Source organism: Podarcis gaigeae (assembly GCF_964106915.1).
Source record: "Podarcis gaigeae genome assembly, chromosome: 4".
NCBI lineage: Eukaryota > Metazoa > Chordata > Lepidosauria > Squamata > Lacertidae > Podarcis > Podarcis gaigeae.
In genome coordinates, this window is record NC_139677.1 from 69495477 (window position 1) to 69596416 (window position 100940).

General features: G+C 41.4%; 4 protein-coding genes across 18 annotated transcripts; 2 read left to right on the forward strand and 2 right to left on the reverse strand.

Annotated features, from left to right (window-relative positions):
- Positions 1-36637: 36637 nt before the first annotated feature.
- On the reverse strand, positions 36638-43372 carry LOC310843528 (uncharacterized protein C3orf38 homolog). The gene is made up of 3 exons (XM_083737048.1): positions 43021-43372; positions 38423-38643; positions 36638-37308 (listed from the first exon to the last, which is right to left on the reverse strand). Exons 1-3 carry the CDS (start codon positions 43157-43159, stop codon positions 36715-36717), a joined length of 954 nt encoding a protein of 317 aa, XP_083593174.1. The 5' UTR covers positions 43160-43372; the 3' UTR covers positions 36638-36714.
- A 1207-nt stretch (positions 43373-44579) lies between these two features.
- On the reverse strand, positions 44580-67953 carry ZNF654 (zinc finger protein 654). 5 transcript variants are annotated; one of them, XM_083736204.1, is made up of 9 exons: positions 67563-67953; positions 60113-60258; positions 57835-57916; positions 56832-56967; positions 55606-55808; positions 53877-54016; positions 53389-53530; positions 50022-52299; positions 44580-49692 (listed from the first exon to the last, which is right to left on the reverse strand). In XM_083736204.1, exons 1-9 carry the CDS (start codon positions 67692-67694, stop codon positions 49685-49687), a joined length of 3267 nt encoding a protein of 1088 aa, XP_083592330.1. In that variant the 5' UTR covers positions 67695-67953; the 3' UTR covers positions 44580-49684. The 5 variants fall into 5 exon arrangements, with proteins under 5 accessions (XP_083592330.1, XP_083592329.1, XP_083592333.1 ...); XM_083736203.1 differs by having other exon boundaries at positions 44580-49670; positions 50003-52299; XM_083736207.1 differs by having other exon boundaries at positions 67826-67907.
- A 323-nt stretch (positions 67954-68276) lies between these two features.
- On the forward strand, positions 68277-80526 carry CGGBP1 (CGG triplet repeat binding protein 1). 9 transcript variants are annotated; one of them, XM_083737515.1, is made up of 4 exons: positions 68277-68429; positions 73532-73591; positions 74605-74745; positions 75524-80526. In XM_083737515.1, the coding sequence occupies exons 3-4, from the start codon at positions 74740-74742 to the stop codon at positions 76040-76042; spliced, it is 525 nt and encodes a 174-aa protein (XP_083593641.1). In that variant the 5' UTR covers positions 68277-68429; positions 73532-73591; positions 74605-74739; the 3' UTR covers positions 76043-80526. The 9 variants fall into 9 exon arrangements, with proteins under 9 accessions (XP_083593641.1, XP_083593640.1, XP_083593647.1 ...); XM_083737514.1 differs by having other exon boundaries at positions 68279-68502; XM_083737516.1 differs by lacking the exon at positions 68277-68429 and adding an exon at positions 68745-72422 and having other exon boundaries at positions 72765-73591.
- Positions 80527-82852: 2326 nt separating this feature from the next.
- Positions 82853-95519, forward strand: LOC310842850 (uncharacterized protein). 3 transcript variants are annotated; one of them, XM_083735020.1, is made up of 5 exons: positions 82853-83149; positions 86995-87288; positions 91552-91713; positions 92321-92367; positions 93870-95519. In XM_083735020.1, the coding sequence occupies exons 1-5, from the start codon at positions 83080-83082 to the stop codon at positions 94185-94187; spliced, it is 891 nt and encodes a 296-aa protein (XP_083591146.1). In that variant the 5' UTR covers positions 82853-83079; the 3' UTR covers positions 94188-95519. The 3 variants fall into 3 exon arrangements, with proteins under 3 accessions (XP_083591146.1, XP_083591147.1, XP_083591148.1); XM_083735021.1 differs by having other exon boundaries at positions 91570-91713; XM_083735022.1 differs by having other exon boundaries at positions 91591-91713.
- Positions 95520-100940: the final 5421 nt, after the last annotated feature.

Below are 100940 nucleotides of genomic sequence, written 5' to 3' on the forward strand. Positions count from 1 at the left end.
CTTCCAGATATTGGTGACTACTACTCCCATCATCCCTGACCATGCTGGCTGGGGCTGATGGGATGCTGAGTCCAACAATATTTTGAGGGGACATATTGGTTACCTCTGATCTATTCCAAGGAACAGGAGCTTCCCCTTATCTCAGTTGATAATCCCGGAAAAACCAGTAGGAAAGGAAGTGGTCCAGGTCACGATAGTTACCTTTTCTCTCGGTGCTCAGCCTGGGGAAGTCACCATATAAATTCTACTGTACAGTAGAAAAGAAGAACGCAGCAAAGCAGAAGGCTCTGAAACATCTCATGACCCTGGAAATGAGGGCTGAAATCCACCATAGCAAACATGTAGACTTTTGTAGAAGGTACCAAGGACTGAATAATAGAATTGTAGAATTGGAAGGGACTCTGAGGGCCGTAAGTGGAACAGACTCCCTTAGAAGGTGGTGGACTCTCCTTCCTTGGAAATTTTTAAGCAGATGTTGGATGGCCTTCTGCCACTGATGCTTTAGTTGAGATTCTTTCATTGCAGGGGGTTGGACTAGATGGGCCTCAGGGTCCTTTCCAACTCTACAATTCTACGATTCTATGAACTCTGATTATGCTACTTGCTCACCTGGATGGAGGATAGAGAGGAGGGTGTGAGAGAATGTGTATAGAAAGTAGTCTACTGTGCAAAGCTACAATTCACATTTGTTGCTTTTCTCACTTTTGCCTCTGGTCCTGCCCAGCAATGGTCCATGGGCCCTGGAGGGTCTCAGCAAAGAGAATGGGCTAAAAAAGGATTCCCTGCCTAACTCTAAAAGTTCCAGTTTTGCTTTCAGAATGAACAGATAGAAGCAATTAGTTGAGGTTTACCTTCCAACACAATTTTACTGACCACAATAAAGTAGATTTAGTACCTGCCTCCAAGCCCACAGTCATTAGTCACAAATGTGTATGCATTAAAGGCCCCGTCTACATTGCGGACTTTACCTGCCAGTCCTGGGGGAGCTGAAATATATTGCGTCTCTCAGGGAGCTCGTAAAGAAAATATTTATTAAAGGTGCAACCAAGCCCCTTAATATTTTAAATATTAATAATCATTTTGAATGGGTGCATGTAGCTGGTGCAGAGCCAACAAACAAATTGCAAACCATTTGTTAAAACCGAACCGCCATTCATTTTCGCTGGAGCATTCAACAGTGTGAGAGGAAAAGAGCTCAGTTAGAGTGCTCACCATTACTGTTAAGCTTAGATTTATTCTTCTGTTTACAGCACTCTAATCTCATGCTATGAAATGCTAATTAGTTTTCTAACATTAAAAGATAGCAAGGGTAACATTAATTTAAAAACTTTTATGAACCATTTCCTTATGCTCCATCTAAATAACACGTAAGCGGATCTCGCCAATATTTCCTGCAGTTTTTTTCTTGAAAATCCCCTCTGTCTAAAGCTCTCCGATTGAGCAAGGCCTACCCTCGCAAGGATGTGTGAACAATATCTAGGGAACTGACCTGTCTCCCCAGTGGAATTGCCAGTCTCTTTGCTTTGATGGGCAGAGGATGAGCAATTTCAAGCCAAGCTTTCTCAAACAAAAAAGGGATGGTCAGCATGAGAACATCCAGATCAACCACATTACTTTAGAAACATGCATACGAGCTGGCTGGCATGTAATAATCATGGAACACATGGTTATTCATATGTTCCTTTTTACCAGCTGGGATTGGAACCAGGGCCGTCTTACCCATAGGCGCTAGGGGTGCAGGGCACCCAGGCGCCGGGCTCTCAGGGGCACCAGGCCCAAGAGTTGAGTCCGGAGAAGAGCCCACCTGTTGGTCAGAGCACCGCGACGGGCTCTTCTGCTGCGGGCCGCTCTGCGCCGTGAGTTCAGGAGTGAACGAGCCAGTGAGACGCTGAGGCGGCTGACCGGCTCCACCCTCCTGCGCGCCTGGGACTGGGCAACCGGGGGGGGGGGGCGCCAGACAGATCTTTGCACATATGCTTAAGACAGCCCTGATTGGAACAAATCTGCAGTGTTTGAATGCCTTCCCTTTAAAAAATGGTGCAGGTAACAGGATAATACAAGTGTTAATCTTGCTGTCTTGTGTACCTGTGTGTGTGTGTGTGTGTGCGCGCGCGCGCGTGCACACGAGAGAGAGAGAGAGAGAGAGAGAGAGAGAGAGAGAGAGACTGACTTTCAGACATTCTATTGACTGCTGTATTGTATTCACTAAAGCAGATGTTTGTGTTTTGCAAAATACACTAAGAGGTCTAATCTCGGATCTTGCAAGTCCCATATAGTTTGGCAGTATACGATAGATCTTTCAGAAATTCATATAATGGAAATATGCTTTGCTAATTTAATAAAAAAATGCCTTCTTCAGGTAAGAAAGCTCTTACCACTTTAAATGCAAACATGCATTTGGGGACTCATTTCTTGGGTGGTAATAATAATAATAATAATAATAATAATAATAATAATAATAATAAGGCTGCAACCCACTGGGTACCAACCCACCAGTTGAAGACCAGAGCTCTAGGTCACAGGAACAATTAACAAGTTTCTAGTGCACATGGATACAGAATCACACCTTTTTGAAAAAATCAGAAGTGTTCCTTAAAATATTTAAAAACTAAGGCTGAAACAATAACCAGTTTCCAGAACGATAATTTTTTGGCTGTCAATCTCCTCAGTACCCCTCCTTTTCTGGAAAAAAAATCATAAGCATATTACAATGCATTACAATACATTAAACACAGTGGTACCTTGGTTTAAGAACAGCCCTGTTTACGAACAATTCGGTTTACGAACTCTGCAAAACCGGAAGAAGTGTCTTGGTTTGTGAACTTTACCTCGGTTTAAGATCAGAAGCCGAACGGTGGAAGGACACCAGCGGCAGGAGGCCTCATTAGGGAAAGTGCACCTTGGTTTAAGAACGGTTTTGGTTTAAGAACGGACTTCCGGAACAAATTAAGTTTGTAAACTGAGGTACCACTGTAATTGAATATTAGATTTAACATACACTGGATATTAAGAAATTTAGGATGGATTACATAAATATATAACAAAGGAGATAAGGCTGTTAGCTGTCATTTTTCATTTAAGCTCCCCTTGATGTATGATTGCCTAAAATACAGTCAATTTATAGATACATACATTTTCTATACCTTTCTCTGAGATTCCTAGTTCATCTCTCTTTACTTATCTCCTCTTTCTGTGATTTAATCCCAGGCTAGTTATAGTTGAAACAGACATGTTGAAATGTTCCTAAATGACTTTGGGTGGATGTTGTGGTCCATTCATTTGGGCTTTTTAGTGCGCAGCAAAGAGATTATTTTTCTACATTAAAGTGTTAGGAGGTTGTACGCGTGTTAATGAAAAACATTATCTTACCAAAGAGGGCTTAGTATCCTCATTTCCATTTATATAGAAGATTGATTAATACTTAGCTAATTGGCACATGCAAATAGGGATTAAATGAATTTGCTTTTTCTTCACAACTCAACAAGTATAATTTAGATCCTTACTGAGATTTAAGTCTTATTATTTTTGAAGGTAATCGTCTTCCTGTCGTTAGAAGTAAAATATCAAAGTATCACGCTAATTGTATCTTATTTATTTCTGACAAATTAACTAATTAACAGGACCATAAAGAAAATGGACCACAAGTGCATCTTAAATCTCGGAGGTCATGTTTCTACTTTTGGGAGTCCAATGTGGTCAAATGCAATTAGGAATGTGCAAGCATGACCCTGCAACAAAATGTTGCAGATAGGAGAGCTTCTGTTCAGGGTCCCTGCTTCATTTCATTCCCTTTTCCTCCTCTCTCTCTCTCTCTCTCTCTCTCTCTCTCTCTCTCTCCCCACCCCCCGCCACCCCCAGTCAATAACCACTGAGCATGCTCAGTTCCCACTGGGCTGTCCCCCCCCCCCATTTGGTGTTTTCAATCCATTTTAAGTTTTAGTATGACTTTGTTTTATGCTCTGTATGTTTTATTTTTATCTACACCATAAATGCTAGTGATCAAACTGTAAATAAATGTACATAGGCTAGATATAGATACACACACAGTATATAAATAAAAATAAATAAACACTCAGGTTTGGACACGAGTGAGGTACACAGAGAATCATAGAACTGTAGAGTTGGAAGTGACCCCAAGGATCATCTAGTCCAGGCATAGGCAAACTTGGCCCTCCAGATGTTTTGGAACTACAACTCCCATCATCATCCCTGACCACTGGTCCTGTTTGCTAAGGATGATGGGAGTTGTAGTTCCAAAATCTGGAGGGCCGAGTTTGCCTATGCCTGATCTAGTCATCATCAATAGGAGTATAGCATCTAGATCAAGGGAAGTAATAGTGCCACTGTATTCTGCTCTGGTCAGACCTCACCTGGAGTACTGTGTCCAGTTCTGGGCACCACAGTTCAAGAAGGACACTGACAAACTGGAACGTGTCCAGAGGAGGGCAACCAAAATGGTCAAAGGCCTGGAAACGATGCCTTATGAGGAACGGCTAAGGGAGCTGGGCATGTTTAGCCTGGAGAAGAGGAGGTTAAGGGGTGATATGATAGCCATGTTCAAATATATAAAAGGATGTCACATAGAGGAGGGAGAAAGGTTGTTTTCTGCTGCTCCAGAGAAGCAGACATGGAGCAATGGATCCAAACTACAAGAAAGAAGATTCCACCTAAACATTAGGAAGAACTTCCTGACAGTAAGAGCTGTTTGACAGTGGAATTTGCTGCCAAGGAGTGTGGTGGAGTCTCCTTCTTTGGAGGTCTTTAAGCAGAGGCTTGACAACCATATGTCAGGAGTGCTCTGATGGTGTTTCCTGCTTGGCAGGGGGTTGGACTCGATGGCCCTTGTGGTCTCTTCCAACTCTATGATTCTATGATTCTAGTCCAACCCCATGTAATGCAGGAATGTCAACTAAAGCACATACTTTTGCCCAGTTCCAGGTACATTGGAATCTCAGGTGTCTCCTTTGATGGCTGCAGGCAGGAAATTTTTGGAAGACTGTGTGAACTAGGAAATGATCTATTCAAGCAATGAAATGTCTTGGTCTAAGTATTTGTATCTATGTCTGTGTTTCTCCCTTCTCCCTTTCAGTCCACTAAATTTCATTCCTCCTCATTTTATTCCAGAATCAATTGTTTCTCTTCATAGTCTGCACACAATCTAGATGCATTTCACATCCCCATCCCCACCCCCGGACAGCGCTTCTTGAGAAACTAATTCCATTCTAAAATAAATGCTCATTGATTGATTCTACATTGCTCCACAGTGTATCCAGTTGAAACAGATGAAAACGGAAGCAGACAATCCTGGCAACGGGGTATATCCACATCTGCGCAACCATGTTCTGAATGGGTATCTATCAAGATTGCAATCACTACTTCCTTCTTTCCGGGGCATAAGAAGGGAGGAAAAGGCATGGAAAGCCTACTCAAACATAGGGCTTCCAAATGCATTTTGCTGCACACCACCCCAATCTCAGCAATGTGAGATTCCAGGGGTTCCAGGAGATTACCCAGGGATCATGTTTCCTTTCGGATGAGGTACAGAGGAGACTGTGGTGTCTTTAGGATATATGGTTTATTTACACACATATCCAATCTGATCCTACAATGGAGGGGTGCACAACATTAACATGCCAAGAGGGTCTTGCTTCTCCCTTTGCCATAGCCTTGGATTCCGACAGAAATCAGGCATAGCCCGACTATTCCAGGAATTGACAACCTTGTTGTTGTTGTTTAGTCATTTAGTCGTGTCCGACTCTTCGTGACCCATGGACCAGAGCACGCCAAGCACTCCTGTCTTCCACTGCCTCCCACAGTTTGATCAGACTCATGCTGGTAGCTTCAAGAACACTGTCCAACCATCTTGTCCTCTGTCGTTCCCTTCTCCTTGTACCCTCCATCTTTCCCAACATCAGGGTCTTTCCCAGGGAGTCTTCTCTTCTCATGAGGTGGCCAAAGTATTGGAGCCTCAGCTTCACAATCTGTCCTTCCAGTGAGCTGATTTCCTTCAGAATGGATAGGTTTGATCTTCTTGCAAGGTTCCCAAAAAACTCATAACACTATCAAGTAACCACACCCAACCTTGTGGAAGGCAGGATCTAGAATCTTCACTGAAAAGAGCATGTTGAGGATGAGTATGAAGGATTCCTGATTTAGAATAACTGTGTTACAAACAGGACCGTGTGTAGGCAGCCTCAAATCAGTATTATGTTTCCCTTAGAATCTGGCTGGTTTCTGTAGTTTGATTCAGCAAGGATCTCCATATGTTCTTAAAAGATTTTCATGATTGTCCTGACAAGATTCAGGAGCTCCAGTTTGGTAAGTGTTTAGCTGCTACTGAGCGGTGCCACAAGATAGTCTTCCTTGCTGCAAGCCTTCAGAGCTGGAAAGCGAGGAGCTTTTGAACTAGCCTCTAACCAGGGACAAGTGGCAGAATGCTGTGTCACAAGCACCATTCATAAATGTGTGGGCAGACACCAATTCCCCAGAGAGAACTGAGAAGATTGTCCGATAAGTCATGCCCCTTTAAACCTGCCCACAATTTATGTCTATTTTTTCTAGGACTGTGAATCCCATGGCTGTGTTTTAGCTCTCATTAATTGCACAATAAATTAGAATGAATAAATGGTTAGTTAAATAACTTGCTAGGAACCATTGAGGTCATTAACCAGATGGCAAGGTTCATAACCTTTTCCCCCTGCCACCGAGATCACATTAAATATAATATTTTTATTATCTTGCGCTAAGGAGATGTTTAAAACCTGAAGATTCTGACAAGCAAGCTAAAGGGTGGACATTTTACACATTTCCATGCAAGCATGCTATTATAACCAGCCTTGATTTAAATATATCATAAATTCAATTGACTTTTCCATTTTAAGCTTCCAAGGTCTACCTTCTAATGAGCAATTTAATGCTTATTTATTAACAGAAAATGTGGTACAAATGAGCCTACTGTCAAGGGAAAGACGTTGCCCATTTTGTTTTCCTGCTATAAAGCAAAGACAATAAAAGTTGACATTTTATATCCAGTTCAAGAAAAGACATTACCTTTAGCACATATGCCCTGTGCACATGATTCAACTGAAGTCACATTCAATGAGCTCCTTTTACTTCCGTGGAAGAGAGTTAAGCAGAAAGATTGTCCTTTGCACTCCAGATGGAGAAAATTAAAAAGAACAGCACATTTAAAATCAGGGAATAAACCCATCCCTGAACCAGACTCTATTTATTTATTTTCAAATGTTGTAACCCGTCCTTCATCATTGTGAGTGCAAGGAAGAAAAATCATTCTGGGGGTTCAGTATGGTGGCTGCAACCAGATTCCCAATTAGTCAGACTTTCATTTAGTAATGCATTGCAGGTCCAAAGAGTCTACGAGAGCCTTCCTTTGTGATACATGCTTTATAGGAAAAGATGCTTCATCTGGGCTGTTTCGCCTTCTCTCCAACCAACTTCTGCCCCTGATTGCCCCACCATCTCTCATCCAACCACAGTCCTTCACACAGTCACCCAGCTCAAATTTTTCTCCATACTTGCAGAGCATCTTTTCTCGAGCTGTTTTTCACTCTAGCAGTCTGCTAGGCTCCTCCACAACAGGTTCCTCCTAGTTTTGTGGCCAGGCTGTCCCCTTGTGTACATAAAGTTGGCCTTAGCGATAATGGATTTCTACCTCAAGCAATACAAGGGTGGGCTACATTAATGTAAATTAACTGCTGTCCTTGCTCGCCAACCTGGCCTACAGGTAGCAATCTTGGCTAAAAGGACTTGCCATGTCCATGATACGAAATATTCACAATGACGGCACAAAGGAGGTCAGCAGGGCCTCATAAACTTGCCACATGTCTTGAAGATATGCCCATGGCTTTCCACCATGGATTTGGACATTTGTCTATGAATGGAACCGCTTCCCTGTGCGTGGTCATAAACCACAGGGTTGGATACATGTCTGTAAGCTTACTTGATTCTGAATAAATGGAGGGGAAATCAGTTTTTAATTTTTAATTTATCAATTCAAGAAAGTATATGTTGTTAAAGCACATTCCCTACATTTTGAAGGCACGGCAGCAGCATGAGGCCAGCTTAACTTCTTGTTCCATCTGGTTAGTAGATGGAACATGCACTTTATCTCGACATTTTTGTCTGATTAAAGTCTCAAACTTTTTTTGGATAATAAGGATTTATTCTTTCACACTTCAATCGCCTGTGAAAGAGGTAGCCTGAAGCTAAGAGAGTTGTCATCGCACAGAAGAGCAAATGATCCAGAACCGTCTTAGACAAACATCTTGTTAATATTAATGGTGAACAAAAAATGTTTTCGTTGAGCTCTTTTCTTGTTAAAACTGTCCACCACTTTTTTTTTCAAAAAAAAGCTGTTCGCAACTGTTGAGCATTGTCTTTTTAAATCTTGAAAAATTGTTTGAGAAGTACATCAGTTGGTGGAGCATTTGCCATTGCATCTCCAGATAGGGCAGAAAAAGACTTTTGTCTAAAACCCTGGAAAACCATTGATTTCAATGGGTCTACCCTAAGCCAGGTTCCGGTCCAGTGTGTGAGTAATGTCATATCTAGTTTGGCCCTTTTTGCTAGAGCTTTGAGTGGCAAATATGGATCTAGACACTGCCTCACCGACAAAAAGAGAACCAGGGTATTGGCTTTTTAATAAGGAATAAGCACATTTATGTACATATGGATTTTTCCCCCTTTTGTGTGCTCTAGAATATGAATTGGCTTGCACAAGTCTAGCAATTCTTTGTTTTTAAATTAATGTGCTATTCCTATCTAGCATCCTTTTTGCTTACCCATGAAATGAATTATATATGCTTATATATTCATGTTTAATAAATCAACGTCAGCTTAAAATATACTGCACGAAACATCTACTTAAAATAAATAATCTGCATTCAAATTTATTTAAACTTGTCTTCTTAACTGCTCTTTTCCTTCCCCATATTCTAGGCTAAGCATCCCCCACCCTTTGGCTAATGCTTTTAGCATATTTTACATAAGCACAGTGGAGATCATGTAAAATATATGGAAGATAAACTGTGGTCACAACTTCCTGCCACTGAAATCTACTAAACTGTGAATTAGTCTCTCAAGGGAAGCAGCACTCCTTCCTCTGAGGCAGTTCCTAAAACATGCAGAAACACAGAAGTATCAGTGTGGTCAATTCCTTGAAACTTCTGTTTTCCTTATAGTTACTCCAAAAGTAAGGATAACTTAACAAAAACCAGTCAAAGTAAACCACAAAAAGCACATGAGTTTATTTTCATGGTTTCCATGGTCCTTAATGGGTTTTTGTAACCCATGAAACAGATGTCCTTGTTTTCTGGAACGGTGGTTTTCAACATTGTTGGTGAGGGAAGGCGCATTGGTGCTGCTTGGAGCCCAAATCTGTGCTTAGCTGTGTAGATTTTCTGGACTTTGTGGACCAGAGAGCTCTCTTGCTTTCGCTCTCACTCTGCGTGTGGCATGGTGGCAGATCTTCCAATGCAAAGATGGAGGGACACCTTGGGAAGTATCTGTGTCTGTCTGTGCTGCTGCCCCCATCCTGATCTTTGTGGTTGGAAGCATGCTTGGTATGGATGTGCTGAGAAGTTTATTGCTTGGTTGCTGATCCCTTGGCATGGCCATGGATCATGTGGGCTACAAATGCCTGAAGGGATTGCCCACTCTCTGGAAAAGTGGTTTTTCATAGAATCATAGAATTGTAGAGTTGGAAGGGACCCCAAGGATCATCTAGTCCAACCTCCTGCAGTGCAGGAATATGCAGCTGTCCCATACGGTGATCAAACTTGCAACTTTGGTGTTATCAGGACCACACTCTAACCAACTGAGCTATCCAAGCCGATAATTAAAACTCATTATATTATTTATTTATTTATTTATTTATTTATTTATTTATTTATTTATACATACCCCAGCCAGTCTGGGCGGCTTCCAACAAAATATTGAAAATACAATAAAACATCAGTCATTAAAAACTTCCCTAAACAGGGCTGCCTTCAGATGTCTTCTAAAAGTCAGATAGTTGTTTATTTCCTTGACACCTGATGGGAGGGCATTCCACAGGGCAGGCGCCACTACCGAGAAGGCCCTCTTCGCTGCGTCATTGTACTTGTGTAATGGGAGGCAGTTAGGCCTTGCACACACACATGCAAACACACAAGAAGATGCTGTTCGCAAACCTGGGGGAGGGGGGTCAGGTGACCTTCCCATGCTTTAAGAGCACATAAAGGCCAGTCACCACAGCTGTAATTGCCTACCAATGCATTAGTCCCTTCCAACTGGACAATTCTATGACTGAAACATTGAGAAGGCTTCTTACATGTCTACCAATGTACATGTGTAGATGCAAAGGGGTGGGTTTATTCTGTTTTAGTTTGTTCCACAATGCTTCACCAGTGTTAACCGAGGGACTATAATACAGCAAAAGCTGGACAATATGAAACCAGAATGTTTGTGGTATAAAGAGTTGCCAGATTTCCACAGAAAGTTATGAGATATGCACTGATTGGAAAGGAAGCAGTGTGGCCACCCCAAAAACCTCCGTGTGTTCAAACAGTATTGAAAGTGAGATCATATTTGACTGCTCCGATAGCATCATGAGCACAAATTGTCATGAATGTGCAATGAAAAGCATGTCTGGAGGGGCAACTTGGACTAGGACCTGGGAGAACAGATTTCAAATCCTCACTCATCCATGATGCTCATAGGGTGATCTTGGGACAGTCACTGTCTCTCAGGCTAACCTACCACGTGGGGATGTTGTGGGGATAAAATGGAGAGGAGAGCCATGCAAAAATGGAACATGAATGTGAATAAATACCCCTTCAAGCAGGACCATCTTCAGCTCTGAGGGGACCCCTCAGCCTATGACCTTCTAGAGGCAACCTCCAACAGGAAGCTCCAGTGAGCCTCTGGGACCAGCGGAACCTGACATTGTAGGAAGTTAAAATGTTGGCCAGCTGAAAGAAGATGATGATGAAGAAGAGGAGGGGGAGTTTGGATTTGATATCCTGCTTTATCACTACCCGAAGGAGTCTCAAAGCGGCTAACATTCTCCTTTCCCTTCCTCCCCCACAACAAACGCTCTGTGAGGTGAGTGAGGCTGAGAGACTTCAGAGAAGTGTGACTAGCCCAAGGTCACCCAGCAGCTGCATGAGGAGGAGCGGGGAAGCGAACCCAGTTCACCAGATTACGAGTCCACCGTTCTTAACCATTGCACCAAATTTAAATGGAGGCCAAGGGAGAGCATCTGCAGTGGACCCTGCTTGGGGTATTTGATCCCCAGCAGCTGGCTGCGGAAACTGCCTGGTAGTACTGGGCCTGCTGCCCAGCAGCAGACATTTCAGAAGAAGGTCCACATAGAAGGAAATCTTGTTGGGCCAGGCTGCTTGTTGACGAAGAAGAAAAAACTGACCATGGAACCAAGCTAGGAACCGCTGATGTAGGGCACAATTTACTTCCCATTAATCAGATCAAATGCATCAATATTGACTTAGGTTTGCTACTTTTATTACTCTAAAATGCCCTGGAGGCGAAAGGTATTGCATGAGTATAACCCGCTGGTCTTCCAATATCCATCCACGTATTAAAGAGCACAATAAACTCAAACAAAAGCCTGATTCCTCGTCACCATTCCAAATCAATTCTATGTAAAGCCAATAAACCTTATCAAGAAAAGCTAATCATTAAATACTTTATAGGGGCTTTCCAGCTAGCTCCCATAGATCATAAAATACTGGAAGCTTTTAATCCAAGTGCTTCATTATCATATTACCATGTATCACTTTTTTTCCTCGAGAATGACATTTATATAGCTGTAACCTTAAACTTTTCAGTCACATATCTTACAGTGTTAAAATAATATTACAGCAACAGATATTGCAGGGGGGTAAGTTAGCCTTTCAGGAAAGGTACCTAAGCATTTTAAATCATAATAATGGCTGGCAGGGGGACTTTACTTGGGTACTCCCAGAGATTTTGAGCAGGGTTACTTATTTTAACCTTCCCTTTCCCTTTCTTTTTGTCATATTACTTGAGTAACTCAGTTGCTCCCTCAGTAAAACCACATGCTGCTGTCATTTAGAGGCTTTCTATGGCATGTTTACAATATCATATTCTTTTATTACATACTGAAAATTTTGGGATTTTATGGATGCATATATTTATTTATTACATTTATACCTCACCTTTCCTCCAGGAAGCTCAAAGTGGCATACATGGTTCTCCCCTTCCTAATTTTATCCTCACAACAATCCTGTGAGGTCAGTCAGGTGGAGACACCTAGTGACCTTCATGGCTACATGAGGATGTAAAAAGGTAAAGGATCCCTGGACAGTTAAGTCCAGTCAAAGGTGACTATGGGATTCAAACCGCCGACCTTCTGATCTGCAAGCCCAAGAGGCTCAGTGGTTTAGACCACAGCACCACCCGCATCCTGCTGCCCTGTCCCAGCCTCCCTGCCTGCTGTCTTCCTTACCTACATTTCTAACACCCAAAGAAGACTTGTGTATAGGTATCAAATGTGGATATAATTTCATTTAAAATTCAAATATAAAAATGCAAAAAAGTGAGTAGAATTGCTAGTAGCATGTCATATTGCTCAATCAAGGACACATGTAGATGTAGATGTAGATGTAGATGTAGATGATGTAGATGTAGATGTAGATGATGTAGATGTATGTGGCTGCTATCTGCCCGTTGAGCAGTAGCTAAATAGTTAACAGGCAATAATTTCTTCCCGATAGCCTTAATCAGCCCATTTATTGTAAGAGCTTCTTAATATTGTGCTGCCAAAATGGATCTCTGGAAACCTCCCTGAATTCAGAAGACATTTATTAACAGATTTGGATTATTTGGAGCTGTAATTATCTGAATATTGTACTGTACTCAAATTCATCACCAGAAGAGTTAGCACCACAGACCTGAAATATTAGATGAAAGGTCAGCTTGCCAATTACACCGTGCCGTTATTTTGCATTTAACGTTGTTTTATATTTCCATTATTCATATCTGCTCAGGCTTCTTTCTCCCTTTCTCATTGGCAAGCATGTAACTATTAATAGCTCCACACAGGATACTCCCAATTATCAAATCACTGAAAGGTTTGATTGCGGAATGCAGGTCAGCAGACATTTCACTAAAAATGCATTTATCCTATTTAGCTAGCTAATTGAAGCATCTTCCTTTCTGCTGTGTTCTCTCCTGGCAATTACAGATTAAGGGCTCAATTTAGGTGGAGGATGAGGAAACGTCATACATTTAAGTTCATCCCAGAGCTTTCGCACCCTTTCCCAACCATTTTGAACAGCAGGCCTCCATACACCATACTTCCAGACACTCCGTTTCAGTAGGAGTTTGTAATCTGGTGGGGTTAAGACACATAAACTCAAGGTTTCCTTTGCTGCATAGAAATAGCTCAGTTGACAGAACATGAGACTCTTAATCTCACAATCAGGTTCCAGCCCCACGTTGGGCAAAAGAGTCCTACATTGCAGGGGGCTGGACTAGATGACCCTCATGGTTCCTCCCAACTCTACCATTCTACGATTCTGTGTGTCTTAAAATTACCTCTACTCTGCTTTGGATCTCAGTCTTTCTTTCTACCCAGACTGTTGCAGTTAACATTTTTGACCCAAAATCCCTAGACCTACAATGGCAGCATTTCAAAGACTGCTGTGAATTACTTGAATATTTTCAGCTTACCTGCGTATTATTACATCCCTGTGTGTCTTCCAGATGCAGTTCCTATAGTGTTTATGCTCTGGTTTCCTGACTTAGTCATTCTCGGGATTCATCACTCCATCACTATGGTGCAAAACGTTTCCATACTGCTTAGTTTTGACTGCATCAGGCTTTTGCAGGGAAGCTGAAGACTCTGCTCCCCAGCAATCCTGGTGTTCAAAAGATTGCAATCCCCATGTGGATATTAGCAGCACCAGGAGGGCTCTCTCGATTTCATCAGGTTCATTAGCAAGTAGAGGTTCTAATCTGACTCCTCTCAGCAATCTTGATGCAGTCCAAATCACTGTTCCTGTACTGGGGATTGTGTTTCGGGGGGAAGAGGCAGTAGTGAGTGTGTGTGCATGTGTGTGTGTGTGTGTGTTCACTTTGTGCATTCACAGCTTTACACAGCACAAGCTGCTGGCATGCAACCCCAGGGCACCCATGCACCACTATCTATGACCCCCCAATGACAAAATAGGTTGCTTAACACAGAATTGGAGTGCTGGAAGGGACTCCAAGGGCCATCTAGCCCTACCTGCTGCAATACATCAATCCTGCTCACAGACATCCCTGCATGGGCTCGAACCACCAACCTTCTGGTTAACAGCCAGATGCACTGACCCATTGTGCCATCTGAGACCAGCTTGCTATTTACGGATCAACAACTGAAATTGAAAGAAGTTCTGCAAAACTCTTGGACGTGCAAAAGCCAGCCTTCTTCACATCGCCTCATAGCTCAGTGGTAGAGCACATGCTCTGATTGCAGAAAGCTTCAACCCCTGGCATTCAATCCTCGTGTCTCCACCAAAGACTGACTGAAAGGCTGGGAAACCGCTGCCAATCACTGTAGCCAATGCAGAGCTAGAAAGGCAAGCAGCTTCCTAAGCTCCTATGATATTTACAGCGTTTCCAGGCTCCCCATCTCAAAAAAGCTTCTCAAGGAATCAGGCCAGTGGCTCATCCAATCCACCATTCTCTTTTCTCTGTAGCTAACCAGTTGCCTATGGAAAGCCCACAAGCAGGATCTGAGTGCAACAACACGCTCCTTTCCTGTAGTTTCCCGCAACTGTTATTCAATAAAGATTCCACCAAAGGGAACAACAAAGCAATCAAGTCATTGATACATCTTCCCTATGAAGAAACACTCAAGTAGCCAACATCCTATGCCCTTTTAAAATGTGTTATTTGGGGGGGGGGGCTATTGCATTCTTGTTTTCATTTTTATTATGTATTTTGTGGTTTTAAATCTTGATTTTATTCTAGGAACTGCCCCAAGTTATAGGGTGTTAAGGTAACTCAGATTAAGAACTTAATTCGTTCTGGAGGTCTGTTCTTAACCTGAAACTGTTCTTAACCTGAAGCACCACTTTAGCTAATGGGGCCTCCCACTGCCGCCGCATTGCCGGAGCACAATTTCTGTTCTCATCCTGAAGCAAAGTTCTTAACCTGAGGTACTATTTCTGGGTTAGCGGAGTATGTAACCTGAAGCGTCTGTAACCCGAGATACCACTGTATATAAATTCAACAAACAAGGACAACAATAACAACAACAACAATATGGTGACTCCCAGAGAGTTTGGTCTCCAATTCCTCACAGCATAATGGGATAATGGGAGTTTCCTTGGGTTGAAACATTTGGGACTTTTGATTTGCTTTAAAGCACAGACGATTGGGGAAGCATCATGGGAGTTAGCAAAAGTTATGAATGTCATGGAGACAATAGTCGGGGACAGCAGTTAACACTCCTCCCTACAATACTAGCCTTCATGGTCACTCAGTGAAACTGACAGTAAAAGTAGAGGTCACAGGGCGTCATACAGCTCAGAATTAACTTGTAAAAATTGCTGCCAGAGGATAATACGATGGCCTTTTAGATGGCTTTAAAGAAGGTTTGCAAATGGATGGATGATGGATTCATCAACAGCTATTAGACATTAGAGGTTACTAGAACCTCCATGAATAAGGATAGTGTATCTCTGACTGCCATATGCAGAAGGAACAGAAGGAATGTTGTTTCCATGCCGTTGTGAGCATCCATAGGCATCTGACTGGTGCTCACTGCTTTGAAACAGTGGCCTTAGCCTGGTCCAGCAAGGCAGATACACTTTTCAATAAAATAAGCTTGAAGTTTATTATTTTTTCAGTTTCCCCCATGATCACAGAACCACTTTGTAGCAGTAGTGGGTGGATTTTCAACACACGATGCCAATGAAAAAGCAGCACACCATTCTGCAATAAACTGTTGTTGCTTTAGATGGCTATTTAATACGGAAGCCATAAACTAAGCTGCACAAGGGGAAAATGACCCTCTTTGTTAAAGTGATATATTTTTCAAGCACATTGGCTTTCTTTTGAAGGAAGAAAACTGCATTGGAGACCAAAAGGCTGTCTATTGTTATTTTTAAAGTGATGTGAAATGTGACATGCTTTACAATCAGAAGAAATGAGTGCAAACTTCCCTCGTTCACTGATGCTGCTCCCCAGGAAGGTTAATATAGTTATACCAAGCCCATTACTTTTGAGGATAGTAATGGGAAATGTCCTATTTAATAAAGTGGGCATCAACAACCTGAAGAGGTTCCACAGCTATCTGTCTTCTATCTTTAATTTTAATTAACAAAACAAATGGACAGTAAACTCAAAGCAAAGAATCAACATTAATCTCTAAATCAAAAGGATTTACATTGAGATTACAATTAATCACATGCATGAAATATCTTATTTAATAGGGTGATGCCCTCGGTTACTTTGTTTAATCACTAAAACAATTCAATTTCCAAAATTAGAATTTGGATCCTTTCCAAACATATCCCATTAAGATGATCAATTCAGCAAGAACAGTGACAGAAACCCTTTGAAAAGAAAACTGCAAAACTTTTTTCTCCTCCGCTGGTGGCATTCATGGAAGTATCCGCAGCCACTCACCACGGTTTTTCACGTGAACTGAAGGTGGGTCTCAGAGGTTACATGCTAGCTACATACAAAGGTTTGTGGGTTTTTTTAAGCTACTGAAGAAAATAATCTTGCTACTTAAATCAGGGATGGCAATCTGGACTCCAACTCCCATAATCCCTAACCATTGGCAATGCTAGCTGTAGCTGATGGAGTCCAAAAGCATCTGAAACGCCATAGGTTCCTCACCCCTGACTTAAATCTCTTTTTTCTAATGCACTTTCCATCTATAGACAATGTACACACAACATTTTATTCCAGTATTGATGGAGACTGTGTCCTTCTCCACCCCACCCCCTACAAAATCCACCCACAATCCATATTAGAAGATATGGATTATCTGAATCCATTACAGTCTCTTTTTGGCACAGAACCTGCCTTGTACACCCTAACGAATGCTCTATGCTAGGAGGAAACCCTGTTGATTGACCATAGTATCCTAAAATGATAGGCTATCAATATCATTTTTACACTGGTCTGTAAAAAGCATTCAGAAATGTATTATACTGATGAAAATTGTTTGCAAAAATGTGTGTTATAGGCAAATTGCATACAAAAACGTGTGTCTCAGGATACACTTATATTAAAATGCAAACCAATATTCATGAGTACTTTTTCCCTTCTTCACAAAACCAATTGCAAACTAAAAAAAAATGTGGACAAGTGAACTTAAGACTGGGGAAGGGGAGAGAAACAGAGAGAAGCCATTATTGACAGATTTATCCAGCTCTACTCAAAACACAGGCAGGAGCAGGGAAGTTTTACAAAATGTGAAATTAAAGTTGTCATGTTTAAATTGTTGTGCGATGCAAGATATGCATGCTATATTAGCTAAAACATACACTTAACACTTCTGTGCATTATTATTATTATTACTATTATTATTATTTACATTAACTAAATTACACAATATGGCACAAATAGAGACTCAAATGTACTATTTGGTGGTGCCATGTGGAAGAAGAGCCTCAGAGCAGAGGAAGCTTGTGGGTTAATTTTTTGAGGCCTCAAACGGCCTCAGCAATTGTCTTTCTCTTTTAATGGCCGCCTACCCAATTCAGCAGTCAGCAGCGGTTGCAACCTGCCATGGCGCCCTCGGAGCCTAGCCCTGTTTTTGTGGCCGTGGCCACTCCTCTCCAGCTGCCAAAGAGCATTGTGCGCACTGCCAGGCCCTCAGTTCAAATTCAGCCAATCCGCGGCTGCCTGGGAGTGGTGCTTGGGGAGCGAATCTGGTGTTGCAGTCTTCACTCAGGTCTGCTCTCCAGGCATGAACAGTAGACTGGCACCATCTGCATAAACCTGTGTTTTGCAATGGTCTCTTCTTCCCCAGTTAGACCCTCTCATGCCGGGGACTGAGAGGGATACATGCCCAATGCCCAATGACTATGCCAAAGTTTACCTACACCTGAAATCAGTAAAGCTGTGGCCTTTTAAATCCCAGCCACTTGCCGTGTCCATTCATCTCTCCAGTTAGCCAGACTCCCTGGGGGCGGGGACTCTGCGGCTAGGCATGCAATTCCTTTTCACCTGGCTAGCTAAGGAAAACAATCCAGTAACTTAGAAGGGACAGTTCATCTCTTTCCCACAGCAACATCCTGGTGCTGAAAGATAGTTGAAAAATATACCAAGTCTGGGTGCTAAAATTCAAGCACTTCCTCAGCAAACCAAGCAAGGGGGATGATCTGCCCCTCACAAAGGCCTGACACATGGTGCTGATAGCTCACTGATTCTGTCAACGTTTATTAGTTAAAGTTAAAAATCACAACTCTTCTTTAAAGATAGGGGGACCCCAGGTGCTTGCAATTAATATTTCTCTTCCCCACTAGAGATATGTAACTTAATTCCTAATATCTTTACATTAAAGACTTCTTTAAAAATTAAAATAAATAAATCACAAATTGTGCCATTAGAAACAGCACTGCTAAGGAGAGGCTCAGGATAATGTATTTTTGTTAGCTGAGGCTAATTGGAGCCAAATGAGTAAAAACAATGCAGCGAGGGCAAACAGGAAAATCCCAGGCCTTTAAGGAACTGAAATAAATTAGGCCAATCAGTGGTGTATGGAGAATACAGTGCATTCAATTAATATAAATAGGATAGCAGTCAACGGCAAAACTCCACTGAGGCACAGATGAGAACTTCGGGGGGTGGCTGGTGGCAGATGTCTTTTTGAGTTACATAAACGCAAACAGCCTGGTAGAGTAAACCAGGTCAACTAAGAAAGGGCAGAGGGTGACAGAATTTAGCAGTCCAAGCCATGATGTATCATGGGAAGAAGACCAGTCACTCTCGTGGTGGGATATGGGACACTTCAGAAATTAGGAGCCATCCACACTTTCATTTGGCCTGCCACTTTCCCCCAAACAACAATTGAGTTTTCCAGGGAAAATAGACAAAACAATTGAGTTTTCCAAGGCAAAACCACTTGAACAAGTGGAAGTGAAGGTGAGCCCTCACCTACCTGTGTTCACATGCTTCATCTGGAAAGACTCTGGCGGATGATATTTGTCAACTGCATTTTGCAGCAGCTTACAGAAGTTCTTTATGTTGCCATTCTGCACGTCTTTCAGCATTTGGCATTGTTCACTTCTCCTGAACACCAATTTCTGAATAACTTAACCAGCAGCATGCAGAATTCAGCATGCAGAATTTCTGGACCCCACAAGGCCTGAACTGCCCTGGACATTCAGCAGCGGCTGGTGAGCTGGGGGTTGTGAGGATGATTTTCCTCAAATCCATCTGTAGGAGTGTCCTCTGATCAGACACAAACTGCACTAGATACATGGAGCACAACTTGTCAGTAGGAGAACCATAACTGCACATAGAGAAACCCAGGTTCAATCCTGGCATCTCCAAGTAGGGCTGAGGGAGACTCGGATCTGAAATTCTGAAGAGTCTCTGTGTCATGAACTGGCAGGACAGCTGGGAAGAGGAAGGGGATCCTGGCGAGGGGTGTAGCCAGGACTGGGGCAAGCTGGGGATGGGGAAGGAGAGGCTGGTATGGGAAGTACTCTCAGGGTGACAAAGAGTAGCAGTCAGTGCACAGGAACCAGAGCAGCAGGGGCCCCTGTTTCCATGAACACAGCAGGCTTTGAGGCGTAGGGAGCAGTGGGAGTGGTGCTCCAGGACTCTGAGGCAGACAAGGGCCCATAGCCCAGCTCCCTAGCTGGCCAGGTGGGGCTTGCTAGCTCTGGGAGGAGGTGTGTGATTCTTCAGCTGGAGCAGGTGAAGGTCACATGCCTCTACAGGCCCAGATGCAAGCCAATCACCATGCAACATATAAAATGGCAACAGAGCTGAGGGGCTGTCTCTGCTCAACTTCCCACTGCCCAAACCATGGCTTGGATGTTCCAGGGAGCTCTTTGGGTCTGAGCTTGTGCTGGACTGACCTCTAGGTGCCCTGACCATTGGATTGGCTGCAGAGGCTTTGGTCCACTGCACTTTGGAGCTGTGAGTCTGCCAGACTTTGTGCTAGCACAGGCAGCCCCAACCTTCGGCCCTCCAGATGTTTTGGACTACAATTCTCATCATCCCTGACCACTGGTCCTGTTAGCTAGGGATCATGGGAGTTGTAGGCCATGGGCCGCAGGTTGGGGATGCCTGTGCTAGCATCTGCAGTGGAATCGTATACACCAGTGGGACTTGCCGCCAGGTACCCTCTCTGCTAGTCACTGTAAACTATACTGAGCCCCATGGTCCAATGGTCTTAGTAAGTATAAGGCAGCTATGAATGTAGGACTGTACCAGCTACATGTTCTCCATCACTGCTTCCACCACCTATCATGGCTTTAGCTTCCACGATCCATTGTCTCCCATTTCCTATTTGAGCTGGTATAGTCAGCTAATCTGTTTGTGTTTCCTTAACTTTAGAAAAAGACATCTGCCTCCCCACCCAAACTCCTCTGTGTCTCACTGGAGCTTTGTAGCTGAGCTCCATTATCTTCTGCTGGCAGGAGGCATGGCTCAAAACTGCCACCTGCCCATGCAGGCATTCTGTGGGGGTGGATGATCTGTCCCACCCTCTCTGCTCCCTCTTTTCATCATGTCAGCTTAATTGTTACAGTAACTGCTGCACTCAGTTGATTCCCCCATTTAAGCTTTCATGCCTTTTCTAAAGTATGCAGAAACAACCTTGTCTCTCCACTTCAATCCTTCCCTCATTATATGATCAAGGCTGCTATGATGAGCCTGTCCCACAAGCCCTGCCTCCCCTTTGCAAAAGGTACACATGGGGAGGAATGCCTCGTCCATCCATCTGATAAAGAGCATCACTTCCGTATTTCTCCAAAGCAAAATCATACATAGTGTTAGATGCTGGGAAGCATAAACTGAGGAAATTTTTGGTTGCATTGCTTTGCGCAAGAATACACATTTTAGGGTGTCTGCAGACCAACTATTTTGTGGAAGGGATTCAAGCACATAGTTGAAATTAACGTTTGTGCAGTTTAGTGAATTAAAGAACCCTGTTGCCATAGTGCAACAAATCCACGTTTAAAACACACACACACACACACACACACACACAGACACACACAAATGTTTGCAATCGGGAAATTGATAGAGATATGAAAAGTGTGGGGTGAATGATTAATGAGAAGACATGTTGACACCCCACAGAGCAAACAGGATGAATGCTCATTGTCATATAACCACCCCATAAACAAATCAAAACAAATACTTAATAAAGACATTAGATAGTCTATCTACAGAAGAAGCTTTTTGCAAGCAAATCAAGATGAATGCTGATAAACAGAACATTGAAGCTCAAGGAATCCTTACTTTCCTTTTCCATGATTAAGGCCTTGGGTGGACAATTTAAAATAGTTTTTCAGCAAGAATTTGGACATACTTACATTTTTCTCTGACTGGTACCTCTAGAATTCTGCAGTAAAAAGATCTGAGCTTCCTTTTACAGTCATCTGACCTGTGCAGTTTACAGTTTCAGACATCTGTGAATCCGTGTATGTGTCTGGCAGCGTGATGCTATGACATTTGCAATTAGGAGATTTTCACAAACACCTTTTAATCTGAAATGGATCAGTTGTGAATATGTTTGATGTAGAACAGAAAATGGCAGCAAACCCATTTTAAGCCAAATATACATTCTAGAAGTATAACCGAATGCTGGGAAATACAAAACAAACCCAAGTTATTTATCCTGCACTCCTGGCACATTTACTTGGAAATAAGCCATTTGAACTCACTAGAACTTACTTCTGTGTAAAGAGGCTTTATATTAACCATCATTTGAGAAAATGGCTGCCAAATGTGCTGTGCCCCAGTGGGATGGAAGGCTTGAAAATGTGAGACACTGTGTTGTGTGCCACATTGGCTCTCAACTATCCAAGCTGACATATTAAAATGCATGTGAATGATGCTGTGTTACCTATAAATTGTCTCCTAACCCAATTAGTGGTCTGTTTCTTTTTTTGTTTTGTTTTGTTTTTTTTTAGTGGTCTGTTTCTTGTACAATTGTGGTGGTGGCCCCAGAGCATTTGGGAGGGCTCCCTGAGCCTTCAAGAAGGCTTTATGGTGGGGCACAGGTGATTGTCCCCGTAAACAAGTGAAAGAAAAACACACATTAAAAGCAGAAGTAGGGAAGAATCAGGTAACATGAGGTAAAACCTTGACACAAACCTGTGAATTAAAACTGCACAGAAAAGAATCAGAATGCCTTGTGCTATAGACACGGCCAAAATCTATATATGGCTCTCTGAAATGGAAATTAAGAATTCCATTTCCTGCTCATTTTCTTTTGAGTGCAAAGCTGAAAAATCTACCTGCCCATTTTTTGTCCCTGCTCATCTTCCCTTCCCACTAGATAGAGAAGGAAAGAGTGGAATTTAGTCAGTGGTGCAATAGATATCCCTGCTGTTAAGGCCTTTAAGCAGATGCTAGACAAAATCTATTAACTGTTTAACAATCCCCATATTGCATCTGCTCTGTTTCTGTGGTGCATAATTTCTACTATCTTTCAATCATAATCCAACGATCTACTTCTGTTTTTAAATGGCCTCATAGCTACGCATTGTACTAATAAATAAAATTATTCAACTATCCGGGGCTTCATTGGCACCACTAAGAAAATTCAGAGGGGCAGCAATATTAGTCTGTTACAGCAACAACAAGGAGCCTTGTAGCTCCTTAAAGACAAATACATTTGTTATGGCCTAAGTTTATATGGGACTACAGTCCACTTCATCAGCTGCATGAAGCTTTATGATGAATTGCAGTCATATACACATGGTGGTATATGTGTGCATTTGCAAACTGTGAGGCCAGAGGGAAATACTGTGTGATATTGCATCTGACCTCATTTTATTACAATTCTGCTTCCCCTTAAACCTCTACCTGTAGGCTGAGTGAGGTGGCCACCTCAGACAAGCAGATAAACAGGAGGACTGGAGAAGTGGTTGGACAACAGTTATGTTCCCCCCATGGCTTGTTATACATTCCCTAAGCTAGTTTGATGCTCCCAAATGTGGTGGAGCATACTGTCTCATCTCCCATGTTGAAGTAAGATTCAACTACCTGTCCAGTCAGCTTCTGGGCATGGGATGGGGCACCATCTTGTCCTTTGCCACAGGCATCACATTGTTTAGGGCCTGCTGTGATGTGTGTAAAGGTAAAGGTGATGTGTGTATGTTGTTGTTTAGTCACGTCCAACTCTTCGTGACCCCATGGACCAGAGCACGCCAGACACTCCTGTCTTCCATTGCCTCCCGCAGTTTGGTCAAACTCATGCTGGTAGCTTCGAGAACACTATCCAACCATCTCGTCCTCTGTCGTCCCCTTCTCCTTGTGCCCTCCATCTTTCCCAACATCAGGGTCTTTTCCAGGGAGTCTTCTCTTCTCATGAGGTGGCCAAAGTATTGGAGCCTCAGCTTCAGCATCTGACCTTCCAGTGAGCACTCAGGGCTGATTGCCTTAAGAATGGATACATTTGATCTTCTTGCAGTCCATGGGACTCTCAAGAGTCTCCTCCAGCACCATAATTCAAAAGCATCAATTCTTCGGTGATCAGCCTTCTTTATGGTCCAGCTCTCACTTCCATACATCACTACTGGGAAAACCATAGCTTTAACTATACGGACCTTTGTCTGCAAGGTGATGTCTCTGCTTTTATACCTGTAACTCAGAATAACACTTCATGCAACTGATGAGGCAGACTTTTAGTTCACAGAAGCTTATGCCATGATATATGTGTCCTTGAGGTGCCACAAGACTCCATATTGTTTTTCCTAAAAATAGTGCTATCCCTTTTTTGAGCCAATACAATGCCCATCTCTGCCACTGGGGTTACTCCCCAATGCTAGACACAAAGACTCATATGCCACCCCTCACAAGAGCCACGGGGCAAAGTGGGTTGAGGGATTCCTCCCCAACTGTATGACTTTTCCAGCTACGAGAGGGACTTTCCCCATATAGGAGCCCCATCTGGCCCTCCTCCGTTGTTTTGAAACTGGACAGACATAATGGCAATGCGGACCTACATTTTGGGGGCCCTAAAGCTTGAACTGTTAAGGGGGGGCCTTCAGAACCAGCAAAGAGGTCTGGGTAGCTACTGTTACATTCTTCAGTGGAGTTGTTCCACAACAGACCAGCACACCTTTACAACATCTGTGCGACTGACTCTCAAAACCTTGTGATTGTTGAACTATATACAACCAAAAATTAATCAATCTGAATTGTGTGGCTCCATTTGGATCTACCAGACCCCCCAAATTTTAAACAACGTGGACTAAAGTCTTTTCTGGGACCCCTCTGGGATTAGGGGCCCTGAAGCTTAAACTTCATTAGTTTCATAGTATATTTGCCCCTGTGTGATGGGCCTGGTAGCCTGTGGTGAGTGTATCAAGTAGCCAGGCTCAAAGTTTGTGGTGGCAATCCTATGCACTTTGCCAGTGATTAGGCCCGTGTGCTGCTCTGGTTCGCCAGAAGCGGCTTAGTCATGCTGGCCACATGACCCAGAAGCTGTACACCAGCTCCCTCGGCCAATAAAGCAAGGTGAGCGCTGCAACCCCAGAGTTGGTCACGACTGGTCCTAATGGTCAGGGGTCCCTTTACCTTTAGGCCCCACTGAACTCAGCGGGGTTTGTTTCTGAGGGCATATGCATAGGTTTATACTGTGACACAGTCACTGCAGCCTTAAGTAATCTTAGATGACTTGAGAGGATCTAATGAATCAAAAGCATGGCCATTTCATTTTTATTTATAGAAAAATGCAGCCTGTCCCTTTTAGATTAAATATATTGGTGTGTGAACTCATTTTATTTATGCTAAGTGGTAGCTTGGCATAGCTGTCTCCTTAAAAAAAGAAACCATCATGGACGCATTGACTGCCCAGGCCATTTTAGATAGGTATCCAACCTTCCCGTTTCTGGGAAGTCAATGGAATGCTTGCTAGCAGAGCAATTTAAACCACTTGCGGATGGGACATCTTTCTTGTGATGCTTTTAAGTTCAGCTCAGTTATTAGACGGAGGCGGTGTTAAATAATCGACAACTGAAAGTTGAGAAGGGGAAACACCTTGCTGCTGGTTCTATTAGAGCAATATGACACGGTCCAGATGTTGTGGTCAAAAACTCCCCAAATCCCTGAACATTGGCCATGTTGGCTGTGGCTGATGGGAGTTGTAGTCCGATAACATCTGGAGGGTGTCATGTAGGCTTCTCCTGTATTAGAGTTCTTCGTTACTTTTTGGTGCTGGTACTTTTTAGCCTGGCTTGGAAATCCAGGTGGTTTAACTGCAATTGCTACTTTCTAATCTTTCCAGCATCACTCTTACTGCTAACAGCACATGAGCAATTAAAGCTTTAAATCTCATGCTGCAAGACATCTTTATTTGGGGTTCCTTTTGGAGACAAAAGTGACGTGGATGGCACTGTGGGTTAAACCACAGAGCCTAGGACTTGCCAATCAGAAGGTCGGCAGTTCAAATCCCCGCAATGGGGTGAGCTCCCGTTGTTCAGTCCCAGCTCCTGCCCACCTAGCAGTTCGAAAGCACGTCAAAGTGCAAGTAGATAAATAGGTACCGCTCCAGCGGGAAGGTAAATGGCGTTTCCGTGCGCTGCTCTGGTTTGCCAGAAGCGGCTTAGTAATGCTGGCCACATGACCCGGAAGCTGTACGCCGGCTCCCTCGGCCAATAAAGCGAGATGAGCGCCGCAACCCCACCCAGAGTCGATCATGACTGGACCTAATGGTCAGGGGTCCCTTTACCTTTTTTGGAGACAAAGGAGGGTGGTGGTGGTGTTCTTGCACTCTTCTTTTTCGGCTTCTGAAATTTGTGTTTTCTTGCATTTTAATTACAGCAATTGCCACAAAAAATTGATTTCAGCAAAGATTCTTGTGACATCTTGAAAGATGAGCCAATCTTTTACTGTGTATCCTTTCGTGGACTACAGTCCACTTCAGAGAGTACAAGAAAAGGCTGCCCTTTATCTGTTGAGTGGCCCCTAGTAATGACGGAGGAAATGCAATTATAATTAGAATAGTAACAATATTTTAAATTAACCTCTATATAGCGTCATTGCTAATTTTATGACCATCTAACAAGATCAAGAAATGGTGTTGTTTTTAATCGTTTTAGAAAGCATTTGGTGGGATTTCAGCAGGATACATAATTAATTACAAGAAATCAGGATGGCTTGTCCGAACTTGAATATACAAGAGAACAATAAACTAACAGAAATAATGAGAAACCTACAGGTTGTAATGGGGTGGGGGTTTTGCAGGAGGAAAAGGGGGGGAAGTGCTGTTGCATAAGCAGAAGTCCACTCGCACAACCTCAGATGCCACCCTGTATATACAGGAAAAGGTTTGTTTAGATAGATGTGTGTATGTAAATTGGAAGGCTATAATCATCTTTGGTTTCAGTGCTATCAGATACAACACAATACTAATATTGCCATTAATATTAGCCAGGTGCTTTCACTGTATTGTTTGTGGCTCCTAAGAACTTTTGTGCAGACAAATCTCCCCAGACATGGAATTTTATGTTATGTGTGTGTGTTTGCTTGCCAAAGTCCAGGAAAACTACTGAGTGGAACTGGCAGCAGTGGCAAGGAAACAATATAGTCATATCTTGGTAGTCAAAAGCCTTAGTTGTCAAACTAATTGGCTCGCAAACATTGCAAACTCGGAAGTGAGTGTTCTGGTTTGTGAACATTTTTTGGAAGCCGAACATCCTATGCAGCTTCCAATCGGCTGCAGGAAGCTCCTACAGCCAATTGAAAGCCACACCTTGGTTTTCAAACTGTTTCGGGAGTCAAATGGACTCCCAGAACGGATTAAATTCAAGAACCAAGGTACGACTGTAATTATTATTATTATTAATAATAATGTCTTTATGCAGACCAGGACTCATGGCAACTTACACAAATTAAAAAACACACAGCTAAAATACAGAATATGTTTCATAAAAACCTATGAAAGATAACAGTTAAGAAGTAATAAAACTATAATAGAATGAACACAATATAAAAAAATCTGTTAATATACAGCTAGGAAAAATAGCACATAATTCAAACGCCTTTTCCTAAAAAACAACAACAGCCAGTCCGTAAAATCCTGTCAGAATAAAACTATCTTCAGCTGGTGGAAGAACAGCCAGGAGGAAACCAGTCTAGCTTTTCTAGGGAGGGATTTCCAAAGAGCTGGCTGAGGAAGAGGAGAGGAAAGCAGAGGGTTTACCTCTGCTCTTTGTCACCCTCTGTATATCAGTATCCCAATAATATTTGTGAAGGGTCTGCTTGTTCTCACCTTTGTTACATTTTGTTTTATTTGTTGTTGAGTCATGACTGTAATGCTGCTTTCTTCCTGGATAGATAGTAAGATCTATCACTTGAACCGCTGCTCTGGATTCTGAATGCAACCTCCACTTACTGTGCCAGGGAAAAAGCAAAGCAAATAACACTTTGCCTTGATTATAATCAAGAAGGCAAATCCACAACTGATACAGATATCTGAGTGTCCACTTGATAGAAAAGCAGAGTTGAAATGCATATACGGTAATACTTGCAATCTACCATCACACTTTTTAAAAATAAAAATAAAAATGAACAATTCTTCGAGGAGTGTGTGAAAAATATGACACCCCATTTACAAATGTGATAAATACAGACAGCATCCCAACTTGCAAATTGCTATAAATGTAATCCTATGCATGTTTACATGGAGGCAAGTTCCCCTGGGTTCAGTGCTTACTCCCAGGTAAATACACCTAACATTGCAGGCCACATGCTGTTTGTAAGAAATTCTGTATCACCTGATATATTGGTTCAATAGGAAGATGCAGGCAGAGCTTTTCAGAATATGATACGATGGAATTGGCAAGAAAAGCACTTTGGACAATGACAATTCAACTGAGCCTTGAGCCGTCTGCAATATTCACAGTCTGGATGGGATTATGACACAACATCTCCACACAGTGGCAACTGTGGGAATACCATGAAATTCTCCAGGACCAGGAAATGTTTCTGTCTCAAGGAAGAGGCAAAGATTTTGTATTTATGTGCACAGGAGTGGCTGGTCAGAAAAGGTTCTGAATGTAACAGGGTAGACAGACAAATAATATGACCACCGGGCATTAGGCAGTTTCTACATTTGCAATGTAGTTTCATTTTTTACACTTTCACATGAACCATTCATATATACTTGTGGATAATCAAGTGTGTGTGTGTAAGGGGCTGACCTGTTTGTATGCTTTTAATAAAGGTCTGATATACAGAAATCAGCAAGTGACTCTTTTCATGACAGAAATAAACATTTATCACCTCCAAACTGCTGATTTAACAGCTAGAAATGGACCATAAGGTTCCCAGGTGGTCTTCCATCCAGGCAGCTTAAAGGACCATATCTGCTTAGCTTTAGCTATAGGACTACCTCATCAAGTGCCCACAGCCCATTCACTCAATAGGTAGCCAAAGGTGCTTTTAGCTCAGAACTGAAGCCGATGCTAATATCAGAGATGCAATTTAATATCCGCTAACCTAGCCAAGTCACTAACAAGCAATCTAATGTACTGAAATGCAGTGGGCAAGTCTCCCACCTTGGTGGTGGGAAAACGGTAACCATTTTTGAGCATGTGACATAGAACTATGATTGCATATCTATCAGCTTCTGTATTGACCGTCCACACATCAGATATAAGTCTCAAGGCTGGGGAAAATCCCAGTAGCTGCAGAACTCTCTTCTCCTTCACTCTCCAGTCCTGCAGCTCCTCCTGCCTCCGACTCTTGTCTTTCAGCTGTTGCAGGGTCCCCCAGTTCACTGGTCCCTTATTCCAATTCAGTCTCCAACCCCACCTTCTCCCAGTGCCCCCTCCTCAGTATCCAGCCAGTCCCTGTCAATAGACAATACTGGCTAGAGGGACCACTGATCTCAGTGCAAGACAATTTCTTACGCATGTGAAGCCTGCACACTACCCCACTTTGCAGTTTTCAGTCCCATGGATAGGGAAGCATGTTCTTTCTCTCAGTGGTGTCAATGGAATTTCAACATGATTAGCTTTAATTGGTTTGTGTACTTGACGTTCACCTGAATTAATTTGCTATCTCCCTGTGTAGCATTTCCTTCTTTCCTACCCTGTGGTTGCTCCCCTTCTTTCCCTAGCTCCTATTGATTCTCTGGCATCAACGACTGCTAAGATGCAATGAGCAACTGGGTGCTCTGCTGCCCTGTCTCTCTTTTGCCCTCTGCTTTAGAGAATGCCTTCCTTCATCTTCATTTTCACCCGCGATGGTAAGGCTGCAGAGGAAACGTTACTAGGACAGCTAGCATTCATTTAAATAAATACATTTAAAATTATTACTGCATAAAAACCGATAAGATACAGAGCCATTGTTTGTATACATAGTGCATATTGATGGTTGCATTTGTTTTCCCTTAATGCAAATCACTTTTTACACTGTTTTAATTAGCTTTAAATGGAAATCCACCAATGTGATCTAATTGTTTTATTGCTATTGAACTGTTTAATTGCCAGACTGCATTGAGTGTGTGGTTAACCTAGGGTGGTTGTTGTTGTTTTTCTTCACCAGCTATAAACAAATAGTGCATTCAGCTGAAATAATTGCCCTCTCATTAGCAGCTTTCCTGTATCTTCCCTTGAAAGAGTGGGAACAAACAGATCATCGGGTGATTATATTTGGAGTTTTAGATGACAGCGACCAACCTATTTGCATACATCTAAATGGATTCACTATCCTGAACTCAGGGTGAGGGTACATGCCTTCAGCCCTTGCCAACCTGGTGCCCTTCAACTATTTTGGACGACAAGTATCAGCCCCAGTCAGCATGGCCATATTGTCTACACCAGTGTAGCTGTGCTTGCTGGGATTAATGGGAGCTGTAGTCAAAGCAGCCAGAGAGCACCAGGTTACATTAACTGAAAGCATGGATGCTTAAGCAGGCTGAGGATTGTGTTATAATCAATAGCACACATTACCCCACCATGTGGGAATCCCTTGCAGAGACAATCAGGCCATGTATCCACAGCAGCAACTAGAGGAGAAATGACTGCTAAGAGGAGCGCAGAGAGAAATGCCATGGTGCAGCCACATCAGAACAACTGCACTCCTTCACCTGCCTAGCTGCAACAAAACACAGACTCATAGAATTGTAGAGTTGGAAGGGACCTCAAGGCTCATCTAGTCCGACCCCCTGAAATGCAGGAATCTCAACTAAAGCATCCATGACAGGTGGCCATCCATCCTCTGCTTAAAACTTCCAAGAAAGGAGAGTCCACAACCTCCCGAGGGAGACCGTTCCACTATCAAGCAGCAATTACTGTCAGAAAGTTCTTCCTGGTGTTTTGCCAGAATTTGCTTTCTTGTAACTTGAATCGTGTCTCTCCCATATCGACACTCACGGCCTAAGTAGGTGCTGTAACTCTCCAATAGTTTGACTTCAGCCCTGAAGGTGCACCCTTCCATGGTCTCCCGAGACAAACAGATGCAAACAACACACTGCCTGACGCAAACTATTCCCTAGCTCAATCCCCAGCACACTACAGTAGTACCTCGGGTTAAGAACTTAATTCGTTCTGGAGGTCCATTCTTAACCTGAAACTGTTCTTAACCTGAAACACCACTTTAGCTAATGGGGCCTCCTGCTGCCGCTGCAAGGTACTATTTCTGGGTTAACCCGAGGTGCTATTTCTGGGTATGCAGAGTCTGTAACCTGAAGCGTCTATAACTGAAGCATCTATAACCTGAAGCGTCTGTAACCTGAGGTACCACTGTACTAGATTTGGAAAAGGCCTTTTATTTGAATATTTTTTATTAAGTTTTCAGTTTAAACTGTAAACTGAAACTGGAAAAGGCCTTGTCCCCTAGAGGCCACTGGGTAAATCACTCAGCGGGTCCGCTGAGTTCAGACTCCCCCTAACATTTCCCCAAATATACAGCTGTCACCACCTCCTGAGCTAGAGAAAGGAGTAAGATTCTCCTCTTACTGTCACTTACAAAAAGGAGGGGGGGGGCAAATTGCATCTACCAGCACACACCACTATTCACAGGAGTTTCACACTGTCAAAATTTGGGCTGGTATACCAGCATACGGTTTCTTCCCAATATTTAAAATTTAGCATGGCATGCCAGTATATTGACTAAAAAGCCACAGTTCCTAAGGCAACAAGCTTCTTCAGTGTAAAAGAATGATGGAAATCAGGACAGAAGCACTAGCACTGTAAGCAGCAAACACACACAATAAACCCTACATCTGAATGCAGCCTTGCTCAACTAACTCTCCTGCTCAGCTGGCTCTCTCCACATGTCTCTCATTCTGCCTGCCATTCCATCTTCCTCTCCTGCTGTCACTCATGTTCACTAATATGTGCATTATGATGCACATCTTATCTCAGTATATGCATTTTTGGACACAATACTTGGCTAGAGAACTACACTGAAAGATTTGGAGGAATCTGAATGTTGAAGGATGGCTGTGTTTCAGTTTTCTTATTGTTTGGACAGTGTGATTTTAGGCAGCTTCTCCTTTCAATGTGAACTGAATCGAATTTCATCCCCACCTCTATTCAGGAACCCCTATCCAGGGGATCTCAGTTCAGTGATCAGAATCGCATATCAATGATGGCAGAACAGTGAATGCTGCTCACAAGATCAGACTTAAAAGAGGCAGAATGGTTCTACTCATATCAGCTACAGACTCGTTATTGTTCTCTATATTTTAATTTAGTAACTATTGGAGAAACTTGATAGCAATTCACCTTTGGAATTACAGGACTACAGAGACACATGTCAGATAAGTGCCAGACATTATGCTATGACTTGAATATGACCTAAGCCCCAAAGTTGCTTTCTGTGCTGAAGCATTATGAAAACATGAGGAAAAATCAAATGTATTAGAGATCTTAAAGTTCACGGCAATGCATCAATGTTAACCACCGGGACAGGATTTTGTCATCATTCATTTCCATGCAACATCTGAGGCATCACGTAGCTATTATGCCAAACCCCATAATTGCTACAAATGATGTCACATAGGAGCAAGCCATTTCAATAAATAATGCAAATTGCTAAAAGAATGCTCTACTAGAAATCTGGACAAGTCATAAATAATGTTGATGAACTACAAGGAGAGAACTTAAAGAAGAAAGTGACACGTATGTTTCACCGTTGTGGTTGACAAGTATGTTGCTTAAAATGATATTCTTGAGAAACACCATGGGGAAATGAAAACAAAGGGCTCTGGTCTTTCCAGGAGCCACTTTCTAGCTATTGGCCTTCACACTACCAGGCAGGTGAGGCAGAGGGCTCAACCATTTGCCCTCTGGCACAAAGCTTCTTTCTTTCTTACACTATTTAGGGACCATTATGGGCCTTGCCTGGTTAATTCAACAGTGGGATTCTCCATTAGATGTTAGCCCTTGCTGGATCCAGGAATTAGGAGCTCAGGCATCATGCAGCCTAAACCCTCACCAAACTTGCAATAACCCCTTTGTTCATGGCTCTGGTGCCATCTACCACAAGCATGTGACCCCTCAACAGAAAAAAAGATTGCCCCTAAAGTATCAGGTATTGAGGGGCTCATTGATCTTTGCTATAACTTGAAGCCAAACTGACATCTATGGCACACAGTACTTTTTAATCAGTTAAGGCGAGTGTCTCAAGTTACAATGTTTAGAATAATGATTCAGAGAAGACTTTTCAGTACAGCAGCCCCAAGTCTGTGAAACACTGCTCCTGTTAAGATACTACAGGTGCTCACAATCTACTTTCTGGGGGGGGGGGGGACTAAGACATTTTTGGATGTAGCCATCCCAACCAATTATCCCTGCTGCACTTTCTACAGCGGAGACACATACAAAGAAATGTATGCTGCTTCTGTGCAACCCACCTTTAGAAGTTCTGTCACTCCTTTGGTAGCAACTGACATTCCAGCCATCTTCCCGTTGGGTTCACTGCTTCTGATGTACTTAATGAGCAATCACTTATTAACAGGGTGGTGATGGATAAACACTTTTTCAGCAGAGGTAATTCACACATTTGGCCAAGTGTCAAGTAATCTGATGATCAAGGGATGTATGTGTATGTGTGAACCTGTTCCAAGTCTGGCGGTAGACTAAATTGAATTATTCTTCAGGAAATATTTCCTGCTACCTTAATGAAATTGATTTGTTACGATTATTGCATCATTCTTTAAGCAGCAGAATAAATAACTTACTTGGAGATGATGTAAAGGTTGAGAGACAGGTGCTGAAAGCAAGCAATTCCTCTTTCAATCTCACTCTCAACATGATTGTTAAGATTTGCAGTCAGGTGAAGAGAGAGCTATTCTTTTGCCAGAACAGTGTTCTATATTCCTTCCTGAGCTCCTAAGCCTACAGGGATCCTGACTCTCAGAAATGTGTTTGTTAACAAGTCAGTTGAAATTCTGTTGCCAGCCAGGCAACTCTCTCTCTCTTTTCCTGACAGCTGTCATGGATAACATTTTCCTGCATGACCCCAGCAACAATACAGGTTTTATTTCCCCCCTTAAAAAAATAAATCACAGCTTGACATTATTGACCAGCTTGAGAGAGGGGCAGATCTTGAAAAAAGCAAGGACAGGTTCAGATCTTTATCAATGGCAGGTTGATCGTCTCCAACTGCTCTATCTGATAGACATAATTTAGCCAAAGCAAATATCCAGCCTTTGCGTTACTGATGAGGCATTAAGGAAGTGTGAAGTGGTAAACTTCTGCTTAATCCATAAATCCCCAGCATATAGCCCATGGGCTAGATCCAACCTCTAGCCATTTTTATCCAGACCTGGCCACCTCTACCAAATTTTAACCATGGTACAATGGTTGCCCCCCCCGTGTCAATGAAAAAAGAAATCTCTTTAAATAACGAAAAGGAGAGATGTTCATATCCAACACACACACTTCTAGATGGCACTAAATTCATTATGTCTTGAGCATGCAGTACAGCAAAGTTATATACAATCGGCCCCCACCTCTCAGAAGGATTTTGCTTTCTGTTCTGTGGGTGAATTATGCACTGGATTTCACTCTATACCGGCTGGTCTGCAACTCTTTGCACCAACTGGAGGGTATCTTATGTGCCTTGCTGGCAAAACAGGAATTTCAAAATTCTGCAGAAATTTCTAGTGTCAGCTGAGAAAAGCTTGCAGGTGTATTGGCAGTTATAGCCGTGTGGGTCTGTTTTCACTTTATTTATTGTTTATTTATACAAATATTTATATACTGCTGTATCATTAAATATATATTACAGCAGTTTTTAACAGTATAAAAATGTAAAGCTTATCACTTTACAAGTTAAAAACAAAAGCAAAAATAAATTAAAAATAAACATCAATAGACGATTGTGGTGAATGCACTCTTAATTGTTTGCATAGGTCTGTCCCAAAAGTTTTCAGCATGTTTAAAAGTTGGCACAGAATATGCCCGGCTGAATCTCTATTGGCAGGATGTTGCATAGGCCTGGGCCGATGGCCCTGAAGGCTTGGTTTTTTGTTGATGTCAAATGAGCCTCACCAACTCAGGAAATGACCAAAGATGCTCCTGCAGATGATATTAGTGATCAAGCTGGATTATAAAGGGTTAAGGCAATCCCTTAGATATATCCTGGACCCAAGTTATTCTGGGCTTTGTAAATCAATACAATAAACTTAAACCTGGATCAGTAGCAGCAAGGGTGACTGGAAAACATGGCGGCCAATGTGACTACCTGCTAACACGACTTGTTGTCAAAGGCAAAGAAGAAGCAACAGCCCATAGAACAGGTGTGGGCAACCTTTGGTTCCTCAGGTGTTGCTGAATTATAACTCCCAACATCCTTGGCCATTGGGCATTCTGGCTAGGGCTGACTGGAGTAGTACTTCAGCAGCATCTGGAGGGACAAAAGTTCCCCACACCTACAGTGAAACATTAATGGAAGCTGACTGCACTGTACTGATATCAAGACAAGACTGCATATTGAATGACCTTACAAAACATTTTCACAAAATGAAACGTCTGTCCTTTTTAGCAAACATTTTGTTTTTTATAGTTGTACATACAGGTGGCATTCTGTTTCCAGGATAGCTGTCAGGTTTTTTGGTTGTTTGTTTTGCTTGGAAAGGAGCTCCTCCATCTTTTTGCCAAAGGCAAAGTAATACAAAAAAGTCTTTGATGTGCAATTTCAAAAATAGTCCTGAAGATTTCAAGAACTTTAGGATTTTCAAATGCTGCCATTCACTCGTTTTTATTTAAAAATAGTACGTTTTAAGAAGAATCCAAGTATTAAAGGTGCATTGCAAACTTTAACTCGGAATTGTAACCCCCAATAATTTTCCATAAAAATTTCAACTAATCTGACATACTCAGAGCAGAACCACTTCTGTCCACTGATTTCAATGGGTCTGTTCTACGTATGGCTAATGTCGGATATCATCCAGTTAAGTTTCGGGACTGGAGCTTGTACTGTATTAAAATAAATAAGTAAATAATGAATGAGAGAAAAAATAGTTTGATATAATTGACCCAAATCAGAACCACATTTTCTGAATTTTATAGCTGCACATCCATAGTATCTATGCTGCCATACAAAGAATCAGACACAATGAATTGCGAAGTGGGATAGATTTAAAATATTTCACAATTATAGAAAAGTTAAATTAGACTGTTTTTAAGGCTTATCAATGGAAATTTCTTAAACACCGTAGCTATAATTTTAGATGTAAGACCAAGTATAGTTGTACTCTGCAAATTAAATAATTAAATACATTGCACTATACAACCCTGAGATTCGTGAAATTCTTAAAAACATTTCTTTAATTAACCTTTTTTATATACCTAGTAAATAGTAATTGCATTGAGATCAACAGCAGCTTTAATTCTAACATTGTTTCTTTTACACAAAAAATATTAAGTGACAAGTGCAAATTACAAAAATAACCCAAGAGAAATGTAATTTTCCAACGAACAGTAGCACACTAATGTTGGCTCCATCATTGTTAGGGCATCTTTAATGTGAAAGGACTACTCTAAGAGAAGACACCTTCACAGATCCAGTGACTGTTAAGTAATCTTTGGCAATATGGTGGTCTTGATCCATACATATCCCTTACCGCCCCTGCCCCCCGCTACCCCAAGAAGAAGGTGAGAAAGCCACAGGCAGACAAGATGATGATGCGTCTTTCCTCGTTTTGCATCCTTCTCATTTGTACTTGCTTCTTTTCTGCTTACTTCCCCATGTCTCACAGTGGGGGAAAGCGAGGGCAGGAGAGAGAAGAGTAGCAGGAGGGAGTAGGAGGTAAGCATCTGCTCACCATTCCTCCTTTCTCTTCAGGGTGGGCAAATCATGTGCCAGACTGTAACTTTAGGGAACCTGAGTCAGCCCAACCAGTACTAGGTGTCAACCCAATTAGCACTAGTTGTTTAGGCGGTACTTTGGCTTGTCATCCAACCAGAAAGTCTAACTCAAGAAATAGAAGCAAACAACTTACTTGAATGCTCAAGTATGCTCATGTGTTGTATTTTCTGGGCCCACAAACTGTTCTACTTCATTCTGCTCACAGAATGCTCAGGATTTTTGAGACTCAACCAAGGAAAGATCATTGGAAACATAGAATTCCTGGAGTTCTTCCTGCTCATATTTTATGCAAGGTCTTTCTAAGTGGGTCCCAGGTTCCAGGGCATTCTGACCAACAATCTTTAGGTTCACAAACTTGATTTTCCACGTATTCTCCCTAAAGGGGCATCGGATGAGTCCAAAGATTTGTTCAAAGATGCCCAAGCAAGAAGTATTTCTATGAACTGTGCCTGCTACTGCCACCACAACTAACCCATGTCGTGAAACTGTCCACTTCAGCCCACCAGCGTCCAAGTTTGGGTTCAGGAAGAGGTATTCTTCTTTCACCAATGACAGTAAACGAAGGCTAACCAATTCTGCACCCAAGTACTCTTCCATGTTTTGTTCTGAAGTGTTATAGCAAAACTTTAGGATTACATCATCCCAAAAATGTTGTGGTCCCCATTCATCATGTGGTTCTCCAACCAACGGGTTTTGAGAGTTCAGAATTCCAAAGAACCACTGGCAAAACTCCTCTCCCAGACTGTGGCAATCTTTGCTGTGATCTTGCTGGTCTCCTCCTTCCTTCCCTCCCTCTTCAGGTTTCTGAAAAACAAAGTAGGGACTTTTACTTTTAAGCAGTAACAAAATGTACTGATTCCTTTCCACATGGTACTGTTCAGCAAAGTTGAAATGGACCCTACGACTACAACTAACATGGAATGCAACAATTAACGAAGCCATAATTTCTGCTTTGAAAATGTTCAGAACTATGCATACCAAATGAAGGGGCTGTCTAAAGATGTGTGGAATAGACAGCTTACTTGGATCCACTTTATTAGGCAGAAAAAACCTCTGTATATTTCTGTTTTGTGGAAACAGGAACCATTCATTAGTCATGGGTTCTATGAAATGCTGAAGTGGATTTCACACAATAGGACTTCTACTTCCTGTCCTCCCCCATGTTCAAGGCAGCAAAAGAAGTAGGGGGAAATCAGATGTACACATAGTACTCTCCAAACTGAGTGAATGAGCAGGAAAATGGCTAATGCAAATCAATATAAACAAGTGAAAACGGATGCATCTTAATTTCACATATACACTAATGGGACCTGAACTGGCAGTGACTACCCTGGAACAAAACCTGGGAGTAGTTCTGGGTAGTTCAATGAAGATGCTGACCCAGTGTGCGGCAGCTGTGAGAAAGGCAAATTCTTATGCTAAGGATCATTAGGAAGGAACTGAAAATAAAACTGCTGATATAATAATGCCATGATGCTAATCTATGGCATGAGTGCATTTGGAATACTGTTTATGGTTCTGGTTGCCTCACCTTAAAAATATGTAGGAGCTTGCAGAGAATGAAAGGGGTTTGACTCAAACATCTAGATGGTCACAGGTTCCCCATCTCTGCTCTAAAGCACAGTGTGCTGAATATGGCTTCCAAAATCGGCCTACTTTCTGTAGGAATCTCTCACAGAAGCATCTCTCATTTAGACACCTGTTATTCGACTATCTTCAAAGCATGTGAGGAACAGACAGGAAGGTCCGATGCTTATGTTGCACAAAAACGCTGTCACATGACACACTTCTAACAGAAAGAATATGCCCCCTGCTACTCCATAGAAGACAAATGTGAACAACATATTAAAGCATGAACAAGCAACTAATTTCCAAAAAGAATGCTTTGTATTTATAAAACATGTAAAATAAACCTCACCTGTACATCAGGCTTAGTATAGATTTCTTCCGAGCCATTATCTTTTAGCTGTTCACACCAGTACTCCTTTGCACGATCAACAAGTTGGTGCTTTTCAGAAGAAGGCGGCACTATGACTCCTTTTGCTGCCAAATACTTGAAGATTACCTCTCGAAATACCTTCTTTCTCTTCAGCAGCTCTTCAGCACTTTGACTGTACAATACGATGGCATTTATGGCTTCTGAAAATAAAATCAGAAACAGGGGTGTTCCTTGAATCCAATTATCATTCTGCAAAAGAAAGCTGGAACTTGAGTGTTGGTCTTAATCACTTGAGAATCGTTAAAAGGTGCTTTCGAGCTATTATGTCTCTCAAAAACACAAAATTTTGCCACTGGTGTTCCTTCCCTCATACCCTTCTCCCAAGCCAAAGAAACTTTACTCTGATGGGTAAAAGGAAGCAAGGTTCTCGCTGAGGATTGAGAAGTTGAGTATTGTTGAGTCTGTCTTCAGTGGCAACTGCTATTCAGAACATATTTTTCCATACAGGTTCATGGTCCAATGTAATTAAGTCACATGTTGGTCGGCAAGAAAACAAGTTCCATGTGCCATAGGAAGCTAGTTGCCTTATATTGGGTCAGATCATTCTTCCATCTTGCTCAGTATTATTTACACTGACCAGCAGCAGCTCTCCAGGGTTTCAGACTGGGTCTTTCCCTATCCCACCTGGAGACGCTGGGGCCTGAACCTGGGATCTTCTGCATGCAAAGCAGCTGCTCTGCTACATAGCGACAACCCTTCAGATTGCCATTGACAGCCAATAAGAGATCCAATGGAAATGCATGTTTCAATCAAGAATTATTCACCGATCAAAACAGAATAATCCTTATCGTAATTAGGTCTGCCTAAAGATGTTCAACTACAAGGATCTATTTGCAATATTTGCAACAAGTTATTTCCCCCCATATAGTTATTTACGAGGAATATGCATCAGCTCTCTGTATACCTCAAATAATGATGCATATTGGGGTGATTCAGGAAGACTTTGATGTTTCCAACTTGGACTGCCTGCTTAACAAAGTGTATCAAGGGCAAACAGGGAATCACCAAACTTGTAAGTCTGTTGCCTGTGTTTTTCCATAAAATTAAACACACATCCCTCACTTTTCTTTTGAGATACAAATCCAAGCTGAGTGGGGAAATGCCCAGAATTTAAAAGGTTGTGTGTGCACAAAGGGGGGGGGGGGTGGAATAATATTTCATTTTGACTGACAGGACTAGCTTTTAATCACAGTAGATAATTTTCTCAGTATCCTCCAGTCCAAAGTCCATTTCGGGGGCCTAATCCAGCCCGCCGGTTGATTTAATCCAGCCCCCATGGCAGTATATGTCCTGGGGTAAAATCTTTTTTTAAAAACTCATCAACTTCAATCCTAAACAAAGTTCAACAATTTTAGGGTAAACTTGTAAAAAAAAGCTTTGGTTGGCCCTCATGCATGTTCACTTCATCAAATCTCGCCCACTTTGAAAAAGTTTGGACACCCTGGTGTACTCCAATCACAGTGATTTGAGGAATGGTTTTCTTTAAGTAGGTCATGATTCTAGATGTGAAAGCAGGGCATAAGCGATGGAGTTAGACTTATTTTCCAACTATTCTTTTCCTAACAATAAAAAAACATAGTGTTCTCTTATTTCACAGTGTACTTCTAGGAAGGAGGTGGTGGAGGGGTGAGAAAAAATGCCTTTGCCAGTATAACAAAGATAAAATAAATCACCTAGCAGGAAAGCTCTCCTTCTCCCAAAGTCATTGGGTCACCAAAAAACTAGAGAAGAAAATGATCCAAAACAGTTTTGAGTTGCTTCCAAATGCTACAAATATAAGGTGCAACTTGTGCTCACAGCAAACCTCTACCATTTACATTTCAAATATTTAATTTATTTAAAGTCTTATAACTTTCTTTAGTTTGGCTTCTTACAATTTAAATTGAATCAGAGCACCTTCCAAAGGCTATATTTTAAGTACTAAAAAGCCGGCTATGTACTCCCCAAATACCTTCTCAGATAAGCACATAAATGTTCTTATTTTAATTCCCACCTCCCACTTGGAGCTATAACTTTACTTCACTGTGTTCCAAAGCAGAGTAGCCCTTCCCCTAGGCAGTGATGGAAGATGGGAAGAGATGAAAGTTGGACAATCTAGCCAGATGCTCAGTATAGTAGAATACTGACAAGTTCCTATAGGATTTCTTTTTTTTCAAAAACATAACACATCCCACAATTAAAACACAACATAGGATTCTAGTGTTCTATAAGCATTCTAGTTTATAGGCAGAACAAAGTTCTAAACTTAAATTGAACACCATCATTGATATCATCTTTCTGTAGGCTCAGTTCTGCAATCACATGTATTTGATCACTGCTGAGTAAGCAAAGAATCCAATGTTGTGGAAGCTCGCTTCTGTCCACACAATGGGACTTCACTTTCTTCTGCTTCCCTACCATACTACTGCAACTGCCCTCAAAATCGGTCTTCAGAAGGCCCAACCCTCCAGAGCAATTTAAAAGAACATTCAGGAAGCTTAAAAAAATTAAGTTCTGTTACATAAGCAGAAGTCCACTGGATACAACACTAAGAATTACAGAGGTTTTAAATGCGCCCTGGTAAGAGTCTTAGAACCATTTCTTCAACAGGTAAAAAAACCATCACTAGATCACTGTATTTTAAATTATGTATGCACACACAGCTGCAATTCCTTTTTATAGTACTGTGACTGCACATGTACATGGTATGGTATTAGTTGGGGCATTTGTGTTATGTGGTAGATGTCCAGCTGTATGAAAATATTGGTTATGTAACAATAGGCAGCAACAGAAAGAAGCCCCTACGCCAAGAATCCACATACGTACAAACTAAATTCACACAGGGATGGGAGAGGCAAGGGCAGATCAGTAGAACACACCTTCCTTTAGTTGCAAACAATGGGTTGTGTATCCTACCAATTCTTACTCGGAGTTGACCCACTGAAATTAATGTCCAATAACTTCAATGGATCTACTGTGAGTAGGACTAGTGTTCAATACTACTCGAGGATTGGAGAGGCAGAGCTGCCACTGTCCTGGTGGTCAGAAGAGAACCAAGCAGAATGGAAGCAGCCTCTTGACCCACGACACTGAGTCACTAATGCCTCCTTCTCAATGGCAAGAACAGGCTTCAAAAACTTTAGAAGCTCCCCTAATTTTTTTCAGTGTCCCACCTGTGTGGCTGCAGAAGCCATGAACACTACTAACTCCACACAGTAACCACATACTTCAACTTCTATCTACCTACAAATAGGCATTACCTTTTGTCATATGACACTACTACTCATGCAGCTGTATGAAATCATCAGCCAAGTAACAATAGGAAACAACACAAAGTGATTTTCTCATAATGGCTCCCTTATATCTGGACACAGTTAAAATAATAGTAAAAGACCCAAACTGCAAGCTATTTTTAAAGGTATATTAGCAATATAAAGTACTTCTTTATTTTGGTCTCACCAAAGACACATGATTTTAATATGCCAGTATCATATTTAACTGGCAAATAGTCTTTAACAAACATATGCTGTCAGAAGATCATAAAAATCCATATTTTACAAAATAAAACAAAAAATTATAGCTAACATGACAGCATGCATTTTTGTCTGGACATATTTTCTGGTCAAACAAATTTATTTCTAACACCCACTAAATGTTAGTGAAAAAGGCTCCTGGAATGGCTTACAAATATAAACCTCTTCAATCAGATCTGGTAGCCGGACGGGTGACAAACTCTGGGCCAAGAGGGCAGACAGGGCTGCTCCTGTCAGCTAGAATCTTCCGATGGATTTGTTAAAGATTAAAAATTATATACGGATTTCAGTTAATGAATCTTAAGGATTCCCCCTTCCAAATACATACTTTTGCAACTGTGCCCCCTTAAAACAGTGCACAACGACAACACAGCTCCTGAAGTCCAAAGACTTGCTAAGTGAACTCTGCCTGCTGTTTTCTCTGCAGTTCTATGAGCCAAAGAGTCAAGTCACACTTGGAGCAGAATATCAGTTTTGTTCCTACAACCCGAAGACCTACTGTGGCAAAACAGCATACAAATATCTGCACTTGTTTTCAAATCGCTGGCAGTGTGTTGTTGTTGTTAAAAAAAAAAACACTGAAAGTTAGGAGGATGTGTGTGTGGAGAGAAATAAAGTAGCTTAAAAACAAACTCCAAAATACTAACCCCATCGTTCATTGTTGTCCGCGTCCCTCCCCCCCCCTCCCGCCTCTTAGAAATACCAAAATTATGCAGTATTATTATTTTTTTCCATTAGGTTCGACCATTTCCCCTCGAGGCGCTTATGTTCGAAAAAGCGATTTTTGTTATTGTTTGTTTACTGAAACCCCGCCTTTTCCCCCTGACAGGGACTCGAGGTCTCTGCCCCGCTTTCGCCCATTTCTGGCCAGAGTCTCTGCATTGACTAAGCTAGAAGACGAGTCCGCTCCGGGGTGAGACCCACAAGGCTCCACTTCTACTCACCCCCCCCACCCCCCTTAAAGTCCGCAGGCCCCTTCCGCGTACTCCCCCCCCCCCTCAATACCTTGGCGGTCGTCCGGCTGCACGAGGCGGTTAGTCACCGTGTCCGTCAGAGACAGCAGGTCGTCCGTGTGGAGAAGATCCAGGAGCTCCCGGCAGCCGTCCCGCTCGCGCTCAGTCAACCCCGCCCAGGCCGAAGCCATGGTGGTGGTGGCGGCCGGCGGCGTCGCCTCTTGGTGGCGCGAGGTGAGGAGCGCAGGCAGACCCCCCCCCCCCAAGAAGCCGCCAGCGCCCCCCTCTTCTCCCCCTCCCCCCCGCCACAGGAAACCTTGGCAACCGACAGGCTCAAGGGACAACGTGCTTCCGCCGCTCGGGTGTTGCTGCGAACAGCCTCCGGGCCCGCCCCCTCGACGCTTCGCGCGACGCGAGCGCGGCCTGAACGGGTTCGGCTTGGAACGCGGAGGGGGCTGCATTGGTTCCGTTGTCTTCTGAGGCCTCATCTAATAAGGAAGATCTCCCCAAGCATACCTTAGCCAAGTTTTGGCTGTTGGAAGAGAGTGGCTGCCGCCTGTCTGCTGTGATACACAAGGAAAGGGCGCTGAGGAAAAAGGCTGCTCTCTAGGCCCAGTGCCTAATGGGGCCAGCGAAACACACAATCAATCAATAATAATAATTTCCCCAACCACTCTGGGCGGCTCCCAACGGAATATTAAAAATATCAAACGTAAAAAAAACTTCTCTAAACATAAAATCCCCCAAAACAACTCAATATGTGGCAGCATTTAGGGTTCCAGCCATGCCTTTTCCTAGGATCCTTCATTCATCCCCTCCCCCCCTAACCTGCTGAGGCTTCACTGGGCTTTGGGGGGGGGGGAGGGTTCCCCATGAGTATCCTGTACTACTTAAAAGGTTGGGCTCCTCCAAAACTACGAAAACCTCTTCCTCTTCTGCCTAGATGGTGCCACTTCGGTAGTACAAAGCGGGGGTTGACAGGCTTCAGGATTGTTGGGTCTACTTCACTAGAACCCCAAAATCTCCCACCCAGAGCAAGGTGGAAAATGCAGATAACAATCATAATAGAATGTATCTGAGACACTTGTCTTTACTTGAACTGAAATCACACTAAAGTCCACACACTGTTAACCGTCTTCATTTTAGCTACTGTTAAAATATTTGGGAGTCAGAACCCTTAGCTGATCTGCAAAGATGTTGGTAGTGGCAGAAAAGCAGCCATCACAAACATGGGTGGCTCTGTGGGTAAATATTTAAATTGCAATCGTAGATTATAAAAAAGGTTAAGTATTTGCATGCCCTGTCACTTTAATATTTTCCCATGCTTTTGAGTCTATTGCCAAGGGAGTTTTCAAACCTGGCCAAACTGATCAACTAAGAAAATCCAGCTTAACTCTGCAGTGTTTCAACCTTGTCACTGTGTTCCATTGCCACTTGCCATATTAGACCATATTTACTTTAGCAATATCATTTGCTTGATGGCCTTGATCATTTGCTTTGTATGGCTGCTATACAAAATGCAATGTTGTGTAGTCTAGAAGTTGCAAAGCAATGATGTATCTACTTGTCAAATATTTCCTAGGTAGAATCCCAGACACCATAAAAATCATCTTTAATAACAGACAATATTTTATTGAACAGTTCTATTTACAATACAAAAAGTTTAAAATGGAAACACTACTGTTGATTTATTGCAGTTTGATGGCTCAGTTTTAATTTGTATTCATATAAAATGCAAAATAAAATAATTTAACATTCAAGAAGGAAGCACAAATTTCCTTTCTTGGCGAATCTGTAATAGCTTTTACAAAGTAAGAGTCTCAAAATGCACACACTGCATTTAATCAAAGTGTTATACAGTACAAAATAAATAAAAAACACCCCTTTTAAGTGTTTCATCTTACCCCTTGGTGTTAAACAAAGAGTATTGCCGAACCTTCTTGTTATACATGATCCGAACTATACAATTTATAGATGTTTAACGAATATGGCTAAATAACCAAAGTACCAGTGACCTTTCCCACAGATATCCTATTTCCAACATTTTCTAGAAAACTGGTTGTAGAGGAAGGTTACCCAGAAAATAATACAATTAGATTTTTACATATCCTTTAAAATGAACCAAATTTATATAGTAACAAACCTGTGAACATCCTTTTTAAGTGTCTTTCAAACCCTAAAGAAACTGATCTGGAAAACACAGCCAACAGTTGGGTAGTTTAGAACCCTTTTAGGCACTAAGGGTTATTCAAAAAAATAAAAAACAACTGATAATCAGATATGTAACTGAGGGTCAGAATAAACAGAAATGCTTGAAAATAATAGTGTTTTCCCATATGATAGCAGTTAGATATTGGGCATTCAATTAGAAAACATGGTCAGCCATGAAATCTGTATTTGTCACCCTAATTGGGGCAAGCGGAGATTGCCAATATTGCCACCAGCTGGTGAAACATAGAACACACAGCACTGTGTTGTTTTCTAGCCTTTAAATCTTAAGACAAGAAGATAGTCATGAGTTCAGTAACACTTCCATGGCTGTGGGCATTCTTTTTCTCTTGACATTAGGGTAAGTAAGAGATGGAAAGGGACTAACACCTGTCACAGCACATTTCTCTGGGTAAACCCTTCACAACAACTATCTATTGTGCTGTCCCTTTTGGAGGTGGGGGGCATAAACAGCTGGAGAAATACAGTCCTGCAGACAGACAGACAGATGGAATACCATCCATTATTAAATGTTCAATGGTAGAATTTAGAATGTAGACTATCCATATATAACAGCTTTAAGCACACGAAGTTCAAATATTTGCCCTAGGTGTTTCTATCTCAATAAATGTATCAGTGTGTTATCTGAATTAGCAAATCTCCACTATCCAGCAATCCTTGGGCCAAAAATCTGAAACAAGGAAGACTGAAAAGGGTCACGGGGGGGGGGGGGATCTTCCCCATATGGTCCCAGCAGCTACAGTCTTTGTACATCTAAAGCTGGTTCTATGTCAACAAGAAAAGGGATCCCAATTATTTCCCAGAACAATTAAGAAGTTACACCAGGGGCATGCAGGTGGTTGGTTGGTTGAAGTTTCCCATTCCCTGTATTGAGTTTAACAGTGGCAGCCTACAAACAGCCAAAACCTAAGATTGGGTTTTGTAACCTGAGCCCTAAATCAGAAAGTTACCCTGAGCTCTCTTGCTCTCTCAGCATTTTGCAGTTAGTGGGTTTGCTAGATTCTGGCCACTGTTTACGGTAAACTTATTATTTAAAAGCCACACAGACTGGGTTTGCCATCTTGATTTTTAAGCATTCCTGTTTTAAGGTGCCTGAAATCTCAAATATTCAGATACCTGCCAGCAGACCCGTCCTTTTTGCAATGCAATGGCATGCTGTCCTAGTACTAAAACATATCCAAAGCATTTGTGTGGTGGCATAGCTAAGAGATCAGATAATAACTGGAAAATAGTATATTCATTTTAAAATTTTCTTTTTAAAATGGTTTGATACAACAGGCAAAATAAACTGAAAAGTAAACATTTAAGAGAAGGGTAATTTTTCTTTTTTACGAAATGTTTCCTATAGCTATTTTGACTGATTTTCTACACTTTAGAAAATAATTCATCAACTTCAAAAAGGAAATAATTACTGAGGAAGCCAAATTTTGAATACCCAATATATGGTGATATACAGAAAATAAACACAATTTCAGACTAAAGAGGTGTCCAAGATTGTTGTCCATATCCAAAAAACAAAACAAAACAGCAGACCAGATGAAGTATCACAGCTACAATATCCACATAAACTGGAGAGGGAAAGCACTGCAAAACTCAGTTGTCTTTTAAAGCAACTTGATTATATAGTGCATAATAATATTTTTTTTAAAAGATACTCAGTGTGATGCCACTGAAGCAGGTTTTTGAACAGCACTAATACTCTTCCATTCAAATTTAGCAATGTAACTAGAAATAAATAAAAAAGCCAATACACACAAGTCCAGGACTACCTGAATATGAATACTATTGAAAACTGAAAGTGTCATGGCTACTAGTCATGATGGCTATATACCACATCCAGAATCAAAGGCAACATGTTTCTGAATTACCAGCTGTTGAAAAACAACCTCTTGTGGACTCTTGCTATGTTCCTTGGTCATTATTTTCATTTTGACAGAAATCCACTGAATTAAATGCCATTTATGAGAACGTCCACTTTTAATATTCCAATGATACAAAAAAATATTTACTAATCTAGTAATGGTATCAAGCAGATTCCAGCTAAATCACAGTTAAATTCCAAAATTTGTTAATGACTCCCATTTAATGTAAACTGCTAAACACTTACGGGTGCCAGGGTACACAGAAACAAAACAAAAAATGTTATATTGGATCTCAAGTGGTAAAAAGCAGAGAACCCAGGTATGGCATTTGTGTAATGTGCGATGAGAGTTATTTCCATGCAAAGTAATATTTTATAATTTATACATAACAGAAATCTGCTATTATAATCTGGATTATATTGGGATTGAATTTTGCTATTTTAGTATAGTCTAGAGCAGCTTTGACAGTGGGCAGAATACAAACTAAGCCTTCTGCAAAACGGTTCCTTCAAAGACCTCTGATCCAGAGTTCCCACTGGCAGAAGGAAAAGTAGGCAATTGCTGCCAAGTTCAAGGTGTTGGTATTGACATACAAGTCCCTATACAGCTCAGGACCAGGTTACTTGAGAAGCTGCCTTATCTTACATACAGCCAGTAGATCAGAGTTCCTCCTACAAGTTCCAAGGATTTCAGAAGCCTGCTCCACATTAACTCAGAGCAGAGCTCTTATTGTGGCTGTCTCTTCTGTTGAGATATTACAGGTGGCCGCTATCTGCACTTACCAGAAATGGCTGAAGCCATTTTTGTTCCAGCAGGCTCTCCCAGCTGGGGCTTTGCTATGAGGGTCCACTTGTTAGGGTTTTAGTATTGTCTTAACTGTATTTTCTCTTTTTGTGTTTTTAACTGCTTTAAATTATTCTGTGTAAACCACTGAGATGGTGGTTTAGAAGGCAATTAATAAGTGTAGATTAAGTAATACCTATGGCTCAACAAAAATCTGGATCCAAGTCAATAACCTCAAATGCATGCAAAGGTTAAATACATACTTTGGTGTCCAATACACTAAATGATAGTTTTAGTGTACAAGCATGTTTGTACACTATAATTGCTTCCTCCCCCCCCCCCCCCCCGGTTGGCTAGATTTGATTATGGAGGTTTTGTTTTTAACACTGAAATACGCTTGTTTTATGGATGAGAAGAGGTAACTATGTGAACCTGATCAACAAGTTGAAATGCCTAAAACTGTGTTGATAACTCACACACCATCATTCAATGCTTTGAAACATACTCCACCCAAATAAATATCTCCAAAATATCTGTGGTTAGCAAAGTCTCTTGACATGTGACCTTTCATGAAATGAAAATTTGCATATTGATTTATTCAAGAAAATATTTGTTTGGATCTTATTTTGAATCTGAATGCTCTGTCTTTACATATACAATGTTATGAATGAGGTTGGTTAAAGCTTCACCTCTCAAGGCACAGTGCGAATTGTCCTTACAGGCATTCAGTTAGCTAAAGAAACAGTGAGTCCTAAAATTTTTACCACAAATTTTGAAAAGAAATACATTTCAATAATCTTTTAGAAAAAGCAACTGTTTCATAAAGATAATTGTATCTTCCTATACTGATAACAATATGGGTATATTCGTTTAATTCCCTGCTCTTTCACCAAGAATGAAGTTATTTTGCCAAGTGCTTTTATTCCTAGGATTGACAATCTACTTTGAATCTTGTGGGACTCTAGAATAAATGTATCTTTTTAAAAAAACAACAACCAAGTAGCTCATTTTATAGAGGAAACTGGTCTTTCAAGTTATCAACCGTACCAACATAATAACTATACTTTGAATAAAGTAAATCATTTTATCTCCCAGGTCAAGTTCAGCTGCCTTCAATAGCATGTATCCAACACTGTACTTAAATAATTTTCACTTCACCTGCATTCTTTATAGATGTCATCTATGGGTCAGGTATTGGGAAAAAAAGGAAAGTTGGTGCATTTGAAAGAAGTTTAATTACTTGTGTTTTGAAATATTAGATTGAGACATGCTTCCATGTTTTGTACGCCTTAACATTTTTACCAGGATATGGCCATGTTCTGATCTTCTGTTACATTCACGAGTTCTCTTTCCAAAGTACAGTACAATATAAGCCAAATGCCAATGCTAAGAATAATCAACCTCTACAAACAGATGAACTTTTAATTGACTGGGTTTTATGCATACGGACATTTAATAGAATGACTCAAAATAGTTGTTATAATATAGACAGGCTTCCTTTGACTGTGCACATCTGAAAGAGCCATGTACCACTTGTGTCTCTCCCTAGTTCCCACTCAGTATGTTACTGCACTCTGAACTTACTTACACTGGAACTTCATGTAGGACCTTGTGGCTTCTAGATTACTGGTACTTTGGGGGCTTTAACACAGTTTTTCTGGACTCAAATTCTGCAGTTCCTACAGTCACTTAGATCTGACCCAAGTGAGCAAGATCATGATTTTCTTTAGTAACTTCAGACTTCTTTATAATTAAGGCCAACAGGGGAAAGACAACTGATGCAGAATATTGTAGTGCTCCACCACATCACTCTTCGCTGAGAAATCTTCTCACAACATTTGATCAGGCACCTGTGAACAAATATTACATTATTATGTTTACAGTATACACAATACAGTATTCTCTATTCTTGTTTTATACTGGAATTCAGCTACTTAACAAGTACGGAATACGGTCTTTAAAAAAACACTCAAACGAACTTGCTTGCCTATATTATATTCTAAATCTGACAGATTATATTAAATTGTTTCTTGCATCTATCTACCCTAACATTTTGGATTCATTTCTCCTTAAATGTATTGCACTCATTTTTCAATATTTGTCTGGCACTTGCTTGTTTCCACTGTATCTTGTCTATTGCTTTTACAACTATACACGGACCTAGTATTTCAAAACTTACTTTCATCATCTGAATCGAATCCAAAGAGTGTCCGACATTTCTTTTGTGCAAGGTGAAGCTCAAGTGCTTCTGAGTTACAGTAGGTGGTCAGGCATTTGCTGCATCTTAACCTTTCCGATTTGCTACTAGTTTTATCTTGTTCTGAATGGGTATCTACTTTCTCAGTCAAAGTTTTTCTACGTTTTGGCATGCTAATGTATCGCTCATCCAGGTAACTTGGTGGCAATGGTCTAACAAAAGGCTTTGTTAAAATTAAGCCATATGAAGTATTTTCTGTTACCAGATTTGGTTTGGAAGGCAACTGAGCAACACTGTTTGGTGGTGTATCAAGAGAGTTCTGTAAAACAGGCAGAACAGATCCATTTTCTGTCCCTGTTTTGTCAATCACACTTTCTGAATCAGTATCTAGGGATGCTGAAGAAGTCTGTTCCAGTTCACCATACCCATTGACTAGTTGGTCAGTAACATTACAGTTCTCTGAATTTGGCTCTACCGCAGGTATCTTTTGGTCTATCAAGTTCACCACTGTAGCAGTACCTTCACATGCATTTTCATTCCCATTCGGAATTACACTATTAATTTTCTTCTCACTCTGAATGTAAGTCTTTGGTTCTGTAGAATCTTTCCTCGCTTTCCATGTTGGAACTGGCAAGTCTATTACAGTCTCCTTTTTACTATTACTACTTTCTTTTTCCTGGATGCTACACTGGGATTCCAAAGTAGTATCTGAAAAAATGTTTTCATCAGCTTCTTCCAAAGGACCAGTTTTGTTGGAATAATGTTGAGCTTCATGCTCATACAGCAATGAAAGATCTTCAAAAAGTTTACCGCACTGTGCAAAGTTACACTGAGCTTTAAACTCACTGTGGCTTTTTATATGCTCTGCAAGTTCTGTGGATAGCTTAAATCTCTGATTACAGTTAAAGTGTAAACAAAAATAAACATTTGGATAAACATGCTGCTTTAGATGATCAATAAAATGTTGAGAATCAAAAAACTTTCTCTGACAGAAGCGACATTTTCCTTTATTAGACTTCATTATGTGTTCTTGCACCTTCAAATCAGAGGGGTGAGCTTTCCGGGCATGTTTATTCAGAAATCTTATCTTTTTAAAGACTCTAATACAGCCATTAGCAGGACACTTGAAGTTACCTGCTTGGTCCATAATGTCAAAGTCATTCTGAGGGCATAACACCCCATTTACTTTATGTAGTACAGGCAACTCTTTATTTAGGTTGCTATCACTTTCTGGAAACCTTCCCATGGTTTCTGGTTCAGGAGTATTATTTGAACAGCTATCACAACTACCATTTTCAATAATGGTACCCTGGCAACTATCATGATTTTCAGTTATATCAAATAGGAGTTCAGAATCCTGCATCTCCTGATTTGTATCCGGTATGATGACAACCTCTACTTTGCTGTCTTTGCAGCTTTCCGACTTCCCATTTTCAGTTGTGACACCTGTATCAGCACAGTTTATTTCATTTACATTAGGGGTTTCCTGATCATGACAAGTAACAGCAAGGTGACGCCTTGTCATTTTCTTGATGTGATTCTTTAAGTGCTTGAGCATTACTCCTTTTTGCCTGAATTTCCTGCGACACATTACACAGGAAAAACTGCCTTTTTTCTGATGAGCTTGTGCATGCCTCACAATGTGACCTCCAAGAAATTCCCTGTTACATAACACACAACGGTGCCTTGGTACATTGTGATCGACTTTAGATGAACTGAGAGTTATATGGTTTTTCTTGGAATTATCATGTGCTCCAGAAGGGCTATCATGCTCTAGTTCTGTATTGTTTTCATCAGCTATACAAGCTTGATCACCACGCAATCCTCGACGTGTCTTTGAAACATGTGCGGAAGAATGCCCTGGCGTAGTTTTATTCAAATCAACTGATGCTTTCTCCTTTAGCAGTGCTAAGCAGTTCTGCTTGATCATCAAGAAATTCCAGAACTCGGGATCAAAGAACAAGCCCTTTTTCAAAATTGGAAGCAGCTCAAAACGCACACGATTCTGAACGGAACTGGTTTGATCGTTGTACTCTTCATCCGCACATTTATACAGATGTTCAACTGTGCTATATGATTCCAAGGTGCGCTCAAGGAAAAAGACAGAAAGAGCACATATTCTGACAATCTCCAAGTCATTTGGCAAAAAGTGAGCAATGGTTTTATATATCAGACATTTCATTTTTGGATCATCACGGAGATCCAACTGGAGAGCACTTCCACATATCTCAACACAAATCTGCAGGCCTTCTTTGCCAACCTATGGAAAAGAAATGAGACAATATAACTTATCAATGTTTTCAAAACCCAGAACACAAAGACAATCCAATTTACTGGGATCCTTCTACATCTCATAATATTCTACAGCTATTTACAGATTATAATATACTGAATGGAGCAGGCATGAACATCCCTGCCAAATATGCTGTTTAAAAAAAGCCTCTGTTTAGCCCCAAATATTATTTTTTGCCATGTTATGTTCTTAACCAACAGTTATTGTTTTCTATTACACCATGACTATTACACCAAGCCTTCAATTGGAGTAGTCTTACATCAGGGGAAGGGCCAATGAAGTTGTCTTCCTTGATATGAGCTAGACTGATGGCCTGAGGCTACAACAGCCTCCTATATACTTGCACAACTGTTACAGATTTATGAAGAAGACCTCTGAAAGCACCGAGTTGCACCTCTGTATGTTAGAAGGATGTCATGCTTCTGGTTGTACTTTCATGGTGATGTAAAAGTGAGGAAAAGACATATTTCTCTTATGGTGCAATACACAATCTTCAGATGCACATATAATGTATGCATCTTACTGAAGTATGCCTACATTATAGTGCAATGAAATGAGTAATAAAGTTATTAAATTAATACTTGATGGCATAAGTAACAATGGCAATATAGACAAGTAATATTGAGAAGATTAAGTTTTTTAAAATGCATTTTTCTCGAATAAATTTACAGAATGCAAAAAACTAACAAGCCAGATGCAATAAAAACAATCTTCAAAGTTTCTGTTTAAATACCACTTGGTCTTATGTCCCTATACGGACAAAGAGCTACAAGTTTCACTAGTGGCACTGTGTACATTTCTGCTGCAAACTAAACCATGATTTCACAGTATGTTTTGGATCTTAACCAGGATTAAAATAGTGGTTAGCATTAATTATGATTAAGAGTTATGTCTGCAATGCTCCTATCTCAGATGCAGCATCTATAAACAATTTCCTGACATTTAAACTAAAAGTTCTATTATGCAACTGTACTCTGTGTACAATAATTATTCATAGCAGTGGTGGAATCTAGTATTTTTTTTAAAAAAAGAAGTTTGCAAGAAACAATAACTTACTTCATCCCTAATAACTTTCATGAAAGGGAATATAACTCTTATGTTTGTAGCTATCCTTAGGAGGTGGTAGCATTGCTCTACAAATACTTGTTTTGATGGATTAGATTTAAGCTGCAGTTTACTCCAAATAAAGATCAGCTCCCTATAAAACAGAAAGAGGTTTGTTAGCATGAAGCTCAAACAGCAATTCTGTAAGTGAAATATTTATAGAAGAGTAATTATGCTACTAAGAACACAGTAATTTACATATAACTCAGGATTATAAACGCAGACACGCGCGCGCACACACACACTCACAGAGAGAGAATATGCAGTATATCCCATGCTCTAAGGGTATCTTCAACAGCAATTCAGAAAAGTGAAATCTTGACTATGTATTAGTTACAACTATAAGTTACACTTCTACTAGCCTTTAGTAGCAATATGAATCTACAACCTGCAGATATTATGTTACCATAACAGAATATTATGAGAGATAAAGTATTTACCATATGCAATACATCTCTCCCTTTTTGAGCTGTGGAATAAGGAATGATTCACAAAGGTACAAGGCTAAGGCAGTCTTCCCTTCCTTTGCAATGTTGCAGATGATTTCAGTGCCATTCTTGCAATCAGTCCTCAGCAAGTGCTATACAATCAAAATGAGATCCATTTGAGTAAGTCTAGTAACGTTAATGCTCACCATTTAACAGTAATTGGAATCCTCAAATTGCTGCTACTAGAGCAATTGCTGTCAAATATGAATGCCAATTTTATTTTGGGTTAGGATTGGGAGTGTTGCCTAGATTTTATTTTAGAATGGAAGTATATTAAGACAGTTTCTATACAACATTTATTTGACCCTTATAAGAAGCTAGTTTGGCAATTTGATTTCAGTAAAATGCATCCCAAAAACACTCAGTAACAATGTTGAAAGGAATTTAAAAAATAACTTCATAATATTAACACATACAGAAACTTGTGATGGAAGTTTAGCAGTAAACTATAACTTGCTGTAAATTGATGTATTTTTATTCAACCCTATGTAAAACTATTGATTGTAACAGAATAAAAATTGCTACCTAATTAGTTTTGTAGCAGAGTGATTAAGATAGTATCAAGTATTATTTTAATTCCAGAAAAAATAACTAATGTATGCATGCCATCTGTGTATAAGATGACTATTTAGAGAATTGGATCATTAGTAATAGATCATTAGTTTTGTAGCAGAGTGATTAAGATAGTATCAAGTATTATTTTAATTCCAGAAAAAATAACTAATGTATGCATGCCATCTGTGTATAAGATGACTATTTAGAGAATTGGAGACCATGTTTTAGAGTCATCACTGCCTGCGGCACACATTTTTTCTGCATCAACACTGTTTCTGAACAAGGTCTAAACCACTGAGCCTCTTGGGATTGCCAATCGGAAGCTTGGAAGTTTGAATCCGCGCTAGGGGTGAACTGTTGTTCTGTCCCAGCTTTTACCAACCTAGCAGTGCAAAAACATAGCAGTACGAGTAGATAAATAGGTACTACTGTGATGGGAAGGTAAATGGCATTTCCATGCACTCTGGCACTCGTCATGGTGTCCCGTTGCACCAGAAGCAGTTTAGTCATGCTAGCTATATAACACGGAAAGATGTCTGCAGACTAACGCCGGCTTCCTCAGCCCGAAGTGAGATGAGGGCTGCACCCCATAGTTGCATTTGACTGGACTTAACCATGCAGGGGCCCTTTACCTTTAACCTTACATACAGTGCCACTGCTATGGGATTCTATTGAGAAGACGAACAATTAATACTGTTCCAGCCTAAAATGTTTTAAAACTGTTTTATGTTTTAAATAACATTAATTAACACTATAAACCATTAAAATGCAATATGTTTTCTCTCACTCCCCCCACGCCACAAGAGAACATGGATCTCATCAGGAACTGCTTGCAATTTGGTCCAATCAATTTCGCCTCTCCATTCACTTATATATGCCCCCCATCACACCAACTATGGACATCCAGTTCTGGAGTAGGGGTAGTGCAATGCTAGCATTAGGATGGAAACAGCTTCTATTGCTCTTCAGAAATTATATTCTGTACAAAGTTTGATATTTAGTGCAGGAATTTGATTTTAAAACATCCTTGTTTTACCATTTGTCTACTTTGCTGTAATAGAAATTTTACAATTATCATCAAAACATTAAGCTATATTGTTAAGCACAAAAATGTGTTGAACAGTACCTCCTGAAAAAGCTGGTCTTCCAGTGGTGACATATAAAGACACATGAAAAATGCTTGATGGAAGTAAAGGTCTTTACTAATATCTGGATGATTCATGCAAGATTTGATTAGAGCCATTGCCTCTGGGATGCGTTCACAGGCAATAAGGTATCTGGCACGCAATTCAAAGAACAGAGGGTTTTCAGAGCTTAAATATTTGTTAACTGGTAAAAAGAAATGAAAAAAACCAGTTAGATTACAAAAATCTTAAATTGCAACATAGGTTAAACAAAAAGTTCTATTTTATAAAGATGTAAGGTAAGAGCTTCTGTTAAAGTTAACAAATCATGCTAGGTCAACCTCCCAACAAATTGCTTTCCGTATTTATGAATTGCATATGTTGTTGTGTAAATCTGGTTATATTATACTGTATTTTTACCTGTACTTTATGTTCTAAGTATGTTGGAGGCCTTTTTTTCTATAATAAACTAACAAATTCAATTTAAAAAATTGGTAAAATATCTAGATTAATAATAGAATGAGGTCAGTTAGGTGTCAGCTACTTTAGAAATCAGTATAAAAATTCTTACATTAACAAGAAATAGCATATCACCTCCACTGCCACATGCCTCTTTCATATTAACTCAGCCCCAGTGACAGTTTAATGACAACGGTAAGCCTTTTACTGCAATATTCTTCATTACAATTGCATTTCAAACTCCTATACAAGCAAATGTTTCAAAATTGACTGAGGGGAAGATTTGTATAGACAATTGGGGGAAATGCATGGAGTTGTTCTTTGAACTCTTTGCTCATCAGGGGCAATACACAGAAATTGAAAGCTCCACATGTATAAGCGGCCAATAGGGCAAGACTAGTGTGCTCATATTAAGAATAACACAGGCCATTTATTCCACCCGTGTCTTTTAATTTCCATGGCAATTCATTTTATTCTGTTAATGTGATTTTATGGGGTGTTCTTTTTTCTTTCTTTTCCATAACTGTCAGCTACCCTGGGAATAATGATACAGCAGGAAGGAAGAGAAATTCCGGTTTTTTGTTTTTTTTTTTTTGGGGGGGGGGAATTAATGAAATTATAAATGTCAATTCTACCCCGCTATCCCCAGTATAAAATGAGTGACAGACAACCTGCAAATGAAGTTACATAAAATTATAAGCAGATATCATGATTTAGGACATTTCTTTGTGGTACTATTTTGGTCTATTCATGGAAAAAAGCTTAGTACCCAACTCCTGAGAAACTGGCTTTGCTTTAAGGACAGCTTGTAATATAGGATCTTCCCAAGGCCCTCCATCTCTGATAATTCGAGTCACCAACTCCAAGTTAACGCTTCCATATCTGCTCAAGAGGTTTTGACATTCCTAAAATGGATACAAATATTTCTTTAATACGTCAAGTGGCCAAGTGGACTGAGCTTTGTTTGTCTTTTCATAAATAAATTGCATAATTTAATATAATTCCATATACACACAGGGTAAAATACATTCAAAGCATTAATTCTCGTTTAGCTTATGTCACGGGCAACCTTTTCCGTTGTTTACATTTGTATTTTCAAAATTTAAAATAAAATTTTAAAAAATGAATATAACTGAGAGATATCTTGACTAGGTGGGAGGGAAGTCAGAGTGCTGGCCAGTAATGTGTTCAGGTTACCCTTCTCAATGCACCTTGACTAGCTCTCTCAAGCTTTCCTTCCCCAACACCTCCAGCAGCACACAAATATATCACAGAGACTTCTGCAACATTCTCTCATTGCGTCACAGGGTGAAGGCTGAGATGGCAGTGGCAATGCTGGGAGGCAAGCCCAAAGTGCTCAGTGTTCTTGGTGAGTGAAAAGGCTACAAGAAAGACATCAGAGAATGGTACTGGCCTGGCAAAAAGCTGTGTGACTCTCAGGCTTATTTCCAATTGACAGCTCCCAGTAAGCACCTTGTCATTTAGCACTAAAAAGTTGTTTTCTACTTTCCCAGTGTGCCTGTGAGGACAAGACACTGTAAATGTGGGATCCAAAGTCACAGGCTGAAAAAAGTTGGCCACCCTTGTCCTAGGGAAGTTTAGCATAAAAAGCTAATCTTACTGATCTTAGCATAAAATATTTACCAGTGATCTCATTTCTCAATTTTAAGGTTTTTCAAAGCAGGATCCTACTTTTTGCTTACTGAGTCTCTGTCACATACTCTGAAAACTGTAATAATAGCCTTTCCTCAAACGTATGAACAATAAATTACCTGGATTGAGCCCAGCATATCTTTTAAAGGATCTTCATAGAATTCATCCTTTCCAAAGAACAGCAGCAATTCAAAAAAACTCCTAAAAATCAAAGCAATTAGGAATCAAAAACGAGGCAAAAAATGAAGACATATTTAGTTCACAAGTTTTAAGCGCAGAATTTTAAACTAAGCACCAATGTAACACTAGCCCCTGTGGGCTTTATATCAAAGAAGCACGCTGAATTGCATCAGAACACATGAGGAAGCCACTGAAGATACTAGAGCACTAGCATATGTTCTCACTTATGTATCACGAAGATGAAACTTGTGTGACTGAGATAGGAAGGCACTGGGAACCTGTGGCAGTCCAGAAGCTCCTAAATTCCAACTCCTGCCAGCAAGCATGTTCAATGGTTGCGGATAACCATAATTGTAGTTCAGCAGCATCTGGACGGCCACAGAATCCCCATTTCTGCTATGAACTCAGCATTAATTCTGACTATCCCTTCCCTCGTATTGCACATGGCTTGCCAGTCCGTATTAATTCAGTCCTATCAGTAATCAACTTCATAATGGCTACGAAGTGGGCAATCCTCAAGACTGCGGAGCCCAAGAGGAGAGAGAGCGAGTCAACTCCAGCTTCCTGGATAATGTAACCTAATGATCCCAAATGCATGTGGTATTATGAGAAGCAACCCTTATAGGAATCTGCAAGGGAAGTTCCAAACATGTTTCACTATCCATTCTGGCCTTCCAGCCAAAAATACAAGTAACTTCTTGAACAATTTTACAAGCCTCTGCTAAGGCATTCGTGACACCAACAATACCTCAAACAAAAGTGCAGATTATTTTAGTCCACAGGCAAAATTTAAAGGCATAAATGAACACATCTGGAAGCCGAAATTCTTCCTCAAAACCAGGCACAGGCAAACTCGGCCCTCCAGATGTTCTGGGACTATAACTCCCACCATCCCTAGCTAACAGGACCAGTGGTCAAGGATGATGGGAATTCTAATCCCCAAACATCTGGAGGGCCGAGTTTGCCTATGCAAACCTTCAAGCTGGAGATTTCTGTGTAAATGCCAGGGTTATCTCTATCCCTATTCCACTTCAAAGTTGGGAGGAAGGCTGGCAGCTTGCTACATTCTTCAGAGAGCGGTGTCATACTTGCCGTGGTGAACAAAAGTACTGAAGCATCATTGTAAAAATACGGAAATCTAGTTAAGGTATAGAACACTTAAAGAAACTACATCAATATTGACTAACTACAGATTTGAGCTTTTTAATGTGCAGTGCCTAAGGAAGAGACTGGTAATTCCAGCCAGCAACTAGCCAAGTGTCTCCTAGTCTTCACCAGCCAAGGAAAACCTCTCCCACACCCAGTACATACTCTGCACTGGCAGCTGATACTGGCTGATATGTATCAAAAAGAGACAAGATTGAGCTTTCAGTATTTCAAAACAGAGACTGTACGGGAACTTGTGACTCACAAGTCAAACTGAACACAACTATTATTTACAGAGGTGGCAGACGCGAGGCAGACAGGGGATTAAAAATAAAAGGTATTTCAATCTGATCACAGATTATTTTGATCATCATTTAAAAAAATGCTTCAAAGCAGGTTTATCAAGTGCTTGAGCTGGTTTCCAATTTAAAATAAGCAAACATCCTAATATGGCATATCAACAATTAAGTTTCTTTTAAAAATAGTAATAACACCATCCCATCTAAAACTAGCTTTTCTATGAAATGTTCAGCTCTGTTTCACGTCTTAAATTCACAAGGGAAAATCCACCCCTCCTCCAAATGTATCATAGAGCTAGATTAATTAACATGTGGAAAATGAGAACTATCACCCAATAATATATATAGGCTAATCCCAGCCTTACATGTGAACACACAGGAGGATATTGTTAGTTACAAACTGAAACTTGTGAAATGGTTATGACAGCAACCATTGATTTTTGCAAGGGGGGGGTAATGAGAGATTAATCTTCTTCACAACACTTAACTCAGAAAATACACAGAGTGTCATTGACTATGCGTTTCTCAAGTGATGAATTATCCAGAAAATTAGGACAGAAATAGGAGAAACAAATATTTTGCTTTGACATGTTCTGCTGAAGTTGTTCTATCTTCCCAGGCATTTTTATTACCCAGTTGTACAGGTTTGCTGAGGCCTCAAACTATTCTTTATGGTTTCATTATATATTTTAGTTTAAGATATAGTTTAGCACTTTTACTTGTTCACAACATTGGAATCTTACAGGATGAAGAGTGAAATAATAATACTTACAAGGCTAAGCTACTCAGCACATACTGCACGTGCTCACAATCAGTTGGGAATGATACACAAGCAGATGTGAAACAACAGAGCGCTGTCTGAAGCACTTGAAGCTGTGGCAGAGGAACCTGCCATCTTCCAGCATAGTCTTCCACAACCTATTGGCAGGGGAAAAGGGAAAAAAGAGTACAAATTAAATATGGTCAAAATTAGAACAAAGAGGAATCCTAACAAGTTGCAAAGCCATGGGGATCTCTTTTGTAATACAGTAGTACCTCGGGTTACATACGCTTCAGGTTACATACGCTTCAGGTTACAGACTCCGCTAACCCAGAAATAGTACCTCAGGTTAAGAACTTTGCTTCAAGATGAGAACAGAAATCGGGCTTCGGCGGCGCGGCGGCAGTGGGAGGCCCCATTAGCTAAAGTGGTGCTTCAGGTTAAGAACAGTTTCAGGTTAATAACGGACCTCCAGAACGAATTAAGTATGTAACCAGAGGTACCACTGTATTTGGTAAATGGGCAGTCCACTGTCAGGGTCAATAAAATTGCTACCAAAAATTACAACAATTTGAGACAGGACAGGAACTCTGATAAACAAGAACTAGATCTGGATGAAACTGAGGACTGCTAACACAGGCACAATATAAACAAGTGTGCCTACATACACAGAAAAACTACTGGGGCTAGGGGCCCAACAACTATTTGTCCTGACTTTTTTTACTTTTGGAATGTTTCATTACCCATCTCAGTGAAGGGCTGGAATTCTTTCACCAAATAGCATTACTGTATTTATTGTTAAAATATTTGATATAAACACACCACCTCATTGCATCCATCCTCTCCATAACATTCAGAAAGAGCTAACAAGCAAGATATAGCGAAGAAATAGAAAATAAAGGGTAGTATGAAGAGAAAACAAAGCAAAAGAAGGAACGAAGAGGGAGAGGGAGACCGCCATCAACCTAATGGATATGTGTGGGCTTCAAAGCTGATCAAATATCATATTAACAAATTATCTTTTGAAAAACTGCACTTAGAAATCTCATTTTACCTGTCGGCACCAATAAGGCCAAGTTTTAGGAAGGAATGCTTATTTGGTGCTCTTTGTTTTGAGCAAGCTGGTGTGTGCTCTTGCCAGGGAGAGGGAACAAAGGTGCTTGCAGGCATTTAGTAACAAGCAGTTCTTCCACACATCCTACAACAAGACTGATGGACTAATAAAGACAGGAGGGGTGGTTGGAAGGGGGATGAGAATGAATGTAGCTCGTCAAATGAATACTTGAAGGGAGGGCAGTGGGGTGGCCTGCTAGAGATCATCAACATGAAGTGACCATCATTGCATAAGGCAACACCTCCCATTCAGTTTTTACCGCTTTGAATATTTTACTACAAGGTCTAGTGATGAGGAGGGTATTCAGCATCAAGTATATATTGCAGAAGCTGCACAACTTGTTCAAATAATATTTAAAGCAGTATTTAAATGAATATGTTGAGTGTGCCTTGCATTTGCAAACACAATGGAATATGCAACATATTAACTACAGAGGGGACAGAATCTGTGTTTGCATGTAGATTATGAGGTTGAATCAACTGTGTTCATTCATTTATTTTAATTTAAAGATTAAAGTCTGCTGAAACTTTACTGGCATTGCTTTCTATAGGACAGGGCCAATAACATTAAAGGCTTGTTTTCTCGTTGCTGTCAAATGAACCTTGCCAATCCCGGGGACAACCAATGAAGCTTCACACAGTGAAAAGGTTGATTTATATCCCACTTCCATTTTTCCCATAGGCTTTTTTGCTGGATAGGATTAAATTGATCCAAATCTGTTAGTAAAAATTAAGCATATATGTTTTTAACATAAATAGATGTCAAGCATGAGATGCATTTTCTCCAGAAACAACAATACTGCAGTAATTTATAATTCTTTTTAACATAGCCATACTAGCTGCAGCAGCTGTAATCCTAGTACGTTTCCGAGCACAATTCAAAGTGGTGGTGCTGACCTTTAAAGCCCTAAATGGCATCGGGCCCAATATACCTGAAGGAGTGTCTCCACCCCCATCATTCAGGCCAGACACTGAGGTCCAACACTGAGGGTCTTCTGGCGGTTCCCTCACTGCAAGAAGCGAAGTTACAGGGAACCAGGCAGAGGGCCTTCTCAGTAGTGGTGCCTGTCCTGAGGAACGCCCTCCCATCAGATGTCAAAGAAATTAACAACTACAGTCATACCTCATGTTGCGTCCGCTTCAGGTTACATGTTTTCGTGTTGCGTCCTGCGGCAACCAGGAAGTACCAGAATGGGTTACTTCCGGGTTTCGCCGCTCACACATGCAAAGAAGCACTAAATAGCGCTGTGCGCGGCCACAGACGCAGCACTTTGGCTTGCGTCAGTTCCGTGTCACGGATGGGCCTCTGAAACGGATCCCGTCCGTAACACGAGGTTCCACTGTATCTGAGGATTAGAAAACATCTGAAGGCAGCCCTGTTTAGGGAAGTTTTTAATGACTGATGTTTTAAAGTACTTTTAATCTTTTGTTGGAAGCTGCCCAGAGTGGCTGGGGAAACCCAGCCAGATGGGCGGGGTATAAATAATAGATCATCATCATCAATGGGAATGGTTGAAATGACACTTGTTACCCCCCCCCCCCAATATCACTTAGAATTCGGATAGAAGAGAGATTAAACCATTTCCACATAATTCATAATATGATCTAAAATAAGGTACAAAAAATATATTAAAAACTGCAGCAACCCCACCCCCAACAAAACCCCAAAACCAGGAATGGCTAAACTTGGCCCTCCAGATGTTTTGGGACAACAACTCCCATCATCCCTAGCTAACAGGACCAGTAGTCAGGGATGATGAGTACTGTAGTCCCAAAACATCTGGATGGCCAAGTTTGGCCATGCCTGCCCTAAACAACACCCCAACCCAAGAGTCTGCTCAGTAGCCTCAGGGCCCTGCCCTCCCAGGCTAGGTGGGGAAAGGCCTGCAAGGCAGAGAGCAGGTCATCTAGGACTTGCAGCCAAGAAGGTCCAGCTGTTAAAGAACTAGCTGTTTTACTTGTAGCACATTATCTAAATATCAGCACCCAAAACCAGCTTACACTTCAACTGCACATCTTGAAGTAGTCCTTTGGTCACAGTGGTTTACCTGCCTGTAAAGAGCTGAAGGGGGACGCAGGTGGCGCTGTGGGTTAAAGCCTCAGTGCCTAGGACTTGCCGATCGAAAGGTCGGCGGTTCGAATCCCTGCGGCGGGGTGCGCTCCCGCTGCTCGGTCCCAGCGTCTGCCAACCTAGCAGTTCGAAAGCACCCCCGGGTGCAAGTAGATAAATAGGGACCGCTTACCAGCGGGAAGGTAAACGGCGTTTCCGTGTGCGGCTCTGGCTCGCCAGAGCAGCGATGTCACGCTGGCCTGGCCACGTGACCCGGAAGTGTCTCCGGACAGAGCTGGCCCCTGGCCTCTTGAGTGAGATGGGCGCACAACCCCAGAGTCTGTCAAGACTGGCCCGTACGGGCAGGGGTACCTTTACCTTTAAAGAGCTGAAGGCTACCCTGTGACATTTCTAGCATAATATACTATTTTTAAAAAGCTTAATGTTTTCTCTTTTATATTTCCTCACTCAGTCTAGAATAGGCTAGATTTACTCTGAGATAAAATTTGCAATTCAAAGTTACTCTATTGCATATACACATAATTATATGCTATGGAGAAAATGTAAAAATACAAAGTATTTTGAACCAACAACAATAAGCAAGATCAAATATATTAAAGTTATGCTCTTACAGATTATCAGCCAGTTAAACAATGTATGAAGAAGCAGGAGAAATGTTTACAGCCAAGGTGGGGAATGTGTGGGCTTCCAGATGTGGCTGGAATCCAAATCCTACAAACCCGAGCTGGAATGGCCAATAGGGATGGTAGGATCTGTAGTCCAGCAACATCTCCAGAACTACTTTTTTTATTATTTACAAGTTTAACAATGAATGCACCTTTCACTATGAAAGCAAAGAACACATTGTAGCAGTATTTAAAAGTCAAGGAACACAGGAAGAAGCCAGTAGCCTGGTCCCATGATAGCTGCAGAGCAGGGGAAGCCCCTTTCTGTATGATCAGCATGGGAACACAAGATACTAACTAGCTTTTATCAGTTATGCTAGTGAAAGACTTATTTTTCTCCTCAGACAGCATGGAAACCAATAAGACTGGCTGAGGGGGAACAAAATTACATGCACACCTTCTTAGTGAGCTATTAAACACAAAGCTGTTTAAAATGCCCTTTTAACTCTTGGTCTTCAGAAGTTATGTAAAAGACTCAGCATCTACTGAGAAATGAGACAAGCAGTGCAATTCTACCAAATCCCACTGTGTTCAGTAGGACTTGCTTGTTGATAAGTATGCACAGGGTTGCAGCCAGAATCTTGTATATGAAAACAGGATAGTATTGCTATGATTCTGCAAAAATATAGTCAGTTCTCTAGCCAAAGGGAGTAGTTGATGAAAATAAGAAATCTTGTAAGTAGCAGCTAAGTTCACTATTCCTATAAAGGCCTACCTCAAATTTCAGAACTCAGAGCTTGCAAGGTAAATGAGCACTTGCCATAAAGTACTTACCATCAAGGAAATAATTTAGTAGAATAATATTAATCAGATTATGTACATGTAAACTGAAATGCCCAAAGACTAAAACACAGCTCCAAACTTGGATCCCGACATGTGTTATGCATATCCTCTACCTACAAATATTACTAACTGAACAGGTGTTACTCAACATCAAATTGCAAAATCAATGTCAAAGTTAGGAACACCCGTTGCTTACGCATAAACTAGTTATGACAACTAAATCCTCCAGTCCCATATGATAAGGAATAGGAATTGTAGCCATGAAAAAGCACAGCTTCCTTTAGCTCTGTTTCACTATTGCTTTCTTGTAATAACGCTGTCTCCTTCTTCCAGTTTAAGGCATCAATTTTCTTAAGTTTTTTTTAATATTAAAAAAAAAACCTTGACTGCAAGGTACTGCTTGTCAATACACATATATGACCATCAGACTCACACAAGTTAATAGCCATACACTTTTCCATATCAAGCACACAACAATGTATGTGTTATTGGAATTTATTAAAATTGTCATTTTATACTAGCTACTTTACCCTGAGCATCCAATTGTGGAAATTTATAGTAATAATTCAGTAACTTTGTATATCATTTTAAAACCACTCTACACCAGTCAGGAACATATTCACAGGGTTGTACACAATGAGTGCACAAATGAATTTACAACACTGCCTGGCCGAAGCAGCTAGCAAGGCCTTCCATACCTAAGCCTCCTCACACCAGAGACAGAGAAAAATACAGCTTACAAGACAAGACAGATCCTGTATGAGAAAAGAGCCAAGGAAACAGTGACAGTGGAAAGGCACAACACTGCCTGGTTTAAACAGAAAATGGAGGATATGAAGCCAATAAAAAAATAGAAAGGCAAGTTAAGTAGATTTCCATTCCAGCCCTAAACACACTGATTTGGAAGTCTAAATGTTTATCAATGAAGACTGTTTAAAACTGCAAGTTTTATCATGCCAACCAGATTTTTCACCAACATAGCACTGTAAGTGTGGAATAGATGAACTCTCAGTGCATAGAATCTACGTGTTTGAAATAATGGGGAATGAGAGAGAAACAAAGACTGGGCCATTCACAGTCCTATTAAATCTAGTATTTAAAAATCAAAGGTTTTAAAGAAAGGATTACAGAAAGGATTCTTTAAAAGGTATCAGCACACAAGATGTAGCTAGCTAGAGATTTGCAAGTTAGTTTCTATCAGCAGTCTTCCTCCAAAGCATAGCATTTTATACACTGGCATTTTTTTCTGTCTGCATGCTATTAGAGAAGGGGAGAGAGAAGCACCTAGCATACAGTCACAGTTGTGCGCTTCTGCCTGTTCTTGTCACTACACCACAATCAAAAGTGCCTAACACAGGTTACAAAGCTATGGTGTTTACAATAATCTACTACTCAAGCATTTGATATACTATTTATATAAAATGCATGGCCAACATGAAATCAAAGCTATCTTCTGATTCCCTCTGCATTAACAACCCAATATGAACATTAAAACTCAATGAGTTCACTTACTTCCAGGTAAGTGGGTAACAGGAGTCCATCCCTAATAATTTAAATACAAAATAAGAATAGCAAAAATGGTTTTTTTATTTGGCCACCAAGTCAATACATTGTCATCCAGTCAATTTTGAATTGCTGTTGCCTTATATACAAGCAACCTACAAAAAAGCAAACAATGCAGCAATGACATTTAGCTGTCATTTATCATCTTTAGGCTGTTGAAACTGCTTTAAAAATGTTCCAAACCTGGTAAATAGTTGAACAGCAAGTGTTTCAAAATTAAGCAAATAATTCATTAGAACAATTGACTCCAGGAGGAAAAAAACCCGATTGATTCCAATGAGCATACACACCTGCAAGTAAGTTTCGCTAAATAGGGTGAACTTCACCTCAAGCACGCATTGCACAGGACTGTTCGTGTCATAAGATACCTTGTAGAAATAGCAGCCGAGTGATGTTTCAAATAATACGAACCAAGCAGTTGATTAATAAAACAAGACCACTCAACCAACCTCCTCCTCTTCCTCAGGGAACAAAAGCCTTCAGGGACAGCTACCCCCTCCTAACAAACAGCACCAGCAACGCAAACTAGTTTGCCACCAGCATTTTTCTTTCTCCCGTGGCAAGGAAGCATTATTATTATTATTATTAGATAGGAAGGAAAGGCCAGGAAAGACTTTCAGCGGAGGAGAACAAACCTGTGTCTGTCTCCTCATGCTCCTTTTTGCCTCTTGCAAACAACTCGCACCCCCTCCGCCAAGCTCTGACCTCACGGGGACCCCCGCGCGCCACCCTGGCAACTAACTGCCCGTCCGGCGGGCGGAGAGGGCGGGGAGAGAAGCTCCCTCCCAGCACCCCCACCGCGACATCGCCAGGAAGGGAGGGAGGGGAATGAAAAGGTCAGGCCGAGCTCCACTGTTGACACCCCACACAAATCACTGTTCCCTCTCACAATAAAAGAAGGGAGGGCCAACCACGAGCTCGTGAACCTCGCTATTCCCGAGGGGAGAAACTGACCTGAGGGGAGACTAGAGGAATGGGAGAGAAAATGAAGGAGCTTCCCAAGCGCCCGGTCGTCGCCCGTGAGGGGTGGGGGGAGCGAACAGGGGCCCAGAGAACTGCGCCTCGCTTTGGCCGAGAAAGGAGCCCTCAGAGTCGCCCCCTCCGGCGGTTGGTCCGCCCCCGCGAAGCGCCTCCAAGAGAACCACCCGCAGGGGACCCGTCGCCGAGCAGGTTTCCTCCCCGGCCGCCCCTGTCCTTCTGTCCGTCTCCCCAGCCCACCCCCACCCCGCAAGGTGTCAGCCTCTAGGGGGCGGGGCCAGCGCCTCACCTGGCAGAAGCGGTAGCAATAATACTGGCTGCTCAAGGCCGGGGACAAGCCGGTGGGAAGCCGCGGCCCGGCAATGGCCTCGAGTTCCTCGCCGAGCCTCTCTGACTCCTGATCGCTCTCGTCTTCCGCCATGCTGCTCCGGCCGCCCTGCGCGTACCGAGCTCCTACAGAACCCCTCCCCTGTGCTCCCGATCCGCCGGATGGCCAGCCCCCTGTCGCGGCGTTCCTCAATTCCGGCACCACCCCCCACGGGCCGTCCTTACTGGCGAGCTCGCTTGTCAATCAGCCGCCACGGGCCCCCGCAACCTCCGACCCTCCGGCCGTTTAATTTCGGCACAGCTCCGGCTCTCTGGCTCCTGATTGGGAAACGCACCTCCCTATCCGCGGCTGAACTTTCAGACCCACATTTTGATTGGTGGGAGGTCCTATCGATCAACCCCCTCCCCCCTCCTAAGCTCCTCCTATGCCCTCGGCGATTGGGCCCGCATTTCATCCTTCAAAGTAAACAATCTCCGCCTCCTCCCTTGTGAGTGGGCCGCGGCATCCCCCCTCGACTTCCGCCTTCTCTCCTCAGCGACTGGTGCGAGCCCCTGCCACTCTCCTCGTCGCGAGGCGCATAGAACGCCGTTCGCTCCTCCCTCCTCTCGCATGGGCTTTCTCCCTTTTTCCGACGCCGTGATTGGCGGCGGTGTTGCTGGGGGGGTAAGTCCCGCCCCCTTGGGCTGAGCCGGAGAGAGGAAGCAACTCTGTCCAACCGCCCTCACCGCCCCCCTCCCTCCCTCCCGCCCGCCCTCCTCCTCCGGTCTGTCTATCTGTCTGGTAGGCGGCTCCGCCAAGTCTGCTCCGCGCTGTCGCGGGACCTGGAAGGTGAGCGCGGAGCAGCAGGTCGAAGCTGAGTCCCGGACCCTCCCGGGGACAGAACAGGCGGCTGTCAAGAGCTGTAAGAAGGAGGTTGGGCGCCGGGGGGGGGGAGGGAAATGGTCCCCCCTCCCCACCTGGGTGGGGAGACATAGCATTGGGTTGTATGGTGAAAGGGGTGGCTAAAATGGGGGGTGTTGGGAAATGGCGGGTCAGGGGGCGCAGAAAATTCTGTCGAGGGAGAAAGAACCCCTGAGATTTGGAAGCGGCGAGTAGACTACTAAAGGGGGGGGGCTAGGAAGGAGGTGTGTTGGGGGGCACACGTTGGGGCTCCTCGTTAAGACGAAGCCATTGTGGAGCATAAATGCTGTATCTGGTGAAGAAAAATCTGCACAGGGAAATATAATGTGGGAACCTCTAAAGAGCCACTGAGAAAGAGTTTGGCACTGTAGTAGCGTAAAATTCACCGAAGAACAAAAAAAAACATGTTCCTGGTGAGGTATCATAATGGAGCGTTTATTGGTGGGTCCAGTTCTGGAAACGTTTGCATGAGGTCCTTGCCCACTGACTGGTTTGATGATTCAGGTGCTAGTGTCCCATGCGTATAGTACTAATGCATGGAGTAAGTCCTGTTGAGCGTAGTTGAATTACTTCAAAGTAAACAGTAACATGCCTAAATTTGAACTGTAAAGCTGTAATCCGATATACACTTCTCTGGGAGTTAAGGTGTAGGGAACTTAGTGGGGCTTCTGCACTATGTATACTATATTTTGCCTCCTGAGAGCTCAGGGTAGTATTTGTTCTTGCACAGTCTCTGTGAGATATGTTAGTCTGGAGTATAGTTTTTTCCCCAGGGCAGCTTTCAGTTTTATTGATGTCCACTTAGTTTTGGCTTATCTTGGAGACTTCAGTACTATTATGGTTCCAGGCTTTGCCAATTGTTAAGGCATTGTCTGGCCTAGATTCTGTGCATTTTGTTTTAATCTAGTTCTCATAACAATATTGATAATAGGAAAATGTGTGAATTGTATTTTACCTGAAAAGCTGATTCTTTCACTAACCCTTTCATAGTATTTACCAGCTGGTGTGAAGAGGACCATAATCTTTTAAATTTCAAAATTATGGCTATTATTACAGACGAACACCCAAATGAATCTGGTGACAGCTCACATTTTGACCCAAGATTATGCCATGAAATAATATCTCCATCCCCTCATTCTTTAGAAATAGAAATCTCACATATGGATTCTCATGAATCCATACTATTTTTACAGCTGGATCTGCAAAACCCACCATTTATTATAGTTCACTCCAATACTGACAGGCTGTACAATTAAAGGAACCCTTTCCCACACATGCACACATGAAAATCTAGCATTTTATGACAAAGCTGTGGCACAATAATGCAGGTCCAGGGTCATGGTTGCACGTCTGAGACAAGATTGCTCTTTGGCTTAAATTCAGACTCTATTCACACCTGCACTGTCCCATCCATCATCAAGGCATAACTGAGAGTGCAGCATAAGAAATAGTTCACCTAATGCTCTACACTACAGCAGCATCATTCTGGAAAATTCAGTTTAAGACATAGATCCAAGTGATTTCTACTAGAATCACAAAAATACACTGTCTTATCGTAGCTCACAGATTACAATGTTTAAAAAAAGCATAAATTCAATATATTGTGGCATTCCCATGGTGCAAAACAAAAAACCAACAACAATAACAAGGAATGGATAAGAGATTCTTAGTTTTTATAGGTACTTATCCTATAGCTGCTGCCCAGTTGCAACTCATATCAGTATCCACCATCAAAAAACAAACACCTTTTTACCCAGCTTTGTGGTATCATTATAGCACAAACACCTTGATCACACATGGTTCAGCCACAGAATGTGTGGACTAAATTCATACAGCAAACAACAGTTTGCCCTTGCTGTTAAGTAACCACAAGCTCCCTCAAATATCCAGGAGTTGGGACAGGGCTTTCAAATCAGAAAATATGGCTTCCGGGCACGCATGAGGAGGAACTGTTCCACAAATGTGCACTTGCTAAATCTGGGAATGGATGCCTCAGATAAGAATAATGAGGACATTCTATGACATTTGCTTTAACCCAGGAACCAGTGACTAGGCTGTAGTCCCTCATTAGATAAAGTTCTACTATTTGCAGCTTTTTCTTTTTTCAGTTCACCATTCTTATTGCATCTGGGCTATTATGTCTGCACAAAATCGCACCCACCAGATTAATTCATATAGAGTAATTTCCCAGTTTTGCATTCACACAGATTAAAATTCTCACTCCACTCATAAGCAGACATTGAAAGAGGTGAAATAATTCTTGGTAGCCACTGTAATTATGACAACATGATGCAGATGCATTGTTAATCTGTGTTAAGTGACCTTGAGTGACCACATTTAGGGCATGCACAGGCAACTGATGAAGTGATCTACTGAGTACTTCTGAGTTCTTCTGGCAAATGAGCAAGAGAGATTGAAAAAGCTCATGTGCGGTAGAGGATAGGGCATGATATTAGGATAATTCCTTCTGACTTGGGGCAGGTCGCCACTGCTCTTCATAAATTTATTTTAACCAACCGCAAAACCATGCATGTGTTGCCAGCATCAGTTGGAAATTGTCCATCTGTTGTGATTTTAAGTTTAGCCATAAAGGTAAGCAGCAGTGCTTCTCTTCTTACATGGTGAAGCTGTGGGCATCACTCTCCCTGCCCCCATGTTGTTCAATTCACATATGAAGTTGCTGTTCTATATTGATGGGTGTACACATGTGCTTCATCTGGGGGAGAGAGAATTTGTGTCCATTGGGATTCATGCAACTAGGTATTGGTGTGGAGCAGCCACTTCATAAGGGAAGTATCTGCCCCATGCTAAGGGGCACCATACTGAATGAACTAGGGCTCAGAATTAGAGCAATGTGCCGAAAGTCTGAGTGTATACCAGATATTACCCTACAAGTGGCAAGGCAAGGGCCCGAGATTATTGATATTGGGGAAAGCACTCCTTTAGGTACTTGAGTCCCAACCCACATCTGCCTTGGTATGCTAGTACTAACACCTTGGATTGGTGGTACATGGTGCCATTGAACTGCCCCATTGACCAACCTGGAAGCCAAATTCTGCACTAGCTTCAGCCTCCAGCATCCCATATTACAGCAGTGCATTACAGTAGTCCAGACATGAGGGCCCCAAAGCATAGGCAACTGAGACCAGGCTATCGTGGGCCAGGGATGACTTGAGCTTGCAAACTGGCCTAAGCTGTTCTTAAACACTCTTAGCCACAGACAGATTCCAGTGACAGATCTGAATCCAGGAGTACTGTATTTTCAGACTACAAATCTACAAAATTATTCGAGGGGAATGCGACCCTGCCCAGAGCCAGGTTTCCAGACACAGGAACTGCTCACCTACAGCACCTCTCAGTTTTGTGACTCCCACCAACCCCATCACTGCTTTCATATATGTTCCGCACCTTCGCAGTCTTCCCTGGTTCAGATGAAATGGAGAGATAGAACTGCATGTCACCAACATAATGTGCTTTCGAACTGCTAGGTTGGCAGGAGGTTCCCTGTTTGTGGAATGCCCTCTCTAGTGAGGTGCATCTGTCTCCATTACTTTTAACTTTTAGAAGGAATTTGAAAACATTCCTCATTACCCAGGCATTTAGTGACTAAAGAGTACTGGATGAAGTACTGTTTTTAATTGAAATTTGCTTTTAGATGTTTTCAGTTGTAATAGTTTTTGGAATGTTTTGACAGTGTTGTTTTTGATTTGTGGATGTGTTTGCCACCCAGGGCTCCTTCCGGAGAAAAGCTGGGATAGAAATTCAATAATTAATTAATTAATCAATCAGTAATTTGGCAATAGGATGGTGAGAGACAGCTTTATGAAATTGTTTAGGATGTGAGAAGGAGTGAATTAGGTATCTACAAATGTAAGTTTGTTTGGGGCAGGAGCAGATCCTAGAGTATATCTTAAATTTGTAGTTACAGATAGGTAGCCGTGTTGGTCTGCCATAGTCAAAACAAAATAAAAAAATTCCTTCCAGTAGCACCTTAAAGACCAACTAAGTTAGTTCTTGGTATGAGCTTTCGTGTACATGCACACTTCTTCTGATACACTGAAACAGAAGTCACCAGACCCTTCTATATAGTGAGAAGGTGGGGAGGGGTATTACTCAGAAGGGTTACTCATTCCCACCACCCTTCTGAGTAATACCCCTCCCCACCTTCTCACTGGTGGGGAGAGGTCTGGTGACTTCTGTTTCAGTGTATCTGAAGAAGTGTGCATGCACACGAAAGCTCATACCAAGAACTTAAATTTGTAGTTGCCTTGTGAATCTCATGATGTCCTTATATACATAAGATAATCCTAGATTTGAGAACCTGAGATAGGGAAGCCTTCCCCTCCCCATTAGCTGAATGCAAGTGACTGTAAAAAGTGCATTTGGAATTTGTTATAATAGATCGTCTGCATAAGTTTTGGAAAGATCTATTAGTTAGTGGTTTCTTTCAAAGACAGAGTAAGTAAGTAGTGCTGTTGAGCAGAGGTTGGAACAGACATCCCACTTCAGCTTGAATCCACTTTTATTTTTCTATGAAAAATCATTATCAAAACAACAACTGAATATTCCAATTTGCTACTTCTGTGTAGCAAGTGGAATTTCCCCAGCTGCCACTGCCGGACTTGACAATGGCCTCTTCTTATAATAGGGAACTTGATAGAATTCAACCACTAGGTGTCACCCTTTACCATTCAATGAGGGATACAGCTTCTTTGCCTGATAAACTTGTGATTTGTCAGTTCATTTTGCTTGTTAGTTTGTTACCAATGAGCAATATCAGTTCATCTCATCTGCTCAAAATAATATATTGCTTCCTCAGTTCAAGGAAATAAGTGATTTAAAAAAATAAATATAAAAAATTGTGACAATTCCACCCCCTTTTCTGGCTGATTCAACATTTAATCTTATTAAACATTTTCTGGTTGTGGGGATGGGACGAGGGATAGCAAGAGAACCAAGATTAGGAGACTACTCTAAGGTAGCTTACCTTACATTTCCATAGATAACGGGAGGACAATTTTTACTTTCAGATCAATCCTTCTTTACTCAGTAAAGTAAGACCTATTGCATCCATTGGAGCTTATTTCCAGGTAAGTGTATGTAGGATTGCAGCTGAGTAACTAGGATTTCCTTCTGCATATACCTGCATCAAATTGTACTGACTGTGATAACATAAATCCAAAATGCAAGTTGTATAATTGATCATAATTGGGAATTTTGCAATATTCATTTAGTAATTGTTCATACTGGAGAAATGTGTTTCTGCTTAGCAGCAGTACTGCTTTTCTGAAATCATAGCAAAAATCAGGCTGGGTTTTCAGAGCATTGTAGGAATGTCCCTAAATACTGAAAATGTCTGCCTACTTTATGGTGCTGTGAGTTGAATTCTAATCCACCTGAAATGGGCTGGATGTTATGCTTTGATTCTGCCCACTATCACCATGCTTTAAGGCATTTCTGCATTTCCTTCCCTTAAGACTCAAAACCAAAATAAAAATAAAAATGGGGAGAGATAATGAATGCAAGAATAAACCACAAAGAAAAGCGCCAAAAATATTCCATTGTTGTCTGAGGTGTTTTGGAAACAAGAAGTTCAATCATCAGGGCAATCTACAAATATATAAAAACATATCTAAGTAATATTTTGAAACTAAATCTATTTGGTTTTATCTGAATAAATCTTTTCCCACTCAGTTTTGCACTGGAACAAGCAGTGAGGCTTTATACTTCTCTGTAAATATTACCTTAATATATCTAACAAACATTTACCTGTATAAAATCAAGCATTATTTGTATTATGTACAAACCATTTATCATAAAAATAATAAGATCTGGTTGAAGCACACATGTTTGCCATGAAGGTGGTTATTGTTGGTATTCCACATTTCAGCTGGGAAGCTTCTTAAGATGGTATATTCAGATATACAAATCAATGCAACAACCATAAAACCAGCAATGTAAAAAATAAAATAAAAGTGAACTGCGACCATAAGTGTTAGAGATATCTAAAAGTGTCATGCTGGTGGAAGTAAAATGCTATGCAAGCCATTTCATTCAAATGTTTTAAAGTACTGTGACGTGCCCTTTTCTTTCTCAACTGCAGATGGAAGCAGGAGTTGGATTTAAGCTTCTTCAGTTAGTTTAGGTTCCCAGTTATAATTCTGTGAAAGTTAGCCTCTCCGTAACAAACCTGAGCCGTGTGTGGAACTGGAGCACCTGATAGAGCAGTGATAACACCATGGAAGTACGTTTTTCACTGGGAATTGCAGCTGATGTTCATAACTTTAGCTACAAATAATGGAAGTATGCATCATATTCATGGACAAGATAGCTGCAAATTACTGTACATTGCAGTAATGTTTGTTCCAAAAAATTATAATTTATATGCTTTTAATTTATATGCTATATCTCCCAAGCCTATTTAAAAAAATCATGAAAACTCTATTTTAACAAGAACCTTGGGCCAGTCATCAGTGCCAGGGGCCAACATGTGACTTACACATGTCGGTCTCTAACATAAACATAGGGCAGTATCCAGCTAAATAGGCCCTTTAGTGCAAGACGTCTGGCTGTGCAATGTAATTTCTCTGCCCTCTCCTCTTCCTGTTCACCCTATAATTCTGCTCCGGAGGGTTGGAAAACCTGAAACAGATTTAGGAGGAGCACAGGGAGAGGAGACTGGGAAGTTCTGTTGTGTAGCTAAAAGTCAGTACGCTAGTGGAACTATTTAGATGCATACAGCCCATTTTCTTTAAAACAACTTTCCCATAATAATTTTGCTGTTGTTCACAAATGTCACAGCATGGTATAATCATCTTGTCGGAGTACATTTTTGCCTGCAGTCAACTAGTAGAGAAATCGGCATTTGTATCTCTTGGTGTAGGAACGTTTTGGTGATTGAACATTCTGGTATTCAGCTATACCCAAGTAAACAAATTCCGCTGTTTACTGGAGACTTTACAGAGTGAACATAAATGTAATACTCTATCTTGTTTTTTTTTTGTTTGTTTGTTTGTTTTAAGATCAGTTTACTGAAGACTGCAATGGAACGATTTGACGTGAAGCCACCTCCCTCCCGGAGCCGTTCTAAAACCGCTTTGTATGTGACTCCTCAGGATCGCGTTACTGAATTTGGCAGCGAACTGTATGAAGATGGGGGGAAACTGTACTGCACGTTCTGCAATGTGGTCCTGAATCATGTTCGCAAGTCAGCCATCAATGACCATCTCAAATCCAAAACGCACACCAAACGCAAGGGGGAGTTTGAGGAGCAAACTGTCAGGAAGAAACCGCGAACTCTGACTGCCTCTTTGCAGTGCAACAGCGCAGCCCCGCCAGAGAAGCCCGGTGTCGTCCAGGACTTTGTAAAAATGTTTCTGGAAGCTAGCATTCCCCTCGAGAAGGCTGATCACCCAGCTGTGCGAGCTTTCCTCTCTCGCCACGTGAAGAATGGGAACTCCATACCCAAGGCAGACCAGCTAAGAAAAACCTACTTGCCTGATGGGTATTCACACCAGCTTCTCAAGTCCGAAGACCACTGAGTGGAGGAGGCCACTTGGTTCTAAGTGTGGAGTATTAACAGTTGCATAGCAGTGACGTGGTTTATTTTTATATTCATGCACATGCAATGTTACGTAATGGTTTTTGTATTGTAAAATGACAATCTATTGCAAAACGCAACGGTGTGCAACAAATTGTTGGTGACTCTAGTATTACAAGAGTTTGGATCTAAAATGTTGTTGAGCTCCTTGAGTGGTGGGAAATGGCAGAAAGGTGCCATGTTGCTGAGTTTGTACAGTCCAGTGCTAAATCATTATTGTAGAAAAATTCCTTTGCTCGCTTTTCATCCTCCTGCATTACCTGATAATTGCAAATGATCAAATTAGGCATGGTCAAACTCAATAGTCTAATTTCTGGCTTTAACGTGTACTCATATATGCCCAATATGCGTGCCCCGTATTTTCAGCATAAATTTATCTCCAGCATAGCTATACATAGGGATGCCAAAGCAATCCTGCAAGCTTGATTTCCAGTGCTACTGTTTCCATTTTTCTGGTTTCCGCTATTATCCTGAACCCACATTCTGTGGGTTAGAGAAGTTTTAACTGGTGGCTGGATGTGCAAACTCTTGCGTAGCTGTTGAGGGTTGAAAGGATGTAGATGTGCATCCTATTGAAAGGCAAGGGTAGCATCTACTGTTGGATGCTCATTCTGCTGAGCATCCCTTTTGCGTACACAGTCCTGAAAGCAAGAGTATATGACATACTCCACAGAATTAAAGGAGCAATTCTCCCACATCCCTAATTATACTACAGATCAGAGGAAAGCTGCAGGACTGTAAGAGTAAAGTTACGCAGTCAGCTGCCTGTAGATGGCAATGTTTTGCAAATAATGGATATAAATATAAGTTGTCTAATGTGCATTTCCATTGCTCCCTGTTTAATTTCAAAGCTGGCTCAAATAGGTGGTTGGGTGTTTTTTTTTTAAATCTACGTGAATATCTCATGTTTTTGAACTTTGCACAGTTTAGGTTTATGTAATACAAATTCCTAGAGTTACTGATGATACCTTTTGCTTCACTGTCTGTTGTCTTTTTCTTTATGAAATGTTTTCCAAGGAGCAAAGCATTAATAGGAATTTGTAATTCATGACTAAAATATTTCTTCATGCATTAGCTAACAGCAATTCCTGATCCTACCACAGTTAAGCACTTTTGGTTCCCATTGATTAGAATGGGAGAGTTTACCATAACTGTCTTTTCTATTGATTGAGTTTTTAAATGCATAACTTTTAAAAGCATCATGCCCCAGACTTTTTACTTTTTCTTGGTGGAATTGCAAAGGAAGCAAAGTAGCTTTTTATTTCTGGCCTATTTTTAAAAAATTATTATTAATTAACATCCAAAGCCCAAATCAAATAGAAAAGAATAGGAAACTTCACCATAGAAATCTGGTTGGAGTCAGATGATGGGTCCATTTCTTTCCCCACACTTTCCCCTCTTTTCTTGGACTAAAACAGATAAGAGAGCAGAATAAGCAGTTTAAGGAACATGCAGATTCACTGGAAGCTTTTGACGCAGTCACACAGGCAATATTGCATTGAAAAGTTGCATAGAGTTTGAGGAAGCGGGTGATCACCAAGGTAGACCCATTGAAATCAATGGAGCCAAGTTACTCTAGTAGGTATATACTCTTTATGTTGGAGATTATCCAAAATCTGCAGTGCCACGTTGAGCTTGGCATTGGTGAATGTAGCCCAGGATCTGGACTGCTTAGCTTACGAAAAACAGTATATTTCATATTTAATCCATTTTTTTGCTCTCATATTTGTATGAAATTGCATAGGTGGCATCTGTTATAGGTTTCCATATATTTGAGGAGGAGCTTCTGTGTGTCCCCCACCCCACCTTCCTTTTCCCTTTTCTGTTTTTTTTCCTGCCACTGCAGTTGTTGCCAAAGTACTCTGATTTTTTGTTTAAAGAATCCAATAGAACCCCATGTATTGCTCCTAATGTTACATTTGCAGCATGGAGGAAAATATTGGGGTCTTCTTTCTTGGGCTGAACCTAATCAGCCCTAAGCTTAATTAACTCGTAGCTGAACAAAGGATCACAGCCTTAATATTCGGTTCCAGAATGAAAAACAGTTGCTGGCACACAGAATGTGTGTTCCATTATAGACTTCCTGCACAATAGTTCTCAAGTGCAGAGATGCACTACTCCAGTGCAGCATTAAAAAGAAATGTGTTACTCTATTGGACTGGATGACACTGGTGCATCAGTTTCATAGGCAGGCCATTGTCAAGTTTTAAGATTAGACCAGCTTTCTTACCTATGAAGAAAGCTCATAATAATGAATTGGGAGTAGAAAAATGCCCTGTTTGGGTCCATAACAGATATTCTGTTGAAAATTTATCTCATTTAATTTCAGATACCTTATATTTTTTTAAAAAAATAAACATTAAACAGTAATCTACCTTTGTCAGAGAGGAATGCTGGAGCAAGTGGGTAGTTCCCTACAAAAAAACCACCTGTTTTTATTTTATTTTATTTTGCTTATCTACTAATTCTAGTGAATTAGAATGCTGTGCCATCAATATATGTGTACTTCTGTGTCATCTTCATCTACAAACTTCCTTTGTATGATGTCAGAAAGGGAGTAGGTGCCCATTGTGCATGGCAGTGGGGAATGCATGTGCTGTACTCCTGGGGTATTTGTATTGCTTTGGTTCTTCTATTTGTAGGGCAGCCTCATCACTCACAAGGAAATGTCAGCAAAGAGCGGGGGAGGCTGTATGTGTGCATTTGCACACTTTCTTTTCACCCTTTCAATTAATGTGCAGAGTGGTGATCCATAAATTGCCTTGTGCTTCTGAAACTTACGCATCTCACCACAAAATACATTAACTACCCCTGTCCTAACTTGGTTTTCTCAAGATGTTGCTGGGTTCCAACTCCCACCAACCCTTAATGGTTTAAGGTTCAGAGATTATGGGAGTTGTAGTCCACCAACATTTGGTTGGCTACCATTCAGTTAAACAGTTCTTGTTTGGCCCATTATTTTTTAAGTGAAAAGGCCGTGCATAAGTGTGCTGTGTAGAAGAATGGAAGCTGCACCATGATGCTATTAACCCAGATGACTGGTACAAATCATGGAAACAAGTAACATTAGATTCCTTTTCTTTAGGATATTAAATCACTGTTTTGACCGCACCAATGAAAAGAATTGTTGAAAGCCAGACTTCTGTAAGCACAAAATGGATCGTTTACCTTTGCACACGTTATTTTCGTGTCATTTGTGCATGTAAAAATTAGAACTGAAATAAGTAACTAGTAGCAACCTAGCCAAAGGAATATAACTTAATGTTTTACAGATTGGTCTGAGTAGTTGCCTAAACATGATTTGGCTTTTGAATAGCTATTGAAAGCCACAGTCCTGTACATGCGTACTTCAACATAAGTCATGTTGAATTCATGGGACTTGCTTCCAAGTACAGGATTTGGCTGCTCATATGTTCTCAATTGACATAGAGCAGAAACTTCAAATACATCAATTTTTGTTGATCTAGACTCCATTGAACACAAGACTCCTTTTGTGAGACAGAAATGTTTCTAAGCTTTCTTAATGCTAAAATGAGTATCTGGTTGAGAAAGAGCATACATTTACTGAAGCATCCTTCACAATCAGATGTTAACGTACAAACCATCCAGATCGGGTTGGGGGTGAAGGACGCCGCTAATAATGGGTTGGATCAAAGCCGAAAGCTCAATCCTATGCATGTCTACTCAGAAGTGAGTCCCACTGGGCTTACTCTCAAGTAACTGTGCATTAGAGAACAACCTAAATTAGTTGCATTTAGTTCCTGTTGAGGTTAATGGAACTTAAGTCATGATTAACACTTAACTCAGTGGAGCAATATATTGAGTAGAAATGCATTGGACTGCCCTGTAAGTTTGAATACAAACCAAGGTGTTACTGTTCTTCATATAGTTGTCAAGACATACCTAATTGTCTTTTGAAAACTGGCTCCCACCAAACTTCCAAACCTGCATTTTTATGAAGTTAAAAGTTCAGGTTTTTATATTGATTGTTATAATGGATTGAGAAAACCTTTGAACTAACCTGTCCAGTTTACAAGAGATGGCAAAAATAGTTTCTGCCAACTAGGATATGTTCTTATGCTACTCAAAAATCCCTAACTCCCTAAGGGTTTTTTAAAATAAATAAAAAAAATTGTCTATTACAACCATGCAAAGATAGATAGTGACGTAGTTAAACTGATTTTGTGTCTCCATTATAACTTTTTTTCCTTGAGTGAAATAAGGAACAAAATAACAGTGTGCTAACCATTACCATTTATTTATAGATATATATTGTATGGATAATCTTGCTATCCCTTTTTACTGTTCCATCTTTGAATTTGCTGCTAGAATATTTTTTTGTTTGCTTATGCATGTTGAATATTCATTGTCTTTATGTTTTTAAAGTTCTGTGTTAACTTTACAAAATAAAGAGTTTTAAAACAACGGCAGCAAGGTCATATTTGAACAGCAAAAGATACATAGCAGAACTGCCAGATAGAGAGGTGGCACTGACTACTTTTCGTTTCCCCTTTTCTGTTATTTCTTTTGGCAAAATAGAGCAATCCAGGCCGCCATGCTACATGGGGTTTGGGTGCAGCTGAGATGTCCCTCTTCCTAGCTCTGCTAGCCTCTACTGATGGGGGGGGGGCAATGTGCCCACCCAAACAACATGCAGATGTTACCACTAACAGCCCACTCGCAGAAAGCCTTGACATGTTTTGGGGAAGCAGGCCTGGCCCGGCCCAGCATCCACTCAATTCTCCTGAGATCTTGCCACCCTCATGTCATGACATTGGAGAGAATCTAATCCTCTTTGCTGCACCAGTCTGGCTGCTAGCAGAGCAAAGGAGTGTTTTTGCTTGCCACTCCACATTCCACCCAGGTTGGTGTGAGCACTGGGAGTGTTGAGTTGGCACTCCATGATGCCCTGCTTAGAGTTTAGGATTGCACCTAAAAATGTGTCAGTGTGTTATATTGTAGCATAATCATTATCTAAAATAAAGGCTTTGCTTCCTTGTTGAAAAGAGTCATTTCAGTCAGTAATAAGGAGCCTGTGGGACTTCAGATGTGGGACTCCAGTTCGCACCCTCCTTGATTGTTGACCGTATTGGCTAGGACTGATGGGAGTTAAGAAACCAACAATGTCTGGAGGGCTTCACATTGGGGAAAGCCTGTTTTATCCAAATACCCAGGAGAAGAAAACACCTGGATAAAAAGCGGGGCACAGGTTTCTCATTCCTGGCGATTCCAGAATAATTTATTTCTTGTACAGCGCAATAATGTAAAGATGTAGCTGTTTTGACGATGTTGTGACAGCACTGCTGGCCTATGAAATATTTTTATCCTTTTGACAACACAAAAATTCTGGAATGTAACCTTTAGCTGAAAGCAAATGGATCTGTCTGGAGACGAACACAATTAGAAATAAGAGCAGCAGATAAAATCACAGCAGTCTCAATAGCAGCAAGAAGGACCAAAACCAGTCCAAGGTAATTAAGCTCTCATAAAAGCCTGCTGAAATAGGAGAGTTTTCAAATGGCACCAAAGATTCATCAGAGCTGGTGCCAATTGTATGCCAAGGGGGAGGGCATTTCATAGTTGGGATACCTTTGCAGAATAAGCCCACGGGTTATCAGATGTCTCTTGCATGTGAGACAATGATAAGCTAACTGAGCAAACTTCTAAAATAACAAATAGAAAAGATTTTTCAACCTGATTAAAGGACCCCTCTTGCCCACAAAACCTCCTATATATTTAAGAAATCGGGAGCAGGCTGTGGACATAGAAATTTCCTCCTACAGCTGTCCCAGATTTCTGCAGCCTTTTCCTTATAGTCTCAAGCATTGCTGAAGGACATCATCTGCATTAGCCCTAAATATTAATTTGGCTTGGCAAAATTAGAGGAAACCTCACTGGCATTAACAGTGGTGAGAGAAATGATCTCTTAACTCCCTCTGTGTTAACAAAAATGCAAAAGTATATGATCTATCTATCATTAATATCCATAAGCGATCTGTGTTAAGAAATTTTGTTCAGTCATCTTGTTATGTGTACAAGTGGCAGGGGCAACAAAATGTTGCAACATATTCTTATTTCCTAACACAGGTATTCCTGCTTAGGGTGCCATCCAGGCCCTCCTTCATCAAGCCATTCTGCAACTGCTTGCCACCATTCCATGGCTACTGAGCATGTGCAGACCTCATAGGGTAACGTGAAGGTTCTTGGAGGGAGAGTTGCCCCAGTGGTGTGAGTATTTTTACTTGTTGCCCCTCTGCAAAATTCAGGGTTCCCACTGAGCATGCTGATACTTCTCTACAGGGCTTTTTCTTCAGCCGGAACTCAGTTCTGGCACCTCTCAGGTGGGCGCCATGGCCATTATAAGAGAACAAGGGAGGCATTCATGGGGAGTTCTAGCACCTCTTTTTCTAGAAAAATAGCACTGCTCTCCCATTTTGGTTACAACTTTGTTGGCACTCAGCACATGAGTTCGCTTTTAGAAGGAGTGACATGAATTTCCAAAAGAAAGAAGACATCCAAATGAGGTGCTGCAACAATTCTTTATTTTTTTTTATTTTTTCAAAAAAACCTTTACTTTTTCAAATGCTTTTTAAAAAAGTGAAGCTACTCTTTCAAAAAATGTTCTGTGTATTTCGTTTTGTTTCCATCCACCAGTTCCTCTTTCAAGGTGAAACAAAAAAAACAAAAACAAAAATTCATTCTGTCTGGTTTTGGAGGCAAGAGGCTTTGGAAACCAGCAGCGGCTGCAGGAAGTTCTACGGTGAGCAAATTTGATTTGTTGTGAGCGTGGCAGAGCTCTTTCACATCCCCTCACGCCTCCACTCTGGCTCACTTTCTTGAGGTAACTGAAGTGTTTGTACATGAGCCTCCGCAAGCCGAATTAAGAAGCTGCTGAAACTGTGCCAGAAAAACAGTTTCATCCCGACGGATCAGCTTTCTTTTCCACGATGACTATGAAGTGAAGCTACATTCCAGGCCATGTACGCAGGTAGCTTTGCAATGTGCTCCCTCTTTCTGATGCTGACGCTGGAGAATACGTGGGCACATGGTAAGATATGGCCGTATCTATCTGAATGCCAGTGAAACGTGTGTGAAACCTTTATTTCTAAATGTTTTCAGGTGGCTAGACACAACTGTTAAGTTCAGGCTACAGCTCAAATTGGGTTAAATAGTACAATAACGGGCCTTATTCCCAGCCTTAGAATATTTCACACCAGGCTTCAGCCCCAACAGAGAAGCCACTATTAATCTATATTCGAACACTATGGGGCTGAAGTTTCTCTTCTTCACTGAATAATTACAGCCACTCTTCGTATGTGAATTGGTGTCTTCCATAAGATAATGCGTGCAGTATCAGAGAAGAGCAAGCAGAGTGTTAGCAGGATGGAGACGTTATATAATGAAAACAAGCTGAAATGACTAATCCTGTTCATTCCAGTATAAAAAACAGGAGAATGAGTGGAAATATGACAATATAGTGCAAAGGGCAAATTAATATGGCCGATTGTTGATGAGATTGGAGGCCTAACAATGCTGGAAGGTTGCAGGTACCCACACTATAAAACTACTCAAGAATAAGTTTAGGTTAGAGAGAAAGCTTCTAACTATTAATCAGAGCGTAATATTCTGAAATCCTCTCTCTGCAGCTGTCTGATAAAGTTAAATGCATCAATATTTTATTGCTTTTAATCGGTCTGGAACTCAAGGTAAAGAAGCAAAACAACTAATGTTTTACAGGAAATGCTTTGACTGTGACAACCATTGTACCATGCAGAGGAGAGAGAAATATTTGGAAACATCTCGTAGATATCTTCACCTTACCTCCATATGTTTTTATGGCCACTGTGAGCAGACAAATGGGAGCTTGTCTTTCCTGGAACATTACTTATTTATTTTAAACATTTTATAGAGCACTTTATCTTCAATGAATAATAAAATGTTAGAACATGTGAAATGGCTCTCTATCACCCAAGGCTGTTCAGTGGTGTAGGTGGGTATAGTGTTGGACTAGGATCAGGGAGACCCAGGTTCATATCCCCTCACTGGTGTCGCCCACTGGGTGTCAGTCAGCATGGGTGAGCCAGTCACTATCTCTCAGCCTAATCCTACATGAAAGCCTTATTGCGAAGGAAAAATGGAGACAGGGAAAATCCTGTATGGTGCCTTGAGCAACTTGGAGGAAAGGTAGGACACAAATACAGCAGATAAATAAAGTAATGCCAGGTTGATTAACACCTTCATTTGTATTCAGCAGTGCATATTCAAGTATGAAACTACACGTTAAACCAGCAAATGTGTGTTTCTCAAAGTACCAAAGAGAAATGTGACCTAGTTCTTCAGTTCCCAAGATTTAAAAGAAATATTTTTGCATCATTCTCTCTCTCTCTCTCTCTCTCTCTCTCTCTCTCTCTCCCCGTGTGTCTGTCTGTCTGTCTGTCTGTGTGTGTGTGTGTGTGCACATGCCTGCATGCCTTTCAAATTTGCAAGTGGACTCATACCATATAATCTACATCTGAAGGATTTGGACTGCTGGGTGCTGAAGAGTCTTTGTGAATTTTAGGGAACCAGTGGCACTCACCTTCAGGCAGCAATCAACATCATCATGAATTTTGTGTTTTGGAGGCTAAGTCTGTTGATGGCTCCCAGCCATGATGACTGTGCTCTGCCTTCAAGGTCAGAGACAACAATTCCACCATTTGCTGGAAACCACAGGAGGGGAGAGTGCTTGGGTCTTGATTGTAGATTCTTCTATTCAGATGTGGGGAGGGGAACAAGACTTACTTGAGGATATTGTTGTGGCTTTTAAAACACCTCAACTTCGTAAATCAGATCAAGTTATTGAACCGCACCGTGTCATTCCATTAATGCCTACTTGACCCAGGCAACCAAACAGCACTCTCTTCTACCACTTTTTGTGGCAAACTGGCTGCAGCCTGCTACTTCGTCTTTCCTCCTAAAACCACAGATTTACATAAGCCCCACACAAGTCCTTGTTCTCAAATTTCAGTCACACACCTAGTTCCATTTCCACCTTCTGTAGCTGAAGTTGCCTTGTGGTCACTGGTCAGAAGGTAGTAAGTGAATAAGTTTCCTCATTTTTCCAATCTGAAATTTAGCTCACTGCATTAGTTCATGATATGGTGTGGTTTTTTTAAGTCCCCATATAAATCCATCAGCATTTTAGTGCAAATTTCTCATAATATGCCCACTTTTGCCTAATGTACACATTTTTGCAAAGTAAATTTCTCCAAATAGAACACGTTTCTCTGTGTTATTTTCACTGATGTATACATTCTTATGCACACTTTGCCCTAGTACAGTGCTGGAGGTCCATACTTAACCTGAAACTGTTCTTAACCTGAAGCACCACTTTAGCTAATGGGGCCTCCTGCTGCCGCTGTGCCACTGGAGCACGATTTCTGTTCTCATCCTGAAGCAAAGTTCTTAACCTGAAGCACCTATTTCTGGGTTAGCGGAGTCTGTAACTTGAAGCGTATGTAACCCGAGGTACCACTGTATATGCAATTTTGCTCACATTATTTGACTGGAGAACTGTGCTGCAAAATTTGGAGAAATTTGAATTTTGGATGTTGGCTGTGTTTCAATTTGCACGCTGTGCAAATTAGGTAGGTTCACCTTTAAATGCAAATGGAATCAAATCCCCTCCCCCATGCTTACTGCCCCATTGACCACAGTAAGCATTGAAGAAGGGCTACCATTGGTAAGGGAGCTGAAGCTGCTGGGTTTGAAGGGTTCAGCAAGTGTCCTGGTAAGCTGTGAATTCCTGGGGTTGATGGAAGTTAGCTGCACCAGCCCAAAAGCTTTCAACATGATTTTGAAATGTATACGATAGATATAGATAGATAGATAGATAGATAGAACCCCACCAATCTGGCAGGGTTTCCCCAGCCACTCTGGGCGGCTCCCAACAGAATATTAAAAACACTATAAAACATCAAACATGAAAAACTTCCCTAAAGAGGGCTGCCTTCAGATGTCTTCTAATAGTCAGATAGTTGTTTATTTCCTTGACATCTGATGGGAGGGCTTTCCACAGGACGGGCGTCACTACCGAGAAGGCCCTCTACTGGTTCCCTGTAATGTCACTTCTCGCAATCAAGGAACTGCCAGAAGGCCCTCAGAGCTGGACCTCAGTGTCCAGGCAGAATGATGGGGCTTAGCAAGAAGTTACTGTTTGGTCATCCAGACTTCTGATAACAGACTTCTGATGCCAAGGTCCAGGTTATCTGAAATACCACATTCCCTCATACAAACCTGTCCAGGCTCTGAACTCTTTGTGGGAGGTCTTTCTCTTGGTCCCACCACCCACTTCGACAGGGCCTTCATGGTGTCTGCTCCCAGACTTCGGAACTCCCTCCTTAAAGAAGTTAGATTGGCTGTGTCATTGCTGTCCTTCTGCTGGCAGGTGAAGACTTGTTCCAACAGGCCTTTGGGAACTGACTGTTTTTTTAGGAAAGGGGTGTTGTTGGGATGTGTAGTTACTGTTTATGTTTTTAACAGATCTTTTTATAGCATTTTGATTCTGTTAGTGTTTAATTACATTTTAAATAATTATCTTTTCTTTGTTTTTAAGCTTGTTCTGTTTTATCTTTGTAAGCCGCCATGAGTTTCAGTCTGGGGAAAAGGGATAGAAATAAATATACTAATAACAACAATAATAATAATTTATAAATATCTTGACTGTGATTAAACCAATAACAGATGACTGATGTCAATATTTTATATCATATTAGCTTGCCAATCAGCTCTTCTCATCTAAAGGTATTCCATGGATGGGAAAACCAACAAGACGCCAATGAAATGATATCGCTAAAAATGCAAAAATATCTGAGGTGTGTCAGGCATAATTTCCACCCCACTTTTTTCTTCCAGGGAATGAAAACTGCACTATTTCTGTCCGAAGGGGAACCAACTACACGATAAATGCTGGTGTTTCATTCAGTATAAAGTGCCCAGTAATGGATTGCCAAGAGAATCTTACGATAAATTGGTACAGGAACAGTGAAATTCTGCCCCAAAGACAAAGACACAATATTCTTTGGAACGGCCATGATTTTGTTTTGCAATTTTTGCCTATTTCTAAGAATGACAGTGGACGCTATCAGTGTAAAGCTACTATTGGGGAAAGCATACTCCCAGGTCATGAAATACAAGTCATTGTACAAGGTAAGCATCATAAGCAATTCCGAGAATGAGGGCCTTTTTCCAATTCATTGTTTGTAGCAACAGGCCTATGGGCAATTCAGTCAGCCTCCTGGTCAGTTGCCTGGTGCTTATAGCCCTGCAGTCATTTGTTTATGTTCTTGCTCTACTCAAGAAACACACATCAACACAGTCAAGGTTTCAACTGTACATTGATTTTATTTCCTCTTCTCTAAGCACCTCTGGCATGCTGCAGGCTAACCCTTTCCTCTTATCTCTGTGCAGCACTCTTTAGTACAGTATATAAAGCCAACTGTCAAAAGGCCCATCAAAGTCCCAGCCATGTTGCACGCGCTGCCTCTCTTACAATGCTGGATCTACAAATTTTGCAATAGGCGACAGTGGTCTGCACTGCTGCCCCGCTTCGCCATCTCAGCATGTTTAGCCCAGTGGCAACAGCTGAGAATGATGAAGAGAGTGATTTGAAATTGGAGATTGAAAGGATCAGTAGCAGGTGAGCTCTCCAAGGCATAAGGGAGGCTTGGAAATCCAGCTGAGCTTCAAAGGAGATGGGGGCGGGTACTTGAAAATTGAGCCTTTCAACATGGAGCAGGTTTCCTGAGCCTCCGTGAATCCATATGGTTCAGGTGAAGCCTGAATGGAGGGTATGGGAGGCTTAGAAAGGCCACCCCACACTGATACTTTGAATTTCTCTTCCCCTTTGGAGCAAGGCAAAGTTGAATAGGGGCACACACACAGGGACATGCTCATGAGAAAGCCTGTAATTTGCCACCACTCCAAAACTGCCACAAGGGCATGTGCCCCCTTCTGAACAAACACCCCCAATCCAGCACTGCTCTCTTGGTCATAGAATCATAGAACAGTAGAGCTGGAACGGACAACAAGCTGAACTCTTTTGATGACACTGTTAGCCCGGAGAAGTACTGAAGTGTGTGACTGCTATTAGAAAAGGGGCTTGTTTCCAACTGAGTTATACTCGGAGTAAACCCACTGAAATGAATAGACCTAAGTTTGTCATGTGCATTAAACTGTTTCTAATGATGTGTATTAAATTGTTGCAACCTGCCCTGGGACTTAGTTTTGAAGGGCGCACCATCATCACCTGAAGGACTGCCTCTCCCCATATGAAGCGATTCAGACCCTGTGATCATCATCTGAGGCCCTTCTTCATGTACCTCCTACGCGAGAGGTCCAGAGGGTGGCAACACAAGAACGTGCCCTTTCTGTGGTGGCTCCTCGTTTGTGGAATGCTCTCCCCAAGAAGGCTTACCTGGTGCCTTCATTACATATCTTTAGGCGCCAGGATAAACGTTTCTCTATAAAGCAGGCCTTTGGCTGGTTAACATTCTATGTCCTTTAAAACGTGTTTGGGAGAGGGGGGGGGGTATTGCTTTGCTTTTGTTTTAGTATGTATTTTGTGTTTTTCTTTTTATGTTGTGAACCACCCTGTGGTCTTCAGATGAAGGGAATTATACAAATTTAATAAATAATAGTAGTATACATAAATGCTTTGCTTGTAAGCTGTCTTGAAGGCCGTGCATGGAGAAAGGTATATTCGGTGCTTTTTTTCTTTAAAAATGTTTAGGGGTATGCACCCCCCTGCATCCCCCCAGAAAAAAGCACTAGGTATATCTCCCAGAATTCTTTTTTGGGGGAAGTCCTGTTTGTTTAAAGTGGTATCATAGTGATTTAAATATATGGTGTGAACGTTGGCTAAGATTTGCTCATTTGTTCCTTGCCTTGCAGTATTTCAGTTTCCCAAATCTTGATGGGGTTCATTGCAGAAAACAGTTAAACCCAAGTGCTGCAGTTACAAAATGTTCATCACACATCAAAGACATCACGGCTCCCTTATTTGCAAACAATGTGTAGAGTGGTAGCCTTATCAGTCATCTGCCAAAAAATAGGCTGTCTAGTAGTGTAAAGAAATGAAACCTGTACAGACTGCCAAACAGCCCATGTTGTAACACCTAAATGACTCAAATTGGTATTTGGACTTTCTGTGTATGTAAATTCAACAAGAGGGTCACATTGCCCAGAACTTACATTTGAGCTTAAGAAACGGCCTGTATAAAATTGAAATGCTGAAACCTTTACAAAATAAAAATCCCACAGGAGGCTGAAATACGAAACAAGCACACCTAAGGCTGTGCAACTCTTACTATAGCGCATGGGTAGGCGTACTAAGGCCCGGGGGGCCAGATCCACCCCAATCGCCTTCTAAATCCGGCCCACAGACGGTCCAGGAATCAGTGTGTTTTTACATGAGTAGAATGTGTCCTTTTATTTAAAATGCATCTCTGGGTTATTTGTGGGGCATAGGAGTTCATTTTTTTTTCTTCCCTCAAAATATAGTCTGGCCCCCCCACAAGGTCTGAGGGACAGTGGACCAGCTCCCTGCTGAAAAGGTTTGCTGACCCCTGCTATAGCTGATCTCAAATTGACTTACCTTAGTTTCACTTCTCTAAGGGTTGAGTTAAATGTGACTTTTGACGCACATAGTTGGGATACTGTACTTCTCTCTTTTAAAAAACACATAAAACCTAAAAATAGTCGTAAGTCCCATCCCAAAAACATCTGCATCAAAACTGAAGAAAGGGGAAGTTTATCCAACTTCTCCCCCATGATGTTTCCCTACTGAAAATTATCTCTCTCCCAAACTGTTAATTCACCCCAATGTTGCTAGCTGATGCAAAGAGCAATTTCAGGGAGGCAATGGACGGATGGCACAGGTAATGCCATTGTGTGGCACATGAGGAGAGGTCAGTACTCTCCTACCCTGCCACTTTTCCAGCCAGAATTAACACCTGCTCCCTCACCCCACCCTTATGACTGCTATTAGTTTGTTTTATGCAAGAAAGAAAAAAGAGAATCTCAAGCAAAGGATTCACAGATAAGTTTAATATCAGGTTTACTTTGAGGCTGAGTTTCAAGTCTCTACTTGTACTCTATAAAACTGCTTCCCTCCATGCACCCAATCATAGAACACTTGGACAGGTATGTGTGTGTGGGGGTGTCACATGATCCTCCTCCCAAGTATTGAAAGTGAATGGGGGCTGAGTGGGCTAGCCCACCCCCTGCTGCTGTTGTGCCCAGTGGAAATGAGCCAGTGTGGTGTAGTGGTTAAGAGCAGTGGACTTGTAATCTGGTGAACTGGGTCCGCATCTCTGCTCCTCCACATGCAGCTGCTGGGTGACCTTGGGCTAGTCACACTTCTCTGAAGTCTCTCAGCCCCACTCACCTCACAGAGTGTTTGTTGTGGGGGAGGAAGGGAAAGGAGATTGTTAGCCGATAAAGCGGGATATCAAATCTAAACTCTTCTTCTACTTCCTGTCATCCATCCTTTTGAAGTGTGTCTCTGAGTAAGAGAGAACCCTGACTAGGTCATGGCTCCCCTCCTCATGGAGTTCTATGCATGTACTGTATATTGGTCTGCTTGTAGAGGCTCTTCTGACATGCTCCAAACACAGAGATGGAGTGTCAGCGGCTGCCCAGCATACAGTTCCATGACACACCCATCCTTTCAACTGGGGCTCAGGGCACTAGGGCTCTAATAGCAGGTTGAAGGAGCTATTTTGGTAATGAAAACAGTATGGGGGGAAAGCTAAAAATGTTTTCCCCTCCAGGGATCCTCCTCCTTGCTGAGTTCAACAATAGAAACACTGAGACTGAGGAGTAAGTTGACGAGCTGTGCCACCCTGGAGTGAATGTTAGTAAGAAGGCAGGCAGGCATGAACTGGAGGAGAGCAAACTCAGATTATTGGGGCAGTGCCTCATTTGCCCTTATTTGACTCATTTCAGCATCCTCTGCCCTCCTCTACAAAAACACTGGGAATTCTGGATCCTTCATTATAGCCTCTCTGGCTTTCTAGATTGCATTAAGAACATTTAGAGATCATAATGTACTGTCAGTGACCCTTGTGAAACCATTCTGGATCAACAGATTACTTCTGTTAGGAAGCATGCTATTTTTATTTTTATTTTTATTGACTTTTGAATGCTCTTTCTCTTTCTGAGAATGCTTACTTTTAAACAGTTTTTAACTTCTCTTACCATATTAGTTATTTCACCCCTGTTAAGTTAACTGATGGTGAATTCTGCTTTGGTAGGAGGCTGACGGGAGATTTTAACTGCTCAGTTCATTGTATTTGCTTAATGATTAATAATTGCATTGCTGTATTGAAATATAACATTATGTTGCTTTGGCATTAGGACAATAGCAAATGTAAATGATAATTATAGCAACAACAACAATAATAATAACAGATCACAATAAAATAACAGAATCTGAAAATGCTACTGCAGAAGATAATGAAGCAGTTGGAAAGGACATGAAGCTGATTATTTATTTCCTGTCATTCCTGGGACCGCTGTGCCTCTTCATTTTGAGCTGCTTGGGCCTGCTGTGCTGCATAAGGAAGCATAAAGGTGAATTCTCTAAATATCTCTCTAGTTTCCCCCTCTTTTCCCTGGGCAGAGATATTCAGCTGTCTCACTTCTGCTACTCAAATATCTTTTCAGTTCTCATATTACCAGGGCTGAACCTACCCACAGGCAGAGTGAGGCAGTTGAGTTTGAGTGTTACAGAACTGCAGCAAATGGCTACTTCTAAATTTATTATGATTATATTTTATTCTTGGGGCGAGGTGTTTGGGGGGGGGGGTTCTGCCTTATGGGTCAAAATAAGTTGACCAATCTTGGGAACCACGATGTGCCTTGACCGGGGTGGGGGGGAGTGGTGCCACCCCCCATTTCTGTTCTACCTCAGGATTAAAATAAAAGTGTCTTAGGACCGCTTCCATGACTATCTTCCAAAACTCATAGTCTTGGATAAAAGCTACTTACTGTATTTTAAATATTTATTGCCTGACTTTCATTATAACAGCATAGCAGTTTTGACCTATCCATTTCCTTGATCCCCTTTTTATGAGACAGGGCATTTTCACAAGCTGCGTTCTTGTTTTTGTACAATGAATGTGACGAACTATCCAGATGTTGTTCCATCAATAGCTGGTGTTTTTCTTTTCCTTTCCAGTGAACAGCAATAAGGGCCCATCAATCTCGCAAAGTGAAATGAATGTGGTAGGTTTCTTCACTGATCAGCCTGGTATTGAATTTCCAAGTATGGCACTTAAATGCCCATAAGCCCCTTTCAGGCATTCTGTCCCTGTGTACAGTAATCACATGAGCAGAGGCCATGGAGAAGTGTGTGCTAGCTTTCCCCTATCTCCCTAATCATCACCCACCTCCCTCCATGAGTTGCAGGGTGACTGTGTCAAGCCTCCTGGACCCATGGAAAATCTTGGTTCTAAAATGCACAGAGAGCCCCACAAGTACAGGAGGCTCCCTGATTCACATGGACACCACCACGAGGTGAGAATAATGACAAGGGGTGAAGCTAGGGTGTTCATCCCTACAATCCCCATGAGTCAAACCATTGGTCCACTGAGCTCAGTATTGTCTGCACTGAGTGGCAACAGCTCTCCAGGATTTTGGGCAGGATTCTTCCCAAGTCCTACCTGGAGATGTCAAGAATTGAAGCTGGAATCTTCTATGGGCAAAGCAGATGTTCTACCATGGAGCTACAGCTTGAATTCCTGGAGAGGGCTAATGTGTTATGTTCCAACCCCTTCAAGATACATATAAAAACCTTCACCTCATGGACTTTGCCACTTAAAGGAAGCAATTTTCATTAATGAACACAGGAAGAAAGCTCAGCCTTCAACTGAAGTGGTGTTTAGTTGTGTTTTAAATCCTAACCATCAGTGACATTGCACCTTACTGAACTACATGGACAAATTCTGCCTCCCAAGTTGCCAACAACCTTAACCAGATAGCGTGAAACAACAGAGGGAAGAAGGGAGATAGAAATATGGGCAAATGTTCTTAGTTTTGTGCAAAGCTGGTTTTTTGCTCCAAAGTTCAGCTTTTTCTAGACTTAGAAGAGGTCCAAATGAGGCATTCATGACTTTAGTCTTTGCATGGCTGATCTTTCTTTTGGGAGCACAGACTCCCAATTCGAGTTTTCCTGCCATTGCATTGGGAACGGGACTATGTTTGGGACAAAGGACTAACACTCCTCTTCTACATGCAATCTCAATCTAGTTCACCCTGATCACTACCACACTATTTTTTAAAAAATCAACCATTTGATTTTTTAGCAAGTACTGAAGACAGGAATAGTGCCACATCTCATTTGTGTCTAACGTCACATCAAAACAATACATAATCTGATGAGTGTTAACTGCACTTCTTTTAATCCAGGTGCCTTGGATGTTCTCCTGGGTATTAAAATGTAAAAAGGCTTCTCCAACCTGCTACCCTGCTAATGTTGTTGGACTCCAACTCCCATCAGCCCCAGCAGACATGGCCAATGCTCAGGGATGATGGGAGTTGCAGCCCAACAAGGTCTAGAGGGTCAGGGATGGGGGAAACCTGTGGTTTTAATGAAGGCTTGAAAAGCGACATCTTCCCTGATGTTTGAGCTGTCCATGTCTGACATGGTTGTTGTCTTTGCTAGCTAAATATGTGATTAAGATACTGCACTCTTTCATGAATCTATTGTACTCTTGTCTCCCCCACAGCTTAATAGCAATGCAGATGCCCAGTGCAGCAATGTCTCCCATACGATATCTGCACTTCATCAAGCTGCTGAGCCTTATGTGCTGCAATTTCCAGATGATGATCCCATCTACGGCAATCAATGCAATTGCTGGAATGACACCAGGGCACCACCCAAGCCTACTTCTGATGAATGTGTCTCCAATACCCAGCAACTCTTACCTCAAAAGAAGGAAGCCCTTATTTATGCAACACTGAGCTATGGGGAACCAGTTCAGAGACATGAGCATTCTGCTGAGACGGAATTTACAGAATATGCTGCCATTGGAATGAATCACTAAATGTGGACAACCGCTCATTGTTTAGCATCATATAGCTTCTTCCACTGTGACTCTGCAAGCTTTCTCACCAGCTTCACTCTGATAATTGCTTAGTGCATCGGTATCGCACCATCTATTTCCACTAGGAGCATGTGTTCATTCATTGATGCTATTTATTATTTTGGGGTTGTTAAAATGACTCTCATGCTGATGTTATCTATTCTGTTTTCATAAGCTGCTCTGCAAGTCCTAGTTTCCAGAAACCTTGATCTAATCAAACCACATTACAGTTGGTTGCATAAGCAGCCTAGCTGTTTATTACTAAATCCCTTCAGCAAAGAGAGACAAATCCTGTAAGCAAATCCCCATCACTACCTAGCTTTCCATAGAATTGGATGGTGAAAGCTTAGGAATACTACAACAAAAAGAAAAGAAAAAATATTCTGAGAAACTGTCAACTTTTGTTTGCACTTCCAGTTTACTAAAAGACTGCAGGAGATAAGGGGCCCATCCAGACATGCATTTCCCCCGCTGCTTTCCGCCACTAAAACCCAATCTTTACCACTGAATCGAAGCAATAAGGTTTTCTCTGGATTGATGTTTGTTCTGAATTAGGGCTAAAGAGCAGTTTTTTCCAGGGGAAAGTGGCAGAACAAAGACAAAACTGCTTGGACTCATGCCAGGAGAAGCTTTCTAGGCACGGGGCAGGCAGAAGTGTGGACATGCCCTCTCAAAGCACTTCAAAATAGTTGCTATTTTCAGGTGGGATTCAACCACATGCCAACAAATTCAGGTCACGCAGTTAAAATGATTTGGAACTTCTGCATAACAAGCTCCCTTTTCCCAAAGACTGGACTTTTTGCAATAAGGGAAGTGACAGGGAAATTCATTGGAAAGTGTCCACAACATCATCAAACTTTCTTGCAAATGAGAATAAATGCTCATTCAATAGCCAGTGTCATCTAATCTCCCTGCCAACAAGTTGGGACGAATGCCCAATAATCTGGTCATCTGGAAGTGTGCTCAGTGAGTAGAATGAATGTATACGTTTTCTATTGACTGAAAGCCAAATTAGCAGAACTTTAATCATGTATTTCATTGATCTCATCCTCAACTAGAAATATCCCAAGTCAGAATATTAAGCAAAAGAATTTTGAGGCTAAATGAACCAATTACTGTATAGATTATAGTAATTATCTCCACTAGGAATGAACTGGAAAAGAACTAGATGTGTACAATAAATTATGGTTGATAGATAAATGATTGCTGCTCACTGTTGCTGCAGATGCTGAAATGGCTGCCAGCATAGTCCACAATGCAGGATGCAGGTGGCGCTGTGGGTTAAACCACAGAGCCTAGGACTTGCTGATCAGGAGGTTGGTGGTTCGAATCCCTGCGACGGGGTGAGCTCCCGTTGTTCAGTCCACAGCTCCTGCCCACCTAGCAGTTTGAAAGCACGTCAAAGTGCAAGTAGATAGGAAAGTCGGCTTCCAGGTGGAAAAATCAAAACTAGAAACTGAATTGTTAGAACCTAGTACCAAGAACTTGTCAAAAATGTATAACTTGCTGTTGAAATGGAATACACAAGATGAAATGGTTAAATCTGCAATGATTAAATGGGCGCAGGATATTGGTCATGACATAATGTTTGCTGACTGGGAAAAGTTATGGACCACCGGGATGAAATTTACGGCATGTAGTGCCTTGAGAGAAAATATTATGAAAATGATTTATAGGTGGTACATAACCCCAGTCAAGCTTGCGAAAATCTATCATTCGCCTGAGAACAAATGTTGGAAGTGTAAAGAAAGGGAGGGAACATTCTTTCACCTTTGGGGTGGACGTGCCCAAGGATTAAGGCTTTCTGGGAACTGATCTATAATGAACTGAAAAAAGTACTTAGGTACACTTTCCCTAAGAAACCAGAGGCCTTTCTCCTGGGCATAGTCGGCCAATTGGTTGTAAAGAAGGATAGAACCTTTTTTATGTATGCTACAACAGCAGCAAGAATTCTTATAGCAAAGTACTGGAAGACACAAGATTTACCCACCGTGGAAGAGTGGCAGATGAAAGTGATGGACTACATGGGCTTGGCAGAGATGACGAGCAGAATTCGAGACCAGGGAAGAGCAACGGCGGAAGAAGATTGGAAAAAATTTAAAGACTATTTAAAGAAATATTCAAAAATCAGTGAATGCTAGATTGATGTTGAATGAGAAAAATAGGGGTTAATAGCGATAATGGTCAAGTGGAAGAATTTGAATAATTTGTATAATCAATTTGAAAATAAGGGAGGGATTTGTTAATTAACTAATTCGACATGAGAATGCAGAAAGGGGAGGTATGAGGAAGTCGGGAGAGTAAGGATCATGAAATTAAGAGCCTGAAATTATACGTGTTGTATGTTTTCTTTATTGTCTTCTTTGTTATGGATGGAAAACAGAATAAAAATTATTTTGAAAAAAACAAAACAAAGTGCAAGTAGATAAATAGGTACCGCTCCAGTGGGAAGGTAAACGGCATTTCTGTGCGCTGCTCTGGTTCGCCAGAAGCGGCTTAGTCATGCTGGCCACATGACCCAGAAGCTGTACCAGAAGCTCGGCCAATAAAGCGAGATGAGCGCTGCAACCCCAGAGTCGGTCACGACTGGACCTAATGGTCAGGGGTCCCTTTACCTTTACCTTTATAGTCCACAAACTGGCTTAAAAGGTGGTGGGGTAAGGAAATTCATGGAGGTTAGGGCTATCACATGTTCACAGTGGCTATATGTGTTCCTTTCATGCTCAATTCATAAGTTTTTGAATACAAGCTGCTGAGGAAGAAAAGCAGGATAGCGCTCATATATCAGGCTTGTAGACATCTCCAGAGACATCTTATTGACTACTGTGGCAAACTAGGATTCTAGACTTGGCCTTTGATCTAAACCAGCAGGAACCTTCTTATCTTCTCTTTGTTTATTTAATAATGGCATCCCCTGCCTGTTTGATCCAATGTCCACGTAGAGTGGCCATATGAAGGAGATGGCAGGGCTCCTGCACCTTTAACAGTTTGTGTAGAAAAGGGAATTGCAGTAGGCTTCACTTTCCAAAAGGAGCCCTCTGTGCTTCTCCATTCAGCCAGCCAATGTCCAACGCAACCTATCTCTATAAAGCCCGAGGAAGGAAGCAACCATTAGTAATAAGAAAGCTGAATGAGATAAAATCAAGAAGTGGGATCATAAAACCAGCATCAAAAGTCAAGCAGGGGGAAATAAAAGGGTGCTGAGCTAAAGCACAAAGGGGGACTCTGGGAAGGACATTCCCCTTGAAAAGATCCAGTACCCAGTTGCCACCTGCCTAATCTCTGGCAGATTACTGAAGCAGAAGGATGTCAGTACCTGAATCTCTGCTTTGACATACTGTCAATAGAGGGATGAAAAAGGAAAACTCAAGAAATCATTTCAGAATTCTTTCAGGTAAAAGTGCCCACAGTGTCTCTCAGAAAGTAGAAGAACCCAAGGATTGAAAGTATTGGCTTAATGAACACGTTGCTCCCCTTTTGATATGAAAGACACAATATGTGAGAAAAACAGGAAGCGCTTTAGCATCTCGCCACCAAGCACACTGACTGCAGAGGAAAGAGTGCTGTGTATAGATAAGAGTGGGTTCATGACGTCGATGAAAGGATGTGAAAGTGCATGCAGCTCAGCTCAGATATAATTTTGGGTGGAAAAAAATGAAAAATGATAAGGCAATGTATGATTGTGATGGTGGTTTCCTCCTGGGGGAAGAATATATATATATATATATATGCAGGTTTTGGTGTCCTCGGGTGTCTTCCCGTGTAAAAGTTGGGGTGTCTAGGCGACGTTTCGACGAGGTCTCACTCGTCATCTTCAGGCTGGTGCACCAGCCTGAAGATGACGAGTGAGACCTCGTCGAAACGTCGCCTAGACACCCCAACTTTTACACGGGAAGACACCCGAGGACACCAAAACCTGCATTCCTGTACCCGTGAAAATCTACGAAAGCATATATATATATATATATATATATATATATATATGCCATTCATATTCAGTGACGTCTAAAAGGTCAGCCATGCCCCACCAGTTAGTCACTGGCTGCCGGCATTGGAACTTGGAGTCACCTCAAAGGCATAGGGCAATGGATGAGTTGACAGGTAAACATCAGATAGAATGACAAAATATCAGTGAGTCCCCTTTTTAAAAAAACACAGTGATGATTCTCATGCTTTACCAATCCAAAATTGAAGGTCTGGGGTAGATTAAGAATAACGGCTGACTGAAGTTTTGCATTTGATTCAAAAGAAACAATTAACCGAAGCACTTAACAAACTATCATATCTATGCTGAAGAGGACAACAGTTGGTTAGATTTGGTGATTCCGGTCCAACTTTTAAAATGACACTTCCTGGCTGCCAGTAGGTCATAAACTGTTGCTTCCAAATGTTAAGTGCGTAGGATTCAGCTAAATATTTATTTATTTACCCATTTACTGATTAATTGCTTTTCGGTATCTTTCTCCAAGGAGATCAGGAGGTAGGTTCATTTGAGGGATAATGACTGACCCCAGGTCACCCACTGAGCTCATGGTTTCCTAGCTGTGTAGCCTTGCTCTCTGGTGTTGACACAAAGCCATGTACAGATGTAGACTCTTAGACGTCCTCCATGCAAGGGCAGATTCTGATTGGCCCAGCATCCCCTGTACATGAAGGAGCTGTACGCAGAACATTGGCATGTCAGTAAGCAGCCTTCAAAAAGCTCCTAAATCTATGTCTATGTGGGATGTGGGCAATGCATGTTAGTAATTGGGGAAGGGCTTGTGGTGCAACCCGCCCATGAATTTTTGCAACACATGAGGGTGTTTGAATGAACTCCCCTGTAGACACCACACCTCTCTTGTTCTTTCTTCACAAACTTAACTGTAGGTGTATTATTTCAATTCATGATTTATGTGCCACAGGTAAGGCATAAGCCCCACCCCACCTCCACAAACCCAAGTGTTGTAATAATGATTTTAGATGCTTTTTAAGGAGCTTGGAATCTTGCCTGGCTTTGGTTTAGAACATCTACATTTTCTATTTTCATTGTATTTTTTATTCTAGTTTCGTATTTTGTTTTGCTTTTAATTTATTGATGAATTGTTACTTCTTGAGATTGAAATATATATATATATATTTATGTATGTGAACATGAATTGCTTATTTTTAATTGCTACCCCCCCCCCCAAATGATGACTCATTACCACTTAGGATTAAAGAGTGGGATGGAGATGTAGGTATTAAATGCTTGGAATTTTACTCAATTCATCTAAATTTGCATGTGTGCATGGAGTTGAAGTCTATTAATTCATTTTGCAGCCATCAGTATGTGGGTCAAGGCAATATTTCTGGAGTATCAAAAAGGATTCTTTATTTTGAAATGTTGATGCATGCATGTGGTGTTGCAGGCCAAATAATTTTAGAAGAAGAGGAATTCCTTGTGTGTGTCAAGAAAGGGTGAGTGCCTCTTTTAATGACTTAGCTTCCAATATGTCCTTTTTATAGGCACTTGTATTTTAAAAATGTACATATCTGCTATTCAGTTAATCAGAGGCACCTGCATATTTCATTTTTAAAATTCCCTTGAATCTGGCAAATTAAACAATGATTGAAGTCCTGAAAGAAAGAAATTCCTTTAACACAACTTTTTTTTTGGATTGAACTTGTTGAGGTTTCTTTAGGATTTTACCCCAGGAAATAATCTGCCACAGGGGCCGGATTAAACCAACCGGCATGCCGGATTAGGCCCCCGAAACAGACTTTGGACATGCCTGCTTTAACATTTATAGATAGATGATAGATAGATGCAGACACTTTGCTAAGTTGACCTAATCAATCTTTTCTACAGAGATTAACTTTCAGAATCTTCCTGAGTTAAAAAGAAAAAAAAAGACACACAAAGTGTGGTATCATCTGAAACCAAAAGGTGGCTTAAATGAATCTTTGCAAACCACCTGTGAGTAAGCAGGCTTATTTTTATAGACAATTTCACCCCCAAGGAACATATCATTGGTGTTTTGGTGGTGCTTTTGAGGCAGAGAATTTTTATCTTGATGATGGTGGTGAAGGTTTTCATGTGTGGCTGTTGTCTCCTTTCCTTCTTGTACGCTGCTAGTAATAAATACAGTTTTCCACTGCAACATAAGGTGATTAAATTAGGTTCTTTAATGAAAAATCTAGGGTTTTTGGGGGCGGGGGAGACTGCCCCAAAACTTATTTTTGGGAGTGGGACAGTGGCAGGCTACCAGAAGCAGCTCCCCCCATTTCATTTAAAACATTGGTTTGCTAGCGCTGTGGCAAAAATATAGTGTTCGTGACAGCAGAGTCCACACCACCAGCTTCTCCCCACCCCACAATGCACCCTGGAATTACCGTATTTTTCGTTCCATAAGATGCACCAGACCATAAGACGCCCCTAGTTTTTGGAGGAGGAAAACAAGAAAAAAAAATGCTGAATCTCAGAAACCAGTGAAAGCAGCAATCCCTCTTGCTGTTCTGGCTTCTGGGATAGCTGCGCAGCCTGCATTTGCTCCATAAGATGCACACACATTTCCCCTTACTTTTTAGGAGGGAAAAAGTGAGTCTTATAGAGCAAAAAATACGGTACATTATGTTGTGAAATAGTACTTTCCAATAGAGCATGTTGGGGGGGGGGGGTAGCCAACACCAGGAGTGGCTGCCAATTAGGGATGCAAGGAGGCATCGTTTTCCATTCTGTGCATTTGCTGCAGG

Excerpts from the sequence above, each read along its gene's own strand:
- LOC310843528 (XM_083737048.1), bottom strand. The coding sequence starts at position 43,159 with ATGGCTTCGGCCTGGGCGGGGTTGACTGAGCGCGAGCGGGACGGCTGC. Across the intron at positions 38,644-43,020 it reads GCAGCCGGACGACCGCCAAG|AAGCCATAAATGCCATCGTA; the intron begins GTATTGAGGGGG and ends TTTTATTTTCAG. Across the intron at positions 37,309-38,422 it reads ATACTAAGCCTGATGTACAG|AAACCTGAAGAGGGAGGGAA; the intron begins GTGAGGTTTATT and ends TTTGTTTTTCAG.
- ZNF654 (XM_083736203.1), bottom strand. The coding sequence starts at position 67,694 with ATGGCGGAAGACGAGAGCGATCAGGAGTCAGAGAGGCTCGGCGAGGAA. Across the intron at positions 54,017-55,605 it reads AAGACCAGCTTTTTCAGGAG|CACTTGCTGAGGACTGATTG; the intron begins GTACTGTTCAAC and ends TTGATTGTATAG. Across the intron at positions 52,300-53,388 it reads TGAAAGTTATTAGGGATGAA|GTTGGCAAAGAAGGCCTGCA; the intron begins GTAAGTTATTGT and ends TCTTTTCCATAG.
- LOC310842850 (XM_083735020.1), top strand. The coding sequence starts at position 83,080 with ATGTACGCAGGTAGCTTTGCAATGTGCTCCCTCTTTCTGATGCTGACG. Across the intron at positions 83,150-86,994 it reads GGAGAATACGTGGGCACATG|GGAATGAAAACTGCACTATT; the intron begins GTAAGATATGGC and ends TTTTTCTTCCAG. Across the intron at positions 87,289-91,551 it reads AATACAAGTCATTGTACAAG|ATCACAATAAAATAACAGAA; the intron begins GTAAGCATCATA and ends TAATAATAACAG.